At 36.4% G+C, this 144,179-nt stretch overlaps 6 protein-coding genes across 13 annotated transcripts in view; all 6 read right to left on the bottom strand.

Annotated features, from left to right (window-relative positions):
• Positions 1 to 2,616, bottom strand: part of LOC142344434 (uncharacterized) — a 2,877-nt gene extending 261 nt beyond the window's left edge. Inside the window, exon 1 of the mRNA XM_075396075.1 lies at positions 1 to 2,616. This exon is cut by the window's left edge and continues 261 nt beyond it. Coding sequence (XP_075252190.1) covers positions 1 to 2,616 — 2,616 coding nt within the window.
• A 5,767-nt stretch (positions 2,617 to 8,383) lies between these two features.
• On the bottom strand, positions 8,384 to 39,846 carry LOC142358568 (protein Jade-3-like). The gene is made up of 7 exons (XM_075409980.1): positions 39,452 to 39,846; positions 33,529 to 33,860; positions 32,914 to 33,080; positions 32,271 to 32,383; positions 31,429 to 31,629; positions 9,674 to 9,848; positions 8,384 to 9,196 (listed from the first exon to the last, which is right to left on the bottom strand). Exons 1-7 carry the CDS (start codon positions 39,755 to 39,757, stop codon positions 8,427 to 8,429), a joined length of 2,064 nt encoding a protein of 687 aa, XP_075266095.1. The 5' UTR covers positions 39,758 to 39,846; the 3' UTR covers positions 8,384 to 8,426.
• A 1,698-nt stretch (positions 39,847 to 41,544) lies between these two features.
• LOC142358573 (uncharacterized) lies at positions 41,545 to 58,555 on the bottom strand. 4 transcript variants are annotated; one of them, XM_075409993.1, is made up of 2 exons: positions 58,208 to 58,555; positions 41,545 to 43,410 (listed from the first exon to the last, which is right to left on the bottom strand). In XM_075409993.1, exon 2 carries the CDS (start codon positions 43,402 to 43,404, stop codon positions 41,878 to 41,880), a length of 1,527 nt encoding a protein of 508 aa, XP_075266108.1. In that variant the 5' UTR covers positions 43,405 to 43,410; positions 58,208 to 58,555; the 3' UTR covers positions 41,545 to 41,877. The 4 variants fall into 4 exon arrangements, with proteins under 4 accessions (XP_075266108.1, XP_075266134.1, XP_075266116.1 ...); XM_075410019.1 differs by lacking the exon at positions 41,545 to 43,410 and adding an exon at positions 46,789 to 48,453 and having other exon boundaries at positions 58,208 to 58,551; XM_075410001.1 differs by lacking the exon at positions 41,545 to 43,410 and adding an exon at positions 46,789 to 48,506 and having other exon boundaries at positions 58,208 to 58,551.
• Positions 58,556 to 86,027: 27,472 nt separating this feature from the next.
• LOC142344815 (putative protein-lysine deacylase ABHD14B) lies at positions 86,028 to 96,289 on the bottom strand. The gene is made up of 6 exons (XM_075396794.1): positions 96,068 to 96,289; positions 95,377 to 95,689; positions 89,963 to 90,161; positions 88,945 to 89,086; positions 86,604 to 86,682; positions 86,028 to 86,404 (listed from the first exon to the last, which is right to left on the bottom strand). Exons 1-6 carry the CDS (start codon positions 96,154 to 96,156, stop codon positions 86,216 to 86,218), a joined length of 1,011 nt encoding a protein of 336 aa, XP_075252909.1. The 5' UTR covers positions 96,157 to 96,289; the 3' UTR covers positions 86,028 to 86,215.
• A 106-nt stretch (positions 96,290 to 96,395) lies between these two features.
• On the bottom strand, positions 96,396 to 120,488 carry LOC142358594 (centrosomal protein of 131 kDa-like). Its single transcript, XM_075410032.1, has 9 exons — positions 119,956 to 120,488; positions 119,042 to 119,789; positions 116,699 to 116,931; positions 115,905 to 116,042; positions 114,816 to 114,981; positions 106,151 to 106,330; positions 105,131 to 105,405; positions 104,145 to 104,426; positions 96,396 to 96,984 (listed from the first exon to the last, which is right to left on the bottom strand). The coding sequence occupies exons 1-9, from the start codon at positions 120,418 to 120,420 to the stop codon at positions 96,562 to 96,564; spliced, it is 2,910 nt and encodes a 969-aa protein (XP_075266147.1). The 5' UTR covers positions 120,421 to 120,488; the 3' UTR covers positions 96,396 to 96,561.
• Positions 120,489 to 138,025: 17,537 nt separating this feature from the next.
• Positions 138,026 to 144,179, bottom strand: part of LOC142358615 (uncharacterized) — a 143,397-nt gene continuing 137,243 nt past the window's right edge. For all 5 annotated transcript variants that reach the window (XM_075410064.1, XM_075410073.1, XM_075410090.1 and 2 more), the window contains 3 exons: positions 140,420 to 140,634; positions 139,944 to 140,040; positions 138,026 to 139,431 (listed from right to left, as the gene is read on the bottom strand). In XM_075410064.1, the coding sequence (XP_075266179.1) occupies positions 139,363 to 139,431; positions 139,944 to 140,040; positions 140,420 to 140,634 (381 nt within the window). In that variant the 3' untranslated portion in view covers positions 138,026 to 139,362. The remainder of the gene's footprint in view (positions 139,432 to 139,943; positions 140,041 to 140,419; positions 140,635 to 144,179) is intronic.

Here is a 144,179-nt window from a genome sequence, read left to right on the forward strand (position 1 = left end):
CAGGGTGGTGATTCCATCGCTCAGAATGAAACGCTTATCATCAAAGCTATTAAGGGCTACCTTGTTTGTCATAGAGATCTGGATCTGATGGTTCTCTGCGTGTATCCGTGTAATAGGTGCCCGCTGACTTGACTTCTCAAAAAGACAACTGCGGTATTTATCGTGATGGAGACTTTTTTTGACACTACGTTGAACGCCTTTTGCACTCTGCTTCACTCCATCCACATATTTAATGCTGTACATCTTTGATCTCAGCAAAACGCATTCTTCCAAGACTTGCCCATTCAATTCGTCTGTCATAGTGAGTGGAACCTTTTTGTTCGTTGAATCATACAAAACGTGGTCTGATGGATAATCCGAAAGATCAAGCAGGTGCTTAAATTGCGCCATATCTTCGTAGAGATCATTCGTTTCAACCCGATAAAGTACAGAGTCGGTGTCCTTGTAAACAACTAGTATTCGATTACCGTATCTCGGCCTCATTCGATCATAGTCGAAACCATAGCGCGCCAATTTGGATAGATCTAAAATTGCTGCACCAACAGGAGTTGGTTTGTCCCACGTTATGACTGGTTCCGACATAAAAACCGAACATAAGTTCTCACTAATAATTTTGAACGACTTGAAATTTGGTTTTGATGTCAGCTGTTCGGCTTTTCTTTCTGTTCCCACAAAATAAATTTGCCTACGATTGCGTTTGTTCTCCATTGTCTTTCCAAAACAGGCATTGGACATTAGCTTGTAGAAGTTTTTCTCAAATGTGGTTTTAGCTTGCTTCCTCATAACTGTGTTCTTTTCGATGTACGAACGTAGCCACTCAGATTGTTTGAAGCGAAGAGCTCGATGAATTTTCTTAATGATGAGGCCGTGCCGGACATAGAATTTCAAGTTGTTGATGTGACAAACATAGTGATTCTTATCAAACAGAGTTTCAACCAACTTTGGAACCTGCTCAGATCGAGACCTATTCAGATTTAGTTGAGAGCTGTATGATGACAGCCAGTCGGTTTGAATACAAAGTTTTTCAGGTGCTAGAGGGAGATCTTGATGCGGAATATGCATGGATGCTGGATATTCTAAATCCACCTCAACAAAGTAAGCGTAGTCGTCATCTTCTCGGTATTTTAAAAGATCACTCTCGGAAATAGATTCAACCCAAGTACATTCACATAGAGGCAGGGATTTCATCATTATTCCAGCATAGAGAGACGTAACATCAAAGAAAGCTCCAAAAACTGATGTCTCATCTTCATTAAAAGTATTCAAGTACTTGTTGTTTGCTTTGAAAAACCGCAAAGAGCCAACACCGTTCAAACCCCCTCTTATTGCTTTCTCACAAAACAAGAGTTTCTCAATGTCATCAAGCAGCTCAATTTTCACTTTTGTTGTGATGAGCATTGCGTCCCAGCTGAGATTAGGTGCACTGTAGAAATGAGCAGGATCTAGTTGGTACACTTTCATACAAACATCTCTGAACTTTTCAAAAACGTCAGCGAGAACAAAAACATCAATTTTAAGATATGCATCGTGATAGTCTCCAAAATCATTACAATCCAATAACTCATAAATTTGCATCGCTTCGTTATATTGCTGCTCTGAAATATCAATTTTGCCGGTTAGGGTGTTTCTCCACTCCATGCCAAATACAGGAAATGGGGCGTTGAATTTTTCGTGGCTGTCGAGGTAGCTATATGGGAAGTACGCTTTTTTCGCAATTTTTCTAAAATCATTGTCATTGAGATGTTGAAACCCTGAGCGTAGTATTCGAAGATCTTCTTCTTCAAGAGTTTTACTGAGCGCGTCAAGGCTGGAAGCCATAAAGTTCATGCTGTCGAGAAACCGTAGTTCATGTTTAATTGTTTTTTCTTTACCACGTTTGTCAAAATACGTTCGGATCGGAACCTTGATGGAGAAAGAAATAAACGTTTCTTCGGTGCGAGCTATCGCCGAAAGTTCTTCTTTGTCTTCAAGCGTCAAGTGTTTAATTATGTGATGCGAGTCGTAACGAGAAAAGTTGTGGAAAAAAATAGGAACAAAAGAACCAGCAGTAACCATTAGGTTACATTTCGAGTGCGCTACACCTATAATTTTTCCCGTTAAATGACAGTGATGCACCACTTGGACCTCAACATCGTCGTCTGGAGAGAATTCATTTTCACAAATGCAACACGGTTCTGCCCAATTGTCAATCATTAACTGTCTTGCTATATCGGTCATCTCTAGCTTTCGATGCCGTTGTCGCTCTTCCGCTTTCCACCTCAACCAATGCCTCATTGTGTCCAAGAACTGTTTGATGCAATTTTCTCCTCTGTAAAACGTTTCCTTTGCAACTTTACCATCTCGAGCGTCAACCAGAACGGCTCCAAAACTGCACGGATATTGTTGTTCAATTACATGCGTAGCCGCAGCACCACTGTTGAGAGCACCGTGCTGGTAATTAGAAAGTACATCCTCGCAGTCATCTGTTTTAACATTGAACGCTTCGAGGTCGGCGTAAATTACAAATGGACATTTTGGTGTTTTGTGCCAGCTTGTAAACTCAGTGACGGCTCCTTTAGGTGGCATCTCAATCATTAGGGGTTGTTGGTCAAGGCAAAGCTGTCGGTGCTGTTGCATTTTTGTTCGCGCAACACTCTGCAGACATCGCTCACAAAATTTTCTGAGACTGTTTTTAGAACTAGCTGTTCTCTCAGACCGCAGAATTGTCTTCAAAAGCCTGTCTAGATTTTTTATTAAACAAAAATGAGACTTTTTGTCGTCATTCAAAAGCAGAAGATTGATTGGTTTTCCTCCCCCTTTGATCTTTGTGAGATATGCTGGGTAAATAGTGCGAGGTTCTTCAAAAGCGTAAACGTTAATTTTCACTCTATTCTCTTTTTCAAAACGCGGTATTTGGCTGAGGGGCATTGGCATACGCTCTTTGTTGAACCTCAATTTTTTCAAATGACGAGTACATCTTTTCGGCCGTTCTTGATTGTTACGCAATGGAAATAGAGCCACCAGTACGCAATAAATGAAACAGAGACCATCTGCAAAATTTTTGATATTAAGAACAGTCCTTCGGAGAGGCTGAAGCAGCCTTGGTGTTGGAATAAAGCTAGCAGGACGCAGAGGTCGATAATTGCATAGCTTTATGTCAATCAGTTGGAGCCTCCTAATAACCCATCCGCTCCCAGCTGTGCAAAATATTGATTTGCGTCAAAACTTGGTCAACATGCTGATAGTATTGATCAGAGTCCAAATGAGGTGAGACATTTTCCATGTTACTATTAAAAAAAACAAGACGTTTTGTCACCTTTAAGCGGCTTTTCGAACTCAATTTGAAGACAGAGTGAGAATTTCATAGGGTCAGAGGTCATCTTTGACTTCACAAATTCGCAAAACGCACTTTCATTTGTCACCAAAAATTCGAAGAGATCATAATTCTCCTCGTCGTTGATAGCAAATCGAAACGTGCGGAAAAAACCTTTCACCGATCTCTTTTCATTGTGCAAATGACTTATTCCTAATGTCCTTGATTCGGTCGCTGGTTGTTGTCTGACATTATGATTAACAAGTGAATATTCCCCCAACGCGTTTTGTGTGCCGAAAAAGCTCTGACAGCTCGATCATTTCAAGTATCGTGCAAAATTATGCTGCGTCTTTAGATGTCGCACTAAGTTACGAGCTAAGGAAAACACGCTTGTACAATGCCCGCAACAAAAATTTGTTGTTGGTTCGTTGGGATGCTGTTGACGTTTATGAATAGTGAGTTTATAACGACTTGCAAAGGATTCATTACAATTTGTGCGTTTGTGCATCATATTGGAACAGTAGGTGGCCTGAAACAACCAAAATTTTAAGTTGAAGATAAGCATTCGTAACTTTAGACGGATTTTTTTAAAAAAATTATAAAGATGTAAAATACTGCCATCACTAGAATTTAGTCTATTATGGCTCAACGTCCGATGTGGACCTAATTTCTGAGCTAAGAGCAGTCACTGTCACTTCTCACAGGTAAATGACAACAGCCAGAGGACTTCTAAATTCATTGGATGGACTCGTGCCAAGACACTAGGAGACATTCATCTCGAAAATCAAAACGGGTAAAAGAATACATCGCGCTTAGCCTGGCTGCTCCCTAAGCGAAATGGTTTCCAAACCTGATTAACGAAATGGATGTCTTCCTGCCACTACTTTTAAATTGACGTCCAAAATGCTTGTCACAGGGAATTTGGCCCTAACTGAAGTTGAACGTCAATCCTATCTGTAAGCGGCGGTCTTTAGAACTTTCTCTTTTTCAAATTTTACCTCATTCTTTTTTCCGTATTCAACTTTGTTTACATCAAACGTACCGTATCAATTTATTTCAAGGGAGAAATTTTATCACTTTAAAGTCTAGTTTGAAAGTCTTTCCTTGATAGATATCCCTCCAAAATGGCTATGCTTGGACTTTTTTGCTTCCATCTGTTATTTCAGATAAAACCACTGGGTTTTCCAAGCATGAACAAAGCCCTATTTTGTTAGATAATGCCTTTAGTTCAAACAGATGTTAAGAAATTTAATCATTTCAGTAATTTTTCCTGTGTAATAATATCGTTTTCCACAAGTTTCTAGCGTTTATTAATTGAAAATCAAAGTTTTCCAGGCGTGAACGGCATTACAAATTAGTAGATATTGTCACCTGCGGTTTACACAACAAATAGATTAGCATTATAAACTGCGCTTTAACCAGCCACACCAAAATCTAACAAATTTATTTTGTTTTAAGTACTTGCAATTTTATAGTAAAATAAGTTAAATTTCAATTCAAAATTGAACTCATAGAGAATGTTTAAATCGTTTGTAGACATTTGTTGTGGCTTTGTGTGGCACAGCAAAGTATTAGGCTTGATTTCGAGTCATTTGGTGCTCGAAAGACAAAATTTCAAAATGAGTCAAAAAGTGGGCGACAGACCCCCCATTTCTTACTACTAAGGTGCATCACTGATAACATTTCTGGGTGCAAAAAAATGACAACGCAGAGGTTCGAACTCCAATTCACGGCTTAAGAGCCCGAATTGTTAACCTCTCAGCTATCAGGCTCTTGTCATCTCTTATCTTACAATCAATTTTGTTTTAGCAACAGACATAATTTCTAAAAGCCAGCAATTTAGGTCACCCAAACAGCAAGAACGCAAGCGTGAAAAAATCACTCAAAACATAAAGCGAAAGAATATTCTAGAACAAATCTAAAATGAAAAAGAGCGTCAGACGAAATAAAAAATCCAAGAGATACGCTCAGCTTGCAGCTGCAAAAACAAGATAAACTGGTAAAACTCGCAAACTCGCAATTCATTCATTTTTGTGTAATCTAAAATCAACAATAATTGAAGGAGCCAAAAAAATAGCTATTTGCTAGAATTTTGAACTATCCAAATCATCCTTCACCGGGAACGCAAATGCCACTTTTATGAGTTCGACTAATGGAACTTCATTAAAAACGTCATCAAAAACTTCATTAAATTAAGCTCTAACAGAACTGCACTGTAACATAAGGCCCCAGGTTTTAACAGTTTACTCTCTAACTGATGAACACTAAAATCGTTCAGAACCCAAATGAACAAAGATTTGAGTGAAAACGGCCAACAGGTCTATTTTGACTTGGCTGCGATGTATGATAAAATATAAAATGCTAACGAAGGTAAACTGACTACCGTCGGACGAAAGGCAGGCCAGCGACGTGCCCTAATTAAGAAGTCCCTAATTATTAAGGGTGCCCCAATCAAAACATTTTGGTACAATTAAGAAAATTTTACGGGTTCAAAATTGCCGACCTATTTGGAGTTTGTACCCGCGGTCTCCGGACGAGATTGAGATGTTACCCACTCAGTTGTGTCGGCATTGAAACTTTGTGAAAATACCCAATTACTACCCTCGCTTTCAAATTTCTGAATGTGCGAAATTTACATTGCGCAAATTTCAATAAGTCAAGCGTGAAAATCTCACTCGAAAAATCAGACCACTCAAGCGAGGGAAAGAATGTTCTAGAACAAAAGCGCAAAAAACCAGTAAAAAAAATTATACATAAAACACAGACGCTTAGATTACAAGAAACGACTAAAAGAGTCGTCCAATATCCGAGATATCAAGGAAAGCAAATTAATTGCCTAATAAAATTATAGGACGTTTTTTTCTTAAAAATGCCGACGCAATTTACTATTTAATTGGTCAGTGTTGTTGGCGCGGAGAGGGGTTTCTGGTCGGGTGGGGGCAGTTTGTGCGATGAGTGGGGTAGGTAGGTTTGGAGTGCGCGGGGGGTAGGTTCTAGAGCTACGTAGTTTTTTTTTTGGGGGGGGGGGGGGGGAGGGTAGATAGTACGGTCGTGGGAGGTGTAAGTTGGGCCTGTTGGAAGGGTAGATAGGGAGAGACTGTTATACAATCAAAACTTCCCAAACATAACCGACTAACGTCGGGCGAACTGCTCTTAAACGACTGGCGAGCGTATGGCTTTGTCAGTAGATAGCCACGGTATAGTGAGGCTAGCATTCGCTTAACTGAAGGGGAGTGAGGTGAGGGTAATAAATGGTGACATCACGCCACAACAGCAGCTGAAGTGCGGCATCAACAAGAGTTAAGGAAGAGAGAGAGAGAGAGAGAGAGAGAGAGAGAGAGAGAGATAGTGTGCGAGAGATAACACGTGAACGAGAAAAACAAACGAAAGAAACCACAACCACGAGAGAGAGAGAGAGCTAGGAATATTTTGCATGATTAGATTTGCCTCTGCAACTTCTAGTTTTCTAGCCTTGTTAGTAATTAAATCATATAGAAAAAAATGAAAGTGCAAAATTCAAAAGTTTGCACATTTTGCAGTGAAAATGTTCAAAACCCTTTTTGTCTCTGTCAAAAACTCAAGAAAAGGACAAAACAATTCATAAAAAAAACTTTGAAAACAAAATCTTGCTAAGTCGTGATATTACTATCTTCAGAACCCTTTCACTGTCTCAAGAGATTATTCAGTATCCCTATTTTAAGCCTTTGATAGTTTCACTGGCTCAAAGATCCATAAACTTGAACATGATAGATTTTTAAAAATTTGAAAAGTTTAAATTTTATTAAAAAAATGCGAAAACGCGAGTCATTCAAATATTGATAACCATTCCAGTAACTCTAAAAACTACGCAGCAGCTTATTATCAAACCTCGGAGGAGGTCCCTGGGCCCCTGGTGCCGGAAAAAAATAAAATTGAAAAATATTCATAAAATTGAAAACATTATAAAAAATTGCTGAAATTCGTGATATTATAACCTTGAAGAACATTACATTACATCTAAAACCTATGCAGTTAACTAATATCAAACCCCCGAAGAGGTTCATTGGCTCTTGAGGCTGGAGAAACCTAAAAAACGACGAAATTTCAAAAAAAACTTGAAAAAAATTGCAAGCTTTATCAAAAAATTGCTAAAAGTTCTATTCAATGGAACTATTCGATGGCCAATAAAAATTTTTCAATAACTTATTATCAAACTCTTAAGGAGATTTTCTGACCCATGAAGCTGAAAAAAACCTGAATAATGACAATAAATGAAAAATGAAAAATTTTGTCAAAAAATGCTAAAATTCGTGATCTAAAAAGGTTGAAAACCATTCCATTACCACTAGAACGTGTGCAGTAATATATTATCAAACCCTAGAGGAGGTTACTTGACACCTAGGACTGAAAAACTCGTGAAATGACAAAAATTTTCAAAAAGCTTGAAAATTTGTGAAAATTAAGTATAAATTTGCGTGTTTTTGTTTGGATTACCAAAACATATTGCTCTTAAAAAGGTCATAAAAAGAACTTATGGCTAGCAAAAGAACTCAATCAACTTTACCCAGCCTCAATTTCAGAGTGGTCCAACGAAAGAATTTGAAAAATGACGAAAAAAAAACACGAAAGATTGCAACATTTTGAGCCCAAAAAACTCCTAAAAACCTTTTAACCTTAGACTACGGCCTCCCCGGTGGCTTCATGAAACTTAATGCCTGCTGGGCACTACCTGTTTATCCCGTTTTTAAGGACGAAAAGTCAAATGGGTCAGACGAAATATCGGTCAAGCAAAAAATCGCATAAAGACCAACAGGAGTAATATAATTGCTACAAACTTCGTTTGAGAGCAATTAAAAATACCTTTAGACCTAGAATTTTACCAGCAGTTCCTAATTACCATACATAAAAAACTAAGCTACTGTTAAAATCAAATTTTCGAAACCAAGTCAACGTTTTAAAAAAGAAGTAAAAATTCGAAACAAAAAAAGCCGAAGTTCAAGTCATAGCTAAAAAAAATCTTCATAATACCAATACCCCTCTTCGAGTCGTAAAAACACGCATTTTACAGCAAATTCTTCAAACTTCATTCGAGAGCAATCAAAGAGCGTTGCACTATTGCGGTACGATTTTGACAAACCGTGTCGTGTGAATGTAACTAACCATCTGTTTCTGAGAACTCTCCTGAACAGATGCCTTCGTCCGTAGAAGACAGCGTCGTGACATCATCCTTCTTCCGAATGGATAGATCTGATGGCGGGCAGAGAATGTCTGGCAATAACTTGAAACCTGCTAAAACTAGCTGACGCTTGAACATCTCGTAACACACTCTGTGATATGTCTTGAGTGCCCTCTCACGCTTCTGAATTAGATTGACCATACTGCGCACTTTCTCGAAATCTTGACGTAGCGCTACGAACATAGTTGCTCGATTACGCAGACTTTCTGCCGCATCTATTTGCTCTTGTTGTTCTGCAGTTAGACTTAAGTCTACCAGGCCGAAGTTAGTTTGCTCATTGGGTCGGATTTGTTCAGAAGGCAATGTGGAATTATTAGGCAATGATATTCTGTTATGGAACAAAGCTCCAGATATTCGTTTTAGCTTCCAATATTCATAGAGTATGCTAGATATTAGGGGATTTACATTTAGCTTTCGACTGATTTCTTCGGACGTTACGAGAGTGTGGAATTTGCACAATGCTTTATTAATACGATTTTTCATCATGGCATTTTCGTCCTTGGGTTGTTTATTAAAGGAAGGGCTTGTAGTCTGTGAATGTTTTGTGCTTGGCGAGTTCTTTTGAGGAGCTGCCCTCTGAGAGACAGAGTTGAGCCTCTGATGGTTTGTGGGTTGATTGGTGGCGCTGGCATTCTTTTTGCGTCTCTCCGCTGTGTGTTTAAGGCAGTAAGATTTGAATATTAGATCGCCTTAAACATTTACATTAGTTTGATGAACAGCTTTTAGTTTTAAAAACAATTTTATCAACAACTGTAATTAACTTAACTTGCACAGGAGCTGTTTGATTTTCCCCGAGTGGGTTAAATCATCCCCGATTGACATTTCTACACCCTTGTAATGGTAATTATTGATTGTAACGGCTAATCCCAACTCTTGTTAGGCTATGCAAACCCCCTATTGGTCCAAAAAAGCACATTAATTTGATCACACATGGTTACTGCAACGTAAATTTTGGTAATTGGGAAAAAGACTTAGCAGGATGACATTACGTCTCAAACTTCATTATGACGATTGTTCAATCTTCTTTAAAACACAGTTCTTAAAGTTTTTCCAATTATTTGTTTAACGTCAACAAAATGTCCGTGGTGTTTTCGTGTGTTAAAAGACCCTGCGACATACAAATGCTACTGAACTTTAGATGTAAGAAATGGAAGTATACTAATAACCAGTGGTGGGGTGTTGGGTGGTAGTGATGTCGAGGTTGTGGTCAAATCCACAGGTGACGTGATATGATATTGCACAGGTCTTGTAACTGCACTGGATACAGGCACCCACCTTCTCTCTACATAAAGTACACACTAGAGCCCACCTGGAGTCTGGGATGTTCTTCAGCTGCACCACCTACACAACACAATCACTCCCAGTTAAATCATGAATTTCTTCTTGAGAAATTCTGATGGTTGAAATTTGTAGCATGAACGTATAAATATATCCGATGCACTTTGTAAAATATTATTTCTGTTTGCTCATTTGAAAACATTTATGGTTATTTAAATTAAATCTTGGAGCAGAAAAAGGAACGTATGGTTTATCGTACCCACAGCATCATGAAATATCTTGTTGAAAACAACACCTGATACCTGTAACTCGAACAAGTACCTTACTTAGATATTAAGAAATATTAGTATACGATTGAATAGAAACAAGAGTTATAATACCGGACAAAACAAACTACTGTTGCTGTTAACCACAAATCGGTATCTTCATATAGAATTAAAATGTTCTCAATTGCTTTCAAATCGGCGCTTGCAACTCAACTATAAAAAGTTACATAGCCGATAGATTGCAAAATAGCCTTCATGAAATTGGCATAGACACAAGGGATACAAAACTGAGTTGAAAAATATTTTTCCGATACCATTAAAAAAAATTTGAATGATGATTTGAAAAATTAAAAACGAGAAGGAAGGCAGTAGTTGCACAGTCAATAGAAAACTAGGGAAAAGATTGATTTAAAAGCATAACCCACAAGCACCGGACGAATAAGTCAAAAACGACAAGATTTCAAAATAATTACGAATGGCATCGTTTCCGAGCAAACGAAACCAAGTTTTTTTTTGATTTCGCAGATTAATTGATTGTTACTACAGAGCTTAAATACAAAAAATTGGTATATATAACAACACAAGAAGGCTCGTGAAAGTCTGTGCGTAGCACAAAATGTTCATGTTCCAACAAACCTCTCAATGAGTCCGAAATAGTTTAGGTTCTGTCAGAAATGGTTGAGAGTATTCCAAAGCAACTTTTATCATATGGAGAATATTACTTATACCGTTTGAATTAAACCAAATGCAACCTTTTCCGAAGACGAAAACCTTTCAGAAAAAACCATATAAACACAAACACACAACCACACCCAGCCAGCCACCCACACACCCACATCCACATACACACACGTACATCCACCCACCCAATCACCCATCAACTCATCCCTCAATCCCCCCCACACACAAACACACACATCCACACAAACACAAAAACACACACACATCCACACACAAACCCACCCACTCACCACTCGACACTAAGAAAAAATTCTTTTAGGTAATTTGCATTAACTCAAGTTTCCTCGCCAATAATTTAGTTCTTTAGTGTCATTTCATTTTGAAAACGAGGCGTGTACTTCTTGAGGCATTTGTATCAGTAATAGTAATTTTGACATCAAAGTTCATCGAAAATCTTGTCGTTGTTATGCTTCATGAGCTGAATTGGCCAATTTCCAAAATCTCGCACTCGGTTACCAAATTGATTAAGCGAAAACAATTTTGTGTTCAAAAGATGTTAAAAACCAGAATTTGAAGCAAAAAATTGGTAATTTGTCTATCTTATAAAAAATAAAATTTGTTCAGATAAGTTTTATGTTTTGGCCCTATCGGTCTTTGGATTAAAATCTTTAAGAAATAGAAACATTTTTATTAGAAAAAAAATCACTTTTCAATCTTTCAAAAGAAAAATTCTTAGTTGTTAATTCTCGAGTTGCACGACCCATAAACTTTTTCAAATTTTTATTTAACAGAATTGCTCACAGACTTGAAAAGCAGAGTTCGAATAGCAATTCAAAATAAAGGGTAGTCAGAAAGAATTTTATTCTAATTCTCAAAAGAACTGAACTGAACATTTGTATTGAGTTTGTAAACCTGGCGATATGTTAAAAACATAGCTTTATTTTAACGACATTTTGTTTTTCATTAAAAAAAATTATTTTGGTGAGACAGTTTAAATCTTTTAATTTTTTGGCTTAAAACTGTGAAAAATACTCGTGAAAATCAAAACTCCATTTAATCTAACTATATTAACTACAATTTTCTCCATTTGTTTTAGCGTTGTCCCCCTGACATATTTTTTTTGCTTTTCCTTTCGTGCTCCCCTTTTTTCAAAATTCTGGATGGAAGCAAAATTTTTTATAAATCAAAACTAGATTATTAGAGCTCCAGAATGATGCTTTTTCCCCTACGACGATGCGTCAACAAAAACTGAAATTTGACTGAAGAAAAAGTCAGCCTCGCATATCTATTCCATTTTGCAAAGATGTTGGAACAATTAAATTCAGTTAGTAAAATATTATCCGATATAGTCAATTTATAACATCTCGCAAACAAAAATTCGCAAATAAAATGTGTAGCGTTGTGAGAAATGTAAAAGCTTTGCTCAAAATTTCCCTGCGATATAAATTGGTCTCGATAAATGATCCAGGCCTTGGAAATCTATCATGTAAAACGATTCTGGCGCCTGCAGTGTTGAAGTGAATTCAGTGACCTATACGTTCTGCTGCCAGTTAGCCTCTAACAAGCCAGTCAATTGGATGTTTCCAACAGGTGCAACAGGAGAGTCGACAATGCTAACTCAGTCGAGTCGTACGATGTACTTAAAGATACCTACTTGGCATCCCAACAAGCAGTTTGATATAAAACGCCTTTTCGGTACATTACTTCAGTTCTGTTAGTAACCGAACTGATGAGCTTGGTGCTCATCGCATTTCATGTAATGCAAAACTTGAGAGCTGCAGAAAGCACAGAATGTTCCACCATCTCTCAAGGACATCGAAATACCTTCTGTCAGAGAAATGGTTGGGAGCGTTCAAAAGCATCTTTTATCACCTGGAGAAAATTACTTTAACATTTGAATTAAACCAAATGAAGCATTTTTCTTCAGACAACGAAAACCTTTCAGAAAAACATAGCCGGCAGATTGCCGGAATAGCTGCGAAAGAATAGACCTGCGTGCCATATAATAGATAGACACAGATACAGATCTAAATTGAAAAAAAAATTGACGCCGCTCAAAAAACTAGGCTAAAAAACATTCAGCGATAAAATAATAAAGCTTGTTAAAATTTATCCCACAGAAGCCTCTTATTAGGGACCTTTACTGCACATATGAGTTCCGTTGACCTTAAACAAATTCAAATTAAACTTAAGTTTTAAAATGCAAAAGTCATTTTATTGAGTGAGGTAAGTCACGTATGATCAAAATCTAATCACGCAAATAACCTAAAAACTTTCGCTAAAGCGAGTGAGAAATGACGTCACGCGCGCAAATGCCGTTAGTGAGAGGAAGAAGTCATTCAGAAAATTTGACTTTTTCAGCTTTGCTGTGTGAACAAATGTAAAACGAAAAAAGAGCGTCAGACGACGAAACAAAAAAACATAGCAGGACAAGTCCTGACGTACAATTCAAAGAATTTTCATTGACTAAACAGAAAACTAGACCTAGAACGGACTATGACTGGATTGGAAAAACCATTTAGAAAAAAATCCGATCCAAAAAATTGAAAAAAAAAACAGAAAATCAAAGTGAAATTGCCGCATGTGAACAAAAAACCACTACCGATGAAGCGAATTTTTGTTCAAACACCGTATTCTCACTCTACTTTACAATTAGAGCGAAAAAATTTCACGCCGCAAAACAACTCGCTTTTTCGCTCCATTTCCTGTTTCGGCGTGACCAAAATCACTACTCCAATTTGACTTCAAAAATCATGAAAATGTGTGAACAGATCTTAAAAAAAAAAAGACAGCGCCCCAATACAATTCAAATTCTTTGAATTGTAAAAAACCAAGAGCACCGCAATATAGCTACGCTCAAGCTACAGCTTTGCAGCTATAAAAACACACACAAACACGCCAACCCCCCCCCCCCCCACACACACACACACACACACACACACACCAAGCCAGCCACCCACACACAAAAAATTCAGAAAATTCTCATATCAGAAGTCGCGAATTTGATATGGAGCAGGATACTGCTTCCGCGCAATGATTCCTTGTTTCTCGCACAGTTGCTTAAAATTAAAAGCCATGAGAGCACGACCGATACACACGGTAGCTTATACCATGACCAGGAGGCTCAGCAATGTGCGTTTGCACATAAATTTCCGACCCCGCTTATCCGCATTTTTGGCATAAATGTCTACCAAATGAGGAACAGATAGAAAACCCCCAAAAATTCAAGTATTTTTTAGAAAAAGTGTATGAACAACAAGATAGCATCCAACGCAAATAACTCAAATGCCGCATTAGATTGATGAGAGCAGCCATTATTAAGAAATCAAACCATGAAGAACAAAAAACTCAAACAACAATAACAACAACCTTTAATTAGATCCAAAACTTTATGTCCAACTTAAAAAAAAACAAACTTATTAACAAAGTCAAGTTAGAGTCAGATAAAGACGAAACTAAACACAACAATTTTAACTGCACTAGAAAAATATAGAACAATCCATTATAAGGCTCGGTAACATTTTAGACAAAGAACAAAAAACAGCAAAGTTAAAAAAGTAGCTTATTCTTTTTAACAATTAATTTCAAAACAATGAAAACCATTAGACATCAATTGAAGTTATCGATATGTTTTATGATCACAGGCGCCTAATTAACACCTGTCATTGTTTAAATTTTTTATGCGGTTACAGAACGAACAACAAAGACAACAAAAATTAAATCAAAACTTGCGAGAAAACGCTGTCAAAGCCGTAAAGCCATATTCTGTCCCTCAACATATGTGTATTTGAGCCTTAGTTGGACGCTGATGATGTGATATGCGACCTCTCACTGATGAGAATAGGTAACAATTAGAATAAAAAAAGAGAAAAAGGCAAAAATAAGTAAAATTTTTTTTTCGAAAAGATATAATTTCAAAGTCATGAAAACCATTAGCTACAAAATAAAAAAGATAAATAAGTTCATTGAATCGTACAAAGGAAGTGCTTGAGATCTGTAATTAATCAGAATATGTCTTACGTCTACAAAACCAACGTCAAATATGTACAAAAATCAAAAAGGTTTGTTTTTTTTGCGAAAAACTTGAGTCGAAGCCGGTAAACTCATATAGAATTCTTTGAAAACAGTAGATTTACACTCGCACCTTCCCAAATTGTCACATGTGCTCTGCATTTAAAAACACTAGGTAAAAATGGACAGAATATAGAAAAGCGATGTTAAAGTGCTTTTTTATTTATTTTTGAAAACAATTGTTTTCAAAGTTATGAAAGCCATCAGCTATCTACTAAAATCATAATAAAGCCTCTTTCATTCCTCCACAAAAACCAATGATACCTGTAATTATGCAGGAAAATTCACAAGACTGAAGAATCAAAGTTGAACCGACAGTTGAAGACAAATGTAAAAGATTCAATTAAATTCTTCGAGAAAGGGGTGTCGAAGCCGTGAAAACCATAATCCACGCCCTTAAAGACGCTTATGTAAATATTACATCTTTATTGAACGCCAATAATGTAATTACTGAACTGTCAAAAATGGGATAAAGTGACAAAACGAGAAAAAAAACGTGAAAAATGGGCTAATAAATAAAAAATTTGTGAAATCTAGTGGTATCGAAGCCAGGAAACCCTAACTTAACGCTTTAAACTGCAAAAAATAAAATTACAAATGAGTAGACAAACGAGGAAGAAGAAGCATTCTTTTTTTGCTAACACTAAGCAACAACTTGACCAAATGAAGATAAAAATAGTGGCAAAGTTCAATATGCCATTGTTTAATAAAATATCAAAAATTTTCACAATGTTTCGAGAAATGAAACTCAATATATTGATTTGGAACTGCTCAAGAACCCAATTGGAACTATCAAAAGTGATATTTGATTTGAATTGTTCTTTCTTTATTAATGTTAAAAAGATCGAAATTTTAAAAAAGACCGACTGATTACAATTAAGAATTATTTTTGGATTGTAACAGTCCAAGACTGAATCAAAACTAGCCTTGCTTTTGCCGTTCATCCATTAACAACACTAAATTGTTTCGAATGTCATATGTCTCGATAATTTGTTAGATGAAAGATCAATAACTGCTGCGTTTTTGATAATCATAGAGTAAAGTTAGCAAAAAACGTTCAATTTGAATTTCAGACTACTCTCAAGGGATGTGGAAGTATGAATGGCTCCAATTGTATTGTACAATGATTGTGTTAACATTTTTGGTGTTTACTTCCGGTAAAGTTATTCAAAGTGGACTAAGTAAGCTTATTTCGGGCAATATTTGATGAAAACGTCTTAATTTTTTAAATATTTAGCCAAAATTTTAGCCAAAAAAATTATATCAAAATGGTCAATAAATTTTTTGTCTTTAAAAAAAGTCAACAGCACAATTGTTAACAATTTTTGCATATATTAGCAAAATTGATGAAAAATTGGTCAAAAAGTAAGAAAAATGTGAATAAAAACGACAGAATTCACTCTAATTTTCTCGAAAGTTTAAACCTCGATAACTGCCTGTAAGAAATCAAAATAAAAAAATCTCTTTAATTCCGTATTCTATGCTGGACCGGTTTTATAATGATACCAGTCTCAACTCTACGATGAAAATATCGATCGCTCAAAATTGTCTGAACAAAAAAAACCCAATTACTCGTTCAGATCCACCAGACAATAACGATTCGCAGACCATAACCGACCAAGTCCAGCAAATCTCTCTCAAAAGACTGGCGTGATGTGTTAGCTATGATAATCTGTAGCTTAAAACGGCCGAGGAGCGGTAACACAACAGAGTTTGGTGAGGAGCGTGGGGCGGGGCGGATGAGTGCGCGGGGCGTACGATACACTAAGAATTGCCCTTGACACCATATTTCATATCGACTCAGTCGTTTTTCGAACCTCATATTGACGCAAAATTGGTAAAAAATTACGAAAAAGGTGAAAAAGAACAGAATTTTAAGCTCGATGACACCCTGTAAAAAACCAAAATAAAAATCTTTTTAGTTCCGTATTCTACGCTGGACCAGCTTTCTAATGATACCAGTCTGAACTCTGTACCATGAACATATCGCTCGGCCAGAATTGTCTGAACAAAAAAACCCATTTGAGTATATAGTTCCCCCCCAAGACGGGTCGGAACAAACAACAGACGACTAGCAAGCAGATGGGGGGTGAAACTGTTAAGTTAAAACCGAAATCTATATCCGTTGAATTCCTAAAGCGATCAGTTTGCAAGCGACCGTGAAAAATCAAGGAAAGCGATTTTTCTGAACACATCACCCTCTCGTAAAAGTGAAAATCTGATGTAGCAAATTTCCATTTTAATGGATACCCTCAGAAAGCTGGTCATCTACCAGAAACGAGTCAGCAAAATATGGGAAAAATATAAAATTGATCTTTAAGAGTGATATTGAGCAACGGGATGAAACGATTCGTCAGTAAGATTCAGTACCAGAACCCATAGCTACACCATCAAAATGCTTGAATAAATTGCCTCCAGGGATCGAGAGTAATAGTTCTTTACAAACAAAGCGCAGTAGTTTCGTTTCTACTGGGCTCATAAAGATGGCACGAAAGCTGATTTCAAGTTTTTTAATGCCGTTCAAATTGCTTAATTGACAAATATGTAACAGTCTAGGGTCAAATATGTATTAAACGCCACCTCAAAAATTAAAGAGTAAAGCCTTTTGATGAATAATCGGTAGTTTTGATGCAACTCCTAAAGTTGGCCAATAACTTTTGAAAACAGTACAATTACCAACTATCGTGGGGTAATTTTTTCTGAAAACCAACTTCAAATCTTTGTGCAGAACACTAATCAGTTTAATATTACAAGAAAACGAAGGGCGAAAACAGTTCTATCAGATTTTGCACTTAACCTGTATTTGAGTTATTGGTAACTTGAAATTCTATATTGATTTTAAAAAAGATCAAAAACAAATCCAAGCAAAAAATGGAAAGGCTGTCAAATTATCAGATAAATGGAACCATTTCCCGCAAGCTTGTGTACTGAACAATCTGTAAGCTAGGATTTTTGAAGTACTGAAAAATTCGTTCAGATTCACCAAACGCTAACGATTCGCAGACCATAACCGACCAAGTCCAGCAAATCTCTCTCAAAAGACTGGCGTGATGTGTTAGCTATGATAATCTGTAGCTTAAAACGGCCGAGGAGCGGTAACACAACAGAGTTTGGTGAGGAGCGTGGGGCGGGGCGGATGAGTGCGCGGGGCGTACGATACACTAAGAATTGCCCTTGACACCATATTTCACATCGACTCAGTCGTTTTTCGAACCTCATATTGACGCAAAATTGGTAAAAAATTACGAAAAAGGTGAAAAAGAACAGAATTTTAAGCTCGATGACACCCTGTAAAAAACTAAAATAAAAATCTTTTTAGTTCCGTATTCTACGCTGGACCAGCTTTCTAATGATACCAGTCTGAACTCTGTACCATGAACATATCGCTCGGCCAGAATTGTCTGAACAAAAAAAACCCATTTGAGTATATAGTTCCCCCCCAAGACGGGTCGGAACAAATAACAGACGACTAGCAAGCAGATGGGGGGTGAAACTATTAAGTTAAAACCGAAATCTATATCCGTTGAATTCCTAAAGCGATCAGAATTCCTAACAAATTTGCAATTTAATGAATACCCTCAGAGAGCTGGTCATCTACCAGAAACGAGTCGGCAAAATATGGGAAATATAAAACTGATCTTTAATAGTGATATTGAGCAACGAGATAAACGATTCGTTAGTAAGATTCAGTAGAAGAACCCCTAGCTCTATCATCGATATGTTTGAATACATTGCCTCCAGGGCTCGAGAGTAATAATTTTAGCAACAAACCGCAGAAGCTCGTTTCTACTGGGTTCATAAAGATGGCACGAAAGCTGATTTCAAGTTTTTTAATGCCATTCAAATTGCTTGATTGACAAATATGAAACAGTCTAGGGTCAAATATGTATTAAACGCCACCTCACAAATTAAAGAGTAAAGCCTTTTGATAAATAATCGGTAGTTTTGATGCAACTCCTAAAGTTGGCCAATAACTTTTGAAAACAGTACAATTACCAACTATCGTGGGGTAATTTTTTCTGAAAACCAACTTCAAATCTTTGTGCAGAACACTCATCAGTTTAATATTACAAGAAAACGAAGGGCGAAAACAGTTCTATCAGATTTTGCACTTAACCTGTATTTGAGTTATTGGTAACTTGAAATTCTATATTGATTTTAAAAAAGATCAAAAATAAATCCAAGCAAAAAATGGAAAGGCTGTCAAATTATCAGATGAATGGAACCATTTCCCGCAAGCTTGTGTACTGTAAGCTAGGATTTTTGAAGTACTGAAAAATTCGTTCAGATTCACCAAACGATAACGATTCGCAGACCATAATCGATCAAGCTCAGCAAATTGCTCATAAGACTGGCGATGTGTTAGCTATGATAATCGCTAGCAAAAAGGGAAATTATCTTCACTGGTTGATTGGCCGAGGAGCGGCAACAGAACAGTTTGGTGAGGAGGGTAGGGGCGGAGAGGATAGGTACGCGGGGGTACGATACACTAGGAATTGCCCTAGACATCATAATTCATGAAGATTCAGTGGTTTTGCGAATCTCATATTGCCGCAAAATTGGTCACAAATTACGAAAAATGTGAATAGAAACAACAGAAATCACTAACTTTTCTCAAAAGTTTAAAAATCGATAACTCCCTTTAAAAAACGGAAATAAAAAAAAATAATTCCGTATTCTACGCTGGACCAGCTTTCTAATGATACCAGTCTCAACTCTGTACCATGAATATATCACTCGGCCAAAATTGTCTGAACAAAAAAACCTATTTGAGTATATAATCCCCCCACCTCAAGAGGGGTCGGAACAAACAACAGACGACTAGCAACCGGATGGGTGTGAAACTATTAAGTTCAAACAGAAATCTATATCCGTTGAACTCCTAAAGCGATCAGTTTGCAAGCGACCAAGAAAAATCAAGTAACGCAATATTTCTTAACACATCACCCTCTCTCGTAAAAGTCAAGTTCTGATGTAATAAATTTGCATTTTAATGAATACCCTCAGAGAGGTGGTCATCTACCAGAAACGAGTCAGCAAAACATGGGAAAAATACAAAATTGATCTTTAAGAGTGATATTGAGCAACGGGATGAAACGATTCGTCAGTAAGATTCAGTACCAGAACCCATAGCTACACCATCAAAATGCTTGAATAAATTGCCTCCAGGGATCGAGAGTAATAGTTTTTCACAAACAAAGCGCAGTAGTTTTGTTTCTACTGGGCTCATAAAGATGGCACGACAGCTGATTTCAAAGTTTCTTAATGCCATTCAAATTGCTTGATTGACAAATATGTAACAGTCTAGGGTAAAATATGTGAAAAACACCACCTCAAAAATTGAAAGAGTAAAGCCTTTTTATGAATAATCGGTAAATAGATTTGATGCAATACCCAAAGTTGGCTAATAACTTGAAGACAGTACAATTAACAACTACCGTCGGGTAATTTTTTCTGAAAACCAAACTTCTAATCTTTGTGCAGAACACGCACTAGTTAAGTATTAGAAGAAAACGAAGGGCAAAAACGGTTCTATAAGATTTTGCACTTAACCTGTATTTGAGTTATCGGTAATTTGAAACTCTATATTGATTTTAAAAAAGATCAAAAACAAGTCCAAGCAAAAAATGGAAAGGCTGTCAAATTATCAGATAAATGGAACCATTTCCCGCAAGCTTGTGTACTGAACAATCTGTAAGCTAGGATTTTTGAAGTACTGAAAAATTCGTTCAGATTCACCAAACGATAACGATTCGCAGACCATAATCGACCAAGCTCAGCAAATTGCTCATAAGACTGGCGATGTGTTAGCTATGATAATCGCTAGCAAAAAAAGGGAAATTATCTTCACTGGTTGATTGGCCGAGGAGCGGCAACACAACAGAGTTTGGAGAGGAGGGTAGGGGCGGGGAGGATAGGTACGCGGGGGTACGATACACTAGGAATTGCCCTAGACATCATAATTCATGTCGATTCAGTGGTTTTGCGAATCTCATATTGACGCAAAATTGGTCAGAAATTACGAAAAATGTGAATAGAAACAACAGAAATCACTAACTTTTCTCAAAAGTTTAAACCTCGATAACTCCCTGTAAAAAACGAAAATAAATAAATAAATAATTCCGTATTCTACACTGGACCAGCTTTCTAATGATACCAGTCTCAACTCTGTACCATGAATATATCACTCGGCCAAAATTGTCTGAACAAAAAAACCTATTTGAGTATATAATCCCCCCCACCTCAAGAGGGGTCGGAACAAATAACAGACGACTAGCAAGCAGATGGGGGGTGAAACTATTAAGTTAAAACCGAAATCTATATCCGTTGAATTCCTAAAGCGATCAGTTTGCAAGCGACCGTGAAAAATCAAGGAAAGCGATTTTTCTGAACACATCACCCTCTCGTAAAAGTGAAAATCTGATGTAGCAAATTTGCATTTTAATGGATACCCTCAGAAAGCTGGTCATCTACCAGAAACGAGTCAGCAAAATATGGGAAAAATATAAAATTGATCTTTGAGAGTGATATTGAGCAACGGGATGAAACGATTCGTCAGTAAGATTCAGTACCAGAACCCATAGCTACACCATCAAAATGCTTGAATAAATTGCCTCCAGGGATCGAGAGTAATAGTTCTTTACAAACAAAGCGCAGTAGTTTCGTTTCTACTGGGCTCATAAAGATGGCACGACAGCTGATTTCAAAGTTTTTTAATGCCATTCAAATTGCTTGATTGACAAATATGTAACAGTCTAGGGTCAAATATGTAAAAAACGCCACCTCAAAAATTGAAAGAGTAAAGCCTTTTTATGAATAATCGGTAAATAGATTTGATGCAACACCCAAAGTTGGCTAATAACTTGAAGACAGTACAATTAACAACTACCGTCGGGTAATTTTTTCTGAAAACCAAACTTCTAATCTTTGTGCAGAACACTCATCAGTTTAATATTACAAGAAAACGAAGGGCGAAAACAGTTCTATCAGATTTTGCACTTAACCTGTATTTGAGTTAATGGTAACTTGAAATTCTATATTGATTTTAAAAAAGATCAAAAACAAACCCTAGCAAAAAATGGAAAGGCTGTCAAATTATCAGATAAATGGAACCATTTCCCGCAAGCTTGTGTACTGAACAATCTGTAAGCTAGGATTTTTGAAGTACTGAAAAATTCGTTCAGATTCACCAAACGCTAACGATTCGCAGACCATAATCGACCAAGCTCAGCAAATTGCTCTCAAAAGACTGGCGATGATCAGATAATTAGAACCATTTCCCGCAAGCCGTGTACTACTCGTTCAGATCCACCAAACAATAACGATTCGCAGATCATAACCGACCAAGTCCAGCAAATCGCTTTCAATAGACTGGCGTGATGTGTTAGCTATGATAATCTGTAGCTTAAGATGGCCGAGGAGCGGAAACACAACAGAGTTTGGTGAGGAGGGTGGGCGGGGCGGATGAGTGCGCGGGGCGTACGATACAATAAGAATTGCCCTTGACACCATATTTCATATCGACTCAGTCGTTTTTCGAACCTCATATTGACGCAAAATTGGTAAAAAATTACGAAAAAGGTGAAAAAGAACAGAATTTAAAGCTCGATAACACCCTGTAAAAAACGAAAATAAAAATCTTTTTAGTTCCGTATTCTACGCTGGACCAGCTTTCTAATGATACCAGTCTGAACTCTGTACCATGAACATATCGCTCAGCCAGAATTGTCTGAACAAAAAAAACCCATTTGAGTATATAGTTCCCCCCAAGACGGGTCGGAACAAATAACAGACGACTAGCAAGCAGATGGGGGTGAAACTATTAAGTTAAAACCGAAATCTATATCCGTTGAATTCCTAAAGCGATCAGAATTCCTAACAAATTTGCATTTTAATGAATACCCTCAGAGGGCTGGTCATCTACCAGAAACGAGTCGGCAAAATATGGGAAATATAAAATTGATCTTTAATAGTGATATTGAGCAACGAGATAAACGATTCGTTAGTAAGATTCAGTAGAAGAACCCCTAGCTCTATCATCAATATGTTTGAATACATTGCCTCCAGGGCTCGAGAGAAATAATTTTAGAAACAAAGCGCAGAAGCTCGTTTCTACTGGGTTCATAAAGATGGCACGAAAGCTGATTTCAAGTTTTTTAATGCCGTTCAAATTGCTTAATTGACAAATATGTAACAGTCTAGGGTCAAATATGTATTAAACGCCACCTCAAAAATTAAAGAGTAAAGCCTTTTGATAAATAATCGGTAGTTTTGATGCAACTCCTAAAGTTGGCCCATAACATTTGAAAACAGTACAATTGCCAACTATCGTGGGGTAATTTTTTCTGAAAACCAAACTTCAAATCTTTGTGCAGAACACTCACCTGTTTAATATTACAAGAAAACGAAAGGCGAAAACGGTTCTATCAGATTTTGCACTTAACCTGTATTTGAGTTATTGGTAACTTGAAATTCTTTATTGATTTTAAAAAAGATCAAAAATAAATCCAAGCAAAAAATAGAAAGGCTGTCAAATTATCAGACAAATGGAACCATTTCCCGCAAGCTTGTGTACTGTAAGCTAGGATTTTTGAAGTACTGAAAAATTCGTTCAGATTCACCAAACGATAACGATTCGCAGACCATAATCGATCAAGCTCAGCAAATTGCTCATAAGACTGGCGATGTGTTAGCTATGATAATCGCTAGCAAAAAAGGGAAATTATCTTCACTGGTTGATTGGCCGAGGAGCGGCAACACAACAGTTTGGTGAGGAGGGTAGGGGCGGAGAGGATAGGTACGCGGGGGTACGATACACTAGGAATTGCCCTAGACATCATAATTCATGTCGATTCAGTGGTTTTGCGAATCTCATATTGACGCAAAATTGGTCACAAATTACGAAAAATGTGAATAGAAACAACAGAAATCACTAACTTTTCTCAAAAGTTTAAAAATCGATAACTCCCTTTAAAAAACGGAAATAAAAAAAATAATTCCGTATTCTACGCTGGACCAGCTTTCTAATGATACCAGTCTCAACTCTGTACCATGAATATATCACTCGGCCAAAATTGTCTGAACAAAAAAACCTATTTGAGTATATAATCCCCCCCACCTCAAGAGGGGTCGGAACAAACAACAGACGACTAGCAACCAGATGGGTGTGAAACTATTAAGTTCAAACAGAAATCTATATCCGTTGAACTCCTAAAGCGATCAGTTTGCAAGCGACCAAGAAAAATCAAGTAACGCAATATTTCTTAACACATCACCCTCTCTCGTAAAAGTCAAGTTCTGATGTAATAAATTTGCATTTTAATGAATACCCTCAGAGAGGTGGTCATCTACCAGAAACGAGTCAGCAAAACATGGGAAAAATACAAAATTGATCATTAAGAGTGATATTGAGCAACGGGATGAAACGATTCGTCAGTAAGATTCAGTACCAGAACCCATAGCTACACCATCAAAATGCTTGAATAAATTGCCTCCAGGGATCGAGAGTAATAGTTCTTTACAAACAAAGCGCAGTAGTTTCGTTTCTACTGGGCTCATAAAGATGGCACGAAAGCTGATTTCAAGTTTTTTAATGCCGTTCAAATTGCTTAATTGACAAATATGTAACAGTCTAGGGTAAAATATGTGAAAAACACCACCTCAAAAATTGAAAGAGTAAAGCCTTTTTATGAATAATCGGTAAATAGATTTGATGCAATACCCAAAGTTGGCTAATAACTTGAAGACAGTACAATTAACAACTACCGTCGGGTAATTTTTTCTGAAAACCAAACTTCTAATCTTTGTGCAGAACACGCACTAGTTAAGTATTAGAAGAAAACGAAGGGCAAAAACGGTTCTATAAGATTTTGCACTTAACCTGTATTTGAGTTATCGGTAATTTGAAACTCTATATTGATTTTAAAAAAGATCAAAAACAAGTCCAAGCAAAAAATGGAAAGGCTGTCAAATTATCAGATAAATGGAACCATTTCCCGCAAGCTTGTGTACTGAACAATCTGTAAGCTAGGATTTTTGAAGTACTGAAAAATTCGTTCAGATTCACCAAACGATAACGATTCGCAGACCATAATCGACCAAGCTCAGCAAATTGCTCATAAGACTGGCGATGTGTTAGCTATGATAATCGCTAGCAAAAAAAGGGAAATTATCTTCACTGGTTGATTGGCCGAGGAGCGGCAACACAACAGAGTTTGGAGAGGAGGGTAGGGGCGGGGAGGATAGGTACGCGGGGGTACGATACACTAGGAATTGCCCTAGACATCATAATTCATGTCGATTCAGTGGTTTTGCGAATCTCATATTGACGCAAAATTGGTCAGAAATTACGAAAAATGTGAATAGAAACAACAGAAATCACTAACTTTTCCCAAAAGTTTAAACCTCGATAACTCCCTGTAAAAAACGAAAATAAATAAATAAATAATTCCGTATTCTACACTGGACCAGCTTTCTAATGATACCAGTCTCAACTCTGTACCATGAATATATCACTCGGCCAAAATTGTCTGAACAAAAAAACCTATTTGAGTATATAATCCCCCCCACCTCAAGAGGGGTCGGAACAAATAACAGACGACTAGCAAGCAGATGGGGGGTGAAACTATTAAGTTAAAACCGAAATCTATATCCGTTGAATTCCTAAAGCGATCAGTTTGCAAGCGACCGTGAAAAATCAAGGAAAGCGATTTTTCTGAACACATCACCCTCTCGTAAAAGTGAAAATCTGATGTAGCAAATTTGCATTTTAATGGATACCCTCAGAAAGCTGGTCATCTACCAGAAACGAGTCAGCAAAATATGGGAAAAAATATAAAATTGATCTTTAAGAGTGATATTGAGCAACGGGATGAAACGATTCGTCAGTAAGATTCAGTACCAGAACCCATAGCTACACCATCAAAATGCTTGAATAAATTGCCTCCAGGGATCGAGAGTAATAGTTCTTTACAAACAAAGCGCAGTAGTTTCGTTTCTACTGGGCTCATAAAGATGGCACGACAGCTGATTTCAAAGTTTTTTAATGCCATTCAAATTGCTTGATTGACAAATATGTAACAGTCTAGGGTCAAATATGTAAAAAACGCCACCTCAAAAATTGAAAGAGTAAAGCCTTTTTATGAATAATCGGTAAATAGATTTGATGCAACACCCAAAGTTGGCTAATAACTTGAAGACAGTACAATTAACAACTACCGTCGGGTAATTTTTTCTGAAAACCAAACTTCTAATCTTTGTGCAGAACACTCATCAGTTTAATATTACAAGAAAACGAAGGGCGAAAACAGTTCTATCAGATTTTGCACTTAACCTGTATTTGAGTTATTGGTAACTTGAAATTCTATATTGATTTTAAAAAAGATCAAAAACAAACCCTAGCAAAAAATGGAAAGGCTGTCAAATTATCAGATAAATGGAACCATTTCCCGCAAGCTTGTGTACTGAACAATCTGTAAGCTAGGATTTTTGAAGTACTGAAAAATTCGTTCAGATTCACCAAACGCTAACGATTCGCAGACCATAATCGACCAAGCTCAGCAAATTGCTCTCAAAAGACTGGCGATGATCAGATAATTAGAACCATTTCCCGCAAGCCGTGTACTACTCGTTCAGATCCACCAAACAATAACGATTCGCAGATCATAACCGACCAAGTCCAGCAAATCGCTTTCAATAGACTGGCGTGATGTGTTAGCTATGATAATCTGTAGCTTAAGATGGCCGAGGAGCGGAAACACAACAGAGTTTGGTGAGGAGGGTGGGCGGGGCGGATGAGTGCGCGGGGGATACGATACACTAAGAATTGCCCTAGACATCATAATTCATGTCGACTCAGTCGTTTTGCAAACGACTAAATGCCCTCTAGTTTCACCAATCCAGTTTCTTAGCACAAAAATTTTTGGTTAGCATAAAAAGCTATAAAACGAAGAAATCAGCAGAACACAGGAAAATATATACAGGAAAATGAGCGTTATGAAAAAGAAACTTATAGCGACCTACAAGTCTATTCTATAGCATAGCTGGCAGATTGCCAGAAAATAGCCCCAATAGCTTCGGATAAATTAACACTAAGATTAGACATGAAGGTATTAAAAGATTTTCCCCCTCGTAGAATTTCCTCGCCATAATTACTGTTTCTCAAACTTAATCAAGGTAAAGTGAGAGCTTTACTAATGAACATTATCTGACCACACACACTAACATGGAAAGGAAATGCTAGTTACATAAACATTTCAAATTCCAATTTCAAGCCAGAACTATCCACCCAACTGAGGACATATGTGGAAGACTCCAGGATGAGCCAGACTTCTTCACTATTTCTAGTTTATTGCAAATTTTTCATTTTTATTTTTAGGCAATTCAGCAAAAGAGTATACTTAAACCACAGCAGGACAAAAACAGCATTTCTAGGGCAAAATATTTGGATCTATTCCCGCCATCCAGTCTTTTTATATCCCCCACTTACACTTACACACTTACCATGTAAATAGATAGGGGGGATAGATCAAACTACTTTAATCGGGTCTTTCCCATTAAAGCCCCCCGTGAAAATATAGCCCCCCATTATGGTATATTTACCATGATTGGGGAGGCTATAGGTTATCTGACTACTAAGCTGGGGGGAGGGGGGGCTATAATGGGAAAGACCCCTTTAATCGATAAAAATGAACAATACGACCTAAGTTATCCCAAACAATTGCGAATTATGCACGGGACTAATTGTCAGTCACCAAATTCGTACTAGTAACTAGTTAGTAGAAAGACAGGCAATATGAAGTTAAGGCATCAGATATAAATTTATTTAATTGACGTTCCAGATACCAAATATGACACTCAAGAAACAAATTTAGAAAAACCGAACATAGCTGGCAGATTACCAGAAAATAGCCCCAATAGCTTCGTAGACCTGCAGTCTAAAAAAACAGTAAAAAGACAGACCAAAAAAAATTCGTTTCTTCATTGAAGGATATGTTATATTTTGATTAAAAATCTTTATAAGTTTTTGATACCTCTATTAGCTGCTCTCAAATAACCTTCATTTAAAGTGACACACACCCATTTGACCTTATCTCTTTGAATTAGAGTAAATAAAATCAATTTCAAAGTGAGGAAGTCATTTTTGAGAGAGAGGAAAGTCGAGTAACCAAAAATTTAATCACGCCAATGAAAAAAAAAGCTCGCTCCACCAAGAGCGAAAAATGACGTCACACACGCACTTTAGAGGAAATTGCATGAACCAATGAACAAAAAGCAGATTTGAAAAGGTTGTGACGTCATAGGGTTGTAACAAAAATCGCGACGACGCAATAAAAAAACATATCAGGACAAGTCCTGACGTAAATTCAAAAAATTTTCATTGAAACAACTAAAACTAGACCTAGAACGAACTATGAGTGAATTGGAAAACCATTTCCCAAAAATCAGACAAAAATCAAAAAAAAAATCAATGTCAAAATGCCGCATTTGAACAAAAAAAACAACTTGCGAGAAATTAAATTTGGTTCAAACAAAAAACTAGGCCTGAAATGAACTATGAAAAGATTGAGAGAACCATTTAGAAAATCTGATCCAAAAAAATAAAAAAACAGTACAAATCAAAGTGAAATTGTCGCATGTGAACAAAAAACAACTAGCGAGAAAGCGAATTTCTGTTCAAACACCGTTCTCTCTCTACTTTAAAAATAGAGCGAAAAAAATTCACGCCGCCAAACCGCTCGCTTTTTTGCTCCACTTCCTGTTTCGGCGTGAACAAAATCCTTGCTCCAATTTGACTTCAAAAATCATGAAAATGTGTGAACACATCTTAAAAACATAGTCGGAAGAATTCCGGAACCGACTCGAAGTGAAAATCCAATTAAACGCCATCCAACTACTTATCGACAAAACGTGCTTACACTTACTTATGATTATCTTGAAACAGAACCATAAAACAAAAAATTAGAAACAGGAAAATCAAATCTGTTAAAAATGATAAAAAAAACTGATTGAATTTTGTCAAAAATTGAGATCCCAAAACAACTAATTCTGCCCAAATAACTTCACCAAAAAACTAGTACCTACTAAAACCACTTATAAGAATTCTTTAAAAACACTTGAAGCCAAATCATGAAAAATAAGCTCTTACAAACAACTTGAACTAAAAAAACTGGAAATTATAAATTTTTTTAATTTTACAAAAGCACAAAAATCCAAAGAAAAAAATCCCTTTAGGCAATAGGCAAGTCATAATTGGCGTACAAACTCGTCTAAAAAAAGAAAAAAACGAAAAACTGCAAAAAAATAAAAATAGTTTCAATTTTCGCCAATTTTTGTCATATTTCTCAACAAAAAAAAAAGCTTCATATCCACAAAACTGTAACCAATTGTTATCTATAAAAAAAAGTTAAAGGTGCCTTTTCAATACCCATTTGAGGCAGTAAAACAAAACAATCGTCCAAAAATCGCAAAAACTAGCCCAAAAATCAGCAAAATACATGAAAAACCACCGAATTTGAAGAAAACTCATATGAATTTCCAGAAACCTTCAAACCACTGCCAAATCCACCCTAAAATTAAAAAATCATAACAAAACCTCTTAACCAAAAAATTAAAAAAACTGCTTTAAAAGCCGCAAGTGAACAAAAAATTTCGCTCGCTTAGTTAGCCATATGCAAGACTTGAAAGGCTTCGTTGGCCATTAATGATCGTTAAACACAGAAAAGTACAAAATTATTCAAAAATTTTGAAAACAATCGCAAATTTTAACACAACCTTGAGAAAAATTCGAGATACTTAAATCTTCAAGACCACTTCATTGTCTCAAGAGACTATCCAGTATCCCTATTTCAAGCTTTAAATAGTTTCACTAGCTCATAAAGATCCATAAACTTAGAACATTATAAAAAACTTTCCGAAAACATGAAAAACTTTATCAAAAAATTGCTAACACTGGAGTAATTGATATATTGATAACGATATAAGTAGCTCTATAAACTATGCAGCAGTTTGTTATCAGACCTTGGAGGAGGTCCCTAGGACCCTGGTGCCGGAAAAAAAAACTCAAAAAGATTAAAAAAACTTGAAAAAAAATGCAAATATTTTTTAAAAAATCCTGATATTAAAATATTGAAAAAAATCCATTACATCTAGAAGCTATGCAGTAACATACAATCAAACCCTAGAGGAGTGGCTCTTGAGGCTGGAGAAAACTGAAAAATTGACAAAAGTTTTCAAAAAAACTTGAAAAAAATGCAAGTTTTATAAAAAAACTGTAAAAATTTGTTATATCAAAAAGTTGAAAACTATTCCATGGCAAATAAAATTTTATCAATAACTTATTATCAAACCCCTAACGACGTTTTCTGGCCCCTGCGTCCGGAAATAATGAAAAATGTCAATAAATTGAAAAAAAATCGCATTTTTTGTCAAAAAAGCTAAAATTCGTAATGTTGAAGTGTTGAAACCATTCCACTACCACTAGAAACTATGCAAGAACCTATGATAAAACTCTAGAGGAGTTTCCTTGACACCTAGAGCTGAATGAACTCAAAAAAGGCAAACTTTCAAAAAGCTTGAAAAAATTGTGAAAATTAGTATAAAATTGCGTGTTTTCAGCGATCAGTTGTTCGTCAGTAGCCACACGGGGGGGGGGGGGGGGGGGCAACATTGTAGTGGGGGGCAACAGCGCGGTGGGGGGTGGAGCAATCGTGGGGGGGGGGGTCAACAGTGGGTGTGTCTTCAATCTCTAAGAACCGCACTTCACACCATAAGTATAAGTCTTCAAAGCAGTTTGAGCTGAAACAGAGCTGAAAGGCTCCATTAGCACTTAATGCCCGATTGGCGCTACCTGTTTTATCCCGTTTTTGAGGACGAAAAGTCAGAAGCGTCAGACAAAAAACCGGTCAAGCGAAAAATCGCATAAACAAGACCGACAGGACTAATATAATTGCTACAAACTTCGTTTGAGAGCAATTAACCGGATAAATAGTCGGCAGCACAAAAAATCGTATAAAACACAAACCAGTAGAACTAATAGAATTGCTACAACGTTCGTTTGAGAGCAATTAATAAAGAAAAAAATCAGAGTATTAGAACTTGACTCCTACTAACCTAAACCCTAATTTCAAACAAAGGGCAGCAACAAACTAAGTATACTGGTGTTAATTCCACGCAAAAAGTTTTCTCTGGGTATTTTGAACGCTGACATCAACAAGAAGACAACGAATAGCGTTAGGCAGTCTAAAAGGTCCCATATTATTTCTACAAACTCTCATCAAGGCCAAAAAAGAGGCGAAACAATGGTTAGCTATATAATGATAATTGATGAACCAGAACAGCTATATTTATAAAGCGAAATCATATTTGAGTCTAAAGAACAGTTGCGGTAGTTAATGACAAAATATTCCTTCATTAAAAAAATAGATCTTTTCCAGTTACAGAGCACGTGCCATTGCATAGTAAATCATCATGTAAGAATATGGCACGTGCGTCTGGGGGGTGCAAATAATATGCACCCACTAAGCGGGGGGGGGGGGGGGGGGTCACAAACGGAAAAGATCCAAAAGTGTATTATTCATATATACTGTGCATATATGTATACATATAATTCACAGTTTAAAACTCACTGGTTCCATTTTGTAGAGGTCACCAAAACTAGTCTCAGGGATCCAGAGGACACATGATACATGGCACCACCTCTTCCCATTCAAGGTACTCTTCATTGCTCCTCCAGTCTGTGCACAGAGGAAGCAGCGTGGTTTGATACCCAAGTAACACGTGCGACACAACCAGTCCTCCTCTGGTACATTGAAGATACCATAGCAGCCCTATACCAAGAGACCTTTCAATAATTTCCATAGTTGGTTATTAAATTTTGTGCTAAAACCAAGAGACATTTCAATAATTTCCATAGTTAGTTATCAAATTTTGTGCTAAAACCAAGAGACCTTTCAATAATTTCCACAGTTGGTTATTAAATTTTGCGCTAAAACCAAGAGACCTCTAGATATTGCCCACAGTTGGTTACTAACTTTTGTTTTGTTTCATGCAAAATTGAGCTCAAGGCTTTTCAGTAGCAATTGCCCTTAACCTGAACCCTATTTTCTTAAATTAAAAATGTACCATTTTTCAAGACAAAGCGCGGCAGAAACACCTTAAAAACATAGCCGGCAGATTGCCGGAAAATAGCCGTGATAGACGCTTGTGGCCTTCCATGAATTGAAACAACTGAAGAAATAAGATAGACAGATTGACCACCAGTCCTTTAATAAACCACTAGAATTTTTGGTTAGATTAGGATTGTCATTTTTATGAGACTCATACGCTCTATAATGAAAAAGCCCTAAAGGAGCTTTTCAAAATTAATATTACAAGTGAAAAACTCAAGACTCTAATACTCAAGAATTAGGGCATATACGATTAAGTTATTACAAAAACTTGGAGAACACTAATTTACAGTGTCTTCTACCTGATGAACTGCAATGTCGCATTTGTCACAAAATAGGATTTCATTCCCCTCTTCACATGTACCCTCTCTGCATACGTCACACAGTGTGTTCTCATCATACTCTATCCCATCAGCTGAAATACAAACAATGCAAACAAACAAATAACCAAATACAACAAAAAATACAAACAAGCTTTACTTCGGAGTGAGAGCAATAGAGATTACTCAAAAATGATGAACGAAAGCGTGAAAAAGTCACTTGAGAAGCCAAAGAATGTTCTAGAAGAAAAGCGCAAAATTGTCAAGCAAAAAATTTGCATAAAAAAATACACACACGTTTACAACTTCGTTCAAGAGCAATTAACAAAATCACATCTATAAAAGAGGGGACACTTTCACAATTCCGTCAGCTAACCACGCCGGGTACTATCTTCCAGTACGACACGACTAATTTTTTGGACTAGCGCTAAGCGAAAAATCTGTAAAAAAATGACATCTGTCGGAATTGCCGACAAGATTTTACCTTTTTGCTTCCATTCTTCTACAACTAACAACTCTTCTGGTTGTAGTATAGCTTCTTAACAATTTCCCCATTTCACTTTTTCAACAATTCCGTCCATATTGCGCTTTACTATTTATTGCAACTGCAGAAGTGAATATGTACCTTTCTCGGAGTGCACTAATGACTGTAGACGTGCGTGTGTGGTCTCCTCCATGAAGTCGAACACGAACTCCAACAAAGTGTCTGATAGAGACAGACCACTCGCACATATTGTCAATTCTTCATTCAAACTAGTGATCCATTGAAGGTCTTGCTCGTCGCAACTGTATCTATAAAACAAATTCTCTCATTAGAAAGCTGTTGGAACTGTCAAGCTGAATTTGTAAAGTTATCAAGATGAATTTTTACAGCTTCGTTAATCTTACTTTTTTGTCTTGAACTATAGAGAGCATTAAGAGCGAACGATACTTTAGTCTGGCTCACACAAGCGTAAATAAACAAAAATTTCGTCACTGTGAAATAAAGATTAGAGAGCGATCCGTGTTTTCCGTGTTGAAAGTCTGCAAAATTAAATTTTAACAGTTTTGTGGCTTTCATTAATAGAACTGCTAAAACACGGGAGATCCGTCGATGTCGCACAAAAATTTTGCGTTTTTGCTCTCCAGGCCTTTAGATCCAGTAGCTTCTCATAATCAAATGCACTTTGTTTCAGCTATGTCACTTTGTTCCCTATAAACAGAAAAGTTGCCTCGATGTGTTAAATTTCATTGTACTAACTTGGTCACTATAGGCGTGGCAGATTGCTCCATTAAGCCTACAACTTGTTGCTGCTGTTGTTCTCCAACCTCAAGACTCGTTGCCAAGTGCAACTGTGAACTCACATCATTATTAATAGCATCTTCGCCTGCTGGTATTGTTTTGGTTTCATCAGCTGAAAAACCCGAAGGGTGTGCAGTTGTGATGGTGATACCTCCCTCCTCTTTTATGAGCCCTCTGCTGGAAAGACCTCCCCAGACTGAGTTGGAATATAAAAGTACATTGGAGAGGATGCAGTCCTCCGGTGCATCTGTCATCTCCAGCTCCCTCTCAAGCGTAGTTCGTCTCGTAACCTCAAATTCAAAAACCAATACTTTGCAGACATGATACACTAGTGCACTTAACCGGGTTGTAAATGTACCAAGCTCAACACTCTCATTTTCCCAAAAAAAGGCAAAAAAGGATTAGTGTTCATCAATAACTCATTGATGAACGAGCTTGTTAACAGATCGTTCAAACAATTAACACCATTGGCCTAAAACGCATGGAGAGTGATTAGCAAATGACACCTGCACAAAAATATTGCTGCCAATCTGAATAAATATTGCACAAGCCACTGAACAAAATTCCTGCTTAAAGTCTTGAGGAGTGATCGCAAATGGTCGTAATAAAGAAGAACGAGGACAAAGAATTACAGAACATAGTTGGACACGATTCAAAAAACAACTAATAATTTTTTTGAAAAGGGATTTTAGAAGCAGAAACCAACGCCATGAGCTCAAGTCAAAAATTAGATTAACAGTAGCTGCGAACTGAAACAATCAAATCTGTCGTTTTGACTTTCATTAGCAACCAATGACTGTTTTGATGATTAATCAGATTGAGTTATGACAACAAAAGTTGCGAAATTAGAGGAAAAACACGAAAAACAAAAAAAATTGGCCAATACTTTTTAACAAACAGTGTCAAAGTCACGAAAAACACTTACTATGAGCTCAAAACATTAATTAGGTTAATATATTCTTCATTATTAAATGATGAGAACTGTCATTCATGAGACTAAGTGATAAAACATCCAAATATAGAAAGAAAAGATTAACAAAAACAAATATGGAACCACGTAGCAAAAATTGCAAATGCCGGCAACAATCAAACATTCAAAACTTTCGAAGGCAAATCGATAGCTGAAAGTTCAGCACCAACGAAATCTGAGCCAACCGCATGAAAATTGCATATTAGGAAGTATACTTACTTCTAACATAGCCGGAAAGTTGCTGAAAAATATCCACTATTGACTCGCTTGACGCACATAAAATTGAAATAGAAAAAAGATTAAAAAATCGACAGAATTTGTTTGCAAGTGTCAGAAAGTGTTCTAAATTGAAGTGCCGCTTCTGTTACATTCTGAAGTTATACTTTATTCAGCTTCTAAACTGAAGGCTATTCAGCTTGATGCTAATGCCAGCGGTAATAGCTCTTATGAACTTTGAGAAGTTATTGCACTATGGCTTCATGATCGAATTTCAATGGTGTGCCCCATATATAACTCTTCTGATCTTGCTCGAATTCACCACAATGCGTAATTCCATAACCAAAATTATCTTAAATCCATTCAGTTGAAAGAGTGAGTGAGGTACTTTCGAAAGCAAATCAATTGCAAACCAATAAAAATAATAGCAATAAACTGAAGCCTTTAAGTGGACTCAATTCTGCCTTATTTGGAAGAACATAAGAATTCTATGCGAAAGAACAACAAAAAGTACAAAAAAAGACAAACTCCAAGATAAACAAATTTTAGAACAAGTTGTCTCAAAGTCATGAAAACCCTTAACTAAGATACGGTAACACCTACATAGAATCAAATGTTAATCACTAGAAAACCTGAAGACCAGTCAATAGTGAGAATAAGAAACAGAACAACAACACCAAAAAAATCGCGAAATAAAAAAACCCACAGATGTCTTCAAAAAACATGTGATGTCAAAGTCCCTAAAACTTTCGGTTTTGTATTGAAAAAATAGATCAGCTCAAAAAATCCTAACAAAGAGGTCAATTAGATCTATCAATAATGAGCCTAAATCACAGAAAAACCAAACGACAAAAAGCAAAATCCAAAAACAACTAAATCTTTTTAAAAGAAACTGATGTCATAATCGTAGAAAACGTCATATACAGAAAAAAATCGTTAAATTGATTGACACTTGGCTCATAAGAGAGCTACTTAGAGCCATTCATAATGAGAAAAGGTGACAGAAAAAGAAAAACAACGATAACAGATGGAAAAAAATAAGATGCAACATTCAATTAAAAACAGGTAGTGTCAAATAGTAAGGAAGTGAGCGTTGAAACCTTTATATTTCAATTCGAGTCACTAAATTAATTCAAATTTACCACAAGAGAGAAACACTCAGACCCAACACTAATGATGCTTAATAGTAGCACAACAAAGAGAAATAAAAAACCGACAAAATCCAAAAACTCTAGCTTTTAATTAAAAAACAAACCGACTAACGTCGGATAAACTTGAACCTGACAGAGATTCAAACCCGGGAACTCCCAGAAAGTCAAACATGTTAACCACTAAGTCGCAATGGCGTTGTTACTCAACCGCTAACAATCCTTTTATATTACCAAAAACATCACTTCGGATTGAAATCAGTCAAAATAATGAAGTGTACCACAAAGAAGTCACTTGAGAAGTCAAAGATTACTCTAGAACAACAGCGCAAAAATGAAGAGAAAAAAATACATTAAGACCGACACGTTTACCATAACTGCTTCAAACTTCGTTCGAGAGCATTTGAACATTAATTGCAGTTTCATGGTTTTAAACAAATGCAACTAATTATTTCAGAAAATGCGAAAAAAGGCGTCAAATCGCCGCATATGAAAAAATGCTCTCAAAAACGAAAATATGTTTAAATACCATTATCTCACTTTACTTTCAAAGCAGTTTGAAAAAATGCCCGGCCTTAAAAGAACACGTTTTTCTCACCTTTTCCTACTCCAGCGTGATTAAAATCACTACTTGAAATTGACTTCTCATTGACAGAAGGTGGAAAAAAGTTTGGACAAACCTTAAAAAACATAGGACAATTTGCCGCATGTGAAAAAATCACAAGCCAGAAAGCGAAGTTTCTTGTTCAAACACCATTTTCTCAAAAAACAACAATATAAGAGAGAATCTCCGCGCTGCAAAATCACTCGCTCTTTTGCTGTAAGCAGAATTCTAGAAACAATTCGAAGTAGATAATTGACCACCAGCCTAACTGACACAATGAACCTCCTAAAAAATAATCATTTTTGAAACAAAAAGTCACTGGAAAGGATGTTTATTTCATAGATGACAGATCAATAACACATCAAGCCTACCTATTTCTTCATTAAACTGCTCGCTTTTGTCTGTTGAAGTTATTTAAAATCACCCGTTCGATATCTGAAAATTCAGCACCAACGAAATCTGAGCCAACAACACGAAAAATGCACATGAGGTAGTTTACTTCTAACATAGCTGGGAAATTGCTGGAAAATATCCACAATTGACCCACTTGACGCATATCAAAATTGAACTAGACAAAAAATCGACAGAACTTAATTGCAAGCGTCAAAAAGTGTTCTAAATTGAAGTCCCGTTTCTGTTAGATTCTGAAGTTATACTTTATTCAGCTTCTAAACTGATGGCTATACAGCTTGATTCTAATGACAGCGTTAACCACTCTTAAAAACTTTGATAATTTAATGCACTATGGCTTCATGATTGAGCTTCATTGGTGAGCCCCATATTCAGCTCTGCTGATCTTGCTTGTATTCACCACATTGCGTAATTCTAAAACCAGAATTATTTAAAATCCATTCAATGGAAAGAGTGAGTGAGGTACTTTCAAAGGCAAATCGATAATATACCAATCAAACTGTTAGCAATAAACTGAAGCCTTCAAGTCAACTCAATTATGCCTTATTTGGAAGCAAATGAGGACTCGCCTCAAGGGCAAACTCCAAAAAATCACTAAAAATTTCAGAACAAGTCGTGGCGATGTCATGAAAACTCTTAATTATGAACAATAACATTTACATAGAATCAAATTTTAATCACTAGTAAACCAGGAGACCAGTCAATAGTGAGAATAAATGACAGAACAACAACAACCAAACGAAGTCACGCAATAAAAAATTTCGGTTGTATTAAAAAATTAGACTAGCTCAAAAATCCTAATAAAAAGGTCAATTAGATTTATCAATAATGAGCCTAAATCACAGAGCAACAAACCGACAAAAAGCAAAATCCAAAATAACTTTTTTTAAAAAAAAAAAACTCGTGTCACAATCGGATAAACCGTTATATAACACCAACAGATGGAAAAAAACAATAAGATTTAACTTTCATTTGAAAACAGGTAGTGCCAAATTCGTTGAAACCGTTATATTTCAATTCAAATCAGTGAATTAATTCAAATAAACCACAATAGGGGGACCTAACAACTAGCGTTCTATTCTTAAAAACCACAAACCGACTAGCGTCGGATAAATTGCAGACAGACGGGGAGCAATTTAATTTAGGGGTGTAGCTTGGAATTTTTTGGGTGTACAATTCGGACCTGATAGGGTTCAAACGGGTGAACTCCCGGTAAGCAGACGAGGTATGGCGTTGTTGCTACCCAGTAAGTCACAACGGCGTTGTTACTCAACCACTAACAATCAGTTTTATATAAGCAACAAAATCATTTCGGAATGAGGGAAAATGATTGAAATCAGTCAAAATGAAGAACTGTACCGTGAAAAAGTCACTTGAGAAGTCACAGAATATTCTAGAACAACAGCGCCAAATGGTGAAGCAAAAATTTTGCATAAAAAAGACGAACACGTTCACAATGATTGGTTCAAACTTCGTTCGAGATAAACATTAGTTGCCGTTTCATGGTTTTAAACTACTGCAACTAAGTATTTTCAGAAACCACGTACCATCTCTCAGAAAATAACGGCACAGAAAAAGAAGAGCAAAACAGCGAAAAAAGCGTCAAATCGAGGTATATGAAAAAAATTTGCTCTCAAAAATGAAAATCTGTTTAAATACTATTATCTCGCTTTACTTACAAAGCAGTTTGAAAAAATGTCAGACCTTAAAATAACACGTTTATCTCTCCTCTTACTACTCCAGCGTGACTATAAATGGATTGGGACAATCAAAGTGAGATTGCCGCATGTGAACAAAAAAACACTACCGAGAAGCGAGAAGGCTAATTTTTGTACGGACTGCGTTTTCTTACTCTACATAAAAATCAGAGTGAAAAGAATCATGCCGCAAAACCACTTTCCTCTGTGCTGCACTTCCTATTTCGTGACTAAAATCATCGTTTCAATTATACTGTCGCAAAAACAAAGACCTGCAAAAACAATGTCTCGGGTCGGTAAAATCGACCGACAGTCAAAGTGCTACAGTAAACGACTTACTGCACTCACTAAAGGCCAAATGATTTCAAAACAATTGGCATCGTAGCCACGTATATGGAAAATTAACATTTTCCGTAGATTCTTCTATTAAACCCTCTTGCTTCGCACATTATTGAACGGTGGATTAAGTGCTCTCGAATGACAAGCTGAGGCTACATTTAATTCCAGCCTGGGAGATTGTAGCCTAGAAAGGTGTCATTAGCACATTTTTAGACCACTAATTAGATTTAGAAGTAGCAAAAAATGAAACCAATTTTGTCGCACTTTTAATTGAGTAACTAGTAAACTGCCGCAAATTAAGTTAGCGGTTTAAATTCTGAAACTTAGCTCTCGCAAAAATCAAAAATTGAAGCGTCACTTGAAAAATGAAATCACTCAAGCGAGCGAAAGGAGGGTCAGGGAAAATTTAGCATTATAAATCTACAATATCTGCTTCAGACCCAGTTCTGGAGCAATTAACTACGTGTACAAGAACAACATTCATGAGTCTTGTTACCTGAACAGGTTTCTCCCACTCCGTTCTCCACGTATCTTCTAAAAAGAGCAATCCCCCCTCGTTGGTCAGATTGAGGGCATCTGTCACTTTCATGTCACTGATGTAGTCCATACAATACACCTCATCCGAGTGCACCTCGGGAGTCTCAGAGGGTGCCATTTGTACATTCATACTGCCATTCATCAAATGACCTCCACTTACAACACTAGCAGACAAGGCACCCGTAGAGGTCATAGGGGTCAACATTGGGGATACAGATGGCGCCATCATGCCACTGTTTGATGGCGCACGTAAACTGTTGTCCATCGAAAAATAATGATTATCTTGTAACTGCCGCCTACTAATTACATTTACATATCTGAAATAGAAGGACTAAATCATCATTGGTCATTAACCGTCTACATTTCACCTGAACAACCATTCAAGCGCCAGGTTGCGCGGTTAAAATCTTCCAATGGAAACATCAAAATGAAAAACAAGTGTCCAAATAAAAAAAATTGGGCATTGAAAATTCAGAGACCCACCCCCGACTAACATTTAATTTTAAGTTCTTAGTTGGTATTAAGGCCCAGTAACGACATAATATAACAGCCTTCGTCTTTTGGTTGCGTTTTCGTTGATGTAAAGACCATATATGATGATTGGCTGTCCTTGTTTCTTAGCATTATCCTAACATGAAACAAAAAATACATTTAGTACTTCTGATTACCAATTTTTCGTATATGACTCTTCTTAAAGGTCAAAGAAAAGAAATATTAAGATTCAATAAAGCATGATGCATGCTTCCATTGCTAAAACTTGTATGAAGTGACATATCTCATACTGAAACCAAGAAATGAGCTGTCATTGCATCCAGACACCGAAAAAAATCATAATTTAAAAAAAAAAAACAAAATGCATCAAATCTAAAGAAGATGTGAAGAATGTGGATGGGTGAAGCGTGCAGGGTTACGTGTCGAATGATGTGCAGGGGTGGACGAGGACGGGGGTGATGTGCCGGGGGATTGTGCGATGGTATTGGGAAGGGACTATTATATCTTTCAACCGACTTATAACCGAAGGGACTATTATATTCAACCGACTAACGCCGGATGAATACCTCTAAAACAACTGGCGAGGGGCTGAGGGCAAAAACGAGGTGGGGGGGGGGGGGGGGTTCAAGCAGGCAGATGGTATTCAAACCACTTAATATGGTCTAAACATCTTGAATTAACTAGAGTTTACACAGTAGAATGTGGTGGAAGCCGGGGGGGGGGGGGGGCTTCCATACTCAAAGAATTGCCCATCGCATGAATTTACGTCTCCTTGACAGTTTCGGTGAGTCGCACGCATCGTGAATAGAACGGCACTTAGAGAAGTGCGTAGCAATTAAGTGCCACTGTTCTTTACCAGTTAATCCAGTTTCAACACAAAAAAATCACAAAAGAACATGGCTATAATAATTGCCAAAAACTTTGTTTAAGAGCAAGTGGCAAAGCATGATTGAAAATATTAACCCCATTAACCGAAAAAGCACATCCACGAGTTTCAATGACTTCCAATCAACTCAGTCATTTCACAAAAAAATAACAACTACGGTCGGCCCAATCGCCCTCAAACGCCAGACAGGTGGTCAATTTAGACTTATTTTAGCCGAGGAGGATGTATAATAGCAGTGAGGGGTTTAAAATACTGGCGTTATAGACCATTTCTATGATGAAAATAAGAAAGCAATTTTGGCGCATTTTTTATTAGATATTATTAGGAAAAAACATCGAATTAGGTTAGCGGCTAAATTATGAATGAGAGCAATATACATCACGCCAAGAATCAAGAAATAAGGCGCGAGTAAAAGTTACCCGAAACGTCGACGAAAAAGCGATCAAGGGAGAAATTGCATCAAAAAGACCACAAGAATAATACAATTGCTGTAAACGTCGTCTGAGAGCAATTAACCAAGCATCTTTTCATTAAGATGAACTTGCTGAATAAATTAGCTACTTCTCTTTCACCAGTTTGATGCTGGAAATGTCATATTAATACATAAAGATCAATGAACAAAATTTTTGTATACCTCAGTTAATCGACCGCCAACTCTTTAAATCAAATAGAAATAATCACTAACATTCCAATTGCTTGAACAGAAACTACAACTTTCATTTCATTTCATTAAAGAAGTTGCAACTCTTCAAATTTATTTCATTTATTAAAGCTAACAAAGATTGCACGTTACGATATAGCAGCAGCGTACTGAGGAAAATATATGTGGTAATCACAATAATCAACATAGATTAGATATGTGATAACAAGAACACAATCATTTGATTTGTTATTGATCCATAAGAACTAATTAATTAACAGAATTTCCATCAATAAAATTTGATTAAAAAAAATCGTTAAATGTAGTTTTTATAACATTACATCTCTTTGGCTTCATTGACTGCCTTTCAATAAGTGTCATAATAAGGATCGTATGACCCATCATTTCCAACAATTTTCTCGATCTTCTGGATGGCGCCAGGAATCCTGTAAAACATTCGACAGGATTCGTTCAACACAATAAAGGCTTCCTCTGGGGTCCCAGTTTCCATAACCATTGGAAATCCTTGACTTTTGAGAGGCTCTGGGTTCAGAACTGCCCTCAGAAACACATCATTTTTATTCTCAATCAGTTGCATTATGTACTCCGCATGGCCAAGTTGCTCCTTCAAACTATTTTCTTTCTCGCCAAATATTCTTTCCTTGATTTTCGGCAGCAAATGAGAAATTTCAAGACCATCAATTTCAGAGAAAAATTTCTCAATGACATTACATATTTTTATGTCTGCTTCATATTTCGCAACAATTCGCAATTTGAGAAGCAAAAGAGCTACCACATGCGCAAGAGAAACGTTTTCAGAGCTTTTTTCTAGTAAAAGCACAGGACTCTCATATCTATTCTCATTTTTTAGCCAAAGCCAATCACCTTGTTGGGTACTTTGAGGAACATCATCCCAATTATAATCGAAGTTTGGATCTATCGTGATCCACCATTTGACGAAGTTGTAGGCATCGTCATCTCTATTCAAATTAATCAATATGAACGGAACCTTTTCACGCAACCCCAGGGCATCCCAGTGAATTAATCTTAATAGCTCAAAGTAGTGCGCCAGACCTGCTTCGTACATATGCTCATACTCCTCTTCATGGGCCATATCCAAGTATGAATTTGCTAAATAACGCCTAGTATTGCAATAATCCCTCAGAAACGGGTTGCTCCAAATACGTCCAACATTTTCTCCTTCAAAGGCTTCAATTCCTACTTGCCTAACAGCTTTCTCCTTTTCCCGTCTCACTTGACCTTCCATGCGCTGGATTGCCCTACAATGTTTTTTGTGAATGCTCCAGTATTCTTTCTGACATTCCACAGAGCAGAATTTGACCATCCTACATCCAGTACATAGTCGTAGGGTTCCCGAATCACCACACGTAAAATTATCACCCATATAATTTTGACAACGATCCCGTCTCGTCTGCAGACTCATGTCCTTTCCATTATAAAGTTCCAACTCAAAGTTTACGCCAAAACTAGCTGCCTTGTTAGTGTTGTTTTTTGGCGCAGTATTATTCGAAGGAAACATAAATTTGATCTCGGACAACTTCTTTCCATCGCGCAAGTTGTCAATCTTATTGTAAATAGCCTCTGTAAGCTCGTCAATAACCAGGAAGTCCGCCACCTTTAGAAGTCGGAATAGCGACTCCATGTTGTCCGGTAATTTTTGATCACCAAACCACGTCTTAATCATTCTAGCTTCTTTTATCGCAACAAGAGGCAGCTCAATAGGCTCATCATTATTGCACCAGTCCAACTTTGAGAGCATTGCCTCTATGTTCTTACACATTGCACATTGGGCTTTGGTGAGATGGAACCTCTCGCCATCAGAAGAAAGGAATACGACGACATCTTGCGATACCTTCTTAACCTCAGGTTCCATCCCCACCTGAAATACTTTTCAATGTCAATCAAGAGTAATCATGCAATTAACTTGTCTTGCTATGGTTTGACTTAAATCAAATGCCGGCCAAACCCTCTGGCGAAACTCATTAGACTCTAAACGAGATTATCAAGACTATTGCAGCGAGATTCAAGAAGAAAAGGAAGAAATCAAACGAAAAGCCAGATTAAACCCTGAGCTGACAGGCCTTTAAAACATCCATTCAACAAAAAAAAACTACTTCACATATTGAATTTGATCAGCATCGTCAAAAACAGAACCAACTCAGGTCGGAACAATTGCTCTCCGACGAAAGATTAGATAGGGCCTTATAAATTAAAAATTAGACAACGGGTGATTTCACTTTTTACAACGGCTCGGCGCATTGCTGCAGTGTTTTGCCGCCAAATAGAGCACACAATAAGTTTGTATTGCAGAACACAGTCATTTATAGCATAAATAGAGCGCATAGACTACTGCTAATCGCCGAACTAATTTATTATCGGATTGAAACAAAAACAGGCCGATTGAACCGATTCATTGATGACAAGTGTAGAAACCAAAAGTCTAATATTCTAAACATACAGTGTGCGAGCTGGCAAACAAAACTGCCCGTTAATACTATTAAAGATATTGAAGTCATCTATCCAAACTTAGCCACCATTATTGTACAGCTGACGTAATCAGTAACAATTTCATCGGATTCTTGACGCACCATTCGGAAAAACGGATATCTCTGCTCGCAGTTCTGCTATACTTGCAAATACCAAAATCTTGCATTTGTCGAAAACGCCAGAAAAACTGCCATTGCATAATTGTTTTATGTCTTCTCAGCAGCTCTGATTAGCAGCACGCTTAGAGACTAGCAGTTAAATTAAAGCGTCAAACAAAAAAGTGGTCAAGCAAAAAATCGGGATCTTTTCTGTTTTGCCTCCTCAGCCCTATATAACCAGTCGATTTGCACCCCCCAAATATGTATTTTTTGTTCCTTAGAGATCCGTACTTTTTAGTTTTTTAGTATACGAAAGTGTATAAAATGCAAACAATATGCTATAAGATGCATAAGTGAGTTGGGAAGGCAAATAGAAATGGGGGCAATAGCAGAAAAGATCCAAAAAAATTGCATAAAAAGACCGCACGACTCATAGAAACGACAAACTTTGTTGAGATCACGAGCAATTAAATAATTAGATCTGAGAAACTTTAAAAAATTTCAGCTAGATGTTGAGATGTCCGCAATGTACTGCAAAGCTCCCCAAACAGCCTCCGAATAGGTTGAGACATTATTTTACCTTAATTTCTCATTAAAATAGTTTGATAAAAAAAGATTAGTGAGTAGTAAGGTAAGTAACAGGTGACAAAAAAATAATTACGCAAGATACAAGCAAATATTCCTCCGACGACGCAAGGCACGCAATTAAAAAAAAACAATTATGCATGGATTAGAGCTGATTTAAGTGTGTCATACGACGTAAAAAAAGTTGGGGACAAACGTCAAAAAAAGACTCGCGAAAAACAACCCAACTGCAACACTTGTGCGGCAAAATCTTGGCATTGGTTTATTTTTAATAAAATAGTTGAGCAATCAAATAATCACCCGAACATTAACTTAATTACAAAAAAAATTGAGGCCAAAACCACTCAATTTATAGCGGAAACAAGTTCTCTGCAACGCAATAGCGAATTGAAATACACTACGAAAAATTTTTTACACATCTTAAAAATTAATATTGACCATTGACGAAAAAAATGCAACCACTTACAAAACTCAAAAACAAAGTTCTTCAGAATTTATGCAAAAGTGATTCAAAAATGGCAACTAAAAATACTTGTGAGCAGAAACACTCGAATTCATTGGATACATATTATCAGGTAAACTTGGCAAATAGGCAAAGTAATCTGAATTTCTAAGACAGACAAACTGCTCATCGAGGACTGATGATGACCGAAACTCCCTCAGAAAAATAGAAAAAAAACAGGAGAACCTCAAGCAAATGGAAAAGGATAATGTTGAAATAATTAATACAAAAATATCAATTTATCAAATTTGAGAATTATTAAAAATTAAAACAAAAAAACAAGTAATTATTGAGGTTGAATAAATCGATGGCACAATTTAATTGAGACATCAACTTGTCAGGAAGAGAGACCAAAATCTAAATCCAAACACGAAATCGCCAAAACTGTATAATTGCTGCAAAAACTGACATTTGGAACCAATTAAATTTAATTCCAAAGCTTCACAAGAAAGTACACTGAGCAACCAACCACAAATTGAATAAGACCAATTTCTAATGAGAGCAAAAAAGGTATTCCAAAAAGATTAACAAAACCGAGGAGAAAAAATAAAGAAACTAAATTGGTTTAAAAATTGGCCGAAATTTTATAAATGTGTAAAAATTTCTCACAAAAATCCAAGAAATCAATGCAAGTATTCAACATAACCGACTAACGTCGGGCGAATTGCTCTCAAACGACCGGTGAGCGGTCATTTGAGAGTCTCCAAAAAGTTTGAGCTGTGAAACAGAGCTGAAAGGCTCTAAGAGCACTTAATGCCCGCTGGGCGCTACCTGTTTATCCCGTTTTTGAGGACGAAAAGTCAAAAGCGTCAGACGAAAAATCGGTCAAGCGAAAAATCGCATTAAAAAAGACCAACAGGACTAATATAATTGCTACAAACTTCGTTTGAGAGCAATTAAAAAAGCACCTAACTTAATTAGATTACTAATAAGTCACCAAAGATACAACCTTGCAGAAATTATTTTAAAAAACACACTATTATATCAAGGCATAGGGATATTTCTACTGCCTCGGTAAAATACCCATAACCACACAATACAACCATAACCAAAAAAGCCAAAGGGACCAAAAGAACGATCAAATTCTAGTAGACATGCACATTATTTATCACGAAAAATCAACTCACCTCAAATACGTTAATCATTAAACCTAGCGCGTGAAAAAAAGCGCAAGAATTTCCTTCAGTCCGTTAAATTTTTCCACTAGCAAATTTACTCTTTCGTTTTTGGATCAGAACGCCGCCTGAACACAAATTTCTTGTGGTAAAAACAAACAAATTTGAATTCATCCACAGAGAAAGAATTCTATTACTATAACTTGAACAATATTTTTGTAAGCTCGTTCAATCAAAATATAAGGCATCGCCACAACACTAGATCAACAAGTCCCAATTGATAAAAAATTTTACATACTAAAAAATATTAACTCTACATCAATGCTCAAATATATTTCCAAACATACAACATTAGATTGTATGTTAAGCTGAAAAAAAACCAAATGAAATACTCGACGTACATTTCATATGCCTGCTAGATATCCTCCGCAATTTATTAACTCCAATACAATCGGTCGGTCGATAAGAGCTGAACAAACAAAATAAACTACAACTAATAATTCTTACAAACTCTCAACAACCAAAACGGTGACTAAATAAATATCACTGAAATTATTTGAAACGAAAGGAAACAGAAAGGAATGGCGACGGATTGAAACATTTTTGCTTAATGTTCTTTAAACGCTACCATAGGCAGGATCGTATGAATGGTCACTTCCAACAATTTTGGCAATCTTCTCCTTTGCGCCCGGAATGCTGGCCAATACTCGACATGAATCTTTTAGTACAAGAAACGCTTCCTCAGGTGTTCCAGGTGTGCTGGTCTTTGGATACTGTTGGCTAGTGAGAGGTAACGGATTTAGAACAGCCCTCAGAAACACCCTATTTTTGCTCTCAATCACCTGCATTATATATTCAGCGTGGCTCAGTTGATCTTTCAAAATGTCTTCGTCAGCTCCAAATATCCTTTCCCTAATTTTCGGAAGCAAATGAGAAATTTCCAGATTTTCAAATTGGGCAAGAAAATTTTCAACAGCGCAGCAGATTTTCAGGTCTGCTTCATACTTTGCAACAATCCTCAACTTGAGTACCAGCAGTGCGACAACGTGCGCCGAAGAGTCGCTCCCTGGGTGACTTTCTAATAACAGCGAAGGATTCTCAAATCTATTTTGATTTGTGAACCACAACCAATCACCTTCTTCACTATTTTCTCTATGACTCCAATCGTGTTCACCGTTTGCATCTTTTGACATCCACCATTTGACAAAATTGTAACAATCGTCATCTCTCTCCAATTTAATCAAAACAAAGGGAACAGTTTTACGCAGACCCTGAGCGTCCGTGTGGTTCAACCTCAACAACTCTAAGTAGTGGGCTAGACCTGTCTCATATATATGGTCATAGTCTTCTTCATGGGCCATCTCGAAGTAGGCGTCTGCCACAAAACGCCTAGCATAGCAATAAACTCGTCCAAATACGTTGCCCCAAACATTCCTAGCATTTTCTCCCTCAAAGGCGTCAACTCCCATCCGCTCAATAGCTTCTGCTCGCTTACTCTCCATCGCACTTTCCATCATTTGAATCCCTTCACAATACTCCTTGTGTACACTCCAATACTCTTTCTGGCACTCCCGAGAGCAGAATTTGACCATTTTACAGCCATTGCACAGAAGCAAGACACCAGAATCACCACAATTGAGATTCTCACTCCTATAATTTTGGCATTGATTGCGGCCATTTCGCAGACTAATATCTTTCCCATTATACAGCGGAAGTTCAGAGCTAATTCCCACATCTACTTCACAACTACCGTTGCTGTTTGACGCAAATTCAGTTGTTGGAAAAATAGCTTTGATATCAGACAATTTCTTTCCATTGCAGAGAAAGCGAACCTTGCTGTAAATAGCATCAGTCAGCTCTTCAATCAAAAGAAAATCGGCAACCTTCAATAGACGGAATAGAGATTCAGGATTTTCTGGCAGTATACTTTCAGAAAACCATGTTTTAACCAACTTCACTTCTTCAATTGTAACAAGAGGCAATTGAAGTGGCGTATCATTGCACAGGTCCAACTTCGAGAGCATTGCCGCTATGTTCATACACTTTGCACATTGGTCTTTGGTGAGACGGAACCTCTCGCCTTCGCACGAAACGAAGACTACATGATCTTCGAAGATAACTCTCTCCTGTTCCATCTTCAGCCGGAAATCATTTACATCGCATTCAATGTTCAGTGTGAGAATCAAAACTGCCCACAAACAAGTTATAACTAATCACAGCAAACTATTTCTCATAATGTCAATCAAAAAAATTCATACAAAGCCACATAAACAAATGCTGCTGATAGGAAGGACAACAAATCTTGAGATGACATGCACAAAAACATTCAAGAAAAACAATCTAGACTGTAATAGAAACAGAGAACACATTTCTCGGAACAAAGTTGAAGCAGATTTTGGAAATCGATGGCATCAATACGCTAATGAACGTCAATCAAAATTTGAAAATATTTCTCAGAAGATTTTCCGGAGATAATAGATCCTTTTTTGATTTTTTCTATGACAAACAGTTTTCATACAGGCCGTAAAAAAGCATTTATTGTCTCCGGAAAGTCTTTTCGAAAAATTCGCCTCTAAATGTCCTTTAGACTTTAGGGTCCTCAATTGAAACAAAGTACTCCAATCATGTAGAGTCAGAGTAACTATTTTGTCAAAATAATCGCACAAAAATACAAAATTGCTGAAATGAAATATACAGAATTCGATTCCAAAAAAAAGAATTGATCAGTTGTAAAACGTTAAGTTTTCGTCGAATTAGAAAAAGGAGCTGCAAAAAAACTACATCGGAGATCAGAGACAGTCCGAGAAAACATCAAAAAAAAAGATTTATTAAACACAGTTGTTACCAACATGATCTGGCCAATTGAAATCAAGCAGAAACTCGGGAATAAGAGAACATGTAGCAAAAGGCATAACACTCATTCACATGACGAATCCAGTAAACTGGAAATTCAACACAATGCAACTCCCGATGAACATCCGAAAGGCCGTCTTATCTCTAATTACTTCCTGAAACGCTCTCACAAAATGGTAAATCAATCAATACATACGCATTTCTTGACAATAGGAACGTTGAATAAATTATGTTAACTACAACTGGGAATACTGTTAACGAAAACACTTTACTTGGATTTGTAATACGCACCGAAAGTCCGACAACCGAGCTGCACAAGGGTACACACGGATCAAACTCACAACGATGGAATTCTTTCTAGAAAGAGTGCTCATCTCTAATGAGACGTATAAAATAGAAAATGTTCTTTCTGATATTGAGTTCCCTCAATAGAGGACGGCTCCGAAAAGTCTGTCAAAAATTTAAACACAACTAAAATTAAAACATCATATAATAGGTTGTGACAAATTTGACGCTTTACTACACCAAAGAAAATTATTTATGGCCAAACACGGCGAGAGCTATTCAAAGAGAAATCAGATGTTCATAGTCACAGAAACTGATCTACAATCAGCTGTGACATGCCACTCTAAAAGTGAAATAGAAATCCTACGGTTGACGAACAGACTTACTTACAATCTGCTTAATTGCTATAAAGTTGACCATTCAGCATCCAGCAAGGTATTGACAAAGTCAGAAAAAAGCGCACATTAAAAATATTGAGATCAAATATCGAGTTCAGAGAAAAAAAAGTTAAAATAGTGGCTTTCAATGGAAGGGTGAACAAAAACTTCAACGGTTAAAAAAATCAAACTCAAAGTGTTCCGCTATCCCGAAAACAACATTGCTATGCATACAGGAATCCCGGAACCATTTTTCAAGTTGCATCAGATTATATACAATTGCTATGCAATGAATTCGGTTGTTGGCATAGAAAAATTGCCCGAAATTGTATATGGTTGACAAACTCTCCGTGACATCAAAAACATTCAAAAGGTTAAACAACTAATAAGAATCAGTTAAAACTGACAATTTGGTCTTATTAAGTTAACAGAAAGTGCCTATTAATGAGCAGTTCATCTGGGAGCTGTAAATTAGTTTTCACTGTGTCACGTTTCTCTAAATCAACGTAGTCACTTTACAGCTTAACCTAACTTTTACTTTTCAAATGAACTAACTTAGAAATTCTGACACTTTCTTTTGAGGAACAAATTTCATAAGAGTAATTTTTCGCTTACTGTCTCTAACAATCCCCAGCCTATTTTCGTTTTCTCTTTATCGAAACGAATTGAGAACTAGATGCGATCCCGTACTTTTGTTTCTTCACAAATCGAGTCAATTCTTGTTTTGATTGATGGTTCGGTCTACTACAAAGGACTTAACTTTTTCTATTTATAGTTTGCGTTATAAACCAAAACTCAAGGAAATTGTGATTGCGTCATCTTGGAACTATTTGGACATTCAAGCGAAGCAAAATGTTAGTTAGGAAAGCTGAATAATTAGTTACTCGAACAAAATTTCTATTGATTGGTTATCAAAACTAAACAAATCAGGAAAATGTCAACTGCGATATCAAGAAATCTAAAAAGATTCAAGGAATCTCAAGTTCTAAGGAATCTCAAAGGACCCGATTCGATGCAAACCTTGTTTGGAAACATCTGTCGCTTCACCCAGAGAAAAGTGTCAAAAGCTGCGACAGAAGGCATCTTCGAACAAGTAGGCGTTCGAACACTGGTCTGATATGTCTGAGGTTTCTATGGAAAAAGAGGAGCGATTAGTTTACAACCAATTGAGGACACAAATCTTCGAAGCAATATGTTTATCATCGTGCTGCAGTTACGTCATACAGGAAACGGGCGAATGAGAGCATTCAGCAATACCCTTTAGCAGACAAGATTCATTCTACAAGCATGCTCTAACATGTAACAGAGAAAGTCGAAGATAAAAACCTATTTCGAAGGATCTGAAATGCCTGATGCAACTTGGTTTTAATTTAACCATATGGTCCTCTAATGCTCCAGAACTGATAAGTCTAATCTCCAAAAAAAATCTGAACTCTACGGAACTAAGCGAATCCTCAACAATTTTTCCTACCTGCCAATTCACAGAAGGCACTGAACAGTTAATACCAACCACAGAAAACGAGAGAGTCTCAAAAATACAATGATCAGTATAAAAACACTAAAACTTCTCGAAAAGTTAATCTCAAAAACCAAATTTTGCAAAGGCTTTCTAACAATCTATTAATCCAGTTTGGATCAGTTGAAATATTCATTGTGCAACCTAGAACTCAAGCAAGAGCTCTGGAGACTAAGGAAGCTATGCGATAACGCAACAATTTTGAGTCCCATTTGAAAGGGCGAACGACGAAAAAATGAAAACACTCCAACCATCGAAAAATATTTCCTTCTCTTTTTCAAAGAGAAAATTGCAACGAAAGAATTCACTTTGCGCATCTTCTGTGAAACTCCCCTCAAAATACCGCTCACCGTAGCATATCTGAACAGTACACCAAATATATTATTTCAACCATCTTCATTTTGGGAAAAGCAGAAGTTGCCCATATTTGTCAGCAGATTATACACCTAAACTGGAAATTAGGTGGATTAAACTGGATTATACACCTAAAAACCGACAGCTCAACATTACAGTGGATCTACAACTAAAAAGAAAGATGCATAAAACATCTTGCCAATAATTGCAGAAATTCTCGAAAACTGCTCAAAGTCACACAGATGACATGTACCAGGAGTTTTAAATCCAGCAGGCGGTGATTCTAGAGACTGAAAGTAGGGCCAATTTCAATTCTAAACGAAATGCCGCCTGATTAATCGTCCCCAGTTTCTTAAAAAGTAGCCAACCAAATTGCCTCCAAAAAAGTTCCCAATTGCCGTTTTTTAGAGTATAGGGTTGTCTCTAAAAAAGATGTCTAGGGACATCTCTGACTGCATGAGATTTGAATTATTTGAAAAAACTCAAAGTTTTTACTTAGTCAGCCCTAGGAGATCCCTATCAAGAAGGACTGGATTGCCTCTACAAATATCAATTCATCCAAACACGCTCAGAATTGACGGTCTCAGTTTTTCATCACTGAAGGCGGAGCTCTAATAGCAAACGGATATCTATCTTACCAATGCAACTGAACTTGATGTACACCTGCAGACTCAAACGTTCTCAGTGACACTAATGACAAAAATATTAACAGTCAAAAAGTACATTCAGGACTCAACCACTCCCGATTCATTTTACTGCAAGTTTTGATTGATGGTTCGGTCTACTATAAAGGACTTAACTTTTTCTATTTATAGTTTGCGTTATAAACCAAAACTCAAGGAAATTGTGATTGCTTCATCTTGGAACTATTTGGACATTCAAGCGAAGCTAAATGTTAGTTAGGAAAGCTGAATAATTAGTTACTCGAACAAAATTTCTATTGATTGGTTATCAAAACTAAACAAATCAGGATAATGTCAACTGCGATATCAAGAAATCTAAAAGGATTCTCAAGGAATCTCAAGTTCTAAGGAATCTCAAAGGACCCGATTCGATGCAAATCTTGTTTGGAAACATCTGTCGCTTCACCCAGGGAAAAGTGTAAAAAGCTGCGACAGAAGGCATCTTCGAACAAGTAGGCGTTCGAACACTGGTCTGCTATGTCTGAGGTTTCCATGGAAAAAGAGGAGCGATTAGTTTGCAACCAATTTAGGAGACAAATCTTTGAAGCAATATGTTTATCAACGTGCTGCAATTACGTCATACAGGAAACAGCAAAGAAGAGCATTCAGCAATACCCTTTAGCAGACAAGATTCTTTCTACAAGCATGCTCTTTATCATGCAACAGAGAAAGTCAGAGATAAAAACCTATTTCGAAGGATCTGAAATGCCTGATGCAACTTGGTTTTAATTTAACCATATGGTCTCCTAATGCTCCAGAAGTCATAAGTCTAATCCCCAAGAAAAATCTGAACTCTACGGAACTGAGCAAATCCTCAATAATTTTTCCTACCTGCCAATTCACAGAAGGCACTGAACAGTTAATACCAACCACAGATAACGAGAGAGTCTCAAAAATACAATGATCAGTATAAAAACACTAAAACTTCTCGAAAAGTTAATCTCAAAAACCAAATTTTGCAAAGGCTTTCCAACCATCTATTAATCCAGTTTGGATCAGTTGAAATCTTCATTGTGCAAAATAGAACTCAAGCAAGAGCTCTGGAGACTAAGGAAGCCATGCGATAACGCAACAATTTTGAGTCCCATTTGAAAGGGCGAACGACCAAAAATTGAAAACACTCCAACCATCGAAAAATATTTCCTTCTCTTTTTCAAAGAGGAAATTGCAACGAAAGAATCCACTTTGCGCATCTTCTGTGATACTCCGCTCAAAATACCGCTCACCGTAGCATATCTGAACAGTACACCAATTATATTATTTCAACCATCTTTATTTTGGGAAAAGCAGAAGTTGCCCACATTTGTCAGCAGATTATACACCTAAACTGGAAATTAGGTGGATTAAACTGGATTATACACCTAAAAACCGACAGCTCAACAATACAGTGGATCTACAACTATAAAGAAAGATGCATAAAGCATCTTGCCAATAATTGCAGAAATTCTCGAAAACTGCTCAAAGTCACACAGATGACATGTACCAGGAGTTTTAAATCCAGCAGGCGGTGGATCTAGAGACTGAAAGTAGGGCCATTTGCAATTCTAAATCAAATGCCGCTGGATTAATGGTCCCCAGTTTCTTAAAAAGTTACCAACCAAATGGCCTTCAAAAAAGTTCCCAATTGCCGTTTGTCAGAGTATAGGATTGTCTCTAAAAAAGATGTCTAGGGACATCTCTGACTGCAAGAGATTTGAATTATTTGAAAAAAACTGAAAGTTTTTACTTAGTCAGCCCTAGGAGATCTCTATCAAGAAGGACTGGATTGCCTTTGCAAACTCATCCAAACACGCTCAGAATTGAAGGTCTTAGTTTTTATCACTGAAGGCGGAGCTCTAACAGCAAACGGATATCTATCTTACCAATGCAACTGAGCTTGATGTACAACTGCAGACTCAAACGTTCTCAGTGACACTTATGGCAAAAATATTAACAGTCAAAAAGTACATTCAGGATTCGACCGTTTCATTTTACTGCAAGCTTTCAGCGTGATATGTTTACTTAACGAACAATCATTATTCAATGTTTTGATTGGCGATAAAAAAGGTAGCAATTCCACTCCTGATTGTGTCTCACTCAAACTTCAGAATAAAATGTAATACGTGCCTCGAAAAAAAGACCAGCGAAGACGTATGTCCGAAACAATACGCCTGTTTCAAAACGAAAGCAGTCCAAGCTCAAGCTATATCCCAACAGTTCCGGACAAGAAGCTCATACCATAAATGTCTAAGATAACAAAACGAATAGCGAACCAAAACCTCTGAAAGTGGGTCACCTAGTATTGATATTAAAGACATGACAAAAAGGTATTTGGCCCGTCCAACTAGTTAAGAGTTGCTTAAAAGAGAACCGCTTAATAAAAAGTTACCAGATTATTGAAAACGCTTGAAGAATCAACAGCAAGTTTGTTTTCGTTACCCCAAAAAACACCAAAACGAGGAGGGAGACTGTTACCAACATGATTGAGAATTGAATGGACAATAGAACTCACAGAAAAATCAGCAAAGACAACAAAAGGGCCAAAAACACACATAATCGTAACTATACTTCGGCTCAAAAGCTCTGATTCAGTTTCAACATATATTGTTACTATTTTTCTAACTGAAAACTGGTCTTCGCCAAAAAAGTCACACTTCAGCGTGAAAATCAGATGCTGGTTCAGTTTGAAAACCATTTTTCGACTTCTCCAAAAAGATGAAGCTGAAGACTTAATTTCACTTCCTTATAAGGGACATGTTTTTAAAAAGATAAACGCTAGACTTCAGGTAAAATTATCAGAATTGAAGAATCAAAAGAAACCAGAAAATACAAGCAAAATTGAAAACAAACAGCCAAGGATTGTCCCCATGAACACAACAAGGTTTGAAACACAGATTCAAAAGAAGGAGAAGTAAAGACAGCTTTTCAAGTCCCATAACAAAATAAAAGCTAAAGCCTGTGCATTAGTTATACACCGATAAATTAAAAACCTACTAAGAATTAACAACAAATTAAACAACCACAAAAGACCGTTGTTCATGTCTACAATTTTATTTTGCTAAACCTTGACAGATTTTGATTAATTTCCATAGCAGGGCTATGGTAAAGACAAAATTTATATAAAAATCTCATAATACACTAAGTTCCCAAAATCTATACAATTTCTCCCTATAAGTTATATTAAACTACTCTCGAGTTCTGTAAGTTTTCTTTCACAAATACAGTAAAAAAAATTGCCGGAAAAACATCGCCGTTGATCCCACTGGCCGGCGTTGGTGTTGAATCAGTTAAAGAAAAAGGGGAGGCTAATCAGCTTATTAATAGCAACATTTAGCAGTATACTTGAATGAACTTCGATAATTTAATTCACTGTCATTAATATTAAGTCTTATAGACTTTTTTTTACTTATCCCGTCACTTGATTTCGCTATTTGACCTTGAACGCATTGGCGTCAGAAGTCAAACTTGAAAGTCGCACATTATGCAATACGAAAGACGTGATCGAAGGGTAAAACAATTTAAAAAAGGTATGAACTCAAAATTTCAGTCGGTTAAAACCAAGGAATTAAGTGAGAAGTCAAACGCAGTGACTAATTTAAAACGTATAAAAAACGAATATAACAGGAGAACTTCTGAAATACAATCCAAAGAACAGAATAAACAAACACCCTTCAAAACATTCAAATAAAGCATCGAGCGCACATAAATGAAAGTAATCGAAAAGAACAGAGAAAAATGCTTTAAAATGGAAAAAACATATGTGGAAAGGGATCGGTGTCAGAACTACCAAAAGGAAGCAATACAAGAAACCATTCGCATTGCGGAACAGACAAAACTAGAGGCAAACTGATAGTTTTCAGGCAACGAAAAACCAATGAGAATTGATACAGATAAAATACAGAAATAAAGAGAAATCTGACCAAAAGGAACATTTTCAAAAACTGTCACGAAAATGATTAAAAGCACATTGCTACTTTGAAATGATTGAAATTAACAAAAAACATGACATATTACAATAACTCAACTCCAAAATAGAAAATATTCAACAATCATTTTTTAAAAAATGTATCCACGTCAATAGAAACTTCAGCTACAACTAAAACAAATCATTGGAAAACAAATTGCAGCATAGAAAGGGAGATGAGATCTGTCTTCATTGACAAAAACAATAATGGGTGACATTGAAAAATTCAAAAAATAATTGCGAAAACAATTAGTGTCAAATCACAAGAACCAAACGATATCAACTGGCTCATTAGATGGGTCACGTACGTCCCATTAGAAAGCCAAATCGACCTGCCTGTGATGAAACTAAATCCTAAAACCATAAAAACACAAAACGGCCAAACAAAAACAAATAAATTTTTATGAAAACGCAGACAAAATGCAAGCCAAATAAAAATTTCATTTTGTCCGTTTGGAACAAAAGAAAACCAATGGAAGATAGAACAAAACAAGCATAGCAGACTAATGCCGGGCGAATAGCTCTCAAACGACAATCCTGCGGCTTCGTCAGTAGCTAGCGATGGTTTAGGTAAGCTGGCTTTAACTTTATTGAAGGGCGTGTGAGGTGAGCGCGGCCGGCGGGCATTGCTGTTTTTGAGGACGAAAAGTCAAAAGGGTCGGACGAAAAGAACAACAAATACGGGCAAAACTAAAAATCCACTAATTTGATAAAGTCACAAAAAAAATTCCATGAACTCATACCATTAAATACTTTTATTTCTACCTCATTAGAAAACCAAAAATAAATGTCATAGTCAATCGCTAGAAAAAATAATAAAAGCAACAAATTCGGGTAAAACTCAAAAAATTACTCAAAAAAACTACAGGGGGACCCAGGGAACGAATTCATCAGTCACTAAAAATTAGAGGCAGAGAATATAGCTTGAAACATGGAACTTAGACTTACTGAAGGTAAAAGTCTACTTTTTTGCCATAAACTTAGGAGGGCAAAAAATAGACTTAGTTAGAAATCTAACTTTTGACACTTGCAATTAAACCGCTATAAAAACTCGGCTGCTTCGCTATCGGAGACTGAGACATTTAGTTTATTTCAACTCTTGTATATTTTAAGAAGAAAACTTAGAACTTGGAACTCTTGTACTCTTAAATTCAATTTCAAATGAATTTGAGCACTTTCGTACCCTTCGGTTTTCTAAATACAATAGAATGAAATCTTAGCCCCCCTCGGGCGGCTAAGTATATGTTCTAACATATACTTAGCTGCCCATTGAGGGGTACACGAAATTGCATCTGTACACCATTAGAACACATGGGTGAAAATTAGTAGCATTCGTAGAAAAATTAGTCAACCAAATGGCAGTTCTGTCACTTCGGGCAGTTATTTAGCACTAAATATTACACACTCAAAATTCTTCAACAGAATACCTAAATTTTAAATGGATGTGTGTCACTCTTTCTGTTCATCAAACTCACATTCTCTCAAAAAGACTTCTAGTCATAGCAAATAGATTTTCAAATTATTCTTGACGATTTCGGTACGTAAAAGACTACACACTCCACAAACCGGGACATATTGAACATAAATCATAAACTGGAATTAGGTCTCAATTTCAACGACAATTCCGACTAGTTAAAGCAAACGATGACTAGCTTAATATCATTTCTTTGCCATGTATCTCGAAAAACAAAGCCTCGCTAAGCTATTCAACTTTTAAATATCCAAGAAAGAGTGGCAAGCAGGAACCAAGAAAGACCTATACCAGGCTGACAACCACCATCTAGCCTTGCTTTCCACTTTCATAACATTCCACCTTTTAATAAGTTCTTGTTAACAAGTTATTTCAAAGAATATTGCGATATGGAAATTGCTTCTCACGTTAGTACTGAAGAAAGATAGAGCTGAAGCTCAGACTCAATCTCTGTATTTCAAATTGAAGCTCCGACTCAATCTGTATTTCAAATTACATAACTTCTGAAACATACAAGTACATCGAAAACAGCTCATTTGCCTCGATGCCAAAATTAATCAGAAACGGAAACAACAAAAGCAGAGGCTTGATGCAACTTTTATTCTATTCAATTTTATTAAATAGTAAACACTATCAAACACCATAAGACTGGTCTGAAATTCTTATAATTGATATGTGAAGTCGTACTGATCCCAATACTAATCAAAGTGCCTAACTTGTCAGAATCAGAGTCCAAAGCATGGCGACAATGATGTTCAAAATGGATACCACCATTACTATGAAAGAGTTGGATCCTTTCCGCTTGTGCCCCCAGTACGCTATGCACCCCCCAAGTTACAGAGCACGTGCCATTACATAGTAAATCATTATGTAAAAATATGGCACGTGCGTCTGTGGGCGCAAATAATATGCACCAACTAAGCTGGGGGGGGGGGGGGGGGGCACAAACGGAAAAGATCCAAAGAATTAGTAGCGTTACCAAACCAGAGTGACAAAAATACACCTAAAAGTATTCCTTCGTCAAGTGCAATTCGGTCACAGCTAAGCTATTACTTATTTTCCATACTAAATTTTCTCGTAAAACGACCTGCAAAAACGAAACGTTTCAGGGGCAGCCAATTGAAGGACCTTTAGAAAACACCACAAATTTTTGACAAAAACCCGCCTGAGTGAATCTTTCAAAAAAATCGCGGCAAAATTTATGTTCTCCAGCAGCGAATCCGTTTTCGCCGATAAACTCGGGAAGGTTTAGATGGTCACTCTACATTACGCTCAGACAAAAAAATTCCGAACCAGACCATCGAAAACGCCATTAACGACCGACCCACTTACGTAGAGTCACAACTGTCGTAGATCTGATGGACTTCAGAACCACCAAAGCAGGCTGTTCATTGGATTAATCAATTTGCTTGTAGACTCAGACAAAAGAGCCTCAAAGACTCGTTTTTAATTGCAAGGGCTAACAAATCTACCTGTATAAATTAAAACCTGCTGCCTCATCTCGATAAAAATATTAATTCCAAAGGATTCCAAGGAACGATCTGGATAACTATGAGGTGGAAGAAACAGCTGTTCCAAGAAGCGCAGGAAAAAATGCTCTCTTTTGCGATCGTTATGTTCAAATAGTATAATGTACTATGTTCAATACAATTGATGCGCCACTGTACATGTGAAACATTGCAGTCAAACTGCCGGAAAATAGCCGCCATTGACGCACATTGGGGTTGACAGAAAAAATTAAGAGAAAAAAATTGACAGAATTTTTCTGAGCGTCAAAACTTTCTTATTTGGTGTTTTAATTCACCTTCTAAAGTGATGGCTATTAAGCGTAATACTAACGCCATCTAGCAATAGATTTAATCAACTTTGTTAACCAAATGCACTATGGCATAATGGCCGGGATTTATATGTTTATCCCGGTTTTTCATTTTTCTCTTTTGACTTTGTCCGTATTCACTACATTACGTAATTCAATACCTGAAAAAATTTAAAATACATTTAGTTGAAACAGAGAATGAAGTCAGAAGTCAAGCGTGAAAATCGGGACTTACGTAAAACGTGATCACAAGGCAAAGCGAATTTAAAAAAACATAGCAGGACAAGTTCTGACGTACAATTCAAAAAATTTTCATTGACTGAACAAAAAACTAGACCTAGAAATGACTATGACTTCACTGGGAAAACCATTCACAAAAAATTGAAAAAAAACAGTCAAAAAATCAAAGTGAAAATGCCGCAAGTGAACAAAAAAAACAACTAGCGAGAAACCGAATTTTTGTTGGAACACCATTTTCTCATTCTACTGTGAAATTCGAGTGAAAAAATTTCACGCCGCAAAATCACTCGCTTTTGCTCCATTTTTGTTTTGACGTGACCAAAATCACGACTCCTATTTGATTTTAAAAATCATGAAAATGTCTGAAGAGACCTTAAAAAAAGACAGCGCCCCAAAATTGAATTGTAAAAAAAGAACGCTTAATAATAGCCGGAGGGCCGGAGGGTTATTAGAAAATATATCAACAACTCAAGCAGTCTCTGGCAAAAAGGATTGCTACGATTTTTGGACGACAGGTTTTGCCAAATTCTGCTATTTGTTCTAAGGAAACTGCTCCTTAATATAAATGCGATAGACACACAAAAACATGACCAATTTTTGGAGGAATTGCTCCATTCCTCTTAAAAAAAGCTGGCTTCAGCGGGTGAGGAAAGGGCATTAACATCACTAGGGAGCTTCAAAATACGCCAGCTGGTTACAGACACAGCTTATTAAAAAATATCAATTGCCATTGAACTAAAAACCTATAAAATCGCCTTCTTCGTGCGTAAACTGACACCAATAAAATTAATTGCAATTCTTGGAAGTAAACCTGCAGGAAAAATTTCCAGGAAGCTAATTAGGATAAAGCACAGTATGATCAAAACTACTCGAAACAATTTTATCTTAATTCGATAATTTTTAGTTCAATTTCAATAAACCTTTTCACTCGTCAACGAAACGAAGATAAATCTGAACAGCCGACAGAATAGCAGAGAGAACCCTCTCATCGAATTATATCCCTATGTAGAAACTGAACCAACAGCTCGCCGACAGAACAAGCCCAGAAAGGATCGCCATAAAATGATACGCCCAATTTCCGAGCAAATTTAAATAACAAACGAAAAATCCAGGTGAAGAATTTTGACTCAATGACAGAAATCTTCTAATTAGTTCAGTGAGCCACCAACAATGACAAACAATAAAAGTAGCAATATCTAAAAAGACCAAAGTCAGATGAACTCTCGAATGACTGATGAGGCGTTCGATTCATTTATTCATTTATTATAACGGGGGGAATGGGGGGTTAAGTTCATCAAGGGGCTTTGAATGACGTGACTATAGCTTGATCATAGAAACTAGTAAAATTCAAGATGAAGCACCCAAACTCAGGGCTTTCAAGAGTAGGATGCCACCAACTGACTACGAATGTCTTAAATTGTGAACGAGAGGAAAACTGCAATAAAAATTGTGAACGAGAGAGCAAAACTGCAATAAAATTGCAAACGAGAGAGCAAAACTGCAATAAAATTGCAAATGAGAGAGCAAAACTGCAATAAAAATGTGAACGAGAGAGCAAAACTGCAAAAAAATTGTGAACGAGAGGAAAACTGCAATAAAATTGTGAAGGAGAGAGCAAAACTGCAATAAAATTGTGAAAGAGCAAAACTGCAATAAAATTGTGAACGACAGAGCAAAATCTCATTAAAATTGTGCACGAGAGAGCAAAACTGCAATGAAAGTGAGAGCGAGAGAGCAAAACTGCCATAAAACTGTGAACGAGAGAGCAAAACTGCAATAAAATTCAGAACGAGAGAGCAGAACTGCAAAAAAATTGCAAACGAGAGAGCAAAACCGCAATAAAATTGTGAACGAGAGAGCAAAACCGCAATAAAATTGTGAACGCGAGAGCAAAACTGCAAAAAAATTGTGAACGAGAGAGCAAAACCGCAATAAAATTGTGAACAAGAGAGCAAAACTGCAATAAAATTGAGAACGAGAGAGCAAAACTATAATAAAATTGTGAATGAAAGAGCAAAACTGCAGGAAAATTGTGAACGAGAGAGCAAAACTGCAATAAAATTTTGAATGAGAGAGCAAAACTGAAAACAATGTCAGTAAAACGTTAGCATGCAAAACAAATTCGGTAAAGACCAGAAACGAGTAGAAGAAGAGCAAAAAAAACTCGAGAACAAACAAGGCACAAAATAAGAAGTATTATCAGAAAACCAAGCTGTCTTGGAAATTATTATCCACGAAAGCATATTAAAAAGAAAATGCAGACAAAACCGATCTCACTTTTTCAAGAATGGCGAGGTGGTTGGGAGATGAAGTCGTTAGTGGTAGGTGGGTTGAATGTTTAGTTGTAGGATGGGCTCTACTTATAGAGTAAACTTAATTGCGTGATATGGTAGTTCAGAGAAATTTTTAAAAATCCGAAATATAATCACTGAATTATTAGAAAATGCTTTCAGAATGCCGAAAACCTCTTTTGAAAACACTAAAGAATCAACTCAGAAGCAACTTTTTTTTTATCTGTTACAAAGTAAAAAACCATACACTGAATAAAATATTAATAAGACCAATATTTACCAAAACCAACAGGTCAGGACACAGAAAAACGCATTACTGATATTTTTAACTGAATGATATTATAGAAAACTTATACATGAGGCTGAGAGAATTAACACTCCTAAAAACTTAATATAAAGACAGCAGAATGCCTGAAAAGATGTAGAATAGACATGCGCAACGTCCATTAAAGATAGAAACAGTTACAGAAATTTGAGTTGGAGAGTTATCGACGCCGCTAAAAACTTGTAAAAAAACTCTTTCCGTGATAAAGTACCACTCATTTCTTGTTCCACTCCTCGGAATACGTTTTAAATCTTTTCTTGAGGGAGGTTAGACACTTATGATTAAAATCAATTCACGGAGCTAATTTAAAATCCTTTGCTAGATAGAGAAATAAAGGCACAAGCGCAAAAGCCGTCAATGAAAAGTAAAACGTAAATCAGGAAATTTTACTTTCTCAGCCTTGCCGTGTGAGCAAATGTGAAAGAGTGTCAGGCTGCCAAAAAATCAGCACGACAATTCGTCTTGAAACACAATCGACAGAATTGTCGAGTCAAAGAGGCACGGTTTTTACAAATTTAGAGAAAAACAAAATCCAGCACGTAAAGTGCATAAACATTTATGATCAGCGTGCTAAGTAACAAACTGTTCGATCAATGTCAATGGTCACCCAATAAAAGAATTGACAAATAAAAAAATCTTGTTATATAAGCAGCAAGGGCTGGCAAGCAGGGGCAGGCAAAACAATTTATACTAAAAGTAATGATTAGCTAGAGCTTCTTGATGTCAAAATCCTCAAAACAACAAAACTATAACGTTAAAGCATTCGGATAAACGCAGTGAAAAGCCAAAACAATGTTGCTAACTTGAGTTGAGATTTTCGAAGTTGAAAATTTGAAAAAGAAAATAACTGCAAAATTGTCTAATTATTTAAACCAATGAGTTAGAAAACAAAGTTCCCTTTTTAAATATTCAGAACAAAAATGTAATCCAGCAGAATTTTGGTTGCACAAAAAACCACAAACAGAACAAGAACAAAAAGCTGACAAAACTGCAATAATTGGCCACAACTGAAGAAATTTTTCTCTAGTTTTTGACGAATGACCTCGAAAAAACTACTCCCACTAAATTACGAAAAACCGGACCCAAGCTCTGAAAAAAATATTGCCCCCGAAGGAGTGGAAATTCGAAAATCGACAAATTTTTTTAAAAAAATTCAAAATCTAATTCAAATGGAAAATTCGCTAAATTTCATATAACTATCGCCAAAAACCACTTCATTGCACCCTTTGAAAGCCTCAAGCAAACACTTCTAGCCCAATCAAAGCTGCATTGGCTCCTAATCACATTTTGAAACAAAAGAAATCATAATAGAAATGAGATACAGCAAACTTTATTGAAGTCTCAAATTCGTGATATCAATATCAACAAAACCATTTCTCGATGATCGATTATTGTGGATTAAATTGAAACAAAAGACGAAAAGGAAGATAAGTCTTCCGAAGGTAAGAGAACATTAAAGCGTCAAACAGGGATAGCTTCCGACATTAGAGGAAATTTTGATAAAGACCAGAAAACTCCTTTTCTATCATCAATTTTTTCCAACCAGTTTGTTCATCTGGATACGTTTCTTTTTCGAGCGCGGACAAGTGATACGAAAAATACAGGTATAACGAAACATTAAAATGTACTCCTTTCCCATTTGACCATGCAAGAAATTTTTAAGCCATTGCGCAATAAAAAAAAGTCTCGCTCCTTTGGTATTTCGCAACAGCCAGTGCACGAAAACATCGTCAATTAATGTTGTTCTGTAACTGAGCCGTAATGCTGTTTTCAGTTCTTAAAAACAGTCCATTTTAAAACAGGAACGTAAAAAGATGTGAAAGAAATAATGCCAAAGGTGTGGCTGATGGTTTCACGGTTCCATTTTCATTTATACAACCAAAATAGTGAAACCTTGGAAAACTTGTGGTTAAAAACTGTTCCCCAACGTTTCTGGTCATTATGTACCAGTGCTAATTGATTCTGATTCTTCCTACGATGAGTAATAACCGAATAAAATTGGCGAAGGAAAATTAAGAAGTAATTTCATAATCTAACTTAGCTCGTGTGATCTTTTCAATCTATCCAAAAATTCTTTTCATCATCCAACTCGTGTGATGATTTTACTATAACTCTAAATTCATTTCATCGTTAAACTTGCGTGATCATTTCAATCCGAATCTAAAGTAATTTCACACTTCAATTAAATTCCTGACAAGTTTCGATTTGTGTGATCTATTGAGAGAAATATTTGGAAACACTATTACAAACAGTTCAATCCAACAATGGCTAGTGGTGAGTTTTAACATCTGTTCTTTAAATTGATCATTGAGTTGTGTAAATAATTAGGTGAACCATATAAAAAACACAGATTTTTTTATAGTGTAAAGTAGAAGGAAGAACTATGTCCGGATCTTAACCTGGCAAAAATAATCGATATTTTGTTTTGATCTATTAGTGAAAAAAGATTAAAAAAAACTGCATCAACGTTCAGTATAGTGTAAAGTAGAGGCAGAAAATAAGTCCGAATTTTAACCTGCCTATTCTATCGATGTTTTGGTTTGTTCTATTAGTGAAAACACATAAAACTGCATCAACGTTTAGTATAGTGTGAAGTAGGGAGAGGAACTATGTCCGAAATTTAACCTGCCATTTCTAATCGATATTTTGGTTTATTCAATTAGTGAAAACGCATAAAAAACTGCATCAGCGATTAGTATAGTGTGAAGTAGAGGGAGGAACTATGCCCAAATTTTAACATGGAAAATTTAATCGAAGTTTTGGTTTGTTCTTTTTAAAGAAAACACGTAAAAAATCACATCAACGCCTAGTATAGTGTAAAATAGAGGAAGGACTTACGCCGAATTGTTGACCTAGCAAGACATTTTGATTTGTTCTATTAGTGAAAACACAAAAAATCATATCAACGCCTAGTATAGTGTAAAATAGGGGAAGGACGTATGCCGAATTTTTGACCTAGCAATTCTAATCAACATTTTGGTTTAAACTATCTGTAAAATGATATAAGAAAATCACACCAACGCCTAGCCTAGTGTAGTGTAAAATAGACGGAGGACTTATGCCGAAATTTTGACCCACATTTCTAATCGAAATTTTGGAATATTCTATTTGTGAAATCAAATAAAATCATATCAACTTCTAGAATAGTGTAAAATAGAGGTGGGGATTATGCCGAATTTTTTGACCTCACAATTCTAAGTGACATTTTGGTTTATTCTGTCTGTGAAATCATACAAAAAATCATATCAACTTTTAGTATAGTGTTAAGTAGAGGGAGGACTTGACAAATTTTCACCTAGCAATTCTAATCGACATTTTGGTTTACTCTATCTGTGATATTATAAAAAAATCACATCAGCGCCTAGTATATTGTCAAAAAGAGGGAACATTTCTGCCGAATTTTAATTTTCAAATTTTTATTAAAGTTTTTACTGTTTTAATAGTAAAACATGGATACAGCGTAAAACATGAGTTAAAAATTAGGATAGAGCATGGTTACCTAATAAAATTTTCTGAGTTTTGGCATTATTCTTGAACTTATCGGTCGTCATCTGTGTTTAGAGTCATTCACGAAGTCTGTACAGTTGAGTGAATTTGATAGAGAGTATTTTTCTTTCCACACTTCTGCAATGGAGTTGCAATGGTGAAGGAGAGGAAAGTGAATGGAGATTGGTCGGTTTGCAACTCGCTTTTTTATCTGCCGAAAATTCTACTGAAGAACTTGTCAAAAATCGGAATCATAGATGAGAAAATATTTGTTCATATTGACGTCTCAACTATAAACAAAAAAGCAGAAGAATTCGCGACTGTCAGATGATATCGAACTGACATCCGACGTTCAACGACAGTTTGGCGATTTTGAAACTGCATATTTTCCACTGCATAATAACCAATTGGCATACATGCGTGAAGTAGAGATTCTAAAGTTTGTGGTGTTTTTCCAGTGCGGGATGAGTATTCTTTTCTCGAACCCTCTTTTACAAATGATTTAATCATGAATGTTGGAGAGGAGCATGGATCAATTGATTGAAAACAACCTGAGATGTGTGACGCTGGTGATGACGGAAACCAAGAAGGTACGAATCAGGATCAAGAAGACATGTTTAAGGAAAGTGCGCACGAAGAAAACATGTATGAGAAAAATGAGAGCGAAGAAAGCATGAATGTGGAAATTGATTCCGAAGAAAACATGTATGAGGAAAGGGAAATCGACAAAAGCATGTATGTGGAAAGTTAGTCCGAAGAAAACATGTACGAGGAAAGGGAAATCGAAGAAAGCATGTATGTGGAAAGTGAGTCCGAAGAAAACATGTAACACGAAAGTGAGGCCGAAGAAAGCATGCATGTGGAAAAAGAGTCAGAAGAAAACATGCATGAGGAAAGTGAAGTCCAAGAAGAAATGTATGATAAAAATGACAAAGAAATGAATGAGGAAAATGAGATCACAAAACACAAGTCTGAGAATAATAAGGACGAAAAAGTAATGAACAAGGAAGAGGAAGATAGGCATGAGGAAGAAGACATGCTTGAGGAGATTGAGAACGAAAAGGAAAAGGACGAGAAAGATAGGGACAAAGAATGCATTTCTGAGGAGTCATCGTTTTCGGTATGTCTAGATTGTGGAGGTAACTGTGGACGAGAAACCGTTGTCTTCGGTTAAACGTCGCACGGTGAAATCTCAACCCAAAAGAAAAAGTTGAGTATGCGACCTGAAAATGTGAACACACCCTCTAACTATGCGTCACAGATTGTCTCCAACGCTCCCAGGAAGAAGTTATCCTTCAAGAAAAGCGGTGTACGGAAGTCCTTGCACTTCAATTCATTTGATGAAAACAAAATATTCACCAGAAACCATCATAGCCTCACTGATGCACCGAAAAAGAAGCCCAGAGTGTTTCAAAGAGCACAAAACGTTTTACAGTGAAGGCTATTTACTGGAGATATGGAGAGCGACGACGAAGAGAACTCAAGTCCCTTGAAAAAAGTTAAAAAGGAAACTTTGTAGAGTTGATTACACAATCTGTCTCATAACTTTTCATAACTTGTTTTATTTATTTTTTACTCTTGTTTTGTAACAAATAATGATGAAACAAATGCGAAAAATCTCGTCAGCATAATATCATTAATATTGAACACGTACAAATTGTTATACAATACATAAGCGAAATAAAAACAATATAAAACGCATAAATCAGCTTTTTGAAGTTTACATGACACGAGTTCGTTCACTCATTGGGGAAATTGAGGTTGAAGATGGTAGTAATAGGAGATCGGTTTGCCGAGTGAATCTGCAAAATAGTGCAAACTTGTTTGTTAGCTAATAACATCCAATGAGCACCCCGAGAAGTTGAAACATCGGAATTGACAATACAAAACATATCCAGAGGAATGAGATAGGAAACATGGTTCGCTGGAAAAAAACCCCAAAAATGTGAATTTCAAAGTGAGTCCGAAGAAAACATGTAACACAAAAGTGAGGCCGAAAAAAGCATGTATGTGGAAAAAGAGTCAGAAGAAAACATGCATGAGGAAAGTGAAGTCCAAGAAGAAATGTATGATGAAAATGACAAAGAAATGAATGAGGAAAATGAGATCACAAAACACATGTCTGAGAAGAATAAGCACGAAAAAGTAATGAACAAGGAAGAGGAAGATAGGCATGAGGAAGAAGACATGCTTGAGGAGATTGAGAACGAAAAGGAAAACGACGAGAAAGATAGGGACAAAGAATACATTTCTGAGGAGTCATCCTTTTCGGTATGTCTAGATTGTGAAGGTAACTGTGGACGAGAAACCCTTGTCTTCGGTTAAACGTCGCACGGTGAAATCTCAACCCAAAAGAAAAAGTTGAGTATACGACCTGAAAATGTGAACACACCCTCTAACTATGCGTCACAGACTGTCTCCAACGCTCCCAGGAAGAAGTTATCCTTCAAAAAAGCGGTGTACGGAAGTCCTTGCACTTTAATTCATTTGATGAAAACAAAATATTCACCAGAAACCATCATAGCCTCACTGATGCACCGAAAAAGAAGCCCAGAGTGTTTCAAAGAGCACAAAACGTTTTACAGTGAAGGCTATTTACTGGAGATATGGAAAAAACCCCGAAGATGAGAGATATGGAAAAACCCCAAAAATGTGAGATATGGAAAAAACCCCAAAAATGTGAATTTCAAAGTGAGTCCGAAGAAAACATGTAACACGAAAGTGAGGCCGAAGAAAGCATCTATGTGGAAAAAGAGTAAGAAGAAAACATGCATGAGGAAACTGAAGTCCAAGAAGAAATGTATGATGGCAATGACAGAAATGAATGAGGAAAATGAGATCACAAAACACATGTCTGAGAAGAATAGGGACGGAAAAGTAATGAACAAGGAAGAGGAAGATAGGCATGAGGAAGAAGACATGCTTGAGGAGATTGAGAACGAAAAGGAAAACGACGAGAAAGATAGGGACAAAGAAAACATTTCTGAGGAGTCATCGTTTTCGGTACGTCTAGATTGTGGAGGTAACTGTGGACGAGAAACCGTTGTCTTCGGTTAAACGTCGCACGGTGAAATCTCAACCCAAAAGAAAAAGTTGAGTATGCGACCTGAAAATGTGAACACACCCTCTAACTATGCGTCACAGATTGTCTCCAACGCTCCCAGGAAGAAGTTATCCTTCAAGAAAAGCGGTGTAAGGAAGTCCTTGCACTTCAATTCATTTGATGAAAACAAAATATTCACCAGAAACCATCATAGCCTCACTGATGCACCGAAAAAGAAGCCCAGAGTGTTTCAAAGAGCACAAAACGTTTTAAAGTGAAGGCTATTTACTGAAGATATGGAAAAAACCCCAAAAATGTGAGATGGAAAAAACCCCAAAAATGTGAGATATGGAAAAAACCCCAAAAATGTGAATTTCAAAGTGAGTCCGAAGAAAACATGTAACACGAAAGTGTGGCCGAAAAAAGCATGTATGTGGAAAAAGAGTCAGAAGAAAACATGCATGAGGAAAGTGAAGTCCAAGAAGAAATGTATGATAAAAATGACAAAGAAATGAATGAGGAAAATGAGATCACAAAACACATGTCTGAGAAGAATAAGCACGAAAAAGTAATGAACAAGGAAGAGGAAGATAGGCATGAGGAAGAAGACATGCTTGAGGAGATTGAGAACGAAAAGGAAAACGACGAAAAAGATAGGGACAAAGAATACATTTCTGAGGAGTCATCCTTTTCGGTATGTCTAGATTGTGAAGGTAACTGTGGACGAGAAACCCTTGTCTTCGCTTAAACGTCGCACGGTGAAATCTCAACCCAAAAGAAAAAGTTGAGTATACGACCTGAAAATGTGAACACACCCTCTAACTATGCGTCACAGACTGTCTCCAACGCTCCCAGGAAGAAGTTATCCTTCAAAAAAGCGGTGTACGGAAGTCCTTGCACTTTAATTCATTTGATGAAAACAAAATATTCACCAGAAACCATCATAGCCTCACTGATGCACCGAAAAAGAAGCCCAGAGTGTTTCAAAGAGCACAAAACGTTTTACAGTGAAGGCTATTTACTGGAGATATGGAAAAAACCCCAAAGATGAGAGATATGGAAAAACCCCAAAAATGTGAGATATGGAAAAAACCCCAAAAAAGTGAATTTCAAAGTGAGTCCGAAGAAAACATGTAACACGAAAGTGAGGCCGAAGAAAGCATCTATGTGGAAAAAGAGTAAGAAGAAAACATGCATGAGGAAACTGAAGTCCAAGAAGAAATGTATGATGGCAATGACAGAAATGAATGAGGAAAATGAGATCACAAAACACATGTCTGAGAAGAATAGGGACGGAAAAGTAATGAACAAGGAAGAGGAAGATAGGCATGAGGAAGAAGACATGCTTGAGGAGATTGAGAACGAAAAGGAAAACGACGAGAAAGATAGGGACAAAGAAAACATTTCTGAGGAGTCATCCTTTTCGGTATGTCTAGATTGTGAAGGTAACTGTGGACGAGAAACCGTTGTCTTCGGTTAAACGTCGCACGGTGAAATCTCAACCCAAAAGAAAAAGTTGAGTATGCGACCTGAAAATGTGAACACACCCTCTAACTATGCGTCACAGATTGTCTCCAACGCTCCCAGGAAGAAGTTATCCTTCAAGAAAAGCGGTGTACGGAAGTCCTTGCACTTCAATTCATTTGATGAAAACAAAATATTCACCAGAAACCATCATAGCCTCACTGATGCACCGAAAAAGAAGCCCAGAGTGTTTCAAAGAGCACAAAACGTTTTAAAGTGAAGGCTATTTACTGAAGATATGGAAAAAAACCCCAAAAATGTGAGATGGAAAAAACCCCAAAAATGTGAGATAAGGAAAAAACCCCAAAAATGTGAATTTCAAAGTGAGTCCGAAGAAAACATGTAACACGAAAGTGAGGCCGAAAAAAGCATGTATGTGGAAAAAGAGTCAGAAGAAAACATGCATGAGGAAAGTGAAGTCCAAGAAGAAATGTATGAAAAAAAATGAAAAAGAAATGAATGAGGAAAATGAGATCACAAAACACATGTCTGAGAAGAATAAGGACGAAAAAGTAATGAACAAGGAAGAGGAAGATAGGCATGAGGAAGAAGACATGCTTGAGGAGATTGAGAACGAAAAGGAAAACGACGAGAAAGATAGGGACAAAGAATACATTTCTGAGGAGTCATCCTTTTCGGTATGTCTAGATTGTGAAGGTAACTGTGGACGAGAAACCGTTGTCTTCGGTTAAACGTCGCACGGTGAAATCTCAACCCAAAAGAAAAAGTTGAGTATGCGACCTGAAAATGTGAACACACCCTCTAACTATGCGTCACAGATTGTCTCCAACGCTCCCAGGAAGAAGTTATCCTTCAAGAAAAGCGGTGTACGGAAGTCCTTGCACTTCAATTCATTTGATGAAAACAAAATATTCACCAGAAACCATCATAGCCTCACTGATGCACCGAAAAAGAAGCCCAGAGTGTTTCAAAGAGCACAAAACGTTTTACAGTGAAGGCTATTTACTGGAGATATGGAGAGCGACGACGAAGAGAACTCAAGTCCCTTGAAAAAAGTTAAAAAGGAAACTTTGTAGAGTTGATTACACAATCTGTCTAAGAACTTTTCATAACTTGTTTTATTTATTTTTTACTCTTGTTTTGTAACAAATAATGATGAAACAAATGCGAAAAATCTCGTCAGCATAATATCATTAATATTGAACACGTACAAATTGTTATACAATACATAAGCGAAATAAAAACAATATAAAACACATAAATCAGCTTTTTGAAGTTTACATGACACGAGTTCGTTCACTCATTGGGGAAATTGAGGTTGAAGATGGTAGTAATAGGAGCTCGGTTTGCCGAGTGAATCTGCAAAATAGTGCAAACTTGTTTGTTAGCTAATAACATCCAATGAGCACCCCGAGAAGTTGAAACATCGGAATTGACAATACAAAACATATCCAGAGGAATGAGATAGGAAACATGGTTCGCTGGAAAAAACCTCAAAAAAGTGAATTTCAATGTAATGAAGATAACAATTTTTTCAGTTGACTATTATCAAAATTTTGTCACTTGACCACTGTTGTTTATCAAAATTGTTGACAATTTGCCACCAGAAACCAATGCTTCGACTGTTTTTTTTTGAGATTTTCTGTTAAATAAAATTCGAGACATATTTTGGGATTTTTTGCAATAAATAAAGGTACTTGTGTGTTGCTTCTGGAGGAATTCCACTCATTATTCTGGAGGGTTTCGAATTAAAGTCTCGATCACTTCTTTTGAATTGGTTTTCTTTTGTTGACCTTCCGTTTGAACTTCTTGTGTGTTCTATGGTTTTTCGCCTTTTGATTTTAGTTCCTTTTGTTGGTCGACTTTTTCTTGTACCCCGATTTTTGCCTACTCCTAATTGCTTCTTCGAGGTGTCAAAGCAGGTCTTTTGAGTGCCTTTTTCTTTGAGGTTCTTCCAGCAGCATCTCCTCCAATTTGTGGTAGGGAAGATTCCACAAATTCACGTCCAATTCTTTTAGCAGCAGGTAAAAATAATTTCTAATTACTGGAAAAGCGATACGAGCTACCGTGCCAGCAAAAATTCCAAAACCTCTTCCACGTTGTCTTGATATTCCACTAAAATAAAGAGTAGATTCAGATCCCACCATTTTTGAATTCAGTATATGGTGAAATCATTTATTTTTGTTTTCTGAATAGTAAACTGACTTGGGTCAAACCAACAGATACGAATGGAATTAATTCTCCTGTTTAGGTACGGAGCTCTGTTTAAATTGAGAGGATTGAGTTTCTCAACAAACGTCGAAATTGTAGATTATCGAAAGAAATATTATTTATGAATTTTGTAAAACATATTTTATCTTTGCTCGAATGGAAAGCAACGCAGAACGGGAGTCTTTGTATCTCCAATAAATGAGTATCATTCACGAAGTCCGTACAGTTGAGTGAATTTGATAGAGTGTACTTCTTCTTTCCACACTTCTGCAATGGAGTTGCAATGGTGAAGGAGAGGAAAGTGAATGGAGATTGGTCGGTTTGCAACTCGCTTTTTTATCTGCCAAAAAAATTCTACTGAAGACAAATTGTCACAAATCGGAATCATAGATGAGAAAGATTTTGTTCATATTGAAGTCTCATTATTAACATGATTTTGTTCAGTATTTATATTACCTTAATTTCAGTGCACTTCAACAACGTCAAGGTAAACCAATAACGAATGGATTCTCATAATATCTATAGGATATAGGCTCTCATGCGGTCCGATACCCTTAAGCCAAACATTTAAAGGGAATCCAAGTATTGTAGACAGGTGAGGACTAAAAATCACAAGATGTGAATATTTGCTTGGTAAAGAAATGTCAATTTTCCGAGATACTTGATTGATACTCCATTTGAGATCTACTTTTTGTGTCGACCGTTATTTCTTAAGCGAATTGTTCATGCTGGTGAGTATTTCATCGAGGGACATATAAAGTCCAGGTTGAATGTAAAGTGGATCATAATCGATACTGATCCCCACAGAAGGGATTGTTTCTTTCGTTTCCTTGGACTTGTTTGGGTTGTTGACGTGCCTGAACTTGCCTTCAGTTATGTTGTTGTAGAGAAAGGGATAGGAAATTTCCAGCAAAGCAATTTCCCAATTCCCCTCGAGAGCTATTTGATCCGGTAAAAAATTAGAAAAAGACACCAATAGGTTTTCCAATAAGTAAAAATTTTTAGAAGCTGAAGACACTATCTCAAGGGTAAAACTATCCATTCCTAAATAACCTTCTGCAGCTCTCGCTCATAGTATCTTCCTTTAAGGACACCGTTTGTTGAGTTTTAATTATAGAGGCTACTTCAGGCTCCGTTGACACCTTTTCAACTTGATAAATTTCGTGCTTAAATTGAGGTTTGTACCCTTTACGGAAATTGTACTCTTCGATTGCTAACCGGACTTTGTCTCCGCTCTTCAGTTTAGGTTTTCGGGCTTTTGGATCTTTCATTGAAGTGTACAGGACTTGTAGGTGATGTTCATTCCTGACGTCTTTACGTTTCATTCCAACGCTTCTGTTAACCCTACTGTTCATTGTTGATACAAAGTACAAGAGACCTGGTATATATTTCTCAGTTTCATACCCTTCAAGATAGGGATAAATACTTTTTTTCCAATGTACGAAAATATCTCAGCTAACAATGCCTTCATTTCAGTATGAACGCTGTAAATAACAATACCAGCATCTTCGCAAAAGTTTCTGGAGTCTGCAGGAAATTGCTCTCCACTATCAAAGCATAAATTTTTCGGAAACGTCAATTGATCATCACTCGAGCATGGTATGATAACATATGCTTCGTTACTTTTAGCGTTTTTGTTCCGCATTGATCTTACTCATACAAATCGTGAAAAAATAGCAACAGTCATCAAATACTTAGTTCCAGAGTTTCCATGAGCAAGTTTATCTACCTGAGCCAGATCCATACACCAAATCTCCTTAAGATATCGAACAATGAGAGGTATGTTGGATGTTTTGGAATAGCTTGTTTATGCTTCGTATACGATTGTTTCGATTAAAGAAAGTTTTTTTAATTATTTTTTCGTAAACTCACCATGCTCTTTTAATTTCAAAATAAATCTAAAACCTGCCTCTCCCCTCCGGTAGAGTTTTGCTAGATGAATCCTCTAAGAACGGGGAAAATATCCATTCTTCTTGCTCTTGCCTGACATTTTTGTTCGTTATTAATGATGAGGGTAGATCTAGAACCCTTAAAATTGTTTCATGGAGCAGAGAAAAAGTTCTTTGAGACCAAACAGTATTTATATTACCCTAACTTCAAATTCCAAATTTTACAAAACAATTGTTTGACTGTTCGAAGTTTTGATTTTTGATGAGTTGAGAATCAAATCCAAGATTTCTTTTTTGTAGAAGTCCTTCCCAAGTTGATTTCAAAAGAGTGTTTTGTACGCAGGTAATTTCGTAGTTTCACTTACCTCCCTTACTGTTCTTTCTGGCTTGCATTGAGAATTGGTTGTGTTGTGAAAGTTTTCGCTGTCAGGCTCAAAGAAATCATTTAAAGGATTTTCTGGTTGTTTTGTGAATTCTTTAATTTTCTGTAGTTGGCTCCAAAGATATTCAGGAAGAATAAACTTTGTTTTGTCTCCACCAATTTGTTAAAATTAGGTTCAAAATTTTTCGAGGACTAGGTTAGACAAAATCTTAAGAAGCTCCAAACCGTTCTGAGGCCAGAACTTGTCTCTCTGCGACTGGAATTCTCTTTGACAGGATTCTTTGTAACAGTCCTTTGTATTTGCAATCAAAGTAGTACGAGCTTTACTGTTTCGTACGAACTATTCAGCAGGAACTGATGTGCTTTCAGTTATATATCTTAGTAAGTCTGGGGTTTTAGGGTCGTGATCAATCATCAAATGACCGTTAATTAGTTGCATGATTGTACCACTGAATCAATTGATCACCGAGTCCTAATTGTCTCGCTAAAATTTTTAGCTGCTGTACGTCTCTTGGTGATTTGAAAAAGACAATGTGTGCGTTCTGGAGCTCAGCATCTCTACCGATCGGACTCTTGTGAACAGAGTGTTTCACGTATATACAGCTCAGTTTTCTATGTCTTCTGTGTCAAGTTTTTCAAACTCTTTTATCTTAGTTATTTCTTTGCATGAGTCATCAAAAATTATAAGATAGTTGCGTCCATCGTTTGGTAAAGACCTTACTATCTCGAAATCAACATTGTTGATAAATGCTATATTGGGGATTTGAAGTCATTTCATTGTAAAGGGATTGAAAAAGTTGATAGAAATACAAAATTTTATCGAAGAGGGGAAAGAAAGTACCATTCAGAGGCATCTGGTATATTATGAAACTTTTACCTGATCCGCTAGGAGCAACCATACTCATAAAACTACGCGATTGAGTTGCAATATTTTTTGAGTTGCTACACTTTATTAAATTGTAATCTTTTCAAGATATCTATTTAAATAATTACGGTAAAATTAAGGTAGTGGTTGAGGTAACACATAACCGAAACAAACTGATAAAATTGATGCCCACGGTGCAGTTTCTTCACATCAGCCAAAATGAATCGAAAGATATTGAACAATCTTCTCCCAAAATTTTCCAAGAATTTCGTTTGTTATGCTCATTATCAAATACCATATCGGTCGGAGTTCCAAAATCTTTTTCATCTGTCACTTTCAACTCTAACAACTTTACATTTTCCGACAACTGTTATGAAGAAATATTTGAAGAATAATGATTTTCACAATACTTATGTTAGATACACGAACACTGAGAAATCCTGTCCTGCCAAAATTGTCAATAGAAGCAGCTCCCGTGTATAATGAAAAAGGTCCGGGAGTAATCACTTCCGTCGTACTAACGGCATGAAATACACTTTTCTTCCGGGACTCTAACGTCCAACATTCTGTCGACAATTTTTTCATTATCGGTGGGAGAACGGCTTGTCAGAAAAATAGTCCTCTGCATCATGTAGAATGCTGGGAATTTGTGGAAGAGGCTTTCGAACTTCGTTAGGAGACAGCAGTAAAATTTGATGTAAACTCAATTCATCAGTGACTCGTTGATAGAGCTTTAGGAGTAACGAATTCCATGGGATTTGAGTTGGTTCTTCTAGTTTTCGAAAAGAAATTCTGATCCCTCTGGAGGAACAGGAAATGATGTCCCAAAATCATCTCGAGCTGGAAGCATATTTCAGGTATCCTACTTTTTGACACTTTGCTAGGACAGATAAACCAAAATTTGATTCAGAAGTTTTTGGTTCTGTTCCATTTTCTTTTTGCATTTCTTTATTGCGATATTCAGTAGCCTTCCTCTTCTTCAAAAAGTTGTTTGTATTCATGTTTGTAAGAAGCCTGATGTAAACAACTAGATCAAGTGAAAGCTATTTCAAAAATGAGTAACGTGTATTTTGATAAATATAGTGGATAAAGAAAATTAGAAAAAGTCACGTGGTTTTTTTTAGTTATTCTAAGCTTGCGTAAATGAGGTGATTCAAAATCGAAGTTCGACTTCTGACCTGTCTCACTATTTTACTATTGGTTAATTCTTTCACCGACGAGTACGAATAACAATTTTCAGAAATTCATTAAATCGTATTAACCTTGTCAACCAATTAGATTAGATGAAATAATGACGCAACTTTACGTCACTTTTAAGAATCTATTGTAAACATTACGGTTGAATTTTATTTGGCTTAATCGAAATTTCCCATGGCTTGTGATGATGATGCATGTTCCCCCTTTTATGAAAAACTTAATAATCAATTCAATGTTTTTGTCACTGGAAAAACAACCTACATAATTGAAAATTGAAGAATTTGAGAGCTTAAAAATAGGGAAACATATCAGCTGAAACTGTTTAGAACTTCTGTGAGTTTCAATTAGTAATAATTGATAGAAGCTTAATCAAAATTCCCACCAAAATTTCTGTTGAGTTTTATTATCAATCTGTTGATTGCTTACTGACTTTAGTTCTTCAATTTTTTTGTACCAAGTCTTCTACTATAGACCAATTAGTGAAATCCTCCTGAATGCCCTCCCCTTCCATCAGCGAATTCCTTTCCAAATTCTCAAGCGACCTAGTGTCGCTCGAATACGAATACTCCGCAAACGATTCAGGTTATTGATTACACGACAATCATTGCACAGGCCAACTCCAAACTTGTTCAACTCTCATTTTTTTATTAAAGATTGAGATAATTCTCAATTCTCCTTTGAGGAAAAACTTCTCAAATTTGGTTACTACTCATTTTGAGAGAAAAACTTATTTTCAAATAATTTACTTGTTAAAGTTTCTTTATTAAAAGATGCGAGAGATAGCAATTTGTCCCAGATTTTTGTTGAAACGTCTGAAGAATCTGAGTCGCCATCTGAATAAGAGTCATATATTCCAGAGTTCAAAATGTAACGAGAGCTTTGGTACCCGTACGATCTTAATGAAACATATGATGCAACGTTCTCCCGAAAATTCTCGATCACTATTTCGATGAGTTGCGGAGAAGCATTCGACTCCTTCTACTTGCGAAGACACAAACAAGGGAAGCACAATTATCAGATCGGTAATTTTGATGAAAGTCATGTTGATTTGTCATGTCATCTGAAAACCCTAAGCTGCTGAGTGAAATAGAAACAGTTGAACAGTTCCTACGAGACAGTCATGCACAGTTTTCTCAAAAAGTGTTTATAACTTTCAAATTAAAAACTTAAATTCACAGCTACTTAAAGAAAAGTTGGATAACATTTTACAGAGGTTAAGTAGTTTCGTTAAAATTAACCACGCTTTTGGTTTCGTTATGCAGAACGTTGGTGAAACCGACAACTTCAAATATTTTGACCTGGCAAACAACAACAGTTTTTCGGCTCCCATCGTTTTATCTGACAGAGATGATCTTCAATCTTTCAAAGAGAGAATTGACAGAGGAACTACATGAAAACCTATTGTTGCAGAAACGATACTAAGTGGAAGTTCTACACCCTCACAAACGTGTCGTTATTTCTGTATGATATGAAGGATGTCCTATTGGGATGTGGAGCAGTTAATTAACCCGAAGTTATGTTAAGACATGCTCACGTGAAAGGTTGTTACGAAATCGAAAAAGTCGCGAACCCTACAACGATAACCTAGGCATGATCAGAGCTCTCCCTTACAATATATATGGTGAAATTGATTATGTTGAAAAAACCATGGAGATTATCTCAAAGTTCTTACGGTACACTAACCAGGAACCAGATGGATTCCCATGTGTTGATTTTGATCAGATTCCTGTTTAAAAAGACTTTGTCAGTAAATGTTCAGGTTTATTCAGTTTACCTGAATGCCCTCCCCTTCCATCAGCGAATTCCTTTCCAAATTCTCAAGCGACCTAGTGTCGCTCGAATACGAATACTCCGCAAACGATTCAGGTTATTGATTACACGACAATCATTGCACAGGCCAACTCCAATCTTGTTCAACTCTCATTTTTTTTATTAAAGATTGAGATAATTCTCAATTCTCTTTTGAGGAAAAACTTCTCAAATTTGGTTACTACTCATTTTGAGAGAAAAACTTATTTTCAAATAATTTACTGTGTGAATTACTGTGTGAAACGATACTAAGTGGAAGTTCTACACCCTCACAAACGTGTCGTTATTTCTGTATGATATGAAGGATGTCCTATTGGGATGTGGAGCAGTTAATTAACCCGAAGTTATGTTAAGACATGCTCACGTGAAAGGTTGTTACGAAATCGAAAAAGTCGCGAACCCTACAACGATAACCTAGGCATGATCAGAGCTCTCCCTTACAATATATATGGTGAAATTGATTATGTTGAAAAAACCATGGAGATTATCTCAAAGTTCTTACGGTACATTAACCAGGAACCAGATGGATTCCCATGTGTTGATTTTGATCAGATTCCTGTTTTAGAAGATTTTGTCAGTAAATGTTCAGGTTTATTCAGTTTACTTTGACAACGGTCGTCAAGTACTTGGTGAAGTGTCATTGAAAAAAATTCAAAAGAAGTGTTGGCGCCACTTCAAATGAGCTACAAAAGCCATCAGACAGCAAATAACTTTTGGAACTGAAAAAACTTGAAATTTGTCAAAACTCATAAATAGTCAAAACTGAAAGATTTTACAAGTTGGGACCGAAAATCTGTACACCCCCCCCCCCGATTTTGGGAAGGCAAAACCCGAGAAACCCGAGGTCATGGCAGACGGTTAGGGTTACCTCTAAGCTACTCATGGACCCAACGAACGTTATTGCATCAGACCCACAAGTGTGGCTATTAGCACTTATATGGTGCAAAATTGGCAGTTTTCGATATTTTGTTATTTATTGTTAAATTCTTAAATTGTTAAATCTATGATACTTTAGATGACCATTTAATGTGAAATGTCGTACATTCGAGGCATTAAGAGCCACGTAATAACCATCCGTGCTTATGTCAACAAAAGCAAATATTGCAGTAATTTGACATTTACTATGTAAACAATGACCTATATCATTTTCTTGATTAATTAATCAGAAACAAGTAATGATGATATTATAATTGATAATTATTTGATTATTTACTTCAACCCAATTGTTTGATTAGTGAAACCGTATTGTATTTAGAACCATTAGAAACTTATCAAGAGCAGTTGGCTCTCAGATTGACTAAAATTTGATTCTTTAACAACTTTAGTCTTTTTGCTAAGTTTTGCTAGATCTTAAGATCTTGCGAGTTCTAAGTTAGTTGAGTTTACTTAACGAGAAGTTAGCAACATTACTAAAACTGGTTGAAGCCTTACAAACTTCAGCACGAGATTGAACATAGATTATCACTAAGGATTTTCTTAACTTCAATCAACAAAATTAAAGTTACAGTCCTTTAATACGTCCGAGCGACTAATTATTTCTGCGAGATCATTAGTCACTCGAACCCAGTGAAGAACCAGGCCGGCGTAAAACTCGAGAACCAGGCTGTGATATATCGGTTCCGCTGAGATTCTTGAGCAGCCGCAACAAACTGTAAATGTGATCAGTTTCAATGCTCATATCTGTTTGGTCTCTGATATCAACTCGATTTTGAAGAAGATGCGTAGCTTCAACAGCGATCAGTTTTTCGATAAACCATTTCAATTTAGAAAGACACAAAAATTCATGATGGTCGAATCAGACATGTCTACCCCAATGGACCGTATGAACTAAAAGAGCCAACATTTGATCGTCTTTTTGAAGTTGGTGCTGAATTTAGTTTGGACAAACAAAAGTTCAGAAACCTAGCAGTATTTGATTTCGAATCTATAACAGTATTGAATGATCAGTTAAACGCAACTTACTCAATAACCTGGGTTAGGATACACGTTCCTATAAGTGTTTCTATCGCAACAAACAAATTTGGCATCCTATTGTTCCTGTGCAACTGAAATCCAGAGGAATTAGTCAGACAGTTTATTGATCAGCTTTTAGAGTTGTCGGAAGAGAGTGAGCGGAAAATGAGAGAAGGACTTTTTCGTTATCGAACATCTAGAAGCTGAGGAGGCCAAAATTTCGAACCAGCTACCGCTTGTGGATGACTATAAATTTCATCGATTAATTTTTTTGATTGATGATCAATCGACTGAAACTGAATTGGAAACTGATCAAAAGGTAAGGCTCATTCAACTCAAGTTCAAATTACGTACAATTCAGTCTACACCAGAATTTTACCCGCTATTGTCGCGATTTTCCGGTGTTTGGTTGCAACAGTTCTCGGTACGATTTGAATTTGATAAAGGAACCATTGCTGAACATTCTCATGAAAGAGCGTAACTGTACTCCCCCAGTTGCACGAAAGAACAATCAAATCATTGGCATGAACTTATTTGGTCTTCACTTCTTAGACATAATAAACTTTCTTGGAGGATCGGTTAATCTAGACAAGTTTTTGAAAGCTTATGAAATAACTAAACAAGAAGGATATTGCCATACGATTGGTTTGATGAACCAGACAAACTTCATGTGACCCATCTTCCTCAACTGGAAACTTTTTTTCAGCAAGCTGAAAAAAACGCAATGTGCTTGGTGAAGAGCATGAGGAGTTCATTGAATAACTAAGACAAGGCTTTTCTGATACTGTTGCTGTAAAGAAACTGAAATTAGCAGAGAAACCAAAAACAATGAAAACTACAGTTATCTCCAGCAAATCAGGAAACACTTGTACACGTGCATACACGTACCCAAACGCACACATGCATACAGGTACCCACACGTACTCGTGCATACACGTACACGCGCATACACGTACCCACACGTACATGTGCATACACGTACACACACGTAAATGTGCATACACGTACCCAAACGTACACGTGCATACACGTAACCAGACGTGCACGTGCATACAAGTACCCACACGTACACGGCCATACAGGTACCCACACACACGCACACATGCACTTACACACGCACACAAACTTACATCTGCACACAGATTAAAATGTTCAAGATTTGGAGGCCTTTATAAAGGCCGGTTTTTTGAGTTCATTACAAGAGTATCCTCGCAATCAACGAGAAAATTTTCGTTTGCTTGGGGAATGTTGCTTAGATAACCGCACCACTCCATTAGGGCTTTTATCCGCACTTTGCTCGCAAAAGTTGAAAAAACCATCCCCAAAAAAACGCAATTTTATCAACGGACATCCACCATTGCATCGATACACCAACCTCACACATAGGTCACACTCCACTAAATCCGTTCTTTCCTGTATGTTTGTGTTTCAACGGACAACTTCCGAGGACAGATCTCTCGATTGATTTCTTCCATTTCTTACTATTGCAAACTGTTGCTGAATTGAACTTAACTTAATTCAGTGTTGTTGGAATTACCCGCCCTTTATCCTGTTCAGATTTCCCGAATGTGATTATTCATCCATTCAATTCCCCACTTCAAGTGTAATAAGTTCCTGAATTGAATTATTCCCCACAGGATATCTCGTTATTCAATCTGCTAATACACTCATTTCCCCACATCCCCTCCCAAATGACCTCTAATACTCATGTGACAAGTGGCTTTTGAAAACAACCCACCTCTGCTCCTTCCTAACTAGTAGTAACTATCAATGTTTAAAGGTCGCCAATTATTGTTCTGGGAGTTTGCGAACTAAGGCCATTAACCCAGACTACGTTTTGCTTTAGTCGAGCTTAATAAAGAATTAAAAAAAGTAGAGAAAATAGTTCCTTTTAAGTAAACCATCTCTAGCTTTGGACAACTTTGATTCATTATTGAAAGCTATTAGTATAACAAAAACACTAAAATTGATTTCGAGAATGCCAAAATGGTAGAACAACAATTCAATAACCTAAGAACAAAACGGAATATACAACATGTCCAGTGGCTCATAACAATTTCAGATAGTATTTGTAACAAAAAGCAGGTTGATAAATTGAGTTGAGTGGCAAGGCTCTCAAAATTACGCAACTGACGAAACGGGAAGTTTAGTCAGCCCTAAAAACGCAAAGGCAATAAATTAATTTTTTGCCAGCGTTGGCCTCGGCATAAGCAAGCACCTCGCAGTCAAAGCGCGCTTATTCTAAGTAGCCTTAAACAGTCAATTTTTATAAACAGAGCAACAAACAAGGAGATGGAGAAGAAATAGGTGAAGATAAAAATCTTCCGCTGATGAAGACTTTGATGGTTACATTTAAGTTATTATATCGACAACAGAAACTATCGAACAACTACCTATTCTGAGCAACTATTCATTCGAAGATTGAATATTTTCTGAGCAATAAGCAAAAGCAAAAGTTCTGTGCACAAATCCGGATCCAAATTTGATCAAAACAACGACAGGCTAATTTTACTATATGTACGTAGCAAAAGTTTTGCTCTCAAATCTGGATTGTAATCTGATGAAAACATCAACAGGCCAAATTAACTACTTATTGTAGGTACTCAAATATTTGAAAGGGCAATAATTAACCTGGTTTATTCTTGCTTTGAAAACTTTTCTCTGGTCTATACCAGGCAGTTCAGTTTTCGCAATAAACACAGTACAGTTGATGCACTTGTCCAATTCACTTACAAATTGAGATACCAAGCCAATATGGTATTGTGTACACTTTTTTCTTATATCTTAAGAAACATATTGACGCAATCGATCAGTCTGATGCTTGGCTTGGAGCGAGAGGTTAGAGTGCTATGGATTTAGAGGAAAAGATTTAAAGTGGTTCCAATCTTTTCTTCAAAGCAGATCACAACTTGTGTATTTAAATGATGTATTCTGAAACTCGGAGCAATTGAAGTGTAGTGTTGCTCAGGTATCAACCCTTGCCCCCTTCTTTTCACTATCTATGTGAAGGATTTACCTTTAGCCTGAAAAAAGGTTGATGTATTTCTCATTGCTCACGACATACATTTGACAGCCGCAGCAGTGCAAACAACTGAGCTCGAAAGAGATCTGCTAACGCCTGAACAGTGGCTAAGCTCCAATAGGTTGTTTGTAAATTTAAATAAAGCAGATGAGCATCAAAGCAACTAAAACGTTGAGCGACAAAACATACTTTGTTTTAAATTCAACGACGGTAAATAATAGTGAAAATGTAAATAGATCGAGGTTTCTACCGACTCAGTTAGCTTTTGTGAATCACATCGAACAAAGACGCAACAGAATGAGCAAGCATTGTGGCATAGTTGCAAAATTGAGTTGCCAAGGAGACAATTATAAAAAACTAATCAAAATGTCAGTCCTAATATTCAACATGGAATTTTAGATTAAGACCGCTGTTTTTCCCTTCTTCCTACATATTTTGAAAAAAGATTAAAATGCATTCATTTAAGAGAGTGGACACTTGTGAGGACGTTCTCCGTAAACACTGTGTTATCAGCTTACGATAAGCACATCTACGAGATATTAAAATTCGTCGTAAAATCACTCCGCAAACTTATTTTTTTCACCACAGAAAAAGAAACAAGGCAAAGAGCAGCTAATTGAATGAAATTGCCATAATGCAAAAGAAAAAAAGAACGTTATTCAATCAAGTTCCGCTGTACTAAACTAAATCAAAAATTAAACTATATAAAATTCGCTTGACATAAATCCGAGAGATATTTAAGACTTGCCTGTCAAAGAAGTTTCGAGTTTTTGTCTTTATTGAAAAAATTTTTATTTGGTGTGTAATCACGAATTGAAAGGTTTGTCTATGTATTCAATTTTTATTTTTTGTTTTGTGATGCTTATTATCAGCGTCCGGGGTGCAAATTCCGTTGCGCATTACTTAATCAGAATAACGAAGCAGGCAGTTTGCCGGAATAGCTGCGAAAGAATAGACTTGCGTGCCGTATGATAGAGATAGAAACAGATATAACTTGAAAAAGTTGACTCCGCTCAAAAATCTATGTAACAAAGCTTGTTAAAATTCACTGCGCAGACGTAGTTTCATTAGGGACCCTTATTACACACATGAGTTCCTTTGAGCTTAAACTAATTCAGAATAAACTTAAATTTCAAAAAGCAAAAGTCATTTTATTGAGTGACTTAAGTCATTTATGATCAAAATCTAATCGCGCAAGAACCTTTTGCTAGAGAGAGTGAGAAATGACGTAACGCGCTCAAAAGCAGTTAATGAAAGGAAGAAGTCATTCAGAAAATTTGATTTTTCAGTTTTGAGGTGTGAACAAACGTAAAACGAAAACAGCGTCAGACGACGAAACAAAAAAAATAACAGGAGAAGTCCTGACGTACAATTCAAAGAATTTTCATTGACTAAACAAAACACTAGACCTAGAACCGACTACGGTTGAATTGGAAACACTATTTCTAAACAAATCGGCTAAAAAAACGAAAATCAATGTCAAAATGCCGCTAGCGAGAACAAAACCACTAGCGAGAAATGTAAATTTTATTCCAACAAAAAACTAGGCCCAGAATGAACAATGAATGGATTGGTAAAACCATTTAGAAAAAATCCGATCGAAAAAATTGAAAAAACAGTAAAAACCAAAGTGAAATTGCCGCATGTGAACAAAAAACCATTAGCGAGAAAGCGAACTTTTGTTCAAACACCGTTTCACGCCACAAACCAACTCGCTTTTTCGCTCCATTTCTTGTTTCGGCGTGACCAAAATCACTACTCTAATTTGACTTCAAAAATCATGAAAATGTATGAAGAGATCTTGAGAAAAAGACAGCGCCCCAATAAAATTCAAATTCTTTGAATTGTAAAAAACCAAGAGCACAGCAATATAGCTCCGCTCATGTTACAGCTTCGGAGCTATAACAAAACTGAGATGTAGCGATGAAACCGTTCTGAATCATGGGCAGTCTGAAAAGAAGCTGTGACTATACTCGTTGAGTGCCCCCTCCATCGCAATGTGTTCATGATCCTATATTTTGGTTATTTGGAGAAATTAATTCTTTCTTATTTCGTTCAACGATGTGAAAGAAGGCTTCTTTCAAGCCATGTTATCATTTTCTGAATTCATTTTTCAAATTGAACTGACCTCGAGGCTTTTAAAAATTTGATGCGCTCTATTTTTTCGAAATATTATATTTTGATGTCCGCTTGAAAATTTCTGGGACCAGTACTGAAACTTGAATGATTTATTTTAATGTACACTGTATGTATAAGTATTCACAAAAAAATGATACATTAAGGCATTTAAAATCAAATACATATGGAAGAAGACTGGGAAAAAGACACGAATAGAAAGAAGAGCGCAGTTCACAAACATCAGCGAATCCAACTTCTAATATACAAAGAATCGTATGCTGTTTTAATACTTGACGTCACAGAGAAGGAACTCGAAGAACTCTCGCATGAACACTTTTGGTTGGTCTAAGTAGCAAGGGTGTCCGGCCTCCTTAACCTTGACCACTTTGGGGCTCTTCAGTTTGGACAAATGCTCAATCGATGTCGTTCCCAACTGCTTATCATTCTCGCCCACAATCACAAGAGTCGGTGTCTATAACAAAGTAGACAAAGATATAACAAAATTCGTCAAAAAAAGGAAATAGCATAGTTTTTTTTGCAAATTAAGCAAGTACTACTACAAGATCGCTAATTGGTAAAAAATGATACCGTTCAAAATGGAATGCTATTCTGTTAAGATCTGAAATAATTTTAACACAACTCGTGTTGAATGCAAAACTAAAGATACTGACCGTGATGGATTGGGCATTATCAATCATATCGGTATTGACAGGTGCTACAGCCACAAATGCAGCCACATCTTTCTTGTTTCTAAACACTTTCTAAGTTACGCAACTTATTACAATTCTTCACCATTCTCGGTCACGTCTTGCAAATTAAACATCCACATTTTTATCACAAAGATCGCGCAATCAGTTATTGTTCCGACCGACTTTAGTGGTGGAGGAACTTTTTATTTCGATGGGCTTTTTGTTCGGTCAATTCTGGTCGAAAGCCTGTCCAGCGTAGAAAATACAATTAAAAAGATTTCATTTTTTCCACGGAGTTATCCAGGTTAATGTTTTGTGAATATTTGACTGATTTCCGTTGATTTTGTTTACATTTTCCATTTTTATTCGCAATTTCTTTTGGCAATTTTGCTTTAAAATGTATTCAAATTGTTATCAATAATCTTCTCCCTTACATATAGAAGAGGGTTGTTGAACATTGATCAAACTTTTTGGCTAAAATTTCCCTAAATTGTTGAAAATTTAGCTCCTCTTCATCAAAAATGGCACAAAATAAGCTTCCCTAGTACACTTTACTAAAATTTGACGGATTAAAACACCTAAAAACAGCTAACAAAATCTTACACAATTTGCAGGTTTTCGCTAATTTAATTCGATAATTATACGAAATGTATCAATTTCATTTGATAAAATGACATTTTTCGTTGAAATAAACTGTCCAAAATATTCTGAACAATTGCGTGTTAGAAATGGACAAGAAGCAATAGCCAGGATAGTTTTGCCTTAAACATTGTTTTTACAGCCCAAAAATATTTCGCATTGTGATCAGTCCGTCTTCTTTTGAAACAATTTTGAATTTGTTGCCATTTTTTATTTTAATTGCCGAAGAGAACAATTCAAATCAAAGTTCACCGACTGGTCCAATTGGCATCCTAAGGAAGCGCAACGAAACCTATTTAGTTTTTTAGTCGAAAGCTTATGGTCGTTTTGACACTTAAAAATAATTGTTCTCAAAATATCCAATGTGTTATTGATTTTTGCCACCTTTTTCTCTTTTTTGGCCAACTTGTGGCTGAGTTAGGAAAAATAAATCGCAACGTCTTTCAAATGGATCACCACTTAATCTTTATTGCGGCATTGATACTACAATCAATGTCGCATCGGTTCATCTGCATTGATACTACAAAGTTTCACAAAATATTTTCAATTTTTGGACATTTGCCTGTCTTTGAGGTTCTTTTCCTTGTCTGGTCAAAATACTGACAGGTCACATATTCAATTTATTGGCGTTTAAAAAGGCACAATTGGATATTTTTTCCCGTGAAAAATTATGGTTTTTTAGCGGCTTCGACACCATCTTCTAGCAGAGTTAATTGTATTTTTCTTTTACCGGCCTCCAATGGGTGATCAAAAGAATCTACTTAATGATTTCGGTTGATAAACTTTTCATGAATTTCAAAAATAATTCTTTAAAAATTGTGGACGTATTTTTAACGTGGCGCTTTTCTGTTCCTTTTTGTACTTGCTACCTAGTCTCATTAATTACAGTTCACATATTGCATTATTGATGTTAAAGGAAGGCACACATGAACATATCTAAAAATTTAAGTGTGTTGATTATTATTTTAGCGTCTTCGACACCGCTTTTTTGCAAAAAAAAAATAATTTAATTTTTGGCTTTTGTCTGCAATTGTCGTTGTTTTTGTAGAAGTATGACATAATCTATGAATGAACCTATTTACAGATTTAAGTTGATATCTAATGGTTTTTATTTTTTAGCAACATGTACTCAATTGAAACATGTATTTTAAATTTGATAGATTTTAAAATTGACAGATTTGAAATTGACAGATCAGATATACATCAAGCCTTCCTTTTCCTTCATGAACCTGCTTGCTTTTGGCTTTCACGTTTACCGTTAAAAGTACCCGTTTGATAATTGAAAACTCGTCGCTACAGAATTGAGTAGGAATCACATTACAAACAAACCCGACTAATGTCCGAATAATTGCTCTCGAACGACAGGCGGGTTCAAAAACATTTGACCCTGCTGGGATTGGAACCACTGACCTCCCGATCCATAACCAGATGCACTAACCACTCGGCGTTCAGGAGCAATTAAAAATCACACATGGGTGTAGTATACTTTTAGGTTCCGTTAAACACTTTCATCGTACCCAGCTAAATGACCAAGATGGTCACTTTGGTTTTTTTTCCAAAGTTTTCGATACTCAATTTTCACCACTTTTCACTAAGTTATTACTTTGACGTTGATTTACTGCAAAATTGTTACCCTTTCCTATCAGTAGGGATTGGAAGGTTGGCTATTGAATATTTGACTCACTTTTTGAGCAGAGGCATGCCGTACTTTCCACTCATGGAGGGAGTAACCACAATGTACTTGTCCAGTTGGAAGTGTGCAACCACAGCCTCAATAAAGTCACTGTCTGGCACAGGGTTCCCACCAGACCCCGTCTTACCATACCCTATAATGCAGGTCCAATGTGAAAGGTCACAAGGTTATATTTCAACAGGCTAAATGAGCAAAGAATAATCTTAGTCAGAATGTACATGTGCTTTTCTCCCGAGACTCTTTTGAGTCGAAGAATTAACTAATGTTTTTCTAGATAAAAGGTCCATTTTCTATCCGACACAATGGTTCAGATGGAAGAATACCCGAAACAAGCCCCTATATATTTTCAAATCAATTTATTTGGTCCTATATTGTACTTAATCAGTAAAAGCCAAACATAACCGACTAACGTTGGGCGAATTGCTCTCAAACGACCGGCTAGCGGTTGGCTTCGTCAGTAGCTAGGCACGGTTTAGTGAGGCTAGCTTTAGCTTAATTGAAGGGGCGTAAGTGAGTGCAGCGGGGGGGGGGGGGGTGCACCGGGGGTTGATGGGGGGTGGGAGCATCAGCGGGGCGGAGGGCAACTGTGAGAGGGGGTCAACCTCTAAGAACCGCCATTCACACCATAAGTCTCCAAAACAGTTTCTGTGAACCGCATACTTGAAGACTAGTGAGCTGCAAGGCTCTACGAGAACTTAAGGCCCACTAGGCGCTACCTGCTCATCCCGTTTTTGAGGACGAAAAGTCAAATGCCTCAGACGAAAAATTGGTCAAGCAAAAAATCGCATAAAAAAGACCCACAGGACTAATATAATTGCTAAACTTCGTTTGAGAGCAATTAAAAAGTAATTGTAGATCTGATGTCGATTTGGTTCCCGTATTAAACTACTCCAGAACATGGCCACCAATTACGGACTATCGGATTGCATTCTCTACAAATCTGTTCCTTGTCACCATCTTTTTTTTCTGTAGATGCTTTTTCAAAAATGAACCGAGTTTGTTTTCAAACCTGGCAAATCTAAGGCGATGTTGTTGAAGCCCATTTTGGCCGTCATGCGTAAGAAATTGATGTCAATCCAATTCTGAGAGGAGAATTTAGCCCCGTGCAAGAATATGACCCATGGCTTGCCATTCTTGAGCGAATCACTGCACTCGGTCGTAATGAAGAAAAGATTCACTCCCGCGATCTCTCTATACGCTTTCTCCTCCTGAAATAGGTCTGCGTTTGTCACCTCTAACGACTCCAGGTCCAGGGAAAAGTTGGAACTAGTGCTCATTTCAGATCTCAAATTTATCAATCGACGTCTCAATAAATCGATACTATACTAATCACTAAGTTGCCACCAGTATGTAAATATGAATGAGTTCAAATTCGAACTGAATTAGTGTATCGCTGAAGAGACAAAAAAATAATGATAGATAGTTTGCACGTGCAGTCGGTCGACCGAACAGTTGAACCGAAAAATTACAAACCGGGACTGAAAAATTTAAGCGGTGCCACAGACTATATAAAATAGGAATCTATTCTGTTTCGGCCCCCCAGCTTAGTGGGCTTATATTTTTTATGCCCCCCCCCCCCCCCAAGCGCACGTGCTAATTTTTTACATAGTAACGTGCTATATAACATATAATTTGTAACTAGGGGCGTAAAACACTGGGGGAGGGGGCAGAATAGATCCTAAAATAGCATTAAGCTCTTCGGCGTACGATAATATCCTTTAACCAAAGGTTTTCGATCTATTTTCTTTTCGTTTAACTGTCGTCTGACTAGAAAGCAAACACAGATAATATGCTAATCAAGGCAAAATTAATAGCAATACCTAGCTGAACTAAATTTATGGCAAAAGGTGATGTGATATCTATTAATGGACACCAACTCAATACAGGATTGGGCACACAGTTTCAGTATAACAACGAAACGCAAAATACAAAAGTAACAGAGGCAAGAATTTGGTCAAAGTGAAGAATAAATTTTTTTAACTAATAGCGTTGAGACACTACATGCAAATATTCGCATCTAAAAACTGATCGGAATCAAATTAATCAGAATCATCAAAACGAAAGAAACAAAAATAACGTTGAAGAACAAAGATGTTCCACCAGCCATCCAATTATCTATGGCACAGCAATAAGCCACAACTTTTACTTTACTAATCAAATTTTAAAGCCAATTTATTCAGGGACGCCATGAACTCAGGTCTAATACATCCAACGATGGCTCTCACATTCTTCGGGTTCAGATAACTTTTCTAAATGTTGATGGTTGTCCATCATATACACATGTATATCTAATTCAATGAATACAATAGCATTTAGCCGGAATGTATAAACATAACCGACTAACGTCGGGCGAATTGCTCTCAAACGACCGGTGAGCGGTCGTTTGAGAGTCTCCAAAAAGTTTGAGCGTGAAACAGAGCTGAAAGGCTCTAAGAGCACTTAATGACCGCTGGGCGCTACCTGTTTATCCCGTTTTTGAGGACTTTTGAAGTCAAAAGCGTCAGACGAAAAATCGGTCAAGCGAAAAATCGCGTAAAAAAAGACCAACAGGACTACTATAATTGCTACAAACTTCGTTTGAGAGCAATTAATAAAGCAATAATTTTTTTAAAACTCGCAGACACTGCTTCTTTCGCCAAAAAAGCCCTTGATTGCCAATTACACACACCACAGTACGAACCAGGTACTGCCGTGACAGCGATCTACAGTCACAAAGAGACGGTAACCTATAGATGGATAGATGGTTGAGAAAAACAACCAATACTAAACCAATACCAATACAACCACGCCATACCATACAACTTTTACGTCAAAAAACATCTATGAAAAATTCGATGAGTTAAAAAAAGGACAAAAAGGACATCAAATAACTGCAGCATTCAAATTTTCACAATTTGTATCCAAGTTATCAAAAAAAATAGCTAAAAACTGAAGCGCATAGTTTTAGGGAACTATTTTGAGATCAAGCGGCAATATCTCCACAAACGGGCAGATTCGTGGTCAAGGACAAACAATCCTCTGCATTCGTGGGTCAAGGACGCTTAGACGGCGCGAAATTGTCGATGCTTCAATGGGAGCTGTGGTTGAAGTAGTGTGGCCGTTAGTTTGACTCTTCTACTTTCGTCATTAGTTGTTTGTTTTCTAATGCTCTCTGTCTTTTGTTTAACTTTCTCAGCTGATGTTTGTATATATCATTTTATTAATAGATTTAAACAATACGAAATGCTTTATGAAGACGTAGTGCTGGGAGGGCACCGGACCAGCCAATATTCACCCAGTGTTGAGGAGGGGCATTTCTTAATTTACCTTCTTCCTTTTCAAAAAAAAACAAACGGGCAGAACTAAATAAACCACGGAATTTTTGAAAAAAAAATGTCAACGTCATTAGACAACAAAAACAGGGGAAAAATTAAAAAAATCACTAATATTTTGTTAAGACAATAAGAGTCAAAGTCATAGCAAACAAACAGCCGTAAAACGCGGAGCCATAAAAACAACAATAGAACTGAAGCAACATCTAAATTGAATAAAGCCAACAGCAACTTCAGAACAACTTGAAAACTGAACCAAAATTGAGGAACCGATATCATTTCTATTACCCGTTTTCTTCCATTAATAACATTTTTTTTAAAAAAAAGACTGATAAAAAGGCGCACGCGACTAATCGCCCAACAAATTATTTTCCACGTCGATTTTCCTCGTTCAGCTTTAAAAAAAGAACAAATTACGACCTTTTACCACTTTTCAAATTTAATCAAATTTAATAACCAAAACAACTTTTCCAAACGTTATGCACACCTCGAAATTTCTATTTTATTGACAGCTCACCTATAAAACAGAACAGATAACCATTACGCCTAGTCAGAAAATGACAGCGCCCCCAAATAATTCAAAACCTTTCAGCTCTAAAAGAAGGGCAATAATAGCGTCACTAAGCTATCGTGATTGGAGCTATAAAAAGTCAGTGAGACAAAAAATTGCTCTATGAAAAAGAAAAGACCCCAAAAAATCTGCTTCAAAACATTGAGAGCTGACTCTCACAAGAACATAATTAACTAACGTTGACAAAGCGCTCGGCGGGTCTCGATTCTATTGTAGCCTGATTTAACCGAGGGGAGGCACAATACATACACCCAGGGCTTCAAATGTCTTCATTAGAGGTTATTATGGACCACAGTTCTGGTAATTAATTCTTCCACTGGAATGAACAATATTTGAACGGAGCAATATATTGAGAAGTTGAAAAAGAAATCAACCTTAATACAATTTCTCGTACAAAAAATCCACGATTAAATAAAGTAAGCGCCTCATTTTTTGAAAAAAAAATGAATTTAAATTCAACTTCTGACTTTCAAACCAAACCTCAAACACTAAGGTCCTTAAGGAAGCATCTCTATGATTATGTAGCTTGGTTAATCCCTTTTCTGCGTTCTCAAATAAGGTTAATTAAGTGTGCTCAAAAAATTTATCTATCGATAGACCAACAGCGCAAAGCATGTGGCAAAAAATGACTTCAAGAACACAGATTCAGCAGCAGTTTGCTAAATATGCGAAACAAACCGCTTTTTGAATCTGATAGTCCTAACTAAAATTGAGGGTGACAACTGATTTAAAAAAGTTAATCGTAGAGGTACCGAAGTAAAATCTAAAGCAAAACTAATAACCCGAATTTCAACCTTTTTACGAAAAACGTTAGCATTTGACAGTGAGGAAAAACGTATGAGGAAACCGAAAAAACCGCGGAAACAGAAAAATACCTGAGCAAAGGATAACTCCCATTATATTGAATATAATGATATTAAGTTAACAATATCATACTGCGTTGAACAAATTCCCAAAATTTATCACCAATAACAATAATTGGACATAAAGTAAGCGATAAGAAACAACAAAAACGACAAAACTGATACTTCGCGAAAATTAACCTTATATTCAAACACGTATCCGCAGTTTAAAATCAGTAATCACATTATAGTATTCAGTAATTTAAAATGCAATATGGTTTTCTTAAATGAAGATAGCAACAAAGTAGCCACCAACAATAACAACGGGTAAGTAAATACAAACAAAAAAAGCCAGATTTAAAAAATCATTTCTCACAAGTAAAAAGTGTCTTAGTCAGTATTTCAGCAACAATAACACATATTCAGCAGCAGCCAAATAATTTAATGAATTCGCGGGAAGTTCATTGGGAAGTTCATTCTTGGGAAGTTTAAGATTGTAGAAGAAAAGCGCAAAACGGAAAAGCAAAAAAATGCATAAAAAGAACACGTTTACAATAATTGCATCTCATTCGAGAGCAATGAAAAATCAATTAATATTCGCCAAGACAAAAAATTTCAACGTCACAAAACGCAAATACTATTGACGTCAAACAAAATTGTTGATCTTTCGTAGACCTAACACTGCAGACGTGACAAACATTGCAGAATAAATTAATTTTCCGTGGTTAACTTTGAGTTTTCCATGTGACCTGCTGGGGATATTATGATTCACGCAGTTTTTTGCGTGGTTCGGTAAAGAAACACTTAATTTTTTTATCAAGGAAGTTCATTTATTGCCATTTTTCACAAACAAACTATTTGATATCTCACATTTCACAAAAGAATCCTTCAGAAGAAAAATTATTTGCGGAGTTGATAACCAATTTGAAAAAAAAACCTGTCTCTATAACTCATTAAAGGGTGGATTTGGTTTTTTAAGCATTATCAGTCAGTTTTACACATCCATCGAAAACATAGCTGGCAGATTGCCAGAAAATAGCCGCAATAGATTCGTAGATCGGCAGTCTAAAAAAACAGTAAAAAAGGCAGACCAAAAAAATTCGTCTTTTCATTGAAGGCTGATCTGTTATATTTTGATTGAAAATCTGTATTGCTGCCTCTATTAGCTGATCTCAAATAACCTTCATTTAGAGTGACACACACCCATTTGACCTTATCTCTTTGAATTGAAGTAAATAAAAGTCAATTTCAAATTGAGGAAGTCATTTTTGAGAGTGAGGTAAGTCAAGTGTGACCAAAAATTTAATCACGCGCATGAACAAAAAAAATCGCTCCACTAAGAGCGAAAAATGACGTCACACATGCAATTCAGTTGAAATTGCATGAACGAATGAACAAAAAGTGGCTGTGACGTCATATGGTCGTAACAAAAATCATGACGACGAAAAAAAAACCAAGAGAAAAAAAACTGCTTGAATTTTGAATGAGAGAGCATTTTAGATCACTCAAAACGCAAACATCAAGCACAAAGTTGTCGGCGAGATCAACAGGGAAATGATGAATAAATAACCTGTGCGAGCACAACCCTGTTTTAGGTTAAAAATTATCAAAGCTAAACATTATAACGAATATCGCTATTAGAACTTTAAAAATATTTCTGAATCCGACACCAATTTGTGATTGACAAGATCATACTCACAATATGAGCACACTGCTCGCTGATAAATTTTCCCGAGGGTGCTTTGCACTTGCCATCCTTCGTGTTCAAATCATCTCTGATAATTCTAGTCATCTCACTGATCGACTTTTTCTCATTCCCAATGAACTCCATCAGTTTGCGCTGTTCCATCTCTGCCGCCTTGATCTCACTCTCTGGGGGTAGGAACTGGAATGGATCCAGATTCTCTAGTTCCTCGTCTGTCATCTCTTCTGGAAGTTTGTCCCGGATGGAAGCTTTGTATTTTGTCAAGTTAGTATCGTTGTCATTTGGCATGTAGTTGTATCCAATGAACCTACACCAAAAACTATCTCTAATTCGGCAAAGAACATCACTTAACAATATTCAATTGAATATGTTTGAATTCAGGAAGCCCAACCAGATATCAGTTCTAGAGTTTAATCAAAATAATACTTGACATTTTACCTGTCTAAGACACTCTAAATTTGACTAAACAGTGAAGTTTCATTTTCCATCAATCACAAAATCTGTAATCTATGACCATGAGATTTCATTTCATCATTAACCATAAGATTAATCCTCACAATAACTATCTCATTCGGTCATCAACGATAAAATCTCCCTGGTCAACCGGCCCTCTATCTCGCAATTTTTGGGCTTAGTTTGGAGTTGATTTCAAATTCACTATCCGGCTACTGAGGTTTAAACTTACGAAATGGCGACGGCGGCTATAACAGCAGCAGCATAGAAGCGCATAGGAACTGGACTGCCCATTGTAGAGGTCTTCTTGTCACAAATCATCAGTTCAATATCACTATACCAGAAAACTGAATATCTATTCAATACACGTATGGAGTCAGCGACCACACAGAGCAACACCAGAGAAGTACAGTAACAATCTGAAAACAGCTTCAGTGCTAACCAGTACACGACTATGCACAAATCAACTAGCGAGGTGATTAAAACTTTTGGTTAACAGAGAGACTGCTGCTCACTTTACCAACTAACGATTAATTAATTAATATCAACGTAAAAAAAAGTTTCCAAAAATACGCAAATCTTTAATTCATAGCGACGAATATCTACGCAAACTTAGCTGCTATTTACACGTACAAGACCTCACATAACTGGACAGATTTACATTAATACATACATACATTCAATCATGACTGTGATTTATTTATATAGTAAAAATATGACAATAATTTATTTATGCTTAGGTGCATTCTGCTTTCGAAGGCTTTCCAGCAATGACTCAAGATGATCAGCTCGCTTTTCTGCAGCTTCATATTTGACTCTAATCTGAGAAACAATTTCTTCCTTTTTAACCAAAGCCTGTTTAACTCTTTTGTGAACCTCCGCCATTTCCTCCTCTTTATCCCGAGTGATTCTGTCAATTTCAAGTCTGTTCTTCGCTTTCAATTCGCTCATTTCGTTCTTCAATCGTTTGTTCTCGTCATCTGTTGACACCAACTTGTCTGCAAACTCTTGCCTGATGACGTCAGACATTGAGTCTCGTTCTCGAGTGAGTTTCTCCTTAACTTTTGTGATCTGATCTAAATCGTGGTCTTTCTCTTTCAGCACACTTTTCAAGCGTGCATTCTCCCCCTCGACCTCCGCGTATTGCGCCTAAAACAAAGGTCGACGATTCAGCAATTTAAATGACTAAATTTAGAGAGAGTTAGAGAGAAACGATCAGAACAAAAGAAACAGTTACCATGATGCGTTCCTGAAAAAAACCAGCAGTGAAAAATCTTATAAATTCAATTCATTTTTGTTCCGACCCCATCATATGGGGGGGGGGGGGGGGGAGGAACTATATACTCAAATGGGTTTTTTTTGTTCCGTGATTTTTCGCCGATCGATATATTCATCGTAGAAACTTATGAGTGGTATCATTAAAAAGCCCGTCCAGCGTAGATTATAAAATTAAAAAGATTTTTTCGAAATTCATTTTTTACAGGGAGTTATCGAGCTCCAAAATTTGGTGATCATTCTGGCGTTTTTGTTCACTTTTTCGGTTTTTTTCACTTTTCCGATAAAACCATGTGTCATATCATTGAAAAGCCCTTTGAAATAGATTATATAAGTATTTTTTTTGAAAAATCCCTGTTCAGGTAATATTTTTTTAGATATCATATTGACATTTTCGTGGTGTCAAAGTGACCATTTAAGAAAGAATTTTTTTCTTTTGCCTGAAAGCTTTTATTGTTAATATTCCAATTGTCTTGTTTTTCAGAAAGAAATCAAAAAATATCTATATTTTATTGCTCCAGGTTTTCTTATTGTTCCGACCCCCACTTTAGTGGGGAGGGAGGAACTATATACTCAACTGGGTTTTTTTTTGTTCAGTCAATTTTGGCCGATTGATATATTCATCGTAGAGAATTGTGAGTGGTATCAATAAAAAGCCCGTCCAGCGTAGAATACGGAATTAAAAAGATTTTTTCGATTTTCGTTTTTTAAAGGGAGTTATCGAGGTTTAAAGTTGTGTGAACATTCGACTGTTTTTGTTCATAATTTCAGTAATTTTTGCTAAAATTTGGAACAATTTCGCTAATATAATTCAAAATAAGTTAAAATTTTTAACGGCAGATTGTTGTTGTTACCATTAGTGATAGAAGAGCGTTGCTGAATTGTTTGATTGAAGTTTTTTTGGCTAAAATTTTTGAAAATATTTTCAAAATTCAAACTTTTTTCATCAAAATGTCACAAAATATGCTTTTTTGGTCCACTTTGTTAAAGTTTGCCAGACTTAGTGACCTAGAAACCTTAAAACAGACTCCCTAATCTCAAAAAGAGCGCTAGTTGCAATTAGGCTACGTATGACAGTCCTCTGGAATTAAAACTTTGCCGTTTTTTGCAGATTTAACTCGATAATTATACAAAATGCATCGTTGTTTTTTTTTAATATTTGAAGAACTCCACTCAACAATTGGTCTACTTCGCAAACACTTAGAACTTGGTCGATTTAATGGGCGCGCGACAAAATCAGGGAGAGATTCGATAATATCATGGATTCTTAGAAGCAGAGACTTTTTGGTTTTTATTTTGATGCTACCTTTTTTCAAAATATTTTGCTTTTGTTTTTTTAATGTTAATTACTGACAATAATTTTTAGTCACGGCTCCGATAATGACAGCTACAATTTACTTAAACTTGGGGTTGAATGTAGATACAGTTTGTTTTCAGAGAACCAAAGGGTTTTTATGGCTTTGAGGAAGAGTTTTAGTAAAATTTAACTGAATTCTTGTCTTTTGCATTCAATTGTTATTCTTTTGGCAGTGTGATTTTTAAGTTTAACCACTCAATGATCTAAATTTCTTCCTCAAGAGGTGCAGCCGAACCTTTTCTATTCATTCGGTTGTTACCTAATGTCTCTTATGTTATTGACAGTATTTGTTTTAAGGAAATTTCTGTGATTTTTTTGAACTTGTCAATTTTTTGTATTATTTTCCTCAACATTTTGCTTATTCTCAGGAAGTACAGGTCACCCTTTCCTCATTATAGAATAAAAACTAATTTTGTGGCCGATTGTTTTAACAGAAGGTTTTCTTGCTTTTGGTACTACGAGTTTTCGTTCAAAATATTCTGATTTTTGTGCATAATTGCCCATTTTTGCTGTTGTTTTTGTTTCTTTTGTAAATTGTCACATTATTTAACAATCTAACTGAAAAAAGCTTAACAACATTTGAAACTGAACATATTTTTCGTTTTCATAACATATGTTTTGAAGGGCTGCGACACCGTTCTATTGCAGAAATTGGTAGAGTTTTTTATTTTTGCCCGTTATTTGTTGTTAAATTTTGTTGTCATATGCCAAATATTGTGTAATTTAAGGTCTCAGTGGCAAATTATAGATAAACAAACGATAATACTAGATATCGGTGGATAGCTAATGGTTATTTTGACTTTCGAATTAAATTTCTAAAAAAAAAGAGTAATAGTATTCTTCAACTTATCAATTTTGTTCTGGTTTGCGTTTTTTTTTCTTCGTATTTTACTATATTGTATCATTTTCGTAAATTAGCCTCATTGTTTAGAGCTCGTTTTGATGTTTTGTTGAATCAAACAATAATTTTTCTGTTGTTTAAACGTTTTAAATGATGTCTTCTGGGCTTAGACATTTTGTTTCAGCAGAATTTTGTGAAGTTTAGTTACTTTTCAGTTTTTGTGGTTCTTTTTGTTAGACATTTTGTGATAGTCGTTTTACAAAAAGACGTTATGATGATCAAAGGAGACGCAAATCAAGATGTTATATTCTCGTGGTTAATATCTTACAAATTTAATGGCTTCAAAACTGTGGTTTCGTGAAGTTGTTTGTGAAACTTATTAGTTCAGCTTGTATTTAATGTTATTTAATAGTCTTATTATTTAGTCTCATTAACAACAATCGCGATTAGTTTTCGAAGTAGTTGCAAACTGTGTACTCTTTTAGTCGAAAGCTTTTGTTGGCTTTGAATTTAAAATATTTGTTTTTAATAAAAAAAAAGTGATAGATTTTCGAGATCTGCCAATTTTATTTCTGTTAAATTGTAGCTAAGCATCTCTATATACAATTCACATCATTTATCTATTGAAATACAGTGTGCTCTTCATAAAGGTTTTATTTTCCTCAAATGGTCCTTCTTGGAACAACCAGTTTTCATAAAACAATTTTCGTGATTTTTGTATATTTGCCCGATTTTTGTAAGTTTTTGTTTTCTTTTCACAGTATCACAATAATGGGCGTCATTTGATTTACAATTGTTGTCAACTGCAGAAAATGCAAACAAAAATTTTTATTTTTTTAGTGATCAGCTTTAAATTGATTGGGGGGACATCGTTTTCGTGCATAATTTTTCGTGCAATTTTTTCGTTTTTGCCTGTATTTGTCGTTCTTTTTGTAGTCGTATGACATATGCTGGATGATGAAAGACCTCAGTCGCTCTCTATTGAAGTTTAAAAGACTCTCAATGATTTCATTTGATGTGTAATGTTTCTGATCAGTTCGAATTTAATTCTTTTTTTAAAAAAGCAATGTTTTAATAAACTTTGCCCCTTTTTCACATTTCTAGTCGACTTGTTGCCAAGTCGCATTGAGGAAAAGTCCCATATTTTGTTCCAAAAAATTACCGGTTAATCCTCTAGTATAAATTTTATCTGATGCCGTTTTGAATTGGTTATTAGTGGTTTTCAAAAAATGGACAAGGAGTTTTTTGGTCGTAATTAATATTTGTAACTATTTGATTTTTATTGCCGTCTTTTCTGGTAGTCATATTATTGTAGCCACTGGTCTAATAGGCCCTCTAGAGTAGATTGTTTTATTCTCTTAGTAGTTTGTTGAACGATATGTTGATATGTTAGTTTTTTTATACTCTTCCTTATTTGGTAGACAATTAAGTGAAACATGTAGATGAGCGGGGTCGGAACTTAATGTGCGAACGCACATTACCGAGCCGCCTTGTTTTCTCTATTATCGCCTTTTCGAAAACAAAACAAGATAGCGATAATTACCATTAAAGCAATCACCTCTAAACTACGTTTTAGCCATTGTTTCAATCAACGAGGATCAATATTTCATCGAGCATTATATGATATGAATTCAATTCATTTTTTTTCTCTATATTGCCTTTTCAAGAATAAAACAAGCTAGCGACAACTAGCATTCAAATAATCATAAGGAACGCGGCTTATTGGCAACAACTTATTGACCACCGGATACGCGCTGAAAGCCTGTTTTTCAATCTTACCGCACAAACAATCTAGCGCAGAGAACAACATAACTATTGCAAAAAATATAACGATCAAGAGCGGAATGACCATACCGCAAGAGAGAACTTGGAACAAATTCAAAAGAAGCTCATACAACTCAAAAAATACCTCCAAAAAACTTATCTTCAAATTCCAAATACCAAGCAACCAGACTTCAAAACAATAAACAGAGCCGGTAGATTGCCAGAAAACCTACGAAAAAGACTTGTGTGCCGTATAATATAGATAGAAACAGATACATATAAAAACCACTCAAAAACTATGTAAAAACAGCGGAGATCAATGAGACTTATTAAAATTCAAACTGCATAAACCTTTCAGGGACCTTTATTACAAATACGACACCCTTCGACTTTGAAATATTTCAAATTAAACAACTTTTAAAAAGCAAACGCCTTTTCATTGAGTGAGGCAGGGCACGTACAATCAAAAACTAATCGCGCAAATGAGCTTAAAAAAAACGTTTACCAGAGAGAATGAGAAATGACGTCACACCCGCAAATGCCGTTAGTGAGAGGAAGTAATAATGCAGAAAAATTGACTTCAGCTAATGTGAGTGAAAAAAAAATTGAAACGAAAAAAAAAACCGTCAGACGACGCAACAAAAAACATAGCCGGAAGAATTCAACGACTCAAAGCGTCTGACTTTTTCTGAAAGAAAAAATTAATTGCAGTCAAAGCCATTATCTGAAAGCAATGATTCTTGGCCTCACCAGAATAAATTTCTTCGGTAGAAACTTTAAATCCCGCCGTAAAGGTATTTCAGTCAGCATTGACAATGAAGAAAACAAAAACCATTTTTATCGCTATTCATGAACTATACAAATAAATCTGCAGTTTTAAATCCTCAATCAGTATTTTAATAGAGAAAACTAATTGTAAAATCTTGACATTCTTAAATTATGATAAATGTTTTATGAATTATGTTGCGTATACGGTAATGTCAAGATCTATGAAAACTAATAAACTCATAATAAGCTAATAAAAGTTGACTGCTTTAACAAAAAACTTGTCTGAAGCTCAAAGACGCAATGGGAAAAGATAAGGCAGAAAAAATTCTTATAAATTGATTCGTAACACATAGCCCGCAGATTGCCGGAAAAAAGAAGCCAAAGACGCTAGTTGCCTTCGATGGAATTAAAACAATTTAAAAAAACGAGAGACAAACTTTTTGGTTTCCAATCGGACTGTCAATTTTCTGACAGCTTCGGTCTATAAGGAAGAAACCCTCAAAGCGGTTTTTTCCAAAATTAATATTCGAAATCAAAAACTCAATTGATCTTTAACTAGTAAATATTCATAAAATTCAGAGTTCATTAAGAGAGTTCGGAAGTCATTTTTTGAGTAAAGTAAGTCACGCAATTGACCTGAAATCAGAACAAATGACGTCACGCACTAAATTTCAAGTGCAAAGCAGTAGAAGTCACTAAAATTGAAGAAGTCAATGGACGCAAGAATCATCGATGGAGACGACTAATTAAAAAAACTTTCAAAGAAAAATCATTGACCAAACATAGCTGACAAAGTGCCAGAAAATAGCCGCAATAGCTTCGTAGATCTGCAGTCTAAAAAAAATCACTAACATACCCGGCAGATTGCCGGAAAATAGCCGACGTTGAAATAGCCGGATTGAAAGAGAAGAAAATATCAACAAAAATTGATTTTTGTAGAAAAACTTTTTTAAGTACGATTTATTTTGATGTCATTTCGTAATTGAACATACTCCTGTCTCTCACTGAGAGGCTACAGGGTCTGGTATCAATACCAATAAGCATTATAGATAGTAACTAAAACTTATGATAACAAAGTTTAAGTACCGGGCATCTAAAAATGGGCTTTATGGGTTTATCCCGTTTCTATTTCTGACTTTGACTTTCTTATACTGACTCTCTTCATTTTGAACTGCTTTGCTGAGCAGCTGCTGTTTAAAAGGACTTTGAGCAGAATGACAGAAGAGTGAATCTAGCCTAGAGAAGTCAAAAAGATTTCACGCAAAATGTCGAAAAAGCGGCAAAATGGGTAAAGCGAAAAAAGTTCGCCGAAGTGAAAAAAATAGAAGCGCTATAATAGCCGGCTGAGAAGATGAGGGCGGCTACTAAAAAACAGACCAATAAAATGCATCTTCTCATTGAATGCTGATGTGTTAAATTTTGATTTAAAATCTGTACAAGTTTTTGCTGCCTCTATTAGCTGCTCTCTAATAACCTTCATTTAGAGTGACACACACCCATTTGACCTCATCTCTTTGAATAAAATAAAATCTCTTTGAAGTAAATAAAAGTCAATTTCAAAGTGAGGAAGTCATTTTTGTAAGTGAGGTAAGTCAAGTGTGACCAAAAATTTAATCACGCAAATGAACAAAAAAAAACTCGCTCCACTAAGAGCGAAAAATGACGTCACGCACGCACTGCAGTTGAAGTTCCATGAACGAATGAACAAAAAGCAGATTTGAAGTGGTTGTGACGTCATATGGTCGTAACAAAAATCGCGACAACGAAATAAAAAAAAAACAAGAGAAGGCCAATAATAGCCCCAGCTATCGCTGTGCGGCTATTAAACAAAAAACATGACCTAGAACGGACTATGAGTGAAAACACCGATTTCTTACTCTAATTAAATATTCGAGTGAACGAATTTCACGCCGCAAAACTACTCGATTTTTTTGTTCCACTTCCGGTTTCGGCGTGACCAAAATCACGACTCCAATTTGACTTCAAAACTCATGAAAACGTGTGAACAGATCGCAAAAAAGACAGCGCCTCAATACAAATCAAACTCTTTGAATTGTAAAAAAAAATGTCCGCAATAATAGCCGCTATCGCTTCGCGGTTATTAAAAAAACGAATACTCATCTTCGATTCGTAATAAAATTCCCAGGAACATAGCAATAGCAACGCTCAGCTTCCAGCTATAATGAGATACCAGCTCAGCCGAACTTACAGCCCGCAGTTAGCCACAACTAGATTATAGTCTACTACTATAACAGCCTAGAGCACGTTGACATACCGTCGTTAGAAATGAGTTGAATAACCTACTTTGAGAGTGTTGTATCTCTCCATCGTGTTCCTTTCCACGGCCTCCATCTCTCTCATCTCACTCTCGTACTTCTCCCTCACTCTCTTCACTCTATTCTCGGCTGCCTTCTCACTCTCCACCCGACTTCTCTCCATGTCCGTTTCTAGCCGGGAGATGACCAGCTCTATCTCTTTGTCTCTTCCACTCCTCACTTTCTCACTCATCTCCCTCTCCTTCTGCATTAGCACTGCTTCCTGTTTCTTCATGTACGTCTCCTCCCACGTTGAACGCTCAGCCTCCATCTAAACATCCATTAAACATAACCGACTAGCATCGAGCGCATTGCTCTCAAACGACCTGTGAGTCAGTAGCAAGTTAAGGTTTAGAGAACTTAATTCCCTCCGAGCGTTACCTGTTTATCCCGTTTTTGATAACGAAAGTTAAAAGGGTCAGACGCAAATCAGTCAAACGACAAATTGCATTAAAAAAGACCACAGAACTAATATAATTGCTACAAACTTTCTCTCAGAGGAAATAATCAGATGTCAATTGCTCGAAAAGGACAACTTAGTTGTGATGCTTGATGAGACGCTTACCTTTTGAAAATGTCGATTTTTTTCAGTTCATAACACATCTCAATTTTCTCCTTTGCTAACGTTTTTTCATGTTATTAAGACGCTTCCGTTTTTTAGTTGCAAACCGAGATACACACCATCTATTCAGTGCCACTAACACAACACAAAGTTGGTGGACCTTGTTTGATTTGATTTCACATGGTGTTGTATCGTTACAAATTCATTAAGAACGTTTATTAAACGCTCCGTTCTTCTTATCAACATTTCATTAGCAATGATGTTATGAATCCTAGTTAATTTGTTATGAATGGCTTCACTAATGAAGGGTCATTAAATTACAGCAATGAGCAACGAAAAAGGGCAGGGCTTAAAACTTTGTAGGGTTTAAAAAAATGCGGGGGTAGCACAGTCAATGTAGAATCCTAAGCTACCTTCTCCTTGAACTCCTTCAATTCTTGTGAGTGTCTGTCTTCCTGTTCCATCCTTGCCCTCTCGTACTCCCTCCTCATATCCTCCATCATCTTGCGATTGGACTCCTCCAGTTGTTTCTGTCTCACATCCACCTCTTGTCTCTGTCTGTGAGCCAATTCGTTCACTCTGCTCTTTTCTTCCTGTACTTCTGCGTACAGTCTCTGTCTCTGCTGCTGGTAACTTTGCTCTTCCTGTTCTAGCTGCTTCTCATACCTCTGTCGGGCAAGTTCCCGCTCTGAAAGACTAACAGTGCTGGTTAACACGGTTCACAGCGGGCAAATTAAGAGACCAAACTCATTGAAACATAACCGACTAGAGTCGGGCGAATTGCTCTCAAACGACTGGGGAGCTGTTGGCTTCGTCAGTAGCTAGCCGAGGTTTAGTGAGCCTCGCTTTAGTGAGGCTAGCTTTAGTGACAAGGGGCAAATTAAGAGACCAAACTCATTGAACCAATCTCAAGGTATCGGGTAATTTAATACCAATTGTTCCAGGTTGCATAATAAATTGACAAAGATGGGAAAACAACAAGGTCATTTAAGATTGATAGCTTCCCAGGTTGAGGTCCCAGACCGAAAGTCGATATGTCAAGACCGAAATGAAAGCACAAGGGGCGTCGTGCGTTCAGAATTACAGTCTGGAAAGAAAAATGAACAGACGATAGTCTGGGCATGGGTACTTTCCGTTTGCGACGGTCTGGACATATCGTCTTTCGGTCAGGCATCTCAACCTGGGTTTTCAAGTTCATGGGGCTAGAACGCACGGAAAACACTCAAAATTTTGCGAGGAATTATTAATATTTTCGGCAGCTCCAAACTGTTAAACACAACCAATATTCCAGTGATCGAGTATGTTTTCAAAAGTAAGGATTGCGCAACTATTACCCCAAAAACTGAAGTGGATCCGTAAAACGGGATCCTCAACTCATTTTTTGGATCCGGAATATAAAGACGATTATCAGTTCGGTGATTGAATATTCGCACCTTTCTCACAGGCAGCCTCTAGCTCCACCTGTAGATTGTTTCTCATGAGGTCCTTCTCGTGTGTATACTTCATTGCAGCCCTCTCGTCTGCTTGTGCGACCTCTGCCTCGTGTAGTGCCTTCAACTTACGCATCTCTGCTTTATGACCAGCGATCAGCTTCTGAATCTCAGGCTCAAGTCCTAAAAACAGACAAGACACTAGAGATAGAAACCGAGATCAAGATTGGTGTCTACTCACGCTATACAATATAGCCACATATTCTAAATGATAGTTTTAGACGACCACAAATAAACAAAGCCGGAAAAGAGATAGCCGCAATAGACCTCTCTGACCTTCACTGGAAAGGTCAGAATAGAACAAGTAGCGAAAAATGAAAACATAAATTGGCAGCCTATTATTGTTCCGACCCTCTTGAGGGGGGGGGGGGGGAGGAACTATATACTCAAATGGGTTTTTTCGTTCAGACAATTTTGGCCGATCGATATAATCATCTTAGAGAGTTGTGAGTGGTATCATTAGAAAGACCGTCCAGCGTAGAATATGGAATAAGAAAGATTTTTTTTTTCAATTTTCACTTTTTATAGGGAGTTATCAAGATTTAAGGTTTTGTGAATATATACATAATTCAGCTGTTTTTATTCACATTTTTGACCAAATATTCGACAATTTTGACCAAATTTTCGTCAATTTTGCTAAAATATGTTAAAATTGTTAACTGTAGTGTTATTGATTTTATCTCTGAAGATAGAGGAGGGTTACCGAATTGTTCGCTGCAAGTTTTTTGGTTAGAATTCATGCTGAATTTTTCAAAATTCATAATTTTTGTCGAAACAATGGCTTTTTGGCCCACTTGCTTTAAATTTTCTGGAAATAGACACCTTAAAACTGCGGCCATATTCTTTTTAAGCTGAAAAGAGAGCTAGTTGTACTGCCGCAGGCTTTAAGAGTATTCTAGAATTATAATTTCGCCAATTCTTTTCAAATTTACACTCGATAATTATACAAAATGCATTATGTATTTTTGACAAACAGAAAAACTTTGAATATAATTGATCTTTTTCGCAACCGTTTCAAGAATATCTGGCTGATCTTGATCTCACCATGGATACTTATAATTTTTTTCAGATTTTAATGGGGCTCGACCTTTTTTTTTCAAAATATTTCCGCTAAATTTTTTTAATGAAAATTTCGGACAAGAATTTTAAATCAGGGCTCAATTAATGACATTTACTATTTCAAATAAAGGAGACCCACCGAGATTACATTATGGCTTTAGAGTTAATCACATGGTTTTTAAGGCTCTGACCAATTGTTTTCGTAAAAGTTTCATGGAATGCTTGCGTTTTGCTTTAATTTCTTATACTTTTTGTAGCCCAATGACATAGTGTCCCCAATCCGAGAGCCAGTTAGCTTTTAGAAGGTATAAAAGAACCTAGACATTTTTTTTCAGTTTTTCCTCTGCCTCCTTTTTGCTTTTATTTTGTCACGATGTAACTCAATCTCGCTCATTAGAAGTCTGTTTCTTGTTGTTGATTCAAACATTTATTTGCGCTTGGTTATACGTTTTGAAGGATTGCTTCGATCATTTAGTTTCATAAAAAGCTTTGGAGATTTCAATACTGTTCAATTTTTGGTTTTCGTTTTGTTGTCATGTTTAAGTAGTCCTTTCATAAGGACGAATCGTTGGTTTTAGGATGAAGTGAAAATGACGATTGACAGTTCTTTCAGGTAATATCTTATAATTATAGTGCCTTGAACATTGTCATGTCGTAAAATTGTTTGAAGTTTTGGCTTCTTTATGTATTTGTTTTTGTTTGTGGGCTCGTGACTTAGTCTCCTTATTAACAGGCCCAATTGGCTTCCTGATGTACTGAAGTGATGCATCAAGAGGTGTTTATTCATCGCCTTTTGTTGTAATCCTAGGTCAGTTATGACTTCTGAAAATATTTGTTTTCAAAAATAAATTTGGGTTTTTGAGCTTCGTTTTTTAAAAATTTTTTGGTCGATTTGCAGCTCAGTCTCTGTAAACGTAGGTCACAACCCGTTTGCACTGAGCTATAATATAAACTTTGTAACAGTTTTAGCTCCAAACATTTGTTTCTCGGCTTTGTTACTAATGTTAGTACGATATTTCATAAAATGTTAGATTTTTATATATTTCTACATTTCAAAGGATTTTTGGTTTTTTTAATTATAACAATAATATTTGATCTCATTGGCTTTGAAATTTTGCGCAATCGAACATTGGATAATGACAAGTCTGAATTTCTTCCTATGTAGATATAAATGAACAATTTATTGATTTCAGTTGATATCTAATGTTATTAATAACAGTGAAATTAATTGTTTTCAAAAAAGGAAAAGTTTTTTTGAACTTCGCAACTTTTTGATCTTTTTGTCGGCCTGCTGACCAGTCGCATTGGGTACATGTCCCATATTTTTTTAAATGATGTATAGGTCAAATTGTTTTGTTTTGGTTTTTATCTGATGCGAGTTTGATTTTGCTATGATTTTTTTTATACATATCGAAATTTGGTCGTAATTAATGTTTGTTTGATTTTTATTTTTGTCTTGTCTAGCAGCTCTGTTTACAACAAGTTTCAACAGCTCTCTAGCGTGGCATTAATGTATTTTATTGGTGGTTTATTGAAGAATATGTATGTCTTTGAAAGTTTCCTATCTCTTCATTATTTGGTTGCAACATTATGTGCGTACGCACATCACCGAGCCTCCTTGTATAATAGAACCTAAAATAGAAAGCCTAAATTTCCAAGAGTTACATTCGGTGTGTTAAATACAAAAGGAAAATATTTCACGAAGAATAGAACCCCTGTTAAAATTTAGATGTTCCAGACGACAAAACACTAGAAGTGCACTTAAGTTGGGGGCGGGGGGGGGGGGGGCTCAGTCACGGTGCACTCTATTGATCTCCATTCAGTGAATATATTTATAATTTAGATTCATCAAGTGAGTGCAGAAGTCATTCATTGGAGTGAGTTCAAAAAGTTACAAAATTGTTAAAATCTGACTCAAACGAGTAACAAATGACGTCACGTACACAAATTGAATTGCTCAGTGGTAGAAGAAAAGCACTTAAACTCACTGAAAAATGAAGCAACCAAAGGGTTAAAAGGATAATCAATAAAGGCCACGAACACAGCTGGACCAAGTAAATTTAGAACAAATCCGCTACTCGACTAAACACACAATTTCTACACAGGAAAAAGAGATTAAGATTAAAAAAAATTCTCTACAATTGATCACGCCCTCACACACTATAGGCAGACCTTGTAATAGCTTTTCTGGTTGATTAGTCATCTCCCACTCAACAAGCAACAATAAAAAAATGAAAACCCAAAAAACCGAAAAGCAGCAAAACCGCTCAAAAGGAAATTTAATTCAGAAAATACTGGCCAACTAAACATTCAAGTATCAAAAAACAAAATAAAGTTGTAAAAAAGTAAAGTTGTAAAAAACTTTAAGTTGTAAAAATGTAAAGTTGTCAAAATATCGCTCGCTTAATCACAAAAAAACAAAAGGTAGAAACACGTAGGAAAATAGACCGAAAAAGTCGTAACACAGGGCTTAAATTAACCAAATCTCATAAGAAATAACAATTTCAAACTGAGAATAGTCGCCAAAACCACAAGGAACACCAAGTGCAACCAAAAACTCCCCAGTTCGTGAAAAACAGCTGCGCAAAAGCTTGATGTTTAATAAATTCAAAAAATGCTCTAAAAAGCTCGTATAAGCACACTTCAATGTGAAAATTTGTGAGAAGGGGGTGTAGGACAATAGGCGAAAACTCGATTAGGCGAAAAGAATAATTGTAGCCATTAGCCGAAAAATCTGGACAAAAGTTTTGTGGAAAAATGCTAATACCAATTAGAGCACATAAAGTAAGTAACTGCGCGGTATTATACCGTGATTAAGTGACTTCGCAGAAAATTGAAATGAATTCGCGGATAAATAGCTTAAAATCAATCAAATTGACGCGTTATTAAATTCTGAACATTTTCTCGATGTAGTTTTACACCAGCTATCCCATTTTTTCGAGCGTTTGCGTTTATTCAACTGGTAGCTCTAATTCATTTTTATTAAAGCTATTGATAAGTAGTTTAAATATTCGCCCCTTTTTTAGCTGTCACTCGTTTTTAAAATCAATGGTAATCAAAAGTATTACTATTGGCCTAATTTGCACAAAATAACGTTCGCCTAATCGAGTTTTCGCCTAATATCCCATACCCGTGCCACGTACCACCATTGGCCGAAAATGTAGTGCACTGAATTTAAAAGAACTGCTTTGAAAATACGAGACGTGATTAAAAAAACTGTTCGCTCAGCTAAAAATTCTTTACTTTATTTTTCTTAATCTCTCAGAATAATGCATGAACAAAAACCACTCACTTTCTCTCTGCGTTTATTCACAGGTTGCCCACAACAGATTTTATTTTCAGCATTGACTTTTATACCATGTCTCGCTGACGCTTAATCAATTTCAAAAATCGACGAAAGATTCGTAAAAATACGCTAGTCTCCACTTCGCTGCTATTATAAATGATAAAATTCATGATATTAAAATCTTGAAAACCATTTAATTGTCTCAAGAGACTATCCAGTATTTCTATTTCAAGCTTTAAATAGTTTCACTGACTCAAAGACTCATAAACTTCGAACATAATAATTTTCCAAAAATTTGAAAAAAAAATTTATATTTTATCAAAAAATTGCTAAAGCTGAAGCCATTAAAATCTTGATAACCATTCCCTTAACTCCAGAATATATGCAACAGCATATTATCAAACCTTGGAGGAGGTCCCTAGAAAAAATTGAGAAATCTACAATATGACAAAAAAAATTCAAAATTGCACGTTTTATTTAAAAAAACTGCTAAAATTTCTGATAATTAAAAAATTGTAAACTAATCCGTGGCCAAAAAAATTCCAGTAATCTACTGTCAAAACCTAGAGGAAATTTCGTGGGCTCAACAGTTGCGCTGTCTTCAACCTCTAAGAACCACCGTTCACACCATAAGTATAAGTCTCCAAAGCAGTTTGAGCTGAAACAGCTGAAAGGCTCTAAGGGCACTTAATGACCGCTGAGCGCTACCTGTTTATCCCATTTTTGCGGACGTAAAGTCAAATGGGCCAGAAGAAAAATCAGCCTTGCATAGGAGCAATAACTACCGAATAACAAAACTGTTCTAAGAACCCTTAAAACCAAACAACAATTTGCGCACGCACAAATATTGACGTCTCTAAAACTATAGGGTTATATAAGCCTATAACTTAAGACCACTTTGGATGCAAGATCCCTTGTTTGGAACGCGCATCTTTTAACCAAAACTGGGACCTATTAAACCTTATAAATGAAGCTCCTTAAAAATCTAAAAACATGCAAAAATTATCCCAAAACATTCGTTAATAAAAACCTTTTAACCATTCCTTTCTATCTCGGCAAATTCATGCATCGTGCACTTTTAAAAATTTTCACGCTTTTAAAACTACATCTTAGTCATTACTTAGCCATTACATAAGTTATGGAAAAAGGTGTGAAAATTTCTTACAACAAGACGGACAACAGCACAAACCCAACCCAAATTCTTTCCATTGTTAACATAGCCGGCAGATTTCCGGAATAAGAGCAAATAGACTTGCGTGCCGAATACTATAGATAGATACAGACAGATATAAGTTGAAAAGTTAACTAATTCAAATCAAACTTATTCAAATCAAATTTAAGTTTTAAAGTGAAAAAGTCAATTTATAGAGTGAGGTTAAGTCACGTATGATAAAAATCTGATAACGCAATTGACCTGAAAATTTTGGCTTAAGATAGTGAGAAATGACGGTACACGCGCGCCGTTAGTGAGAGGAAGCAGTCATTCAGAAAAATTCACTTTTTCAGCTTTGCTTTGTGAACAATAATAAAACAAAAAAGCTTTAGACTACAAAATAAAAAACATAGCAGGACAAGTCCTGGAACAATTAACAGAATTTTCATTGACTAGACAAGGAAGTAGACTAGACTTAGAAAAAACTGGATCAAGAATGGGCTATGGATGGATTATTGAAACCATTTAGAAACAAATCCGATAATAAAAATTCGATGAAAAAACAGTAAAAATCGGAGTCAAATTGCCGCATGTGAACAAAAATCCAAAAGAGAGAAAACAATTTTTGTTTAAACACTGTTTTCTCACTCTACTTTAAAATTGAGCAAAAAATATTCACGCTGCAAAACCACTCGCTTTTTCGCTCCGCTTCCTGCTTCGGCGTGAACAAAATCATCACTTCAATTTGACTTCAAAAATCATGAAAATGCGTGAACAGATCTTGTGTGAAAAGACAGCGCCCCCATACAATTCAAATTCTTTCAATTGTAAAAACATAGCCGGAAGAATTCCGGAAGCGACTCGAGCACCAAAACTTCACAAAAAGCTGAAGCCATTACCTTTTGTATTAAACCATTAACTCATTACCTCCACGAGTCCGATCTAAAAATTGGTGAAACTTAAACCACTGTCACCAAGAGAAAGAAAATGCAGCAAAATTTTATTATTGAAAACGTTTGGTAACGTTTAAAAAGTCTGAAGTTTTCAGGATGGTCAAAAAACTGATAGCCTGACAAAGCTGACAGGGCCATCAATTGCCCTCAGATAATTAATGATTCTAATCTCATAAAGATCGCGAAAGCAAACGGCAGATAAAAACTTTTCAAAAAAGTCAAAATTATTCAAAAAAGAGTGCTCAAACTTAAGAATCAGAGAACTACTACAATTAGATTTCTAATCACGGCAATTAGGACAAAAATAATACATGATTCTTCCGTGTTGTATATATGCTAGACAACATGATTTCATACTAATTCAAAAATTAAATTAATCATAGAAAAACAAAAGCAACAGAATAATTTTCAAAGACAAACAGTCGTCTAAAAACAATACCAAGCCCGGAAGACAATTTCAATGAATAGTATTAAGTCGAAATGTTGGAAAAGACTTTCTAGCAAACTTCCAGTACAGCCTTATTTTGAATTAAATCAATTGCAAACCGAAGAAACCAAGATCTAAGAAAAAGCTGAATTCATTCAATTTTTTAACAACTGAAAAATATAACGAATACAAAAGTAGCTGCCAGGAAAAAACTAGAATGATACAAACAATAATGTGAAGAATATGGACACAATGTTAGGAACACCGTAACAAAAAGACCAATTCTTGATTTTTGAAAGTTAAAAAACAAAATTAAAAAATCAAGAAAAACGAGCACATTTCATTGATCAGCATTCGAGACTTAGAAAAGACAACGAGTCATTCGAGACAAAAATCCAACTTGCTGAACAGAATAAAACAAGAAAAAGAAGAATTCAGACATACCGAACAATGAAACATTTTGCAAAAAAAGTGGTCAAAAAATATTTAAGACTGCATTTGTGAAAAAAATTCATCTGTTTTTTCAAAAAATTAACACCAAAAAATGATTGAATTTTTATTGAAACAAAATTAAAGTCCCTCATGTTCCCCAAAATACTATTTCTAGTGATTAAAAGCAAAATACAAACAAAAAAACTGAAAAAAATTGGCAAAAAACTACGAAAATCGGATTAGCAAATGTACAATTTTATGAAACAAAATTACATCGAGGTAGAAAGAGGCATTGAGTATATGAATTACCAAAGGGAACTTTCCATATTAACTGATTTTTGACAAAAAAACAGCTAAAAGATCCAAAAATGAAGTAATTAATAGAAAAAAAGCCAAAAATTAACTAAAAAATCAAGAAATATGGGCCAATTTCGCATTTGAAACGCAATTTCAGGCTATGCAAAATACTGTGCTATCAATTTCCGGAGTTTACATTTCAACATAGCATCGATTAAAAATTATTTCTACAAAAAACCAAATTACAAGCGAAAAAACTAGGCCACTTAGACGAAAAAACGGCTAAAAACGGTTATCTATATGTGCCATTCAGTCAAAAACTACTTTTCAATGTCAAAAAGTCATTCACTAAACGCAGCGCATGATCAAAAAACTTCTCTCGCTCAGAAAAAATTAGTTCACACTGCAATTTTACTCGCTTTCGCTTTTAGGTCAAAACATCGTCTGAACGAATAGTACTTCCGGTAAAAAAAAAAAACCTTAAGAAAACCAATACTCCTCTTCGAGTCGTAAAAAAACATGAGCGACACGATATCTCTCCACTCAGCGTAGAGCTTCGTAGCAATAAAAAAGGAGCGCTATAAAAGCCGGCTATTAAAAACATTAAAACTACAAACGCTTATTTTTCTGTCGTCTTAGCTGACAAAAGAGCATGCGTTTTACATTAGTATGAAACGGGAACTCGTAACGGGTGTAACCGTAGAGACACATTGATTCGAGCTAACATCATAAAAATTTTGGTTATAGTAACGCTATCCCACAAAAGAAAAAATCTATTATCAACGTCAGCCGCAATTTTGATAGCTGTATGCAAGTATGCAAAATATTCTAAACTTTGCTCAAACTGTAAAACGTAGCTCAAATTTTGTTCGAAATTTCACACCAACATTGGTCACACTGTTTTGAAAGTCTCTTTATGAGCCAATTTTACTTCCAAACAAAATCAAAATTCAAGACACATTTAATAATTCTGATAGCTTGTGTGATTAAAAGAAATGGACCTTTGACAGTGATGTCTTTTAGGTTCCTAGTCTGTTCGTCCATCCACTTCTCTCGTCTCAGTTTCTCAGCTGCCATGAGAGTGTCTTTCAGCTTTTTCTTTTCTGCATCATGCCCCTCACTTACTGTTCGCAACTTGCGCTCATACTTCAACGCGTTCTCCTTAACCTATAACACTCACATGCACTAATATGAAAAAACTCGAATCTATTCTGTTCCCCCCCCCGCCAGTGTTTTTATGACCCCCAGTTACAAATTAAATAGCACGTTACTATGTAAAAAAAATTGTTCTCACTAAGCTGGGGGGGGGGGGGGGTATCAAAACAGAAGAGATCCAAAAACTGTCAGCACAGACAAAATCAAATATGCGATTAGATCAGAACGAATTATGTTATTCGGGTGTTCTAAAATTACCAATTTATATTGCATACAATCGAAGTTTAGCTAATTGATAACACCAAGCTCGATAATCATAGCCACAAAAAGAGTTTCAACACAAAAACTCACACCGATAAATCAGAAACCTTTCCCATGTAAACCGGAACGGATTGCATATTTTGGATCTTTTCCGTTTGTGCCCCCCCCCCCCAGTACGTTATGCGCCCCCCAGTTGCAAAGCACGTGCCATTACATAGTAAATCATTATGTAAATATATTGCACGTGCGTCTGGGGGGTGCAAATAATATGCGCCCACTAAGCTGGGGGAGGCACAAACGGAAAAGATCCCATATTTTGTTCCCTTATCAAGAATGTACTCGCATTTGTCGTGAGTCCACAAATGCGTCGGGGTGCAAAGAAGTAGAACCTAATTCATACATTAACCGGATCTATTCTATTTTTGTTGTTTGAACTAAATTTCAATTTCTCGCTAGTGGATTTTTGTTCACTTGCGGCATCTGATTTTTTTAGAAATGGTTTTCCTAATTCACTCATAGTCCGTTTTAGGTCTAGTGTTGCTATGTAAGAAAATAGCACGTGCGCCTGGGGGTTATAAAAGATTTATGCTCACTAAGCTGTGGGGGGGGGGGACAGAATAGATCCCATTAACGATATTATGAAGGAGTCCAATAACTGAGAGCATGATTATTACCTCGTTTGTGAGCGATTGGCACTTTTCTGATAGCTTTGTGTTCGACTCAATCAACTGGTCAATAAATCCAGTCTGCCTCGTTATTTTGGTCTCCAGACTCTGTTTCAACTCATTCATCCTGCGCTTCGTCTCTCGGTCCTAAAGCAAACATCTCAATCATTTCCGATGGCAATTTCTCAATCTCGCATTTTCTGTGCTTCTCCAAAACTAACAACTAAGCGGTGCTTGGGCATCGGCGGAGTTATGTTCTTCGCAGCACAGCTCAAATAGCACCAAGAATTAAAAATAAACCAACTAATGTCGGAAGAATTGCTCTCGAACGACAGGCGGGTGGAAAAACATTTGACCACGCCGGGATTCGAACCATTAACCCCGCTCCCTGCACACTCAGCTATCTCGCCCTTCTTGTTGCTATGCTGCAGTCGAATTTATTTTAACAAGCTTTACTTCGGAGTGAGAGCAATAGAGATCACTCAAAAATGAAGAACGAAAGCGTGAAAAAGTCACTTAAGAAGCCAAAGAATGTTCTAGAAGAAATGCGCAAAAACGGTCAATCGAAAAATTTGCAAAAGACCAACACGTTTACAATAATTGCTATGAACTTCGTTCAAGAGCAATTAAAGACACAAAAATGACACCAAATAGGATAAGCTCTAATTATAAATATTATGACATGGCCTATTTGATCTCATTCACATTTCGTCTTCGGACACTCATTTCGTTTTTATGAAGAACCTGAGCGGATTATTTCATCCGCATTTTTCAAAAACCAAAGGTATTGAGAAATTTATAACCTGCTCTTTAGCGTGCCTCATGGTCAGTTCCCGTTGCTGATTGAGAGCTTTAGTAAGCATCTCAACAGTCCTTGTCTTCTGTGCCAGTTCCAATTTGTGATGCAAAAGAGAATCCGTAACTTCAGCCGCTGCTTTGTTCGCCTCCTCCATCTTGACGAGATCTTCCGCACTTGGAACCAATACAGGGGGTGGCAGATCCATGTCGTGATTTTCGGCATCTCCACTTCCCATTTCTGATTTAAAAAATGGACTATTTGTAGCATAATTAGATTGCTTTTAAGGAGATATTGTTTCGACCCCATCTTAGTGGGGGAGGAACTATATGCTCAACTGTTTTTTATGCAGTCAAATTTGGCCAATCAATAGATTCATCGTACAGTAAGTTGTTGAGTGGTGTCATTAGAAAGGCCGTCAAGCGTAGAATATCACATTAGAAATATATTTGAATTTTGCTTGTATCAAAGAGTTATCGAAGTTAAAAATTTGCCTAATCCTCTTGTTTTGTTCACATTTTCGGTAATTTTTCCTGAAAAAAATTGATAAATGTCGTAAACGCTATGATAAAATTATTAAAGATAGTGTTATTGGTTTGACTACTAAAGATAGAAGAGAGTTGCTAACCGATTTTTTTTGCTAAAATTTTGAAAAATGGCTGTGAATATGCTTCTTTAGCACATATTACCCAAATTTACCGGCAGTACAGAAAAACTGCAGACACAATCTTCATTTACTCAAATGAGGGCTATTTTTACTTCCACTTGCTCAGAGTGTTATTGAACTAAAATTTTGCCGGCCTTTGCTAATTTACATCAAAATTTTATCAAAAGACAACCTCTATTTTTAATAAGAAAGTATTTCTTTTACTAAATTATGTATTACGCAAAGACATCCAATAATTACGTGTTTTCAGTTGGACTTCAAAGATAGCAAGGCCAGTTTCGGTCTCATCGAGGATTTTTACAATCAAGAGTTTTGGATTGTATTGCGGCGCATTTTTCAAGTCTTTTCGCAACCTCTTTCTTCTCGCCACTTAGAATCAAAAGATTTCAATTTGAGGTTCAAATAAAGATTTCATCTACATTAAAATTAGGATCAACAAAAAACTATGTTTTCAAGGAAACACCTGCTTTTCATGGCTCCGACGTGGTTTGGAAAATTTTTAAAGTAAACTTTAAAAACATAAGAGTGAAATTTTAAGCCTCTCCACAGGCCCTATTTTCTCAATTTGTGTCAAAGTCCCATTAATGAATGGCCACAACTGTTTTCTACTGAACAAAAATTAAACTGCATACGGGTTTTCTCAACTAATGGTTCTTACAACTATATTTGTTGTAAGAACCATTTACAATATTGAAAATATTTGTTTCAAGAGATTATTCGGGCAACAATGTGCATGAATTTTGTGCATGAATTTGCTGTTATTTTGTAGTCTTATGACTTTGCAGTCTCAATAATGGTATTTTGTAGTCTCACTTATGACAGGTTCCATTGACTTCACGATGAGTTTGATGAAATCTCTCTCTCCAGTATTTCAAAGTTGAAAGACAATGGTCGTGAGGGCTTTTGAAATAATTTGATTTAAAAATTTCAATGAAAGTTGCCCCTTTTTCTTATTTTTGTCAGCTTGTTACCTAGTCTACTTACTTATAGCGAGGTGCCCTCTGCTTTGTGAAGTACAAGTTAACTTATTAAGCTTAGGTTTTGTCTGATAGAATTTTGACTTCTAATTAAGTGTTCTTTCAAATAGAAAGATATTTTGCTAGTTAATGTTGTTTCATATTGCTGTTCGTCTTGTCTCGTAGTTTCATTAGTGGCCGGTCAAATTATGTACAAACTCACATTGCCGAGCCTCCTTAAGATCTTAATATTGTCATTTTATTATTTTTCAACGCATATTTTTCAACAAATATTTTTTTTAAATAGAAAAGGGTGATAATAATTTTCTTTCTGAAGTGATTATAAGACGCTAGTTAACTCGAACTAATCAGAACAACGTCTACATTAAGTCATTTCGTGAGCAGCGTTTAATATTTTAAACAATTGATCATCTAAGCTTATAGCTGTTTTTAAATTGCGAAAAGTCGGCGGGACACCCAATCGTCATTTCTACTGCAAAAAATCTGGTCTTCCTAGCTTTTGCAATAAGGAAAATTGGAAAGGACTTCACTCCACTTCGCTACGCGTCCCTTAAGCAAAAACTTCGCACTAAATTATCTAATCGTTGCAAAGAAATAAAATACAATTATTTTTAGAGCATTTATCTATGTAAATGTCAAGGTTTATCAATGAACACATCAAACTTTAAAAGTTTAGCGAAACATTAAATTATATTGGGTTACTTACCCGTTTTATCAGTGTTGTTTACTCTTCCTGAGAGTATTGCTTCCTCTTCCCTGTCAGCCTGTTCAAGAAATTCAAGTATCTCATTGAGCCGCTTGTTCTCTGCCGTCTTTTTCCCCTCGGTACTAGTCGAAGGCACTTCAGTCGTCTGATGCTTGCTCGTTGAATTACTACTACTCGACAAATTAACACTACTTGATGAATTTTCTACAATAAATTTTGTCGTTTTCAAATTTTCGGGGAAATCATCTGGCTGTTCCAGTTGTTTTAAGGTATCAAACAAATCTTCAATGGTAGTGTTCCGTGATGATTGCAATCCAGACTCAGCTTCTGTTTCGTTTTCCTGGGAACCGTTGGTAGTCCTGGTTACTCCGTCCGGAAAACCCGAAGAACATGGTGTTAATGACTCAGGATTTTGCTCCAAATCCTTTACTACTAAACCACAATCTCTCTCCACCTTCGCTTCTTGTTTCGGAAGTTTGTTGACTCGTGATTTTCTTAGATTACCATTTATTGAATTAGTCCCTTTCTTTTTCTCTGCGATCATTTTAACTTCTTGTTCTGCCTTTTCGTATGCCTCTTTTGCTTTTTCCTCACGTTTTTTCCGCAGTTCCTCAATAGCTTGACGCCTTTGGTTACGTTTTTCCTCTTCTTCTTTTCTCTGCCGAAGTCGAGCTTTCTCAATATTTGTAAGCTCTTTCTGATTTTTACTCTGTTCTTGCTTTTCAGCTTTCTTTGACTTCAAGACGTCCTGGAATCAAAAGCATCAAATAGTAGACATAGCTCTCAAAGAGTAACTGTTTTATTTTACATTTATAATAGGTCAAACTTTATTTATGCATTATACGGTAAAAACTCTTATTTCAATGTCTTCTGGACTGAAACCGTGGTCTGTCATGAATAACGCCAGGACTTACCATCAATAAATTTTTGTTCCTCTTGCGTCTTCGATATCGGTACCACACTTGTATTGTCATGGCCGCGTTATTAACAACTGATAAAAAATCGTCCGAATTTCCCAATACGTCAGGTAAAGGTAGCATATTCTTAGAAGAACTGTCTTTTTCAGAAAAACAAGTTGTGCTGTGAGCAGTTTCAGCAGCTCCAGATCCTTTTACATCGTTGGAGCTACTTCTAGATGACAATATGGACAAATTTAACTTAAGCTGTGACTCTGAGTCTGTGTCAGCCATTTGCGTGTTGTTGAAAACGGCAGATTGTGTGATATCCGAAGTACTATTAGACGAACTTCGAATAGAACTTTTGGGTGTCTCTTTTCGATGTCTCGCAGACGAGGGTGGCCGCAGTGCCTTTCGATCACCTGTACTTTGTCGAACACTCGCTGAAGCCGAGTGGCCTGATACTGATAGACCATTAATCATTGCACCTCAAAAACAAAAACCCTGCAAAAGACATTCCATGACTTAGAGTGAGTGAGCCCCAATGTGGACTAGAACTCGAAGCTAAGGATAAATAAAATAAACCATAACCTGAATAAATTTCAAATATTTGATTTCAAAATCACTACGAATACCGCGTTTCGATCAGATTTGAGCTAGATAAATTATGGGGAAGACCCAAATTTTTGCTGTCTCCATTATAATTTGCCTCTGATGCTTAACTATTACTTCTTTGCCGACATGTTACTATAGCAGCCGCCCGTGCGCAATATGTATTATCTTTTGTAATTGAGCGTTGTACTTGTTTAAAATACAAGGATTGAAATTTAATTAATAAGTAGATAAAAGCAGAAGAGAATGGTTTCAAATAAATGAAGATCTAATTGAGTGATTAACTCTGAAGGTAGGTTTATTGTTCAATGAATGAGTTTCATCCTGTTTTGTCCGCACCCAATATCGGTTCTATCACCGTGGTAAATTAACTAAGTAAATACTGATATGTCACAATTGTTAGTATTGCTCGAAGCCCGAGCTTTGTCTATTTCAATCTGTCGACACCTATCAAGATTGTGTCAGTCATTAATCAAGTTATAAATTCAAATTTAAACTAAATCTTTGATCTTGAAACCCAAGGTTTTTAGTACACTTTTTTTTACATACGTGTGACACTCACTCTGCCCCCTCTCAATAAGAGTAGAGTGTGCCACTCACTCACATAAAATCAAACAAATTTTACAGCTCTTGATGCATGAACGTTTTAAAATACAAAAAGTTTGTAATTTTCACATAAAAAGTTTAGGTATCAGTTTTCGTCATTCATGACTTTCTCTGCCTCGTCCAGCCCGAAATTGTTGTACGCTTCTCGCGCCCCATCGTTTATCAGTATTTGGTATGCCCGATTAATGGTCTTGAAAAACTCCTCATCTCCACCAGCATCAGGGTGCGTCAACAAGCTCATTTTGTGGTAGTGTTTTTTGATCTGATCTTTTGAAGCAGAACTTTTTACCAACAAAAACTCGTACAATTTTGCAGGCAGATTCAATACATTTTTATTCCGAATCGCGAAGAAACACTTTTCTCTGGCCTTCGTTTTGGCTTTCTCGTTCTTCAAAGAATGTTTTTGTCTATCAATTATAGTGTCTTTCCTTCGGCACTCACTCGCCAAGTACTGGTTATAGTTTTCCAACTGCTGAAGTTCTGACCTCAATTGGTCATTCTCTTTCTCCATTTTCTCCCTGGCTTCGCTCTTTCTATCATTATTGACTTTTAGATCGGCCAACTCCTGCTTAAGTAAGTCGATTGACTGCTCTTGTTGGGCATTTCTAGCTGCCACTGCCTTTAGGTTATCTCTTAGCGCCTCACACTCGGCGCTCAGTTTTCCCAAAGCTTCTCTTGTTGCCTCTTTGGCTTTGTCGCAATGTTTCTCTAGTTTTTGTCGAAGCTCGACAAGATCCTTTTGGAGTAAAGAGTTTGTACTCTTAAATTTCTCTAACTGCGCGCACTGGTTTTGCAGTTCCACTTCAGTCTGCAGAGCTCGGGACCGAATATTGGCGGGTGCCAGAAGTTCTAGTGTAGACATCTTCCGAGTCCGTGACAGACAAGATTCCACTCGGTACACTCCCGGGGAAATCTCCGAAATAACTTTCCACAACTGTGGCATATAGTACACATATTCACCAATTTGTTGGGTCTCACCGCCTGCTATGTTTAATAGAAACTATTTTCGCTTCTAAAGTTTCTCAATATTTTCAGTCTTGATCTCAAGACTTTTTCCTTATTTTTATTGGTCTTGACCTCAAGACAACTCTTTTTCATTTTTTTTCTCTTTTTTTGGTCTTGAACTCAAGACAACTCAATTTAACTTTTTTTTGTACTTGAACTCAAGACAAGTCATTTTCATCTTTTTTCGTCCTGAACTCAAGACAAGTCATTTTCATTCATTTTTTTACACAACCGATTCTTTCAAGGACTTTTTCTCTTCAATCATTTCTTTTGTTGGAACTCCGGTTGTGTTCACCTGCTGTCCACACAAACCAATTGCTTTTTCCTCTAAGATTTCTATTGTAAAATCTTCAATTTTGTTTTTGTGTAAAGTTTTTTCGCTGATAAAAGTGGTCTTGTTGTTACCAAAAATTTTTACAGGGTCCTCCTTATTAAAGTGTTTGATCGTTTGACATGTTTGCTCACCTTGATTTTCAAAAGAATAGTTTACTAAATCGTCTTCAAAATATGTGGCTTTGATAAAAAAAAACAGTTTTCGAGAAACCTAGGGGATCCTTAAAGCTTAAGAGGTTTCTTTGTATCAGCTTATCCCAAATTGTTCCGATGTAAAGATTGCATTGATCATCACATTTCCAATAAATGTTACTCCTGTAGGTGAAACCCACTCTACAGGCTCAGCATACATAGCACCTTCACGATTATTTTTTTTTATGAAGCTCTGGCTATGCTCGTTGGCATAAGTAGTTTCACTTGCTCGTTGTAAAATCTTTTCCGTTACTGATTTGTTGACTCTAAAAGGTTTATATCTAAAACCTGGTAAAGCAAAATTTTTGTTTTGCCAGTTGCTCCTACAGGTTCCCTCGTTTAATGGATATATGGATTTTAGGAGTCTTGAGTATTTGGTAATAAAGACAACATCGTCATATACATTGCTCTCTTTAAGTGCAGACACAGTATATGCCGCTTCATACATGCAAAATCTTAATTTTATCTCGAGCTGAACCTCAGCATATATCAAACTACCTTCTTCTATTGTTTTCGATACTCGAATTTTGTTACCACAGTTTGTACTGTGATCCAGAGAATATATTTTTGTTGATACGATATTGTCAAAGTCATAGCCGTATAATTTAATAAAAAGTGAAGGAGAAACAAAAATAGCTAGCAATGCCTGATACAAACATAGTGATATTCTATCACACGATGCTCCAGACGAACTCGTCTTTCTTTTCGATTCCATTATTTCTTTCTGGATTTTCCTGAAACAAAACATCATCAGTATCCTGGCTGCTAAAGTACTCCTCATCTTGCTCAGTAAAGTAATTTTTTAATCTCTCAGGCACCGATTTTTATCGATCGCTAGACCTTGTAGCCATTTTTGGTGCCTTGGGATTACTATTAATCTTTTCTTCAGTACTTTATATTTTACTACTAGATTCCTGTTGCTTTTCTCTGGTTTTGGAATTTTTGTTTCTGCTGGTTTTTTTTTCAGTGTACTCTGTAGCTTTTGATGAAGTTGCACCTCCTCCCTCGGGAACTTTTTGTGCCTTCTCTTGCCCTTTAGAGATTTCTTGCTCTGATTCTTTAGCTTCATTCTCAGGCGTTTCATTTGTAACATTTAGTGAATCGTTAGCATCCTCAGCTTCGGATTGATTTTCTGTGTTTAGATTGCTTTCACTGTCTGTTGATGATTCTATTTCAATTATATCGCCATCGTCTGAGCTGTTCAAATCGCTATTCTTCTGCTCCTTAATGGTTGTTTTTCGTTTCGCCCGAGGCTCAGGCGTGAATGGTTTTTCTCGTATTTTATATTTCTTCAGTCGGTCATAATGGACCTTGTTCGCTTTCCTCGTCTTTTTATCTTCTACCTTGAAGTTCAAATCGTTTATAACTTCAATATTTTTGTATGGTCCTCTATAGAAAGAAGTAAATTTTCTTGTTTCTCCTTTTTTAACCGTTGGGTTGAAAACTAACAATTCTTCCCCAACTTTATAGCTCGGCCTAAACTTACTGCGATCATAATACAACTTCTGGCGTTCTTGTTCGACATCCAAATACTCTCGCATCAACTGGTGCGTTTCCTGTAGTTTTTGTTTCATCGTGAAAACATAGTCACTTGGTGTTGCATACTTTGTGGTCTGTGGTGTGCTATAGATGCTGTCAATAGGTAGCGACAGTAGAAAACCCAGTACCACAATCTCTGGGCTATCTTGTTACACTACGAATTGATGATCGATATGCCACCATCGCTAAAGGTAGAAAATTAGTCCACTCGTGTTGGTATTGTCCTATATATTTGGATAGGCATTCTTCTACTGTTCAATTTGTTCGTTCAATCATCGCGTTCCCTTGTGGGTGGTAGGATGTGGTTGATGTCCTCTGAATTCCTAGTTCACTGCAAAGACTACAAAACAATTTAGACTTAAAGTTTGACCCTTGGCCACTGTGTAGGTTGACTGGACAGCCAAATCTTACTATCCAGTGTTCAACAAACGCTTTTGCCACAGTTTTTGCCTCTTGATTGGGTAACGCTACGGCTTCGTGCCACTTACTGAATTGATCACCGATAAGCAAAATGTACTTGTTTCCCTGAGGCTCGGGAAGTGGACCCATGATATCAAGATGTACTCGCCAAAATGGATGACTAGGTTTCCATTTTTTGAGTAAATTTCGATGTTTCTGCTTAGTGCCTTTCCTTTTTAGGCAAACGTCACAGCTTTCTATCCAGTTTCTTACGTCCCTTCTCATGCACGGCCAATAAAACCTATCGCAAGCTCTTTTGTACTTTTTCTCTATACGAAAATGTCCTGCGCTAGGCGATTCATTCAACAGCTCAAGAACATTGGACACTTTAGCCCAGGGTACCAGCATTTGGTTAACAGTTTCAAAGTTAGGTTCTGTTTGGTGTTTTCGATACAAAATCCCTTCTATGAGAAAAAGATTTTTATACTAAACCCAGTATTTTTATACTCCATAACTCTTTTGAAGCTCTGTTTCTCATTTGCCGTGGTTCGGGTCTTTTTTTGTTTACGACCCATGAATATACTTCTTTGAGTATATTGTTACTTTGCTGCGAATCTCGCAGTTTTACTCTCTGTAGTTTGTGTAACTGCCAACTTCGACTACTATAGTTGGTATCGTCTTGCTCTACGTCTAGCGCAGTAGCGTTAACGAAAGCTGTTTGTTCCTCATCTTCTGTTTTTATGCGCGAAAGACAGTCAGCGTGTGGGATTTTATTTCCCGCTCTATGCTTGATGTCAAAATTAAATTGCCCAAGTTTCTCTATCCATCTTGCGACCATACCGTCTGGTTCTTTAAAACTATAGATCCACACAAGAGCCCTGTGGTCCGTTAAAAATAAAAGATGCTGACCAAGTAAATAGTTTTAAAAAAATGGGTAAGATGAACTATTGCGAAAAATTCCCGCTTAGTTGCTGAGTATATTCGTTGACTTTTACTCAAAGTTCTGCTAGCATATGCAATAACTCTATCCTCAGTTCCGTGTTTTTGTGTGAGAATTGCTCCGATGCCTGTCAATGATGCATCGGTAGTTAATGTATATTGATCCCTATCGTTTGGATATCCTAAAACTGGGGCTTCCAAAAGCGTTTTCTTCAACTCTGCTACCGCACTTGTGCATTCTGTACTCCATTCAAATTTATTTGATTCATTTAGTAACCTGTAAAAAGGTTCTGCTGTTTTTCCGAAACCCGGAATGAATTTTCGATAATAGCCCAAAAGGCCCAGAAAAGCCCTGACGTCTTTTAGGGATGATAGTTCTTTCATTTTTTCTACCGCTCTTACTTTCTCTGGGTCGACCTCGACACCACTCTCAGATATAATATGTCCTAAAAAGCTGACGCGCTTCTGAAAGAAATTGCATATTGATCCTTTAATCTTGAATCCATTCTCCGATAAACGTTGGAAAACCAGCTTTAGTCGTTTAAGATGTTCATCGAAATTTCGTCCCAAAACCATAACGTCGTCTAGATAAACTAAAGCTTTTTGTTCAGATAGACCAGCAAAAATTAGTTCCATTAGGTTTTGAAAAGCTCCTAGTGCAAAAGCTAGTCCCATATGGAGCCTTTTTTACTTATATAGGCCCAAAGGAAATAAAAAGCTGTTACATTTTGACTCTCTTCTTCCAGCGCCATTTGATAGTATCCCGACAGAAGATCAATATTTGAGAAGTACATGTTTCCCTCCAGTGAATCAATAACCTCTTTAATTCGTTGTAAAGGCCAGAATGTTTTCCCTATTTGTTTGTTTAGACCACGGTAGTCTACAACTAAGCGTTAGGTTCCGTCTTTTTTTGGTACCGGTAATGATGGTGCTGCCCAATCAGAGTGTGTTGGTTCAACTAAGTCATCTCGTTCCAAGTCTTCAACAATTTTCTTCATGGCTTTTCTTTTCTCAAAGCTCATGCTGCCTATGTACGTCTGAATGACACAGCATCCTTTTTAATTTTATTTTATTGTAAATTCGGTCGCAAAATCCCATATCATTTGAGTTTCTCGAAAATATCACTTCACAATTTGTGCAAAGTGACCTCACTTTTGTTGTTTCCTCACAAGACAAGCTCAGTGAACTTGAGTTCAAGTGTTTCTCAAAACCAAATTCATCCCTATGCTTTTTATTATTGTTAGGGTTATTTTGTTGTACTCTTGAAATTTTTTCAATGTTTTCCGCACATGCGATTCTCGCATTTTTCTAAATTTTCTTTGGTTCTAATGTAGGGTTCAGAACTCGAACCCATACGACATCTTCAACCATATCATTCAGCGATCTCGCTATTAATAAGTGTGATTTGTCTTCAAACTCTTTCATGGGTTCGACTATAATTTCTGTTTGCTGTGTTATGTTACCCTCTTCATCGATAATTTTGCATTTAATGAAACCCTCGCAGCAACGAGGTAATTCGTGATCATCAGCAGCAATTAAAAGCAGATTCTTATTAATTCGTTGGGATGGGGACAATTGTAATATATTCCCAATTGCCCCGCAAAAAAGTTCGTTCTTTATGAGATTTAAAATACACTCAAAATTGTACAAGAATTCCAAGCCTAATAAACAAGGCGTTATCTCAATTCTGCTCATTGAAAATTCAACTGTTATTTCACATGTAATTTTCTGAAGTTGAACTTGAATATCTGCTGACCCCATTATAGGCATTTTCCCCTTCTTGGCAGCTATTATATTTTTATTGCACATTCTGATCTGGCTCGGTTCCCCCAATTGCTTGTAGAGTGTGTCGCTTATAATATTAACACTGCTTCGACTATCAATTAAGGCCATTATCAATTTGTATTTTAGCATTATTTTTGCAAACAACGCCTCCACTGGGCTGTTTCCGCCACGCAAAGTTTTTACGTAGCAGGCCGAAAATGAAGCCCTTCCATTTCCAGCTAGTTCTCGTTTAAATACGGACAATTTCGTTTGAAGTGATTTGGGCTCCCACATTCGAAACAAGTTTTGCATTCCCTAGATGCATGGTTTCGCTGACCGCAACGGCGACATTTTTCTTTCTCGAAACTCACCGCTGCCTTCGACTGCTCGGCACGACTCTCGTGCGATCGATCTCGGCTTCTGTTCTCACCTCCCGGTGTTAGCGAACGCGCTCTACTTTCGTAATTGTTTCGTCTATGCTCAGCGCTGCTTCTGGTATAGCTATTAGTACTTCTATCTCTATCTCCGTTCTCTCTTGAACTTCGCTCACTACCGCGCAGAAACTCTTTTGGCCGCGCTCCTTGCGATGAAAACTTTTGATTCTCTTGCCTATTAAGTTGATTAGTCTGCAGTGTTCGCACTAAATCGTTAATCGAATTAACTAGTTGTGTGTTTTCATTCGACCGGATGGCAGAAACCCGAGGCTCATTATCCTCCTCCTCAATTCTCGTGACTGCTTCAATGTGTAGTGCTCATTCTAAAGCTTTGTCTAAAATCATATCCGCGTCACCCAAGTTTTTTCTCAGGTCGACTCGCACCTGACTATTTTCTATGCCTTCAAGAAATCCCCTCAAAATGAGATGTTCTCTTATCTCGTTAGACTCCTGAGAGTATGCTTTCGAGGCCAAAGTTTGCAAATCACCGAGAAAATCTGTTAATTTTTCACCGGGCTGCTAGCCTCCCCCGGAACACTGCTGGTTTCTCATTATAAGGTTGTCTGAAAGCCTTTACTGTCTCGTCATAACTCTTTCTAGTGTCCTCAGAAAGTGCACGATAGAAATCAATAGCCGACTTTTGTAACCTTAACGCGAAATAATGCGGCCGTTCATCAATTTCGGTCTCGGCGCCGTTTACTGTTTCTTTTCTTTGCCACTTTTGAAGTTGTGACAAGAGCTCAAAGTGTGTAACTTAATTTTCAAAATCATTTGATCCAGTAAACGGTTCTGGTAACAGCGTTTTTGAGGAGTGCCGCGCCATCCTTATTTTATTTAAAAGCTGTTGTTATTCAAAATATTTCACTAATTCTGTTCGAAACTACAACTATTTTTCCGACACTCTAGTTAACAGCTTTTAAATATGATTGAAAATCTAATTCCCTCTTCAATATATGCAAAAAACTCGAGGTTTAATGCTTGAGTTTAAGTCAAATTAGTCAAACTAAAATACTAATGTTTCTGAACGCTATTTTATTATCAAAAAAAAATGTACGCCCTGATTTATGCTATTCGAATTTTTAGGGAGTACTCACTTGAAAGTTTCAAGATGGCAATTGCTCTTGTTGAATTCCGACAGCAGTCCACAATTCCTCTTCCGGGTCGTAATGTTAGGACGTCGAACTCGAGTTTAAAAGTTGGTTTTCAAAAAAAAAAAAAATTTTTTGGAAATTAGTACAACGCTCAATATTATTGGGTGGTGTTTTTCTATTTACTTTTATTCTCTGTCGCCTGTCGCCACTATGGCAGCCGCCCGTGCGCATTTCGGTTTATTTTTTGTAATTGAGCGTTGTACTTGTTTAAAATACAAGGATTGAAATTTAATTAATATGTAGATAAAAGCAGAAGAGAATGGTTTCAAATAAATGAAGATCTAATTGAGTGATTAACTCTGAAGGTAGGTTTATTGTTCAATGAATGAGTTTTATCCTCAGTTGTGTCCGTACCCAATATGGGTTCTATCAACGTGGTATATTAACCTAGTAAATACTGATAAGTCACAATTGTTAGTATTGCTCGAAGCCCGAGCTTTGTTTATTTCAATCTGTCGACACCTATCCAGATTGCGTCAGTCATTAATCAAGTAATAAATTAAAATTTAAACTAAATCTTTGACCTTGAAACCCAAAGTTTTTAGTACACGTTTGTTTTGCATACGTGTGACACTCACATTACCACTAGAATGGTATGTTACCACCAGCCGATATCTTACCACTAGAATTTTGGAGCATCAAAAGAAAGATTCCCCTGTGAGACAACACCTCGTTGATTGTTGTCGTAGAGCACATAATATTGAATGGCAGATTCTAGATGAATGTCGCAGGGTTGAAAAACCAATGACAACAGAAGCGATCTACGTCAAGAAGCTGAAAACTCATATACGCGCGACGAGCAATACTAAACACGCGCGACGAGCACAGCAGGCGGGATTTGACATTAAAAAATTAGTATTAGCATTCTGTACAAGTATTAGCATTCTGTGGAAATGAGCATCGCAAGACCCAGCCCATCTTTGAAAGGTTGTATCGTTCATGATTTTTTTGAAAAAGCAAACCGAATTGGTAATTTCAATCAAAGCCGAAGTTGATATTTTAGGTTGAAAATTTTCTCAATTTCTTGCTTCGTTCTGCCCGTTTTCTCTGCTTTGGAACACGTGAGCCGATTCAAACCCCGATGGATGACAAGTTCGTCTGGGAGCCTTGTTATTGGGACGTCACAAACAGGGTATTTGGATCCGAGAACCGTGCAGTCAAGTTTTCACTCCTACAGAGGTTCCAACCTGAAAGAGCGTATTAAACTCATCTCCTAATACCCCTAACCATAGCTCAAAAGTTTGCTTATAATTGCCGGGTTTAATGATAACCAAAGTACTCACCAACAATTCGCTTATGACTGGCAGTGTCTGAGATATTATACATATGAAGTTTAGCCCTCAATTGTAACTGTTCAAAAAACAACTATTCTTAATTGTTAATCAACCCCATATCAATCAAAAAATATTTGCTCTAAAAAAAGGCTCTCCAATTTGTGATTTTCAACTTTTATCATTGTGTCTTCACCCTTAGTTTTGACAATATATGTGACTTTATTTTCTTCTCAAGAGATGAAGCACATTTTTCATACAATGGCACATGCTCCAGTGCTTTATTTTCTGATTCATACTTTTGTTCCTTACTAAGCTAAAATTTCCTCTCCAGCAACGCCCCACGAACATGGATGTGTCGTTTTGTTCAACTGTTTTCATGATCAAAATGAATGCAGTCATTGTAAAGCTCTTCTAAGGAACGCGAAATTAATTTGCTGCAATGGTGGTCGGTTCACGTAAAGTGCAGCGGTTTGAAAAGCTCCACTGACTGCCCTCAAGTGTTTAAACAACTGTTTCAAAAGAAGCACATGGTGACTGCAACATCCCCACGACAGCCCTGCCCACTGACTTAATACCAAAAACCAAAACCACGCAACCCCTTTACCTTCACGAGAAGCCCAGGTTGTTACTGATGATGCCAATGATGGACCCACTGTGGCTCCGGCCCCCATTACGTAGCTGAAAAAACAAAAAAAACACAAAACAGTATGGCATACACTACCATGAAACACCGATATGAATGACATATTTCATAGGGACATCTTTCATTGATGGTAAACGTCATAATACTCAACAAAAACAAAGCAGGTCAAAAGTTCATTGAAAGCTTTGATGAAATTCTCAAACAGTTTGCAGAAGGAGGCATCAAGGAAGTACTGTTACTGTAATGTGGCGCTTTCTTTTCCCACCTGCTTCTCCCTTGCATGAAGTCCGTCAACGACGGGTCAGTTACCAAGACGTTTGCACGACGTCTACAGTTATGATGCCAAAACTGCCACGACGAGTTTCTTCTGCAAGCTGGAGTTCTAGAGTACAATTATTCTAAGACCCCTAAAAACGAAAAAAATGATGAAGTTAACCAGTTCAACAACTTCAAGCAGGATATTTTCATTCAGAAAAACGTTAGAACGCCATCAAGTGTCTCAATGTTAATCAATCATTGTCGATATCATTACCAAACGTTAAAATTAACGGAAAAACTGTATATGAGTCGTTCGAACAGAAACACCCGACGCTTTCGGCAGCTAAAAAGGCAGCCTTGGAAACACATGGCTGCCAAAGACCGTCTGGTTTAGATGCAAAGGAGTGCAGACAAATTTTCACCTGTTGAAAATATTTTTCAGCAAATATAGCGAAAATGAGAGCCAAAACTGTTATTCTTTTGACAACTGAAAAAGTATCGGAAAAATCTACAGAAGCATACAATGCATGAAAACTAATCCTCTTAAACAAGAAGCCCTATGTTCAACGCATCATAGGCCAATGCATCATCAATTTATAGAAAACTACCTACATTTCTTGAGCGGCAATACACAAATTTGCCTAGGCTAAAAGCGCGAGATTGAACAGGCATTTCGCTCCCTGTGGTCACAATTTTAAAAACGTAAAAACGAAGCCGTTCTCTCTAAAGTCGCAAAATGTCTCATCAGTAACCTGGCAGTTAAAAAATTTCAAAAAAATTTGACCCGCCTTGAATTTTTTTGTCCAAACTTCATTTTCAGCCCGCAGTATTGATACGTCGCAGTTAAAACAATGCTAGAGGGTGCAACTCAAATGGAACGCCATCGCTATAGATTTAATGGAGCAGCTACCCTTCTTTTGCTCAGGTTTGTCCAGAATACGCACGCGATGTAAAAATAGTACGCTACACATGCTCTTCAAACATTTCACTAATGGACGTGAAAATGTGGACGCTCAGAAAACGTAGTTATTTTGGCTACAAGGTGGACGCTCAAAAGTGTCAACAAATAGTAAAAGGCTTCAAAGATCAAAGATTTCATGTTTTATGAGCGTACGGCAGTTGAAATTGATGACGTCTGGCGCATTCTAGGATCTGTGATAGGCAATGAAAACTCGTATGAAACTTTTAAGTAAACCACAGCTAAAGAGTATGTCATTTGGTTGAAAAGATTAAGTAAAATAGCAAAAAAAACCATCAAAACACCTAAGCATGCCTCATAAGAGGCGTGCAATAGAATTTAAACTTTGTGCTTAGGACAACGCCAAATTCATGGAATATTTTCACAGATGCGGAAGCAAAAATCTAATTGCACGTCTTAGCTTTTTATTTAAATCTTCGTTGTGTCAATCCGCACGGCGATTGAGCTACCAACCCGGGAGGGTGGACTTAATATCAAGGAGCCAATAGAATTCGAAAGGGAGTACGCCCCTTCGTTGTCCGCATGCGCTCCTCTTGAAAATGTCCGCATAAACTCCTCATCTCATCCAAGAAGGCATAGAGCACGGAAGTGGATGCCTGAATAATCTCTATAACGTAACATGTTTCTTATGGCAAGTTTTAAGACCAAGCAGCGCCACGTAAAAGAAAGGGCTTCGGAAAAAAAAGACTCGAATTGGATAACTGCTCTACTGCTCAAACGTTACGGTCTCACACTAACGAAGTCCAAATTTAGAGACGGGCTAGACTTTAGATATAACATCAAGGCCAAACATACGCTCATTAATTGTCAATGTGCTGAAAAGTTCACCCTATTACATGTTTTCCACTATCTGAAGGGTGGATATACACATATGAGACACAACGAGATCCAAGACGCCTTTGCTAAGATCATGCATGGGGTTTGCTATGACATCGAATTTGAGCCGCTTCTTAAGTTGCTTCAACGCGAGTCCTTTATACACAAAACAACTCGCACTGATTAAAACCCGCTACTAAATCAAAAACGAATGGCCTATAGGGGTTCACGTTCATGTCCAAAAAAGCGCATAAATATCATGAGTTCTTTTTTAATGTTTTGGGTTTTTACAATTATAATACTTATATAGTTATTCAATATTTGGATAAGTTACTTCAAATTCAGAATTTGGCAAGTCCACTAATTTAAAAGTCAATCAAAGGGCACATATATTTTGTGAAACAAATAAGCAACAGAGTTCATCACACATCTCAAAAAACCTTAAAGCAAAATCGCCTAGTGGTACCAAATTGATCACACTTATAAAAAAAGTGGCTATGTCCTAAAATGGCGCCAGGATAAATAAAAAGAAAAAAATAAGAGATTTCCCAAAGATTTTAACTGCAGAAGATTTTGATTGACATTTAAACTGAATTACATGTATATGGCTAACAATTCAACAGTTCAACAGTTTACTGAATCATATTTTATCAGTCTACTAAATTTTTCAAGTCTATTTCTTGAATTAATTGTTTTCATTGTCCCCACTTTGGTTAGGTAAAATTAAAAATTCGTGCTTGAAAAAAAAACCTATCCTGTGAGGTTTCTCTAGATTGGATAAGGAAATTAGGTTTTCCCAATTCATCAGGCAAGAAAGCAATGACGATCATCCATAATTTAAAGCAGATGCCATCGAAGATTTTCACTTTCCTTTGGTGACCTTGAAATTTTTCTCAAAATTAGCTGAGATTTTTAATAGCCGCTGGCTAGCAGCATTACCGCAGACCCACGAAATACACCTTCAGAATTTGGTGAGTCAATTAATTTAATAGTCAGTCAGTTGGCCAAAAAAAGGTTTGCCGAACAATTAAGCAACAAAAATCAGCACACACTTCAAAAAATATTAAGGCAAAATCGTCCAAGTTTGTCGTCTAAGGCAATCGTCCATGGTGGTACCAAGTTAGGTTATTTATGAATACAGCGGCTATGTCCTAAAATGGCGCCAGAACCAAGGAAAAGAAAAGTTTTGAGATTTTTTGAAGATTTTAACTGCGAAAAATTTTAATTGTCACTAAACTTAGTTAACTTGTATATGGCTAACAATAAAACAATTCAACAGTTTAATTCAAGTTTTTCATCAGTAATTTTCATTTTTTCAGCATAATTTTTGAAATGTTTTTTTTCTGTCCCACTTTGGTTAGGTAAGATAAAGTTGCGTGTTTGAAGGAATAAACCTATCTTCTAAGGTTTCTCTGGACTGGATAAAATAACGAATGTTCCCTAATTCATCAGGCAAAAAGCAATGACAAGCACCCTTTATTTTGAAGCAGATGCCATCGAAAATTTTAACTTTCCATTGGTGACCTTGAAATTTTTCTCAAAATAAGCGGAGATTTTCATGGCGTGCTAGCTAGCAATATTGACGCAAACCCACGAATTGCATCAATTGAGTGGAAGTGTCGACCTCAAAATGATTGAGTTTAATAAAAAAAACATGAATGCGTAAACGGTAGAGGCTTCAATGAAATGTTTTGTGTACACATACTTTAGACGTTTTTGTTCGAACTGCTCTTAATAACACGTTTTTATTCGAATAGAAAATTGAGTGTAATATTTAAAATGAAATTTGAAGAAATTCTCTTCAAGACATAGTGGTTTGCCAAGAAAAACTAAAAAAGTATTGTTTTGCTAAGTTTTGGATATTTTGGATAAAGTTAGTTGGATAAAAAAACAGTCCTGCTTTAGTTCTTTTATGTAATAAAATTACGTCCAGATTACGTCAAAAAAATCACGCATCTAAGCAATCAATCCAAAATAACCATTGATCAGACAGTCCTAGATCAAAATGGTTTACAATCTGATTATATTGCGCTCAACTAAACTAGAGGTCAAAGTCACTTCTTCTCACATCAAAATTATCTCAGATCTATCTAGATCCAAACCTTTGATCAGACTTTGTCGATTTTCCATCCTTTTCTGATCAGATCGTTCCCAACCGCCACTGCTATTGATCAGTCAGTTCCTCACTCATTGTCTAAAATTGCGTTTGAAAACATCAGAAAATCATTTTAATTGCAATTATGTTTCAATACTCTGCCCTCTTTCTATTGGTTTGGTGTATTTGACAAAAATGCATCAGAATTGACATCGAGCCAATTTTTTACAGTGCGCGTTACCCAGGACCGTCCGCAACACGCAAATAAAACAACTAGCTAGCAAAAATGCCCAAAAAAGACGAATCATACTCGGACGCAAAAAAGTACATACACACAAGAATAAGTTTTGCTCTTCTGCACAGCGCTATTATATGCCTCAAAGAGTTCCGTAGTTGCACATGGCCACCCGAATTTAATAGTTCTTGTAGTGCCAAAATGCGGGAGGGGAGACTAGATTCATAACAACTCAACTTCTATAGAATTTCAATTCTCATGACGCAGCTCTTAAAGAGTTATGGTGCCTTGTCTTTAAAATTATTTAAGATTCAGTAAAATTTCATCGTAGGGAATTACTACTGGTCCATTGAATCCTCCTACGCGGCTTAAGAGCAGAGCAAACCCTCTGTGTTGTATTTGAAATTTAAAAATTCTTCTCGTACACGATAAATCAAATTTTTGTCAACCACAGAAAGTGAGAATAGCAACAAATAGAAAAGAGAGCAAAAGCTCATTTTCAGGAATAGAAAACTATATATCCCGGAATTTCAAAACTGCGGAATAAATAATGAATTGTTTTTGTGTAATAAATGTAAAAAAAGTTTTGACAACGAACGGAATGTTCAAAAACGTTCGTTTTTTGAAAATAATTTCTATTTTTTATTGACAATTCCTTCTTCTTTCTTATTTCTTTGCGTTTTTATAATTATAATACTTATATAATTATTTAGGTTTTGGGTAAGTTACCTCAAATTCAGAATTGGGCGAGTTCACTAATTTAAAAGTCAATCAGTGGCAACATATATTTTGAGAAACAATTAGGCAACAGAACTCATCACACATTTCAAATAAACATTAAAGCAAAATCGCCTAGTGGTAACAAATTGATCATACTTATAAATTAAGTGGCTATGTAATAAAATGGCGCCGGGATAAATAAAAAGAAAAAATATGCAATTTTTCGAAGATTTTAAATGTAGAAGATTTTAATTGACATTTAAGTTGGATAACATGTATATGGCTAACAATTCAACAGTTCAACAGTTCACTGAATCATATTTTATCAGTGTACTTCATTTTTCAAGTCTATTTCTTGAATTAATTGTTTTCATTGTCCCCACTTTGGTTAGGTAAAATTAAAAATGAGTGCTTCAAAATAAAAAAACTAACCTGTAAGGTTTCTCCCGACTGGATAAAGTTTCCCCAATTCATCAGGCAAGACAGAAATGACAAGCACACTTAATTTAAAGCAAATGCCTTTGAAGATTTTCACTTTCCTGTGGTGACCTTGAGGTTTTTCTCAAAATTAGCTGAAATTTTTATTAGGCGCTGGCTAGCAGCATTACCGCAGACCCACGAAATGCAACAACTGGGAGTAAATCTGAGAGCCTGTCATAAATTAAAACAATCCTGTTTTCACTGTTTTCAGATACGCAAGTAGAAAAATCGACAAATTGGGTGAAATCTTTAAAATAAAATTTGAGTAACGAGTATAAAAATACTCTTCAAGACGTAGTGGTTTGCCAAAGAAAAACTAAAATTTGTTTACTAAATTTTAAATATTTTGGATAAAGTTAGTTGGATAAGAAAACAGTCTTGCTTTAGTTGTTTCTATGTATAAACTTCTTCTCAGGTTATGTCAAAATAATCACGCATCTAAGCACTCAATCCAAAGTGACCGTTGATCAGACCGTCGTTGATCAAAATGACATTATTGCGCTCAACTACAGATCAAAGACACTTCTGCTCAGGCCAAAATTACCTCAGATCTATCAAGTTCCAGACCACTGATCAGACTCTGGCAATCTTCCAATATTTTCTGATCAGAGCGTTCACAACCGCCACTGCTCTTGATCATTCAGTTCCTCGATTTTTGTCTAAATTTGCCTTTGAAAATATAAGAAAATCATTTTATTCGCAAATATGTTTTAATACTCTGCTCCCCTCTACCATTGTCTCGATGTATTTGACAAAAAAATCAGCAGACGCGACATCAAACCATTTTTACTCGCATCTGTCACCAATTTCAAACCCCTCTTAACTGCATTTTGCTCAATATCAACTGAATTGGCGAACTCTCACAAACAGCAAATATCTTAACTTCCCCGTGTGGAATCAGACACGCGTCTGCCAGCTCTCGACCAATCAGCTTCCTTGGTGCTATCCAGGGTGGCGTTTTGCAAATTGAAGTACTAGCGTTACGTAACGTTTTCAAGTAACTTTAAACTCGAAGAATTTTGGCTCCGTTGATAATGTGAAAAGATCTGATCTATGAACTGCATCGTATGTGACAATTTTCAGTATTATTTCGTGGCGGTTTTTCAGCCATTTTTTCTCTAATAAGTTCCCTACCGTTTAATGCTCGCGTTTGATCTTCACGATCTATAACTTCCTATCTTGGAGCTGTAACTTCCGAGTTTTTCGCAGCGTTTGCAACATTGCAGTTTGTCTAAACTGGCACAGACGCTCTGATAGTTGATACGGTTTCTCCATTTTTTCCGGAAATGCTGGCTGGATCTTATCTATAGCCAGAGCTTCACCTACGCAACTGCTGGTTTCAATTACTGACAGAAAAACCGTAGTTCTATGTTTCAGTGCAATTTTAATTTGTTCGATATCTACCGTCTGATGTATATCGTCTATTCACCCTAATCTTGTTTCACTTTGTTTTGGGTTTTTCTGTCTGATTCGACAGACACTCAATTTTAATGTACGTTGTGAAACATAGTCATGTTTTTAATCAGCGCTTCGATTGAATAAAATCTATCTGCTTCTGAGAAAATCGTTGTCTTATTCTCTGATAACACGATTTACAACGATCTGTCAAAAAGGTATTCAAAAAGAGTTGAATTAGGAAACTGAAGATAGACATTAGGGGCCAAAGTTCAATGCTAGTTAATTCACATATTCATTTTCAGCCACTTGCAGAGCATTGAACTCGGACAAAAGCGAGAATGAAATTGCATTATAAGCTTCCGAAATTGAAATAAGTTAAGATTCCAGCTGTCCAAATAGAAGGACCAATATTAAATTGAACCCTGATTAATTAAAACTACGAGTGATAATTTACCAACAATCCCATTCCACCACATCCACTTTAGAGGTGTGAGGCATGGCAGGTGTAAAACAATATTCATCTATTTTCATTTCACAGGATGATCCGTTCCTTTTTCGCTCAAATTTGCCGTAATTCACTCAAGACTACCGACTTGTCGTTAAAAGCCCGTAAAAACAGATGCCGGCGTTTTGTCTAGATATTTTTTGTAGTATGATAAGAGCTAAAATAACAGAAGATAGTTTTCTCTAACCCTGAATTACGCACGGTATAAAAATCAACCAATTACAGTTGCATGTTGAAGTATAAGGAACTGATCATGAATATTAGGTAATGCAAACAAGGCCAATTAATTTGAAACTCATCCAATTTCTTACTAAAAATAAGCCTCCATTACTCAAAACCAGTATTTCTCCAACAAAAAATAACGGTATGGCTAGATTTCATTAAGAATACAAGTTTATAATGGCTTTGTTAGCAAATGTCTCATTAAAAATTGGAAGAGCTATTTTACTAAATTTCCGTGTAAGGAAGCATTGTGTTTATTACTTGTACCGCAACTTAGTGGGAAGCATTGATCTAATTTCTGTAATTTAGCAACTGCAAAAATTGAACAAGTTTGTCAACATGAATTTGGGCTCATAAATACTACTATCTCTGAGGGGTTAGTTAGTATAAAGAGGACATATCAAACATGATAATATGGTTTAAGGCAATTCAAAGAAACTCAACATTATCAAACAAAAGGACGACATGGCATCATTATTATGACTACTATTTATCACTATCATGGTTAAGGTCAACAATAAATAAATCCAAAGACTAGACTTGAAAAAATTTAGTATAAAATATCATCAAAAATAGATTAAAAGGGATGAATTGTTTTGCAATCGATTCAATTTATTAAATTGATGAGGAGTCTCAGTTTATTTAATGTTTGCATTCTTCCTGTGCATACAATTGTTACATTAATATACGAGGATTAACTCGAGTTAATGTCATTGGGAGTCGTTACTCCCAGTTTGACTCATTAATGGAGGATATTCCTGACTTATTGAGGAGGAGTGAGCAGCTATTGGTATCGGGACAGGGGAGGGGAGGGCAGCAGGGCACATTACGAAGAAACTTCAGGCACTACACTGATCGAATTGTGTTTTCCTCCTTCTTCCTTGTCCACGCATTTCTGAAACAATTCTTCTTTGAAATAAAAAACAAACAAGACAAAATTCTCACAATTGTAATTGTGATGTTGGTCGACTTATTTGAATTTCACCAGAACAGCGAAAAAATACGGAAAATAGTAGATATTACTGCCTGGCGGGCATCCCAAAGAGACCTGTCTCGTCGAGTGGGAAGCAACAATTGAAAGAGTATCATTTTCTTCCGCATCAACTTATCTATTGTTGCATTGTAAAAATACTAAATCTCAAAATCACCTTCTGACTCTACAAAAATCAATCCAATGCCAGAGCACAAGACATTAATACGACGTTACAATTCGAATTATAATTATTGCGAAGTCTTATTTTGAAACAAACAAGAACTTTGAGAACTATATCTAAAGACTTGAATGATATAAAAAAAACACGCATCACTTCAACAGTCGCTAAAAATTTCCTCCGAGAGCAACCTAAAATTAAGAAATTGCCAATTTGACGGGTTGTGGATATGGTAACCGGAGACTGACTGACTGACCTGGCTCTCATCGACCTGCCACTCTCCATCTACGAAGAACTTGTAGATATAATCACCGGCTGCCAACTTTGCCGATCCCTTGAACACTCCATCCTCACTAAACAGACATTTCACAACATACAACTCACACATATTCAAGAACATAATCGTAGACGAAAGCATTCACTGCGGTCTTTTTATGACAAAAATCAATCCGCCTCTTAAAAAATCCGCCAGACGAAATTTACCGATACCTTCATCAACCCTTTGATATAGAACCAGCTGCCTTTTTGTTCATTAAATAGAATTATTTTCGCAGGGTTTAAGCCCACGGAAATTCGTGCAAAATCATGATGATTGAGATCTTTGAGACTGCAAAAAGCCTGGACCAATTGCCAACATTCAAGGCACAAACAAAACCAGTTCATTTAACATGTGATGGTCATAAAGTTACTGGTTAAAGTTAGTGAGTGGGTTGAAGTATAAATCCTTTCTACCTCTTGGCGAGTGTGAGCTCTTCCCAGTTGTTGAAGTCGCCCCTCACACTAACCGAGGCGGCCTCTCCTGTCCAGGTGAACTCGACCTCCTTCTCACTCTCTGGTTCCTTCTCACTCTCCTCTACTGCAGCAGGTGTAGCCTCTGCCGATTCCTCAGAATGGCCATTCACCTTCACAGGCTCAGGCTCGTCTGTTGCTGGTGCCGATTCAGTTACCTATACATTCATCTGACAATTGAAACAATTCGGAAGAGAGGAACGAAAAAATGACGATAATTTATAGCTGTAGAATGTGAACCATCATTTGCAGCTTGAGACTACAATACTGTTCGAACATTTTTAAAATAGTCCATAATTAAACATAAACCCACTAACGTCGGAAGAATTGCTCTCGAATGACAGGCGAGGCCTACATTTTTCTTTATGGGTGCAAAAACACCCATATTTTTTTGCTTACTTCGATTACTTTATCCTTATTTTTTTTCGCTTACTCAGCAACGATCTTCCAGCATATAAAATTGAACCTATCTCTACCATGAGAATGAAACAACATGACAAATAATGTTCGATATAAGAACAATAAGTTTTTAACTGATTCTTTTATTGCACAAGCCATTCCCATTTATAAGAGTCTGCCTTCTAATATTAGACGGAAAACAACATCGAAAGCTTCCTTAAAAAAGAACTGAAAGAATATTTTTGGAAAGAATTTTGAAGGACCCAAAAGTAACTGATATGAAAGATGACATTGAGAGCATTAGATTTTAATTTTTTTAAATCTTCATGATGTACATATAAAATTGTGAGAACATTTTATAATCGCAATTTTGGCCATTTTTTTTACTAATATAATTATAGTTAATGTTACATTTTAGTTAAGTAATTTAATGATTTTATAATTTTACATAATGTTATATTCTTAACTTTACATTGCCTCTTTTACCATTTGCTTTTTATTCTTATGTGTACCAGAGGAAATTAACAATGTTCTTCTTTTAAAACATCAGACGAAGGTAGGGTTCCCCGACTTCCTGAGTCCGATTCCTTCACCTCGACAGCGGCATTAACTACTCGGACATCAGGCCCTTGTCACCGTATCTCTAACAATCGGTTTTGTTTGAACAACAAACTTTATTTCAGAGTGAGAGCAATTGAAATCACTCAAAAATAAAGAAGAGCGTTAAAAAGTCAAAGATTATTAGAAAAGCGCAAAAACAGTCAAGCGAAAAAACCTGCATAAAAAGACACACACACGTTTACAATAATTGCTTCTCATCCTAGAGAAATTAAAACCTATACATACGCTTTCGTTTGATTGAGGTCAAGAGCGCTCTGACGCAAAAAAAACATGTCACGGTTTCCTGACAACCACTAAACGCATAAGAATTATAGTCGTAGATATTCCGGAATGCCTTTTCCCATAATTGAAAAACTCAGCCACCTATTAATACACGTGTCGATATCAATTGCAACCAAGTAAAGCACCCAATTAATGTTAACAAGCCAAGAAACCTCTCTGCTTTAAGAATGTGGCAGGAGAAAGTGCATCCATACAGAGGCTATGAAAAGCCCATTTGAGTTTACAGATCATAAGACTTGAGGGCGACAGATTCGAAAAGCAAAAAAAAAAACGCGTGATCCAAATGATGGCCAGAAATAAATAAGTAATAGAAGAAACATCTTTTAGGGAAGCCCTAACAACTGCATTCTCCGAGTGACTATTTATCTGGAGCTCCGCGACTTATTTACTAAAGCAATATTAAGATGAAAACATTGTTAGCTTAAGGTAAATTGTGCATATGATAAGCTTGACAAGCAGCTCTACTTGTTCAACGTATACTTGGCTAGAGAATTGAAGCCTCGAGGAACAAGAAAGGACGTGAGAACGGGTTATAAGAGATGCCCAAGTTCGAGAGCTTAAGACCAGTTGTAAATGTGTAGCACACTAGGCTCGCAAGTCAGAGATGCGTGTTCGAATCCAGTACTGGTCAATTTTCACAGTGGTTGAACCTTTTTAAACCCGCTAACAAACATGAACACATCAGACAACACTGTCGAGGCGAGTATATAGCGCGGAGAAAAAGGCTATCAAAGACCGATGCCTCCTTTACACAGAACCATCAAACTTTTCACCAGTGGTCAATCGTAGCTATGAAATTTAGTGAAAAAAACTTCACCGACTAACATCGGAAGATTGCTCTCGAACGACTAGTGAGAGCTCTAATCTGTTGCACCCTGCTTCAGTCCGGAGGATTAACTAAATTCATCAAGTGGGATTCCAATAAAGTAATTAGAGGTTATTATATAACACTAAAATTTTAGAGTGAAAAAACACCAATTTTTGAGCACTCTTCAATTGACTCTTAGTAGTGAACTGCCACCACTTGAGTTCAGCTGCTGACACTTGTTAATGAGAGGAACTTAGATCACGAAAACGTCAAGCGCGTAAAAGTCACTCAAAAAGTCAAAACAGTCAAGCGACCACTTACAAAAAGAACAAAACGTTTACAATAATTGCTTCACACATGGATCAAGAGCAACTAATAACCATAATACAACTGAAATGACACCTCTGAACGAGCGCAATTGCAATCACTAAAATATAAGAAAAAAATTTAAGAATCAAATTGATCAGAATATTGGTAGGACAAAAACTGCAAGACAGCTAATACGATCAAAATAATAGCTACACAACTCTTAGTTGGAGGCTACGCTGAAAAGTCAAATTCAGTGTAGTAAAAAATTCCAGTTTTATAAATCGCAAAGCATAAATTTCTTATTTTACGAAAAACACTCTTCAACTTTGGAAAACAATTGGACCTAGTGATTGAACCAAAAATCTAATCTAAAACGAACTTACAAAAAAGACCTTCGAGGGTTAAAAATAGAAATTTCAAATCATTTAACAATTTCAGACAAAGTTTTAGAGACAAAGACAAGTTTGAGACTAGTTGTAGAGACAAAAAAATAAACTCTTTAATCAACTTCTATGTGTCTCAAACAAGAATAAACTACTTAACATCGAAAACCGAAAATTGTATATTCATTAAACCTTACATTAATTCCTTCAGAAGTGAGGTGTGAGTTTTGGGCAGAAAAGGGGTCCACACCTATCAAATTTCAATTGCTCTCCACACCATAAGTTCTACTTCAACTTCGTAAACCGTTCACTTAAGAGCTTGCTAAGGCTCTAAGAGAGAGATGCACAGCCAACTAATGCGCTTGGGCTTTACCATTATAATCCATTGCTTTTGAAGAATAGTCAAATCACAAGCACTCGAACAAACAATCTAGAACAAAAACGGTCAAGCAAAAATTTGTACAAAAAAAGACACACACGGTCACGATTGCTTCAAAATTCGCCAATTTATCCCATTTTCGAAATTCTAAGACGGACAATTGTCCACAAAGACCAACGTGACCAAAATAATTGCTGCAAACGTTGTATCAACAATAAATAACTTTGACTCATTTGTTAATGAATACTAAAAAGAATTAAAACTGGCCACATTCCAGTGTTGGCAAAACCCAAAAAATATCTGGTCGAACACATGTTGACGCATTACCTTAAGAGATTGCTGCTCAGCAACCGATTCAGTAACAGTAACCACTTCTTCTCTCTTTACAGAAGACACGACATTTGAGCGATCTTCACATTTCTCAGACACTGCAGTAATTTCTTTGCCTTCTTCAACGAGCTTTTTCTCTTCAGTTATACTACTCCGTTTGGCAGCTGCAATACCTTGTTGCGACCTCCGATT

Source organism: Convolutriloba macropyga, chromosome 1, assembly GCF_964194025.1.
Source record: "Convolutriloba macropyga chromosome 1, txConMacr16.3, whole genome shotgun sequence".
Taxonomy (NCBI): Eukaryota; Metazoa; Xenacoelomorpha; order Acoela; family Convolutidae; genus Convolutriloba; species Convolutriloba macropyga.

Excerpts from the sequence above, each read along its gene's own strand:
- LOC142344815 (XM_075396794.1), bottom strand. The coding sequence starts at position 96,156 with ATGATTTGTGACAAGAAGACCTCTACAATGGGCAGTCCAGTTCCTATG. Across the intron at positions 95,690-96,067 it reads ATAGCCGCCGTCGCCATTTC|GTTCATTGGATACAACTACA; the intron begins GTAAGTTTAAAC and ends TTTTTGGTGTAG. Across the intron at positions 89,087-89,962 it reads CATCGCCTTAGATTTGCCAG|GGTATGGTAAGACGGGGTCT; the intron begins GTTTGAAAACAA and ends CCTGCATTATAG.
- LOC142358573 (XM_075409993.1), bottom strand. The coding sequence starts at position 43,404 with ATGGAACCTGAGGTTAAGAAGGTATCGCAAGATGTCGTCGTATTCCTT.
- LOC142358568 (XM_075409980.1), bottom strand. The coding sequence starts at position 39,757 with ATGGACAACAGTTTACGTGCGCCATCAAACAGTGGCATGATGGCGCCA. Across the intron at positions 33,861-39,451 it reads AGTGGGAGAAACCTGTTCAG|GTTACGAGACGAACTACGCT; the intron begins GTAACAAGACTC and ends TTTGAATTTGAG. Across the intron at positions 33,081-33,528 it reads GCCACGCCTATAGTGACCAA|ATACAGTTGCGACGAGCAAG; the intron begins GTTAGTACAATG and ends TTTGTTTTATAG.
- LOC142358594 (XM_075410032.1), bottom strand. The coding sequence starts at position 120,420 with ATGATTAATGGTCTATCAGTATCAGGCCACTCGGCTTCAGCGAGTGTT. Across the intron at positions 116,932-119,041 it reads AAACAACACTGATAAAACGG|AAATGGGAAGTGGAGATGCC; the intron begins GTAAGTAACCCA and ends TTTTTAAATCAG. Across the intron at positions 116,043-116,698 it reads TGAGGCACGCTAAAGAGCAG|GACCGAGAGACGAAGCGCAG; the intron begins GTTATAAATTTC and ends TGTTTGCTTTAG.